Genomic DNA, 137,376 nt, shown 5'->3' with positions numbered 1-137,376 from the left:
CGTCTGTACGCCTCCATGTCGACTAGATCTGGGTTCGCATTAGTGGCGCTGTTTGCCAACTCAAGGGAAGGATGCTTCTCCCGAGTGGCATCAGTCCCACCGCGAGCGGAGGTGTTGTCCACTTCCATTATGGCCTCAAACGATGCTGGAGCGGGGGCTTCGAGGTTTATGAGAGTGACAGGAGCAAGAGATCGAGCAAAAACGCGCAGCGGTCATACTACCGTTTATAAAGTTTCTGGAGGCGCTGGAACTCAATACATATGGCCACACGAACGAGCTTCTCCTCAGATGTGTGTCCGGGATGGTGTTTCTTATCTGTGGGCCTGGCCCGGGGGGGTCAACGACCATGTATCTTCTCCAAACGCACGATATGGGGTATTGTGCAGACAAAGGCCATGAATCGTGATGGTTGGACATTGATGCGCGCCCGCCGGACGCGATGGGCCCTGGCCGGCAACAATTGCGCCGAGACGACTTCATCGTTACCGGCACAATCGACCTCCAATCTCAAGGAACAGCAACGACAGGATATCCTGTCCATTGCAAATACACATTTACATGTCTAGTAATTGGTGATCCGGCAATGTTCTGGCGAAGTGCAGTTACTTTTCAAACGTCGTTGGAGGTGATAAGAGGTCGGACTGCCCCCGTATTTTGCATGCTTGGCGGGGATATCTCCGAGTCCGGTCCGGGCCGGCTTGGTCTACCCCATCATGAGCGGCGGGAGACGAGGAAGGTCGAAGCGATAGGTTGAGCGGGGGCCACCGATTTCGACATTGCTGATCCACCAAACACGTGAGTGCGCTCAGCGTTGCGATCCTTGCGAATGGAATTTAAAACCGCCCAGAAATTCTCACTTGGCAAGCCTTCCCCATGGCAAGGCACACCATGGCTAATTCCAGGCAAACCACAAAAGTCATCGTCGTAGGCGGCGGGGGCACGATTGGGTCATCGACGGCTCTACACCTCCTTCGGTCCGGGTACACTCCCTCGAATATCACCGTTCTTGACACATTTCATTTTCCCTCTGCCCAGTCCGCCGGGAACGACCTCAACAAGATTATGGGCATTCGTGTCCGAGATAAGATCGATGTACAACTGAGTCTGGAGGCGCGGGACATGTGGAGAAATGATGCGTTATTCAAACCATTCTTCCACAAAACAGGAAGGGTATGTTGGAAATATTACGTTATCCGGTGGACACCTTGGTATAGTGACTTACGATAATGTAGCTGGACTGCGAGGTTTCCGAAGAGGGAATCGCTGGCCTACGGCGGGAGTATGAAAAACTCATTGAAGCAGGGGTCGGGGAGACGCACGAATGGCTAGATAACGAAGACAAAATTCTGGCCAAAGTTCCACTCTTACCAAGGGAAAATATCAAGGTAAGATGCATGCCGTGTCGGTAGGTATAGCAAATTTGCTGAGGATTGTGTACTGCCAGGGCTGGAACGCAATCTACAGTGAGGACGGAGGCTGGCTTGCCGCGGCAAAAGCAATCAACGCTATTGGTGAATTTTGTCAAAGTCAGGGTGTCAAGTTTGGATTTGGAGGGTGAGTACAACAATCTAATAGCTGAGAAGTTATCAAGCTAATACTCGCGACCTGGGACAGTGCTGGCTCATTCAAACACCCACTGTTTGACAAGGACGGAACGGTGTGTATTGGCGTAGAGACAGAGGACGGCACAAAATACTACGCAGACAAGGTCGTCCTCGCAACAGGAGCCTGGAGTCCTACATTAGTGGATCTGGAGGAGCAGTGTTGCTCAAAGGTAAGAGACCGCAACCAAATTTGCCGGCTTCGACACTGACATATGGATGAAGGCCTGGGTGTACGCCCACATGCAACTGACGCCACAAGAAGCAGTCGAGTACAAAGGAGTCCCCGTCGTCTACCACGGCGATATCGGCTTCTTCTTCGAGCCTAATGAGTACGGCATCATCAAAGTCTGCGACGAGTTCCCCGGCTTCACTCGGTACAAGCAACACCAGCCTTACGGAGCCGACGCGCCCAAGCCGGTGTCAGTGCCGCGGTCACACGCGAAGCACCCCACCGACACCTACCCTGATGCTTCCGAGGTCACCATTCGCAAGGCTATAGCGACGTACTTGCCGCGCTTCACACAAAAAGAGCTTTTCAATCGGTCCCTTTGTTGGTGTACTGACACTGCAGACTCATCGTTGCTTATCTGCGAGCACCCGAGATGGAGAAACTTTATTTTGGCGACTGGGGATAGCGGGTATGTCTCTTTGCCTCTCGAACAGCCTTACCGAAACGTACATGTATGCTAACAAGCCTGCCAGACACTCTTTCAAGTTGCTGCCCAACATCGGCAAGCACGTTGTGGAGCTAATCGAGGGAGACCTAGCCCAGGACCTTGCGGAAGCGTGGCAGTGGCGGCCCGGGTCTGGGGATGCAAGGAAGTCCACGCGTGCGGCGCAGGCGAAGGATCTGAGTGAGATGCCCGGGTGGAATCATGACAAAGAGGTGACGCTGTAGAGCATCCCGGGCAATTCTTAGCAGATCAAGCAAGCCTGCCCAGTTAAAGCCACAAAGCAATACGAGGACCACATTTGTATATGAATCCTGCAATCTCTGCTTGAGGAGGGGATCATGCATTATTGCAGCGACTTAAAAGCGCGTCCTGGGTTTTCAGAGCTATTCCAATCACAGGCAACAGAGACCACAAAGGAGACAACATCCAACCAAGTCATAACCAACTCAATGTCTAAGACTGCTCACGAGAGCGAGTCACAGAAACACTTGCTTTGCTCCTTACAACTGTAAGTAATCTAATCTCATCCACAACATAATTAGGCCAAGTCTGGTCCAGCCTACATAGTAGAGACCGATATCAGTGTCCAGATGTCAGTTTTAAAGTATTCTTAGCACGGGCTAGTTCCATGGCTGGTTGTGGCCGACATAGTGCGCCGTAATATGTGGAGGCTGCATATATACAGTACAGCTCTGGATTGGGTGGACCAACAGTTCCAGCCAGAAGCCATCGCATTTTGTTCGCAGCCCCTTACCTTCAAACTTTCACAAGATATTCGTTTCGCACATTCCTCATCAGCCCCATTTACACGACATACGCATAGGTACCCATTTAGTACGCAATTTTATTTTAAGCTTTAAATTCTTCCCAGCTCGACAACACGAGTTATATCCACGGCAATAATCGAGCGCGATACCAAGTCCTAATAAAGCAATGACCATACCTCTCTTGATATGCCGACATATATGACCGAGTCCCAACAAAGCAATGCCCCTACCCCTCTCGATACGCCGACACATACGACTGATACTGTACCTGGCCCGGGGCTTGAAGGCCATTTCTCCGTGGAGCAAGGCATAAAAAGTAATCCTTGGCCCGGCCGGACGTTTATAATTAGAAATCGGGCGTCAGATAGGGTTCTGGCGCGAGAGCATGGCCGCTTGGTGCTGAAGAGGATTGCAGATTTGGAGGTCTGCGGTTGGCATTAGGCCTGCATTGAGAGGAAGGACGAATGGCTTGGTTTTCGTGAAATAAGTTTGGGCGTCTACCTTAGATGTGATAATCAAGGGGGCTTTAGAGCCTCGGCTATAAAACACAAGGCGTGGGAGGCTTTCAACGTAAAAAGGCATCCAGATAGAGGACATCTGCTTCTATCAATCTCTTGGTGGACTCAAATGCGCATGGCTGCCAACATGAAGACCCACCATATTATCGAAATTGAAGGGTCTGGAGACGAGGGTGGTATAGCTATGCGGTGGGATTTTATACAAGTCTAAGCTCATTTAAGAACTATCTTTTCATCATTACAAATAGCGATATAGTTGCTCGAGCTAGTAGCGATAATCCGTTTTATTCCGGTTGGATACCAGGGCCGAAACACTCAGGGCTCTACTAGGTCTTTTAGAGTAGGGATTTCAAACCTAAAAGATGAAAAAAAAAAGAACTTTAGCTTAGAAACTTGAAGATTAAGGGAATAAAGAGATCACCACAGCTACTAGTAATCCACTACTAAATATTAAGGAGTATATAATAAGTATATTAAATTATTAAGTAACTTTAAATTTATAAATAATCCTTTATATATTAAAGAAAGTTTTTATATATTAATAATTTAAATTATATATTAATATTATAATTAATACTTTTAATTTATTATAAATTCTACCTTATAATTTCTATTTTAATAATAATAATATAATATATTTTATAGTAGAAAATATTAAACTAATAACTTTTAATTATTTAAAAATTTATATAAAAGCTTTTATTAAAATATAATTTAATTAATAATTAAATAATATAATAATAATAATTTAATAATAAAATAAAAGATATTAGTTAAATAAATTAATAAATAAATATAATATATTAATATAAATAAAGTTATTATACTTTATATAATTCTTTTATTATAAAGTTAAAAGATTTATAATTATAAGTTTCTATTTAATTTATATTTAATTAATTTATTTTATTATAATTTAATTTAACTTAATAAAAATAGTTTTTAAATATTTTAATATTTTTATTTTAAAAACATTAAATTTAATATAAAACTCTTAAGTTTAAGTTTAAAATTCTTATAAATTTTAATTTACATTAAATTATATTTATAATTCTTTAAATTCTATAAAATATATTAATTATTTTAAATATTAATAAACTTTTAAAGAATAAAGATTTATTTTATATAATAATAAACTTAATTATTAATAATTATTTATTTTTATTTATAAATTATTAAAATTATAAACTTAGAATTATATATAATAATAAAATATAGTTATTCTATTTAATTATATTTTAATTCAATTAAATAATTACTTTTAAATGATTATATTTATAAAGTTAATTAATAAATATTTATTTAAATAAATTAAAACTTTATTTTTATTTATATTAAATAATTTATATTTATATTTAAATTATATAATAATCTTATATATAATACTTAATAATATTAAAATTAAATAGTTTATAATTTATAATAATTTTAATTTTTAATAATTAATTTAAATTAAACTTAATAATATTAATTAAAATACTTATAACTTAAAATATTAATATAAAAGTATATTTAAATATTAAATAGTATTATAAATATAATAAATTATAAAGTTATTATAAAAAGTTTTATATAATAAACTAAGTTAATATCTACTTATTTAATAATTATATCTACTTATCTAGTTTTTTTTAATTATTTACTTAATATAAGAATTTATATATAGGGTCTATATAAAACTATATATCTAATTAGAATTCTTTAAATTTTTAATACTTTTAGTATAAGCCCCTTTTAGCACCCCTTTTAATATATCTTCTAGTATATCTTCTAGTATACCTTTTAATATACCTTCTAGTACACCTTTTAGCGCCCCTTTACCTTTACCTTTACCTTTACCTTTACCTTTTAGGCTATATATATTTAAGTATTAACTAAGTATTTAAATACTAACTAAATACTAAAAGATTAAAAGTTAAGAATATAAAGGTAAAGACTACACTCTTTCTAGCTTTTTAGTACCCCTTCTAACCTTTTAGTACTTTAGACTTCTAGCCTTTTAGTATTTAGTTAGTATTTAAATGCTTAGTTAGTACCTAAATATATATAGCCTAGAAGGCGTGCTAGAAGGCGTGCTAGAAGGTGTGCTAGAAGGCGTGCTAGAAGGTGTGCTAGAAGGGGTGTTAGAAGGGGTGCTAGAAGGGGTGCTAGAAGGGGTGTTAAAAAGGGTGCCAGAAGGGGTGCTAGAAGGGGCTTATATTAAAAGTATTAAAAATTAGAGAAGGAAATTATATTATAGGGTCTTTTAATATTAACTTAAAAGGTACTTATAAATATAAGGGAGTTATTTAGAAAAATTAATATTAAGTAAGCGGTTAGTAGGATTTAGGTAAGTAGATATAATTATTAGGTAAGTAAATATTAGCTTTAATAAACTTAATTAAGTTAATTTTAAAAGATATATTATATTTTATTCTTTTAAAATATTAATTATATATTTTTTATTTTATATAAATATTAAAATATAATTCTAAATATTTTAAAATATATTAAAGTTATTTTAAAATTAATTATAAATTAATATTAAGTTAATATATTAAAAAATATAAAAGTTTTATTTATATAAAATTACTTTCTTTATATTAATATTTCTTTTAAATATATTATTTATTTAATATTATATAAGTATTTTATATATAACTTATAAGTTTTTAATAATAATTATAATAAATTAATTATTATACTTTTATTAAATATTAATATATAAAGTAGAAAAAAAATTTATTTATATATATTAAATAATTATAAATAGAGTAAGGGCTATTTATATATATAAGTAAACTAAATAAGTAAAGTTATAACTATATTTTATATTTTATATTTTTATATTTTTTTAGTTTTTATATTTATATTTATATTTATATTTTATGTTTTATATTTTTATATTTATTATAACTCTATAAGTAGGTCGCTTTATTAGATATAGCTTCACTATACCTCCTAGAGAGGCGACACACATAACTAAAACTAATATAACTACATTATAAATAACCTCCATTCCTCTTATATAGATATACGGAAAGCCGACTAATAATAGTAGTGTTTTAAATAATCTTATAATCTATTTATATATTATATAAATTATAGAGCTAATAGTTAAAAAGTTTATTAATAAACTTTAAATAAGTTTAACTTTATAATATAATAGTTAAATATTTAGCTACTTTTTCTCTTTTAAAAGAATATAAGTTTAAATTTTATTAAAACTATTAGAACTTTTTTTAACGGTAATTTCTTCCTCTCTTTAATTAATTTAGCTTTTATTATTAGAGCTACTTTAAGTTTTTTTACTTTAATTTCTATATAACTACTATTTTAATCTTTAATTTAATAAGAACCTTCTATATAAAAAAGATACTTTATATAGTTTTAATATAAAGGGTTAATTATAAATAAATTATATTATTACTTTATTAAAATTATAATAATATTTTTATTTAATTAATAAAATAACTTTATATAATAAAAATAACTTTAAGAATATATTAATTTAAATATTTTAATTTATATTTTAAAAGATTATATTAATAAAGAAATTTAAAAGTAAAAATAAATAAAAATATTCTTTAATATAACTTTTAAAAATTAAAAGTAGGTTTTAATTATATATAAAGAGTAATAAGTTAGTTTTATTTAATTTTTAAATATACTTTTAAAATTTAAAAGTAATTTATAAAAGGATTATATATAAAAGTATTATATATTTTAATATTAAAATATTATTATTAATATTATTATTATTAAAAATAAACTTAAAATATAATTAATATTATATAAATAGCTTCTTTAAAGTTTATAAATATTATTCTTTTAAGTAATTAATTAGTAAATATCTAACTATAATTAATTAAAATATAGAATTACTACTACCTTTATATAGAACTATTACTACCCTTATATAGAATTATTACTACCTTTATATAGAACTATTATTACCCTTATATAGAACTATTACTACCCTCTTATAGTAATAATTAATATATAGTTAATAGCTAGCTATAAGCCTCTTAGTAACCTTTATTTAATAAATATTAAGCTATAATTAGTTAAAAGAGTAGTAATATTTTACTCTTATTTATTTACTCTACTTATTTACTTTAACGATATATTACTACCCTTTATTTAAACTAACTAATTAAAAGTTAAGGATTAAAGTTAAGGTTAATATTAATTAAGAGAGGCTTAATTAAGTATATAAGGAATTTAAAAAAGCTATTTTAACTAATTAAAAGCTTTAAAAGAGGAAGTTCTAACTTAAATTAAAAATATTCCTTTTATATATCTATTAAAGAGATAAATTTATTAAAAATTTTAATTTATACCTTTAATTTTTAACTAATAAAGGTTTAAAAATATAAAACTATAACTATTAAATCTATAAAAATTTAAATTATATTTTAATATTATATTCTTAATAAATTAAATATTTTATTCTTTTAATATAAATTTCTAAGTTTTATTACTTTTTAATTTTAAGATATTATAAAACTTAGAACTATTTTTAAAAGAATAGTATATTATAATTAATATATTTTTAATTAATATTAATTAATAATTAAGTATTTATTTTTATATTATATTTTTATTAATATATAAATATAATTGTATATAATTATACTTATTATAATAATTAAATAAAAAAAATATAATTTAAAATTAAGTTATAATATTATAATTATAACTTTTATAAGATATAAATTTTAAAGTAAGTATATATAGTATAAGAAGATTAGGATAGGAAGTTAAGGATTATTACCTAATGGAAGATTGTAGTAAAAGGTAGGTTAGTTATAGGTAGTCTAGACTATTAGGTCCTCTTTATTTAATACCTATATGCTACACTAGGGGACCTGCCAAGCCATGGAAGCCATGTACCCACACCACCACCACTAAAAAAGTTAACTAAAGATTTCAGCGACACCCATTTCGCCCTTGACTGTAGCAGTTACCAGAAAGAAAAGGTACCTAGGTCGGACAGACTTGAGCTGAGGCGCCTAGTTGCATACTTCTATGTCAGCTGACATGCTGTTACTAAATGGCAACATGTAGGGATTATGAGAGATATTAGAAAGTGAGTAAATTATGGCAATGTGAATTAACCTCTAATTAGTTTGGACTCTGGCATTGTACCGCATGTCTTGCTCAAACCTTGCATGCGATCTGCACATGCCCTGGTGTCAGTCATGTGGCGGCTGCCAAAAAAGACTATGGACCCCATGCAAGACAGCTGATCCCATGATATTTTTAGCTTGCTACATGTGCAGCTAGCCAGTAAAATCAGTTGTGGAATGTCCTTCGCTGACAAATGTTGATGTTGGTGGCAATGGCTGGACTCCAGGAAAGGCAACAGACATCCGAATGCAGCCAAGGTCAGTCTATTTACGGCCTGGATCACATACATACATTGTCAAGAATGAAAAGTCTCCATCCCTCTCAGCCTTTTCACGATGGAAAAAAAATAGAAAATTTGCGGGCGCTGAATCGGAGTATCATTGACTAGGATGAGCTGTCGTCTCTAGGTAGGCTTGTGACATCTGGACAGTGAGCCTGTGGGGCCGCCCTACCTAGGTATTCAGTTGACAACTTAGAACAGAAGGCCAACAGGTCCAAGGTATGATGAGTTAGGTATTTATGCCCCAATTTCAATGAAAAGCAAATGCGAACTGAAAGTGTGGTTTAAATTGCATATTTTCTAGTTGCATCCACTGACCACATCACCTTTTCGAGGCGTGGAAGGGAAGACCGTTGAATAGAGCCAACACACAGGTGAATCCTGTGCCAAGGGAAGCAAACAAACGTGGTTCTTTAGACAAACAAGGTCCTTGTGAGCGAACATTTACATCCACCCATTCCTTCTGTTGACATGGGTGACTGCAGTTCACCCACAATCCTGCCTTACTGGGTAAGCTTCCAATATCGTTTGTCAATCGCCTCCCAACACCCACGCCTGGGCAACCTGGAATCTCAAACCATTTCATTACTAAAACCCCACAGGAATCGGTTCAAGGTCGAAAACTGTACATACGCAGCTAGACCTTAGGTGCTCCAGCTTTCGCTACGATTTTTCAAGAAGCCGACGAAACGCCCAGTGTCTGAGACACTGGCCGTGATCATACGCACCTCAGAGGACGAGCCTGTATACAGGACGCTCGTTTGCAGCCGTTCCGAACAGAAACTGTCAGCATTTGTATTGATCGCCAGCTTGAGTGCTTTCGAGGTGTCACCAGCTCATCGCGTCCGAGATGGTCCTGAGGGTCGCTGTCATCGGAGGCGGGCCAGCAGGTCTCGTGACTTTGAAATACCTCTTAGAGGCACGCAAGTTCTTTCCGGGCGTAGAAATCGAGGCAGACCTATTCGAGAAGGAGGAAGACGTCGGCGGTGTCTTCACCTACGGAGTGTATGAAGATGCCGAGGTAAGCTCGCTCACTATCCTTCTCTTTCCCGCTCTTGATACCGGCAGCTTACGTAGATCTGCAGCTTGTTTCCTCGAAGTATTTCACAGCCTTCTCCGATTTCCGGGTTCCCGGAAGCGTCAACGACTTCCTGACGCCCAGGAGATACGTTGAGTATCTCAAAGCATACGCAACGAGGTTCGACCTCTGGGCCCACATCCACCTTTCGACTGAGGTCACCTCTGTTTCACCGGACCCGGAACACCCATCTCAGCACATCCTCATTACCTGTGGAACGCAGACGCAAGACAAGGCCCACACAGAGCGCCGATACCACGCGATCGCGATCTGCAGTGGACTCAACCAGACCCCGTTCAAGCCAGCCGTTCCGGGACTCAACGCACCGCTGCCCACCACCAATGAAGATGGAGGCCAGTGCAGCAACCCGGACCAAATGCCCGACGTCGCAGCCCACCCCGGTATCAAGATCCTCCACTCGGCCGACTTCAAATCCCGCGACCAATTCGGCAAAGACAGCACCATCCTGATCCTCGGCGTCGGCGAGACAGCAATGGACATAGCCCACCTCGCAGTCACATCCCCAACGCGCCGGGTGATCCTCGCCCACCGCGACGGCTTCACCTACTTCCCCAAGATCGTGCCGGTCCCGTTCCGCGCCGGCGGCCGCAGCGGCGGGCCCGACCCGGCCCGCCCGAACAAGCCCGCCGACTGCACGGCAGCGTCCCTGTTCGACACGGCGTACGTGCCCGGCATCATCCAGCGCGGGCCCTGGCTGTGGGCCGCGTACGACGCCTTCGTGGTCAACATGGCGTGGGCCATCTCCGGGACGCGGGCCGGGTTCGACCAGTGGGTCGGCGGCGTCAGCAGGCGGAGGATGCATACCGACTGCCTGCTGGTCTGCAAGAGCGGCCGGGCGCTGCCGTACATCTCGGAGCAGTACCGGAGCACGTCGTGGCTGAACCGGTGGAGGTCCTGGCTCATCAACGTGGAGCTGGTGCCGACGGGCGGGAGGAAGATTGACCTTGCGCCGTGGCCGAGGTGTGTTGACCAGGAGGGGGTGGTTCATTTTGAGGAGAATGAACGGCCCGAGTCGGCGGTTATGAGGAGGGAGAAGGGGATCCGGCCCGATGTCGTTGTTTTCGCGACTGGGTATAAGCAGTCGTTTCCGTTTCTTTCCAAGGGGGGTGTCTACCCGTCGCTGGATGACTGCGTGGCCAGGGGCATTTTCCGGAATGTCGAGGACGGCATCGCATATATCGGATTCATCCGCCCAAGCTTTGGTCAGAACCCTATTCCTCATACTTGAGAAACAAGAGAGCCCTCTGTATTACCGGTTACTGACCCCATACTCTCACAATAGGCGCGATCCCGCCCATCGCGGAGCTCCAGGCCCAGACCTGGATATACCACCTCGTCAGAAGCCCCAAGTTCCGGCCTTACTTCTCACCTGGGTTCAAGCCGCCCGCCCGCTCCCCCAACGCCGTCGCACGGTACGAGATGGACTACAAGCTCAAGAGCCGCGACAAGGACCACGACTTCGCGGCGACGAAGCGCGCCGTCGACCACGAGAGCTACATGTACCAGCTGGCGCTCGACATGGGGTCCGCGCCGACCTGGACACACGTGCTGGGGCGCCTGGGCCGCGAGGTCTTCTTCACGTGGGCCATGGGCCCCAACTTCCCGACCAAGTTCCGCCTCGTGGGACCGTGGGCCAGTGGCGAGACGGCGCGGGAGGCGGCGGCGTTGATGAGGAGGGACGGGGAGCTGGGCAGGCTGGTCAGGAGGACCGGGGGGACGGTGTTCTTTGTCTCCTTTACTGTCATCCCGCTGATCATCTTTGGGCCGGTCAGCATCTTGATCAATACTTTGTATTGGGTCCTGCGGGCCATTGGGATTTGTGGTTGATTATTGTCCACAGTGTAATTATAGTGAGTCTCGAGCGTCCTTGTGCGCAGCCACTGGGCAGGAATCATGTTTTAAGGCAGTCAGTAATTATAGCTGAATTCAGCATAGTGTTTACCATGGTCCATGGCAGAGGTGACGACCAGAACAGGGTCCCATTGAATGCCTTTACTCGAACTCAGGCACCACAGAGATACCTTGCCCAACGCATGAGACTACTACGCACCATGAGCCAGACCTGTGGGAATTTGATAAGAAAATTGTATGACCTCGCAGATGTAGCAAAAGGCTGAACTGTGCCATCGTCAATTCAGCATGTTGCCCAATTCTTGACGGACAAATATTTAAGCACGCCGAGCCCCCTCTTTCGATCTTGCATGTGATCAGTCCGTTTACCCGAGACACGAAGCAACCCCTCTCGAATGAGGCTGCAGGTAGACGAAGGTGAAAGGTTGGAAGTGAGTTTGCTCCAGAAGTCGTGTGGGCGGACTTTGAGTCGAAACACCGAATCCCGTGGGGCCACCACTTGATGCAGGGCTGTGCAAAAAAGCACTGCGAAGCACTTCAGCACGGAGTAAAGCTCTTCCTCCCAGACCTTTGCCGACCAGCTGCCGACCCGGCACCGAGGGGCTGCTGCGGACGGCAGACGGTTGACGACGCACGCACGCACACCCCCGAAGCCAGCGTTTCAACGCCCCAGACCCAGGTGTCATTTCCTCATTTCCGACTGGATCATCGACTGGAATTCGGAAGCTCCATCCCTCCGACCGCCTACGTCGAGGACCCCCTTGCTGCGAGCCTGACATCCCGGTCTCTGATGGCAACCCTGTGAACGGCGAGGGCACAGCTTGCAGGCCGTACGTGGTTCTGATTTCTTGTTTATTATTATATAAATTGGCATCACAACACGGGGCAGTTGAAGACAACTGGGCACCGACGAGGACGTGCTGCGGGGCAGGGCATTCAAGGTTGCAGACTCGCTCCACTTGCCAGGCTCAACCAGCAACCGACTGCATCGCAGTGTCTTATTCAACATGGACAGGATACTCACTCACGCATCAGGCTCAGCCATCTGGGCATTGGCGGCTGTATGTGCTGATCCCCTCGGCCCTGAGTCCCTTGTTGTTCTAAACCTCATACTGACACTGCTCCACGGCATTTTGTAGCTGCTGGTCTTCAATGTTCTGCGATGCATCTACAACGTCTTGTTCCACCCGCTGCGCCGCTTTCCTGGGCCCCTCACAAGACGCGCCTCAGGCATCCCAAATCTCATCTCAATGCTAGGGGGAAAATGGACCATCGAACTCCTGCCCATGGTGGAGAAGTACGGCCCAGTCGTCCGCATCAGGCCCGGCGAGCTCCTGTTCACCGGCCCAGACGCCTGGAAGGACATCTACTCGCACCAGAACGGGGCCCTGATCAAGGGCGAGGAGTTCAGCAAATGGGAAATCTTCTATCGGACACCGGGCGTCCCGGTCTCTATTCTCGGGGAGAGTCGCGACAACCACACGCTCATCCGGCGGCAGTTCAACTACGGCTTCAGCGACAAGATCCTGCGAGACCAGGAGTCCATCGTGAAGGGCTATGTTGACCTGCTGATGCAGAGGCTGCGAGAACGATGCAATCCGCGGCGCAGCAAGCCAGAGAAAGGGGCGGAGGAGAAGAAAGGGACAGGGACGTCGTTCGACCTGCGCCGCTGGTACAACTACACCACCTTTGACATAATCGGCGACATGGCCTTCGGCGAGCCCTTCGGAAGCCTCGAGGCCGGCAGCGAGAGCGAGCTGGTCCGCAACATCGAGAGCGGGCTGGCGAGGCAGCCGATCGGGACGGCCTTCAAGCTGGCGGGCCTGGGCTGGCTCATCACGTGGATCGCCGGGCCCAGGTCGAGGTTCCGCAGGGAGAGCGCCCAGAAGACGGCAGAGCGGCTCAGGCGCAGGATGGCCCTCAACTTTGAGCGGCCCGACCTCATCGGCAGCCTGCTGCGCAAGCAGGAGGACTGGAACATGCCCTTTGAGCAGCTGCGGTCCAACGCCGGCCTGCTGGTCGTCGCCGGGTCCGAGACGACGGCCACGCTGCTCTGTGGGGTTACCTACCTGCTCCTGAGGAGCCCGGCGTGTCTGCGCAAGGTCACGGATGAGGTTCGCTCCTCGTTTGAGTCGGAGCATGACATTACTTTCTCTTCGGTCCAGAACCTGCCCTACAGTATGTTGTTCTCATCAAATCTCCTTGTTCCAAGCAGCACTTGACTTGTCATCAGCCACCTGCTGCCTTGTCTCCATCGCCCACCACTCGCCGAAAGTACACGTGGTACCTAGGTAGTTGTGGCTCGTTTCATCACCGCACAACTGACACGTTCCCTTCCCCAACAGTGCTCGCCTGCCTCCGCGAAGGCCTCCGCCGCTACCCTCCAGTGGCAGGTCCGCTGCCCCGCGTCGTGCCCAAGGGCGGCGCCCACATCGCAGGCCACTTTGTGCCCGAGGACACCGTCGTGGGCATCGCGCAGTGGCCGATGAACCACAGCACGCGCAACTTTAGCGACCCGTTCGCCTTCAAGCCAGAGCGCTTCCTCGACCCGGAGCAGTTCCCGGACGACAAGCTCGATGCGGCGCAGCCCTTCAGTACGGGGCCCAGGGACTGCATTGGGAAGAAGTGAGTCCAAGTCCCCCTCCCCCCAAAACACAATCCCCCTGGTTCTCCTGTTCTCCCCTAGCTCGGCTCTGATTTGTGAGGAGATGGATGCTTATTGCTGAGTAGTCTGGCCTACGCTGAGATGCGGACGATACTGGCTCGTCTGCTGTTTAATTTTGACATGGAGCTGGCGGACCCCGAGGTTGATTGGCTCGATCAGAGGGTCTACTTCCTGTGGACAAAGCAGGCGCTCAATGTGCGCCTGACGCCCGTGAGATGACACTCCTCTCGAGTTCTGGGGCCGATGACCAAGGTACTCATCCCTTATGTGTATCACATAGCCCATCTCTTAATCCAAATTGAAGTTCAAATTCGTAAAATTTCTCCTTAATGGCCATCACCCACGTTGCTTTGTTTCCTCGCTCCCAAGCGCGGCATCGCCAAGATCTGCACTGCCCACCGTCCGGATCTCCCCGACCACATCAGGCCCAGTTGAGGTCAAAGGGCTGGAAGCTTCCTTATGCGTCCGACCTGCTGCCACGGCAGCATCCTCATCGTTGGGTTTCTCCTTGCTCTTTACATTGTCTAGTTTATTGTGCAGCACTGCAAGTGGGACTTTATCTACCGATCCCCTAATCCTGTTGCTGAGCCCGGCCTGGTCGTGTCTCTCAACGGATTCGATTGCCTTGTCGTGCCCATCCACAGACCCGACGGTCTGGATGACTGGCTCCGTGTTGCCGCTCATTTCTAAAGGTAGGTCTTTTCTCTAGGCTGACCTTTGTTAGATTTGTTGTGCACGGCCTTGCTGATTGATGGCTTTGCTCACCCGTGTGTCCCGTCTGCCAAGTCTATCCTCATACCAGCAGAGGAAGTTGGAAATAAAGCAGAGTGCTCTAGGCCTTCCTGATAAGACTGTTTGAATTGATCGGCCTGGTTACATCAAGTTGCCGTATTTCAATTTGGAGAACTTGAAGCAATGGTTTGTTCATGATGACGTGTTGATGTGGTGTTTGCCCAGTTGATGCCTGATGTAAGTCTGTGGACCAGAACCTTGTTTGCAACTCATATCAATCTTTCACACACTTCTTGCTGAGAATGTGGGAGTCCACAAGTAGAGGAGAACATGGCTTTACAGATCATTGAATGCATTGCTAAACCACAATTTCTTGATGAGAATTGAAGCAACTGCGACCTTTTGTGCGCTGTACAATCATGGCCCATTCGTCACCACCACTGTTGCAGGGAAACCTGACAGGCACCCTTGAGGTTGAGGTCATGGTCATGACATGCAAGGTGGCAAAATCAGACACCACACCGGGGAGTATCATCAACCTACAAAAGTACACATGTCGTCTTGCAAACAAACAATCTATGTGTTAAATCGCAGCTATCTCTAGTACATTGAAAAGTCTATCTCTAAGGTTCATGGCCAAGGGCCCAAAAATAGTGAATGTGTCTAGAGCAGCATGGCAAGGGCTGCAACAACAGGCCCAGCAATCCCAAAGCTCACACCGAGGGGGCTTGCACCGCTCGTGTCAGAAGAGGCAGTAGCACTGGCCGATGACCCTGTGCTCGTAGCAGTAGCAGTCGAGCCAGCCGAGGATGTAGAAGACGAAGCGACACCGGACCTGGTCACGGCGAAAGTCTGGGACTGGCTGATGATGCCTCTGTTGGTGCCCGTATTGCCGATGAAGTTGATCTGGTAGTTGTCGCCCACTGGAGTGACAAAGTTGGAGAAGCTGTACTTGTTCTCCGTGGTGTTGACGGAGTTGGCCACGACTGACTCGGAAATGGTGGAGTTGTTGGGGGACACGAGGACGATCTCGAAGGAGACGGGGTCGGTGTCCACAGAGGTCCACGAGATGGTGTTGCTGCCGCTGAAGTCGAGTCTGGCGCCCTGCTTGGGTTCGGTGATGGTAATGGCTGAGGACGAGTCCTGGTTAGCTTGGCATACTCTTGGTATGGTTCTTTGTTGCGGTGGGTATGTTGGACTTGCCTGATGCCAAAGCCAGGAGGCTGGACAGGGAAATTAGAGATTTGGAAAGCATCTTGAGACTGCAAGCGGCTCTCGGGCTGCTGATCGAAAGAGACAAGCCAGTAAAGCAAATTTTCAATATTGATGTGAGAAAAAGACAGACTGGAGTGTGAGATTTCTTTGGATACGGCTTGACCTGCTATTTAATGTCCTGCGCATCAACTGATGATCCCAGCTTGTCAGCGCTAGGAGGCCAGTGCTGAGGCACGTCGGCCCACGTCAACAATCACCAACATGTGCCTTTCCGTGCCAACCAAATCACCAACGGGCGGCCGTGAAATGAGCTGCACTGCCCCTTGAAGCCCCAGGGTAGCCCCCCTGGTAACCAACAAGAGCCCATGCACTGCGCCCGCTGCTATCAGCTGCTATCGGTCTTGACCATTGTAGGGTGGATTGCTTAGCATTTGGAGGTTGGCCGACTCAGCTGGGCGGCCGCCCTCAGCTGCGTGCCCAACAGGAAGCATCAACACTACGCCACAGACCACAGACCCTGTCAGCTTATGATTGCCAATTAGTGGAGAGTGGCTCGGCATCTCAAAAGTACTAATTGCTCTCTACCTGGTTGTTTGGGGCCCCTTGAAGTGTACCCAGGTAGACAGACAGTCATCAACGAACTCTCTCATCTTTGTGCTCACTTCAAACATCCAAGAGCACTTGAGCTTGTCAAGCAAATCTGCCCCGCACCTTTGGTCGGCCTGTTAGAAGGACTCCAGAATGAACACGTCCAGAACTGAAATCATGCTGCTTGCATGGGATACACCGAGAGCATCCATGTCTACCAAGGGGGTTCTCCCCTGGTTAAGACGTTTTCAGGCAGTAAATAGAACTCTCCATGTACTAGCAGTGCACCTTCTTTGTGCCGAGTGTGGCCAAATCTATCCCCAAATTATCAACTATCACCATCTTACTCCATCATCACATTCTACCCTGGCTTCCTGTGGGACTCCCAAAGAACCTCCCAATCTCGTGTCTGAGGTACCTAGAAAGCCTAGGCAAGCTTGCCCTAGATGCTCGAACATTCTGACCACGCCTTTGCATTGTGTTTTGAGCCTGAATTTGATCGGATATTGGTCGGATCTTCGTCTGGATCTCCGTTTGCTTGAGTTCCTGTATTGTAGCCACACAAACTTCTGGAAATTAAAGACTCTTGTGAAAGATCTGGACTTGAACTTCGTCTGGTTTCCGTCCCTTGTCCAAGTCTCCCCTGAGGCAGCCTTGACCTCAGGGCTCCATTGGCATATAATATCGCCACCGTCCGATCACCGTCTGATATACACCACAACGTGCCCTGGTTGGACCCTCAGCTAAGCATTCTTTGAAGACTTCTACTCAGAGTCGCTTACCATTGGCGCTTTCCATATTCACAGCATAGACCTGGGACGAAAACATGCTTTGCCGCCTGTCGTCGTCGTCCTCCTCGACGCACGGACCAAGGGCTTCTGAATATTTAATTCCTCCCCCCCTCACCCCGATTTCGACGATCTCTCCCTTGAAATATTTTCAAATCTTCAGATGTCTCTGATAATCCTTTCTTGACTCTTCCCTCAGCTTGCTTCAGAGGAAGCTCAATAATCCTGACCTTGAGTATGCCTTTCTCAAGAAGACCTTACTTCAGGCAAACGGTTTCTCTCCTCCCCTCCACTCCTCATGGGGCCATCCTCTCCTCCTCCTCCTCATGTGGGCGTCCTCTCCTCCTCCTCCCCATGTGGGCGTCCTCTCCTCCTCCTCCCCATATGGGCGTCCTCTCCTCCTCCTCCACACGTGGTGGCTTGCCTGGCCCTGAATCATTCAGCCACCGGGCTCTGGGAAGTCCTCTCGACAGACGAAGAGGGTGGCTCCATTGAAGACACCGTCGCCCGTGACGGATCTGAATCACCGTCGCGCGAAGCGCAAGCGGTCTGAAGATTGCCTCGCCTCACCGCGGAAGGCATCTCAAAGTCGACTAGTCATCCGGATCAGAGGATCCACCACCATCCCCAAAGCCCGCCCCGCCAAGGGACTACCCTCACCTTTGGAGTTGAATACGAGTAAGTGCTTGCCTTGTATTTACATCACCATGCCTCATGCTTTCTGATCTATCTTTGATCACTTCACGATACTAATCAGTATATAGATTTATGGCAGCGAATCACGTGCTCCTTCGGATCAGAGGATCCGCTTCGACAGTGGAGAACGCCCCTGGGGCCCTTGCAAGACACGCGTTGCCACATTCGTTTCGAGATCGAGGCAATGGCAGAGGCTTCCGAAGCTTGCAGCGAGGCTTCAGGCATGGCCAAGAGAAAAAGGAGCGAGCAGCATGCACTGAGGACTGGAGGGGAACATTGATTGCCGACTATGTTCCTCGCAGCTACTCAGCCATCTCAATCTGTGAGTACTGCAACAGAACATTCTATGTTGCACTGATCGGCATCGCTAACGTAATGAATTCAATCGTACTAGACGAACATTGGTTCCAGAACCACTTGGGGCGGGAAGGCTCCTCTGAGATCAACTTCGTCCTCGAGGGCTATCTACCTCGGATAGCCTCAAAACATTGAAGCATCAACTGTAGACCGACAAAGCCGCGCCCTCCCACCATCCTTCACTGCTCAGGTCCCAACCACCATGGAAGCTGTATGTGTCCGTTCATCTCCTGCATAGTGGTATGAGTTGCTGATGTGAGCTGCAAACCCAGGCCGAGCTCAACGATGGTGGCCGTACCACCGGGTACTTGAAGTTCAGGAACTACAACCTGTCTTCCAACGTTCCTACCAACGAGCAGAATGCTGCTGTCGCTATCGGAAGCGACAATGACTCCGTCTCATCCATGTCCTTGCAGGTCGCCAACTTGAACACAACAGACCCACCATGTCTTCCGTCCAGAGGGACGGGGCTGCCGTGGTATTCACTGATCCACAACGAGGAAGGGTGGCACATGTGAGGAAATTCCTCAAGTGTGAGTATAGTGACATCCTACATGATTGCGTTACTCGGAGACCTATACTAACCACAACATACTCTACAGACGCCAAGACATTCACGCCCCAAGTCCTTTTCAGGGGCTTTACTCCCGACTCAGGAGGAGAAGATGAGAGGCTGAATGGACCACACGGTGTGGTCCCGCATGGAATCCTAGATGGGACCATACCAACAAGCATGTGGCGTACCCTCCACCTCTCCACCATGGTCTCTGGCCACAGGACTTCTTGGACTAGTGAGTCTCATAAACACTGAACCCCGGAAACGACCGCCGATGACGAAGCTCGTAACGGCGACAACAAGGGCACTGGAAAGAAGGGAGGCAAGCGTCAGGCGGTCGACGCTCTTGCGGCGCCTGAAGTCAAGCGCAATCGTGTCCGCAAGACTGTGAATTACAATGAGGAGGACACCTCCGGCGTGAATTTCGAGGCGGACGAGGATCTTGACTACTTTGACAAGAACGGAAGGATCATGCGGGCTTCGGAGATTTTCCCAAACACCTCCTTTTGACATGGTGAGCTTCGAGAGGGCCTACATGATCCTCTTCTCTGGGCACCTCGGCGCGTACAACAACACCGAGGACGACTTGAAGACCACCACCAAGCGATCTCCTCACAGGGGCCAGAGGAACCTTGAGCTAGAGCTTGACCTCAGGGCAATCCACAACAAGGCGACGAGGACACCGCCTGAATTCATAGGGCCGCGTCTTTCATGAAAGAAGCCGGACAATACACTTGGGTGTAGTAAGTAATACTCTTCCTTTCTCGTGTCATGTCGAGGAGACTCAGCACATCTGACATACATCATAAATAGATCACCTAACCCTCAACAACGAGATGGCCCAACTTCCTCTATCACACCCAGAGGGGAAGAGCCGAAGTGGTGCTCTAGAGAGCGCACCAATACTGGGGGCGGATAAGCTCGACATCGACGGAATGGCTTCAGATTTCCTGCGCCACGGGAGATTGGCACGACATGGTGATGGAACGTGGAGCCGGAATGGTCCCCTTGAGCCGCCCGGGCGTTGGCGCCTCTCCAGAGGGAGTGGCAGTGGCAGCGCCATCTTTCCCGGCCAGGTCCAGCATCATGAACAAGAAGCGGAACACCGGTCCACACACGAACTCCTGGCTCGACGACACAATCTTTGACTTGTTGATGCATCGTGGGTGCAAGAAATATGGGTCACCGCGACACCTCGGAACAGTCTGTGGGGTCAGACCCCAATACCTTGTCTCCTGTTCACCTAGATCCGGACGTCGTCGCCATCAAGACGCCATTGGGGACCTGCTCGAGTAATCGCATCTGATGCGTATGCTGGAGCAGATCAAGGATGTCTTCCGGGCAGTCCGAGGAGCGTACCTTCCCGAGGGCGTGACCAAATTCGGCGGCGGCCTCACCTTTGATTCCGAGGGACAATTTGCCAACGCAGACGAAGAGTCTATACAAAGTTGACCGTACCATCGGAATCGTCTAATCGGGGCTCCAAGGCAGCGCGAATTCCTTCAGCAAACAGACTTGACCGCTTCTTGTGGCCTCCAGTCCGTGGAACAGCACGATTCCCTCGACGACGAGAACCACAAACTTGTCGAGCAGAAGGCCAATCCCGTGCCGTGCACGAGGAAATGGATTTTGGAAGAATCCACTCCCGCTGGGAGTACCTTTTCCGACGTTGCGGAGCTGAGCCAAACCAAGAAGCCCCAGCCCACTGGCGGCGATGGCCCCAGCAAGAAGCCCACAGGGGCCACCAAGCGTACTTAAGTACTCATTCCAAGATTGGTAGCGGAAGGAAAGGGGGACACTCGTGTTCTCTCACTTCGCGTCCGGCCCGGTCTCTTCTAAGCCAGCACCAAACCGGGTCCCCTATACTCTGGTGCATTCACCGAGCTCCAGCGGACCATGAAGCTGGCGGGGAGCGAACTCGACCCATGGGGACCGAGCCGGCATCCCTTTGGAAATTTGCCGCAAGAAAAGGCGGCCAGAGGATCGCCTTCAATTCCCTCGAGAATATGGAAGGTCCTGACGGCGTCATGGCGCTGAGACCACCACCCCACGAGCTGCTCCGGATTTCTCAGCGGCAGTTCCAGCAGCGATTTCGGTGACTGGATGTCCCGATAGGAAGGAAATGCTTCCTGGTCCAGATCATTGATGGGTTGCCGAGGCCCAAGACCCGGGGGGGGGGCTACATCGCAGCAACGGTGGTGGGGACTGGGGGTTGGTTGAGACACCACTTTCACCGGCATTAATCTCCTGCAGATACTCCTGGCTCAGGGGAGCCCCAAAGCAGACGGGGAGGGTTTGCCATCAGAAACACTACAATGGGGCTCGATATTGACGGCAACATTGAACCTGGCCGTGGTACAAACTCGGAATCTGTGAGGTGAGGGGCCGTTGGTAATGGGACGGTGCGTCTCAGATCCTGTGCCCAGCAATGCACCACAGGACGGAGAGGTCGTCATCGTCGACGACACCATGTACACCGGCACCCGCCATGTCGCTGTTAGAGGGAGCCTTGGATCTCGCAGGCGCAACCACCGAATTCCGGTACAAGGAATCCACCGGGAGCGCTACCAAAGATCGATACTGGTTGAGTTGTGCCGGTATGTCGAGCGAGCAGCACGAGTGTCCGGAGAGGCACATTCACGCTGTGCGATGTGTGGCTCGTCGCGGCCGCCGCTGGAAACAAGAACGACGGCCTCGTGGAGCTGAGCGCCGATTGTGAGCACCCAAGCCCGCCGCGCGCGACACAATCCCTGGCAGCTGAGTACTTGGCGGTGCATACTTGAGTAATTTTGAAGCCACTTTGTGAGTTGCAACACAGAATGATCTCTGCACTGGCCAAACATACTAACAGACTCTCTCGTAGTCGAGCGGGCCGTTCGCTCAGCCTTGCAGCACAAGCAACTTGGTGTTGCTTACTTGAAAAGTGAGCATTTCAAATAACCGCAACGGCGGCGAATTCAGGAACAAACAAACACCGTGGTGTGGGGGTCGAAGGAAACCCATGCCAAGCAAGACTCGGCCTTTTGAATGAGCCGGGACGTGGCTCACTCCACCGAGGATACGCCAGCTGACAGACGGCCGAGGCTGACTATCTCAACGACATGGACTAAGTCAACTTCGAGAGACTATATGTTGTTCTCCTTCGGGACCAGAGGGTCCCACAACAACTTGAACATCGGATCAGCCTCCTGGACGCTGTCGGACCTCCTGGACAGCGTCGCCCGGTGCGACCGCCTCATGATGAGGCAGATCGAGGCCTGGGTGAAAATGATGACCGACTACATCCGAGACATGGCGGGCTGGTCGAACCAGTGCCGGCGAGAGGTGGTCGTAAGCCCGAACGCTGGGTTCCTCGCCCAGCACAAGGAGAGGGTGAGCTGGATGTTCGCATGCGACCAGTCTAGGGCTTCCAGGTCTATCGAGTGGCGGATCAACTGGGCAATGCCGCAGATGACGCTGGCCCTGGTGCAAGCCCATTCCGAACGTGACTACGCGGTCACGAAATTTAACATGCCCCCGTTCATGGCATATCAGAGCCAGATGGCTATGTGTGTGAGGACACGCTGCGGCCGTAGTCGGTTCGGAAGTGCTGGTCGGGGTAGCGGGCGTCAAGTGCGCACCTTCGGTGAGTAGTTGACAACCTCCTGATATTAATACTCTTTGCATACGGCCATTTATGGATCTCTTCCGTTCAATCACATGAGGATTTCGAGGCTTCCGAACATCATAAAATCAGATAGCTGACTCATTATCTCACAGCGTCCTTCATGCCGTCTGCCCTCTCGCACCGGAGGCTCAAGTGCTCTGGCTCTGGTTCCGGCTCAACGACCGCGGTAGCCCCTGTGCTGAAGATTTGACAGCATGAGGGAGGGTACCTTTCTCGCAAACAGCAGCCAGACTGTTTAAGGCTTCTCCATATGGTGTGCTCACTCTATTGAGGAAATTGGAGTGCCACGTCGATGGGCGGGAGGAAGCCGTTTCCGTCTGGAAAGCGCAAGCAGTCCACCCCAAAGACTGGCGACGAAGATGACATCGACGAGACGCCTACCAAGAAGGCCAAGCCTACCCCGAAACAGGCCGCGAAGAAGGAATCTGCTAAGACCGAGTCTGGCGACGATCGCGGCGGTGTAATTCTGCAGTGCAAAAAAGCCGCTTCTCACCGCCAGGAGTATTTCAAAGATTAGAAATATGCCCCTGATCGAACGAATCTTCGGCAAATATGAGTCCCAAAGAAAGTTACGAGATTTCCAAGTCATGGGAGCCCCTGATCGATGTCATGAAGACGTGTGTGCTGCAAGAAAGACGTGTGTGCTGCAAGAGAACCTAGACTTGATGAGCACCTACAAACACTCAACATCCAATCCAACTCCGTCAACTAAGAAACCCTAGAGAGAAGTCACCAGTACCAAGTCGTAAACAGGGTGCCTTCAAGTGCTCCGAATCAAGGAGGCAGTGAAAAGAAGAGACCCGACAGAATCGGGTCAAAGGACCCAAGGATCCCGAGTGGCAAGAAGACATCGACGAGCACGACCAGATCTACTCTATTTTGCTTCATTTTCGAGCTACTAAGAAGCCTATGAGTACAAAATTTTAACGGCCCCGTCAATCGCTGTCTCCGACTATTGTCAGGTAATTGGAAGACTACCTCGGGACTGCAAAAGGAGCACTTCTCATCTATTCCCTTCTTGAGGTTGGCAAACAATACCAAAGGTCCATGGTTCTTCTCAGGGGTCTGCTATTGCCAATTGATCGCACAAACACCAGTAGGGCCCCTAACGCGGTACGGCGCCCACGTCGAGGAGCTCAAGCCAGCAGTCAAGCAACCAGTCATCAGCCGTCCGCTACGGATCTTCGCTGTCCTAAGTTGACGCCAAGATGGAGGACTAAAGGCAGTAAGGCAAAATTACAAAGACAATCTCAGAGCAGGATCTCGACACGCAAGCCACCAGCTTACCTAGGTATGCGGGTAAAAAGTAGTTGATCGGAGTAGACCATTCGTATGATCCGGACTGAGATGGATAGTCGATCTTTACCACTGAGAGAACGGAGCCTTCTTCTTATGGTCAACTGCCCCGCGGTATCTGGATTACAGCATTACTCACCCGCCTTCACCAGAAGAAGGGACGCATCAGCGGTGCCGTCAAGTCGCCCTCCCACATCCGAGTGGGACAATCGGAATGAGGTCGCTTGCAATCCACCATCCCAACCAGGTGGGCACGGAACTGTGAAACCAGGTTTTACATGGACTGGTGCCGGGTGGAGCCGACCGCGGCCTCAAACCTGTGTAGAAAGAGTATAGACATGCAAAGGAGATTGGCCTCCGCGGTCCCACCGTGGCAAGTGTGTCCGTTCATACTCCCAGCACCCAAAACCCAACCAACTCTACACACGACAGGTGAGCGCTCCACGCTGACTTTCATTCTAAGCCATCCACGATGGCTGAGCCTGCTGCCCATGTTATGGGTCGGTGCATGATCCTGAACGCGCAAACGAGGATCACAATGAGACTACCTCCGAGAGGGAGAGTTTTGGCGTGTCGCGAGGACCGCCGCCCTCAAGGATCTCATGGACAAGAAGGACTACGACGGGGGGTTCGACAAAGCCAACTCCAGGCTCAAAGGAGGCTGTTCTACAAGATGGTCCTCTTTTCGAAAAGTTGTTGCAGTACGGCTTCCAGATTCTTTCGCAAGTCCCGCATGAATACGGAGAGAGGGTGCATCCCTTTGATTTATGTGGCTTGGTTTGAGCCCATCGACCAGCCCACCGACCAGCCCACCGACCAGCCTACCGGAATGCCTACCAGTCTGTATCCCGGCTCAGTCTCAGAGGAGGTTGCAAAAAATGACAAAGTTCCACCGAGAGAGTTCTCGCGCCAGAGCTGATGACTCCGATCATTCCGAGGTCATGGCTGCTGACTCCATCAACCCACGGCTTTTGTCGACTTAGACCGAGGTTGAGGACCCCGCAAGCCTCTGTTGAGTGTACGGCTTGCGCACTGAGAGAGACATCTTCGACAAGAAGCCAATGGAGTCATCGTGGGGAGATTTGACGAGAACTCATTTAAGCTTCAGCAGGAGAAGCTGGACGACGTGTGTGAATTGATCACTCGTTCCTGTGAGAGTCCGTCGAATATCGTCAAGCAAGGCTTATTCAAGAAGCTCGGGAGCTTCTTTTCGTTCGTGTTGTTTGCTTGGTCTGGCCGACTCGCTTGCCGAATCCGAGAACACGCTGCCCGCCGAGTTCGGCTCGAAGGGTGCCAATGTCGTGATCGGCTACCTGGTCGACCAAATTATCGAGCGGCTGAACACCATGGCCCCCGGCGCCAAGCCGCTCGTGAGGTTGCTGCCTGTACCCTACTCGATTGGAAAGAAAGGCAGACTTGAAGATGGCGAATCCAATCTCGAAATACATTCCTAATAAGCTCGGTGGACCCTACCATATGTGATCGAGGCCAAGAGCATGAGGCTGTCAGCTCAGATCCACCAATCTCGGCTTGACGAGGAAAGGTGAAGGACGGATCGGGTGTTGCTGAAATCACAGCATAATCTCGGAATTGGCGGTGAAGTTTCCGGACGGGTGTCATCTGGGACGAGTTCCCATACGAGAACATCCCAGTCATCAAGTTGTGTGGCAAACTGCGCGACAACTTCAAAGTAGATGATTTCCGGCGGATGAAAAGGCTAGGTGAAAGATGCCAGCCGGCAATGACAAACCCAGCGAAGGGGGCGGTCTCCCTAAGCCATACTGTGGGCGGTCTCCCTAAGCCATACTGGGGGCGGTCTCCCTAAGCCAGACTGAGGGCGGTCTCCCTAAGCCATACTGGGGGCGGTCTCCCTAAGCCAGACTGGGGGCGGTCTCCCTAAGCCAGACTGGGGGCGGTCTCCCTAAGCCAGACTGGGAGAGACCTGCTCTCCTCTCGATTGGGTCCCGAAGACGACTTCTTCAACAAGTATGGTGAGCCCGTCGAGGAGGGCACGCCTCCAGACGGCCGCTGCCGCAGGCCACATGTGCAGAGTACTTGCTTTACTGCAAGCAGGGGCTGAAGTTGAAGTTCCTGCTAGCTTTCAGTGAGAGATGGGTAATCAGTCGGCTTCAGAAAAGTCGACTACCCGAAGAAGATACGGGTCGACCACTCCGACTCCTTCGGCAGGCTCTTCCGGAACAGAGGAGCACTGGCCGAGTTCGGGGTCGGATATTTTGACCTCGACGATGTCGATAGCGTCAAAGAATTGGACTGTCGGAAGCATGCAAGGGAACTTCTAGTCTGACAAGATTTACCGGTTTATGGCCGCAGTGATTGGCGTTCCACAACAATACTTCCACCCTTCCGCACGACTCTGACCTCATGAAGCAAACAGACCAGCGTCATCTTCTCGAAGGGTTTCGTAGCGCCCACGAGGGCGATGCAGTTAGTAACCGATTTTCTCACGACTCCAGTGTAAATAAGGCCACGAAAGCAAGTCGCCCTTGACTTGCAAAGGCAATTACAAATATACCCTCAACAAATTCCTCTTCAGGGTGGAGCAGGCTGCACATACTCTGACCTCCCCATTCTCGGGAACACAGCCTGGAACCTGCGAAGGGCCATCCGAAGGCGTCTCTGCGCTGGTCGTCAAGCTGAACAACCCACCAGCTGACGATACCAGCAACTCCAACCACGTGGAGAACGACGTCGCGATTACGAGGAATGACAAAGGAAGAGTTTGTTCGCCCAACTCATAGTATGCAACTTTTGGCTTCGCCGGAACCTAGTGCCCAGGTGTGCCCTGATCATTGGCTGGGGTACAGACGATGACGAGGATACTACTACCTGTCTAATTAGATTTGGCGCCATCCTTCATCCCACTGTGGATTCCGACGAGCCGATCGATGTTGGCGCTGCCCAGGTGATGAGGCAAGGGCCACGTGAAAGGCGATGGATGGGAACGTTTCATTCTGACCTGGGATGATGTTTGGTACCTGATGGGAGACGGTATGCTACCCTTTGAGGCGGTCAGGGAATGTGGATGATTTGCGACTCAATAGCAGACAAGGGCGTCGAGGAGGCTGATCATATTAATCATGAGGTCGGCAGGGAGCCGTGATACCCCAACGTCGACCACTGGCAAGCGGCTGTAGCCGGGGCAGACGATGAGCAAGACGTGGCCATGGCCGAGGCAGACAATGAAGAGCTATATCCCGTAGCGAAGGTCCACAATAACCTCCGCGAAATAATGCTCACTGATAAAACCAGGTGAGGGGGCTGACTTCCAAGGTTCGCTTGTCACAGACAGTGGCTTGGTCCTGCCGGCTATCAGCCCACGGTCCTGACAAACTTCCGAGTTGTGTGACCTAAATTAGTTTCCTTTTCCACTAGATACGAACAATGCTTACTGAGGAGCGAAACTTGTCTCAGATATCTGGAGTACTTCAAGCATCACTAAAGTCTTGCTTCAGCCACATCCCCAGTATTACTAAAGAGAATTAGTAAGTCAGCACACCGGTCCACACACAACCCCACCAATATATATAAGGATTTTAAACACCTTTAAGATTACTACCCAACTTTAGATTTAAATTTCTTAATAATTATAAATATTATTTTAAAGCTAATAATAATATTTAAAATTTTATAACTTTAATTATAATATAATCTAATTTTATAATTTTATTTCTACTATTTACTTTACTTTTATTTTCTAACTTTACTTTAACTTCTATAAAGTATTTTATTAATACCCTTTTTTTTAACTATTATTATATTAATAAATACTTTATTTAAGTTAAAGAAAACTTTTATTATTTTTAAATTTTTAATAATTTGATATATTAATAAAAATATTTCTTTTATTTTTAATAATAATTATATATATAATTAATTTATTAAACCTTTTAATTAACTTTTAAAAAAGTTAAATTATAAATAATTTAAAGGCTTATCTTAATTTATATAATTTAAACTTAATTTCTATATTTAATAAAATAAATAAAATATTTTTAAATCTATTAAAATTAATTATTTATTAATAAAATAAGTTTTTTTAATTAATATTAAAAATAATAATATTATTATTTTTATATTAACTTTAAATTAAAAATTTTATTTTTATTTTTAAATTAAATTTTAATTTCTAATTAATCCTTTTAATATATATAACTATAAAAATATTTTTATACTTTATAATAAATATATAAAAAATTTTTATAAAAATCTTTATATTATATATTATAATAAATTAAATTAACTTTTAATAATATTAATACTTTAAATATAAAAGTACTTTAATTATAAATAATTAAAATATATAAAAGTATATATTAAAAGAAAATAAATTATATTTAATAAAAATACTTTTATATAAACTTTTAATTATATAAAACTTATAATTATTAAAAATTAATATTTATTACTATTTAAAGTTATTAAAATAAATGAAAAATTTATAAATAATTTTTAATTATTATAAATTAATTTTATTATTAATTTTACTTATATTTAATATTATAAAGTATTAATTTTTAAATTAATTAAATTCTTTTAAAAATTATTATTATTAAATTATTTTTATAAAAATAATTAAAATTAAAATTAACTATTTATTTATTATATAATATTTAATTATAATAACTTAAATATAATTAATAATTAACTTTTAATAATAAATTTATTTTTAAAAACTTAATTATTAAAAATTATTATTATTACTTTTAAAAGCTAATTTTATTTATATTACTTTAAAATTAATTAAAGATATTAATAACTTTTAATATTTCTAAATAATTAAAAAACCTTAATATATTTAAATATAATATTATTTATATATTTATAATTAATTTATATAGTTTTAAAAGTTTTATTTTAAGATTTCTTTTAAAAACTTATATTTAATACTTTTAATAGAAATAAAAAAGTATTAAATAATTAATTATTATTAATAATTTAATTAATAAAATATTAAAGAAGTTTATATATAAATAAATATAAAAATAATTTTAAATAAAAATTTAATTAATTAAAAATATTTTTATATTAATAATAACTTTTAATAAATAAAATTAATATTTTTATAAATTATAAAACCTATTATATAATATTAATAAAAATATTAAAAATATAATATATTTTATATACTTTATTTTTATTAATATTAATTTAATAATTAACTATATATTATAAACTAACCTTAAGCAACTATATAAAGGTACTTAAATAGAGTTATAAATTATAATACTCTAAAAAAAAAAAAGGGGTTTATAAAGCTCTTTTTTTATAAAAATTCTATAGTTATATAAATTAAAAGAATACTTAAACTAAGCTTATTAAAGCTTACTTTAATCTACCTTTTAAAAATTTAAACTTCTAGCTTAAACCCTTTATATAGCTGTCTACTCTTACTTTAAAGAAAAGGTTGTTAATATTATATAAGGACTAAACTCTAAAAGATCCCTATATATAAATATAGTAAAAGCTACCTTATCCCTCTTTATTTAAAAAGAAATTAATTATATAAGGCTATATAATATTAATATTATTCTATTTTATTAGTATATAAGTATTTATATTATAATATAAGGCTATTAATATAGGGATAATATTAATTTGTTTTATTAGTATATATTAGTTATATTAGTTATCTATTTAGGTTTTTAATAGTTATACCTTTTTAAACTTTTATTTTTACTTTACTTATATAACTTTCCTCCTTTTTATAATTATTATTAATAATCTTTTTTATAAATACTATTTAGCTTTATTTTTATACTTTATACTTTTCTTTTAACTTTAATAAATACTTTTATCTATCCCTATTTATTTCCCTCTCTATATTGTTATATAACCTTATACCCCTTTATTTAAAAAAAAATATTTAATTATAATAGTATAATACTACCTTATACCTTTATACCTTTATTTAAATTATTCCTACTTTAATATTAATTATAAAAATATATTTATTATAATAAATAACTTTAATAATTAATATAGTATTATTAATATTATTATTATAAGTAGAAAAAAGCTATTTTATTATTTTAATAGTAAAAATAATTTTAAAATATATTATAATTCTAATATTTATTTATTTTTATTTTAATTATTAATTATTATTAAAATTATTATTTTATAAATAAATTTTTAATCCTAAATAATTTTAATAATAAGGATAATTAATCTTAAAAAGATTTCCTTCCTTTGTAATAAATATATTAATACCCTTTTAAAATTAAAATCCTCTCTTTCTATAAGTAAAATAATTATAAAAGTTGTACCTTTAGTATTAATATTATAAAAAAGTATACTTAATATTTTTATTTTTTATTAATTTAATTTTACTATATACTATTTAGTAAAATATTATTTATATTATTTTACCCTTTTATACCTATATTTTATATCTTAAAATTAAATATAAAAGTATTATTCTTAAATATACTATATCTTTTAATTATTATTTTAATATTATTATATAAGTTTTTATTAATAGCTTTAACTTTCTTAAAGTAAACTCCTTTATATTTAATTTATTATTATTTTATTTAAATATATATATAATCCTACTATAACTAATAACCTTATTAAAACTATATTATAACCTATCTTTATTACTTTATTTAATATATTAATTAACCTATATAATTTATTTTTATATTTATTATATTAAGCTTTTAAGGAATATTAAAATATTATAAAGGTATTTATAATATATAGGTACTTTTATTTAACTTAAAATACTTTATAATAAAAGTAATAAATAACTTTAATTAACTATAAATAGGTTAAAAATTTAATTAAATTTCCCTTTCTTTCTATTTTAAATATTATTATTAACTTATATATATTAAAGTAGTATAATATATATAAAATATTATTAGTAAAAGATTAAGGTTTATATTAATAAAAACTATTTATTATTAAAAGAATTTATTATAACTATTACTACTTTTTAAATTATTATTATTTATTTTATTAAATAAAATAATAATCCTTATAATTCTAATTATTTTCTATTCTTATTAAATTTTAACTATTATTATAAATATATTAAACTATTATTAAGTAATAAAGTATTTAAAAATAAGATAAATAAGTTTAAAAAGTCCCCTTTTAATTATACTACTAAATATTACTAAATACACTATCCTTTCTATAATAACTAAATAACTATACTAACCCCCTTATAAAGGAAGTAAATAGCCCTACTACTAGCCCTCTATAGTTTAATATATCTACTTAAATAAAGTAATTTATAAAGGAATCCTAAAAAAATATAGCTATATATTAAATATAAAGTATAACTTAATTAATATTATAATATAGTTATAATAAGTTCTAATTAGTTAAGAGTGTTTATAAGTAAATAAAATTATAGATTTAAATTCTATTATTATTATATCTATTTTAATCTGACTTATTACCTTAAATAGGTTTTTATAAAAAAAATAAAAAGAAAAGAATAAACTAAATTCTAATCTTTCCTTTAAAGACTTTTTATTACTTTATAATGTTCCCTTTTTATAATATATCTACTATAACCTTTCTACTACTCTCCTCCCTTACTCCCTCTTTATAACTCTATAATTAAAGTAAGGGTACTTAAAAGGGTTACTATTTATAGCCTTTATAAACTTAAAGTCTCTTATAAATATTAATATTATTTTATTTTAACTTAAAGGTTATAAAAGTTATTAAATTTATTAAGTTTTTAAAAAACTTTTATATTAGATTATTTTAATTAATTTATTTTATATAGGTTTAATGTTTATAGTAATTATTTTATAGGTACTTTAAAGTATTTTTATTATTAAAATTTTCTTAATAAAGTATTTTTATTTTTAATTTTTTATTTTATTTTTAATTAAAATTAAGTTTAAATATATATTTATAATAATTTAAAATAAAAAGAATTTTAAGATATTCTTTTAATTTAATTTATATTAAATATTAAATAAATTTAATTTAATATATTAAATATTATAATTTAAAGTGTTAATATTTCTATTATAGAGTATTTTTATATATTTAATTAAGTTTTTTATAAATTAGGTAATTTAAAAGTAGTAAAGTAAGAGTTAAATTTAATTTTTAACTTTATATTATTTAATTAAGTATTATTTTTAGTTTATTATTTTTTTATTATTATTAAATAAATATAATAATAGATTATATTAAGTTTATTTTAATATAAAGGTAATTTAAAAGGTTATTACCTTTTTTAGGTTAGTTATTAATGTTATTATATTTAATAACTTTAATATTACTTTTATATTAAAGTTATTTATTAGTTAATTTAGGTTTTAGTTAGTAATAATAGAGTTATAATTATTAATAGTTATTTAATATTTTAAAAGGTAATTTATTTAATTATTTTATAGGAAGGTAATAATATACTTTAAATACTTTTAAATTTCTTAGTTTATTTACTTTATATTATTATTTATTTTTAAATAGTATATAATAGATAGAAATTAATTTATATTTATTTAGGTGTAAAGTAAAGATTAAAATATATTTATTTAATTTAACTTATAATTATTAATAATAAACTTTAAAATCTATAGTATTATTATTATAAGGTTATAAAATAATTTATATATACTTTTATAGATATTAAATATATTATTTTAAGTAAGATTTATTTTAATAGATAGTTAGTAATAACTATTAAGTATTATAGGCTCTTTATATAGGTAGGTAGGTTTATTATAAAGTTAATAGAGATTTATATTTAGTATTAATTTAATAGGAGAATAGAGTATAATAACCTTTATTATAGCTAGTAGTTTAATTAAGTTTGTTAATATATATTATAGTTATATATAAACTATTATATTAATAGTAATATATTATTTTAATAGAAATCTTTTAATAAGATATAGAAAGTCTTTTTTATTTTAGATATTTTATAAGGGTAAATTATAAACTTTTAAAGGATTATAATAATAAATAGTTTTTAATTTAAAAGCTATAGTTAACTTTAAAACTAAAGTATTTTATATATATTTAAGGTATAGTTTTTAATTTAAATAATTATATTTATATTTTAAAGAAACTTATAAAATCTTTATTAAATTATATTCTATTAAATATAATATTATAAATTTTATAATATTCTTTTATTTTATTAGGTATTTAATATAGTGTTGTTAAAAATCTATATTTTTATAGGGAGTGTATTAAGGGTTAGGTTATATAAGGATATAATAGTAATAAAAATTGAGTTAAAGATATAAATAGTTTCTTTCTTTTTTATTAAGGTTTTATTTTATTTTTATTTTAATAGAGTATTTAGTTGTTATATTTAAGATTTTAGTTAATAATATAAATTAAAGTAAAAAAGGGTTAGAATTTTAGTTTAATAAGTTTAATATTTAGAGAGTTAGTAGAGCTTTATAAAATATTTAAGGCCTTTATAGTTAGTTAGGACTGTAAATAGGTAAGAAATATTTTAAAATATAAAGGATTATATTTTTAAGGTTTAAATAATTGTTAAAATCTTTTTATTATAAATGGTATAGTTTTATTATATTAATGTTAAATAGGTTAAAAAGTATACTATTAGGTATAAAACTTTACTCTTTTATATTAAAAGGTAGGTATTTATTACTATTTTAAAGTAATTAGTTTTAACTACTACTTTTAAATTAAGATTCTATTAAGTTAGAATTAGTATTTAAATAAACACTTATTTTAGGGTATAAAAGACTTTATCCTTTCTATTATTCTAATAGAATAAAACTCTTTTAGTTATTAAATTTAATAAAGGTTTAATAATTATAAAAAGTTATAAATAAAGTTATAATAAAAGTTTATAAAGTTTAGAAAACTATAAATATTTTAAACTATTTATAAAGCTTTTATTTATAAATAATTTTACTTTTTAAAGTTTATTTAAACTTTAATTTTTATTTTAATAATAAAATTAAAATATTTAATCTATTTTATTATAAATTTATATTTAGTTTAATTAAAATTTAATTTAATATTTTAAAATAAGTAAAAATATTTTAAACTTTTATATATAATTTTATTTTAAGTTTAATAAAAAATAAAAATATTATTAAAATATATTATTATATAATTATTAAAGATATTAATTAAAATTAAGTTAATATAATATTAAAAGATAATTAAAACTTTTAAAAGTTTAAATAAGGTAACTAACTACTTAAAGAGCTTAAAGTATATTTTAAAGGCTATAAAATACTTTTATTTTTTTATTATTTAAATTTAATAAAAGGTTATTTAAATATTTAATTTAGTAAATTAATAAACCTTAGTAAGAGATTAGAGTGTCTTTTAAATTAAAGAGAGGGAATAGTAGTTTTATTAGGTAAGCTTATTAAGGGCTTAATAGTTTATATAGAATTACTATTTATTATTATTTTTATAAATAAATAAAATTAAGGTTATTATTAGGAAGGAATTAATTTAAATTTAACCCTTATTATATAGTTTAGTAATCTATTTTTAAAGCTTTAATAATTAATTATAAAGTATATTATAAAATAAATTTTAAGGTAGAGTTAATTAAGAGCTATTTAATTAAGGTATTAACTTAATATAATAATTAAACTAGCCTTAATAAAGGGCTAATATTAAGGTCTATTCCTTATTAAAAAGAGGGGTAAAGTTTTAAATTTCCTTTAATAGAGACCTTATTACTTTATTTAAAGTTAAAGTTATATTAATATATAGTATTATAATTTAAAGGATTTTTATAATTTTATTTAGGTTAGTCTTAATTAATTATATATTTATTATTTTATTTTAGAATAAGTAATTTATTTAAGTTTTTATTATAACTTTAAAAATAAATTAAATTAAAGAAGTAATAATATAATACTTTATATTATATATTATTATATTATAAATTATTTTAATTATTATTTTTATAAAGTTTAATATAATTTTATAATAATAAAGTTATAATAACCTTAATATTAATAATTATTTTATTTTAAATATAATATATATAGTTATAAAAATTATTATAAATTAATATTTAAAGAAAAGTATATTATATAGGTAATATAATAGTTATATAGTATTTTATAATAATATTAAAGTCTTATATTTTAAAGAGTTAAATTTATTATAATTTAAATTTTTAAGTTTATTATTTATTTATAATAATATAGTAGCTATACTTATTATTTATTTAAATAATAGTAGTATATTTATTATTTATAATTATAGAAATTAAAAGGAGGTTTATTTATTTTATTTTATAATTTAAAATATTAATATAAAGTAAATTAAACCTTTTATTAAAGTTAGTATTTTTAAATAAGATTTAATTTAAAAGTTTTTTTTTCTTTAAAATTAATAAAATAGTTATTAAAGGATAGGTTTACCTTTAAAATTTATATTTTTATAAGAGGAATTAATATTAATAGCTTATATTTTACTATAAAGTATTCCTATATATTATAGTATAGGTATATATTAATAGTATAATATTTCTTTAACTTTAATTATAGGATTTAATATACTTTTATATAAGATTTTATTATTTTAATTATTAAGGTTTTAATAAATTTATATTACTTTTTATATAAAATTTTTAACTTTAAGTTATATTTATAATAGCTATATTTATTATTATAGTATTTTTATTTAAAAGGGTAGTGTGTGTTGTTTAGAGTTAAATTAAAGTTTAAAGGTATTAATATTTTATATTTTATACTTTTAGTTTATATATAATTTAATAGTAAGTATTAACTATTTTATTATAATTAGTATAGTTAATAATAGATTTAATAGCTTTATTTTAAAGTTAAGGTAATAAATAGTTATAAAATAATTAAGTTTTATCTCCTTTATTTACTTTAAGCTTTTAATTTAAAGAGAAGCTATTTAAATTAAATATAAAAGTAAATAAAGTTATTTTAATTCTTTATTTAAAGTACTTTTAACTTTATTAATATATTTACTTATTAGTATAAGTTAATATAATAGTATTTTAAATATTTAAGGAAATAATTTATATTATAATTATAAAAATTTTACTTTATTTATAGAAAGTTATAATTTAAGTTTAAACTTTTAAAGAAAGTTAAGTTTAAAAAAGATCTAACTTTTTATAAATTATTAATAAACTTTTAATTTATAATAAGTTTATATTATATTATTAACTATTAAGTTAGAAAGTTATTCTAATTATTATTAAAAGGGGTTTAATTAGGAATAGTTTATATTAAAGGGGTTTAATATAGGTTATAATAAGTATAATTTTAATATTATTAAGTATTAAAAATATAATAATTAAAAGGATATAACCTTTATTTATTATATATATATAGCTATTAAAAGGTAAAAAGGTTTAAAGTAGTTTTTATTTAATAGTTAGTTAAAGAGTTTTAAAACTTAAAGTATTTTAATTTAATTAAATAGGGAAAAAGTTATTTTTTAAAAGGTTATTATTTATTATAATAACTATTATTTTTTCTAAAAATTAAACTTAAAAATTATAATTTAATATTATAGATTAGCTTTAAATAGTTATATAAAGGTACCTAAATAAAGTTATAAATTATAATATTTTAAAAAGAAAAAGGGGTTTATAGGGCCCCTTCTTTATAGAGATTATATAGTTATATAGGTTAAAAGAATACTTAGGCTAAGCCTATTAGAGCCCACCTTAGTCTACCTTTTAAAGGCTTAAGCTCTTAGTTTAAGCCCCTTATACTATAATAATTAAAAATTAAGCTTTAATAAAGAAAGATATACTTTCAAATATAAAAAAAAGATAAATTAAATAATATAATTTTTATATTTATATAATTTAAGATACCCTTATAAGGTAGGTATATATTTAAGTAACTCTAATTATAAAGATATAGATAACTTATATATATTGGTAGGGTTGTGTGTAGACTGGTGCGCTAACTTATTATCCATGGATGGTAACGTTACCAAATATGCGGGCACATCCGGTACAGTGAAAACTTTACGGCGTGATTTATGAGGAACCAATGTCTTTCAGGGAAACCTCGTATAGCTGACGCGTCTTTCGGTTTATTCTCAGAACATGGCCACAACCGCAATTTGCTGAGGACTCAACACGAGCAGCCGGAAGGATCACAGAAGCATAAAACCAACTCCCCTAGCCGCAAAATTATCAGAAGTCGGTTCAGCAGCACAAAACAAGCGCGCATCCTACAAACCTAACCCTTCTATAAGTAAAGACTGTGAAGCTCCAACAATCACAAAATGTCCAAGATTACTTCCTTTCTTACTCTGGTGACAGTCACTCTGAGAAGTGCTGCCTTCGCCCGCGGCCTGGTTCAACCTACTAGTACTGGGACCATTGAGATTACCATCCTGGACCGACGCCTGGGGACGAACTCTTCCATCACCAGCGCCATCGGAGACCTCATCACTGACAGCAGTCTTGACACGGTGTCTGAGCTCTACCTCTCATCGACCGAAGCCGTTGAGATCGAGACCGTCACCTGCACTCCATACAAATACACCGACGGTACGGGCCGAAGCGGATTGCCCTTCACCGAGGGCAATCCCAGCTACCTTTCCACCAACACCGTCGTTGTTGGCAGTATCTATTGCTCCAGCTCTCAATTCACCTGTCCTGCCTAGCCGAATTTATTCTAGCCTGTTTCATCGCTAGAGTATATTTCAAATAGGCAGGCTCTACGACATATTCTTACCTATTTAAACATTTCCTTAGTCATCATGTCATTGTTGTTGTTGTCTTGAAGGAAGAAGCTCGGTGTTGAGCGTTGAACACTGTTGCAATGGACCGGGTAGGCCTTGCAAATGTGTACTGGCTACCTAGGTAGAAGCGAAACCAGTTAAAAATAAAAGCACTACCTAAAAGTCTTGAATTCGTCATTTCGAAGATATTCTCATTCAAATCTCTTTGCGATAGCCTCGCTGAACCGGGAAATGGCGGCCTCGTTCTGCGCATCAAGGTCAACGTTATTGGTAAAAGCTGCCCCAGCACCCATGATCTTCCTCGTCTGCTCTAGATCGCGCCCAACCCCTGGCTCGACGAAGGCATACATCCGTCCAAATTGCCGACTCAGAGCGGCGACCTTCTGCGACCTTGGCCTGCGCACCTCGTCGTACGCCTGCAGCGCGGCGTCGACCTCCTCCAGCTTCTTGACCTCCTTGAACAACGCGTTTAGAACGGCGGCGTCCTCAATCGCCTGCGCAGCGCCTTGCCCATTGAATGGGAAGGTGGCGTGTGCTGCATCCCCCATGATGCAAATCCTGCGTTTCGCATATAAGGGCGCCGGGTCATGGTCTAGGATTGGCCAGCCTGCGGATGGGTCGCGTCTGATGAGTTCGGCTAGATCCCGACAGTCTTTCCGCCAGGTGTTGAAGTTGTCGAGCGTCTTGTCAAATTTGGCCCTGTCGGCAGCGTCTGTTGAGCCGTCCGTAGTCGCAGTCGCCGTCGGGTCCTGCGAATACGCGGTGACGGTCATCTCTTCACCAAAACGTATCGGAATCGAATTGAGGACGCCACCGTCGCCGCAGAAAATTGGCACTCGACCCAATAGATCTGGATTGAGGGCTTTGACCTCGGCGGCAGGTACCATGCGCATGACAAAAGACCATTGATCGTGGTTGACTGGGGAGGCGGCCGGATGATCTGCGCCAAGTAGGTACTTCCTCGTCACGCTGTGAATCCCATCAGCCGAGATGAGCACGTCTGTCCGTTCAGTCGTGCCATTTTCAAAAGCTAGAGCAATTTCTCCCCCCTCTTCTTCGACTCTATCCAGGCGCCACCCGAATCGTACCACATCATGGGGTAGAAGACTGTACAGCCCCTCAAGCAAGTCGGCTCGAGCCACAGTCTTTCGTCCCTTGGCTTTACCCAGTTCAGCCAGGATGTTCTCTTCGCCTTCTACCTCGTCTCCGATGAGCACAGTAGTAGCAAGCTCCCTTTCCCTATCGGCCATTAATGTCGCCCGTGCGAAGTATTCATCGTGAAGAGCCTGGTCGATGTTGACCAACGCTCGCATTGCATTGCCATGAAAAGCAAGACCTGCGCCTATGTCCCGATACACCTCTGTTGCCTCGAAGACGGTAGTCTTGAGGTGTTGCTGAGCGATCAAACCCCGAGCCAAGGTTAGACCACCTATACCCCCGCCTACAATAGCGACTCGGATAGGATGCCCTGTGACATTTGGGATCATCATGGGCGAGCGTGGAAGTTCATAAAATGAGGAATACCAGTAAATAAAATCCCTTAAGATATTGGTTTGAGACCTCGTTTCCAGCTGTAATATTCGTCGGCGAAGCTGACCGTATCTTAACGTGGTAGTTGGCTCGTGAGGGGTCACCAGTTGACGTCGACCACGGTCTAGTCCAAGGATGACTTATGCGCTATATGCAGTCAATTTCAGCCGATATGCACTACGCTGTCGCAGCAAACGGCGCTAAAACGCTCGATGCGAGCTCAATATGGTGGAGCTATTGCTCTTGTGTGACCGTGTGGACCGATGTGTGAGCGGAACGGGATACCAAATAGAAAGAGACGATTTCGCGAGAAGATTGAGATATGACTTGGGGAAAGAACAACTCTTGATCTTTAGAAGACGTCGCTCCATTGTGTTATCGTCTCTGATAATTCAATAATGACAATTTGTCACGTGTACACAGATAGGTTGCCGTCCGACCCAAACGCCACCAACGGGACGGGACACGGGCTGTGTTTTGAAGGCAAGGTATTCAAGGGACAATCTATTTCGAGAAGAATACATGTTCTCCAGGCAAATGATACGACGAGAACATGTCCCAGGAGAAGCCTTCCTACCAAGGCGAAGTGCTTAAGGAAAATACCCTCGGAGAGTCGAGGCCAGGAGAGATCAGACACAGGGGGCCTAGACAATGCACCTTTGTACCGGCAGTCTTTCAGAAATGACGCGAGGACTTTGCTCGTTGCAGGAAACTTGCCCATGATCCTGACACGGACACGAGCATCCGCTGTTCCTTCGCATGGCCGCCGGAGGTAGGGGCTTATTGGGCAAGATCGGCTGCGCCCTGGGCCTTCATACTGGAAGATGTGTTTCCAGGAGGCCAATTCTCCTAGATCAGGTATGTTCCCGTTCTCTTGTTCCAGATGCAACCACTGAATCAACTGCCTGTCAGGATATCGTTGCGGTTTGTGGTCCCCAGCCACGAGCCTCGGTTGTCGTCCGATCGCTTTGTGGGCTGAGTCGTGGTCAACTTTTAATTCGGTTTTCGAGGATTGACAGAAGCTCGTCAAGAATGAGGACGCACCGGTCGAGTTGCGATGTCCTGGGCGTCAACAGCTCCGACGTGGTAGCATGTTGGGAGGTTGAAGAGATGGAAATTTGCAAATGGCTCAACCGAGAGTGAATGGCTCCCCGTGGAGGCAGCCACAGACGACGGAGAGCCCGGAGGATCCTTTACCGAGCGAGAGTGGCGCGTTGACGTAGGTGGCGGGTGGAATGTTGTTGTCGGCCTCGACCTGGCGAGCAGGAGAAACTTTGACCGAGGCTGGGGTCAGGCTCAGGTGTCCAGGATCTGTCGCAGCTGTTGGATTTTGACACGCTGGGCGCGGCGGACGATTTCACCACCTCCATAGGCATGTATTTGTAGCCGGGCGGCTTGCTGGCAAGAATCTGGAGAAGAGAGACAGGAAAGTCCCCGGTTTTACAGCCACGTGCAGATGTGACCGAGGGCTGTGGTTGACGACCTATTGTGGGTGATTGAGTGTCGTTGATAGCTAGGATAAGTAGCTGGCAGCGGAAAAGCACTTGAAGGAAAGAGTCCCCGAGACTTTCTCGACTGGGTATGATGATGGCTGAGTGTTGTTTCAACATTTGGACGTTGTTGAGGGGGGGGGGGAGCCTCGAAGGTGAAAAAAAAAGAGACTGGATATTCGCACCCACAAAAGCGGAGGGTACACCTAAGCCCCAAGCAATAAACTCCTATAGGACAACCTCCTATAGGATAACCTCCTAGGATAACCTCTTATAGAATGACCTCCTCTAGAATAACCTTCTTTAGGATAATATTCTATAAGACAAGCGTTATATGCTATAAGATAAGTAATTTAATATTAACTTAAGTACTTTAATCTTTAAGCCACCTACTTACCTATTATACTATCGATCTATAAGTACTAGTAATAGTTATTATAAGGTATTAATATACCCCTTAAAATTAATAGTTATTCTTTTAATAATAATTCCTCCTTTAATAACGGATAATTTTTAGCTTTTAATTAACCTATTATAGTTATATACTTATAGCCTAAGGTAGAAAGAGGTTAAGGTTAAGGAAGGTATATTATAAAATCTTTAAATTACTACTTATAAAAGAGGAGAAGAGGTAAGGAATTAAGAAGTATATAAAGGGATAAGTTAAGAATTAACTTTCTTTTTATATTAAGTTTATTTATATATAAAGAAGACTTATAAAGTAATTCTTTTTTAAATAGTTTTAGTCTTAAAGTAGAAAGTAGTCTATTTAGTTAATTAATTAGAAGTTAGGGATTATTTATTATTAAAGGAGGAATTATTGTTATAAATATAACTGTTAATTCTAGTAAGGAACTGTTGCTGAAGCCCCTGTTTTCCCGGTACGGTAGGTAGGTAGTATGGATATACCTAGGTATCCTCCGTTTTCATTGGTGTGGATATCCAGTCTTAAAAAAAGCCACCCCAATTTGTAGCAGTTAAGAGTCTTGCTAGTTGTTGATGATGGATGTCTGACTGTTGTGGATGGTTGGAACAACTGGCTTGTGGGTGGGGAAAAGAATCTTGATGTAAAGGAAAAAAACGCTGAAGTTGTTGATTGTTGATGGTTGATCTCGCGATCGGTTCCCCCATTGCCAGTGGGGGTAAGCCGGCCCGCCTTGTCATGACTCCCCGAGGGTCGAGATCGTTGACGCCGGCAATCCTTTTAACTTTTTTTTTGTTTATACTTGTCAGCCGCTTTCTGCGATACGCGAAGAATACCCGTGGGTGGCCCAGCTCCGTGTTACCCACTGCTGTTGCACGGCGAAGAGGGCGATCGAATGCCTGGCCCGCGACTAAATAGACTAGGGATCTCGAGTAGGGAAAAGAAAACGTACTGCTCGCGGTCGGTTCTTAGGTAATAGTGACTTTACTGAACAGCTGTTAGCCGCCTATTTGCGATGTGCCAAGACTGGAAACGATGTGGGGATCGCGGAGTAGGGACCAGAGTATACTTACAATTCGAGGGTGGCCATCGTCAGTGTTTGGGCGACTTCTATAGACGGTGTTAGCATTGTAAACCAAGTCCAGAAGACCAGGATGCCGACTGGAGAATCCAGGGCTCGCGGGTGACGAGGAGCGTTCTGCTGCGGTCATCAACTTACAAAAGACTCGAAGCTCGACATCCCGCTCGGCGCGGGCTTTGGCTTTGCGGTCCACTACAACAGGGCATCTTATTAGCATCAGCACATGTGCAGTGCACAGTGCCTGATCATTTATCTCAGGCTTGACGAAATCACTTACCCCACTAGGTAAACACGGGACATAGGCTCCAAACCAGATCCCAGCTGCCGCGAGGCAGGCAGTTCAGATGTCACTTGAGCTTCACGGCACGAGGGTTCGAGATTTGCACCAAATAGTGTGGATTTTACAAGTAGGGTTGCCTAAAGAAAAAGGGAAAGAAGAAAAGTTGCACCTCAAGTGTCGATAGGTCAGGTATCGAATGTTCGATTGGGTAGAGTGCGTGTATAACGCTGGTCCGTCCGCTCCTCCAACGTTGTCGCTGCGACGGGCAATTCACATCCTCAAACTCAACACTAAATAGACTATGCTAATCTGGGTTCAAGCGGTCGCCGATACAATCAAGATGTCCCTGCGAACACATAGGATCGATATCAGGACGACGATCACAACGGAGGGCAGCCCGGAATTACATTGCAGAGCACGTCCGTCCTGCACCCCACAGCCCCCAACTGCTCTCACCCTCGTTCGCCGAACCAGGGCTCTGATTAAGATTTTTATCCATTATTCCCAGCTGAGTATGATGAGTATATTTCCGGGATATCGCAAAACGACTTGTTCATGCCAGTGGTGACTTTAGAACGATCCAGCCCTTACAAGGAAAGAGTACTACGGGAACTCGGCAAGCGGGATTGCCAGAGACTAGAATACAAAGACGAAATGGGAGAAAAAGTACTGGCGGCCAAAGTATGCATGTTATCCTTTTCCTGGCCGTTGATATTCTGCATGTCGTGTTCTATTACCTAGATATTCCAGGCTCCCCTCTGTTTACCGAGATCTTTCCTACCGGGGGGAGGGGGGTAAATTAAATTTATAGTATAATCATTTTAAAATAATATTAATATTCTTTTAAAATATAAATATATTTTTAATATATTATTCAAAGTTTAATATATAAGTAAAAAAAGAGTTTAATTTTTATTAAAATTAAGTTTTCTTTTTTTATTTTTAACTTAACTATTTATTAGTTAATTTTTAATTTAATTATTATTATATATAAAGTTTATAAAGTTATAAAGTTAAGGAAATATAGAAATTTTAATTTTTTATTAACTTATAAAATTTAATATTAATAAATTTAAAGATTTTAATATAAGAATGGAAATTCACACACCTAAAATTAGAAAGTACACACCCTCCCTACTATTCAGCCAATTAAAGTATAAAACCTTAAAGTCCTTATAACTTCAATAAATAAATATTCTTTATAATTTTAAAGGCTATAAATAGGGTGGGTTAGTCCTTTAAGAACTTAAGTTATACCTACTAACCCTACTTATAACCCTTTACTATACTTTATACTTTAAGGCTCACCCCCTTCACCCTAGCCGACCTTTTTATAGAAAAAAAAGTCTATATAAAATACTTCTTAATTAGTAGATAGATGTGTACCTTCCGATTAAGAGTGTATAAATTTCTATTCTCTTTAATATAATATTAAAACTTAATATAATATTAACCCCTTAATAGATTTTATTTATAATAGTATTTTATTAGTTTTATACTAGTATTTAGTTATAATATCTAGATTTTATTTAAATGTTGATTTTTGATATGATTATATGCCTATGTTAGGGACCCCCCCTCCCCCTGGTAGGTTCTGTATACCGGCTCCGCTCCACACCCCGGCCCCTGGTGCTCTCTTCTGGCCGGACAGCTATGCCTGTATGCTCATTCCGAACGAGACGGCCGCCTAGGCAATGACGCGCTCTTACATGTGATTTCGGATCCAGGTCCATTTCCCATCCTAACGACCGAAGTGCGTTCGCTTGGTGCCGAGGTTTGACTGAGGCACGCGGATGGCTTGGCCTAAATGAAAGCCCTATGCTTGTGTTTTTACCAGCGGTCGAAATGGCTCATGCATGCAAGAGTTCGGAAACTGTAGACACGATGTCTGTTCCCGAAGGCGTGATACAGGTGGCTATGTAAGTGTCTACCTAGGTACCCATGGCAACCAACAGTCGGCCCGACAACTTGCTGCATGTGGCGACAGGCGTATTGTGTGAGTGATCTGCATTTGATCAAGAACTGGCCTAATTCGGTTGAAACGTTCCAAGGTTTTCCCCGTGAGTATCAGACGTTCTCTTTCCTTCTCTTCCAAGGTTCAGTTGGCCCCACCGACTCCTAACAAATAATTCATCCATCACTAGTAGTCCTGGTCAGAGTCTCCCCTGCTTTGTCTCCTTCTACTTTTAATGGGTTCTGGTACCTTAATCGGTATGAGTTCTTTTCCGTACCTAGGTACCTTTGAACCAAGTCTAACACGGATTGGGCAGCCCAGGGTCGCTGGCAATTGTGGGATAATCCCAATATGTACATTTTACTACTAGTAGTGATCAGTCAGAATATCCTGTAAGCCGTGCAGGTGCTACCTTATTGAAAAGATTAGGTCAGCTTATACCTTATAGTTGTTTTTGACGCTATCGGCGTTTTTTCACACTGCCTCTGTTGTTTTGATGCTGCCTTAAACATTTGGACACGTCAGTGCACGCTCCCTATGCGGTTGAAGAGGTGTCATAAAACTGAGAACATCCAAACTTGGGCCCTTGGGTGCTAGGCTAATAAGTGCACATCTATTGGCAACCATATATGTATCACCGTAGCTATCACTGGCGCATTATCTAGATTTACTATTACTAGTATTTACGTCAGGAGGACATCTGGAAGATTGGTGGATTCCCCAACAACCTTAGTTCCATCCCAGAACCTAAGTACCTAGATATCAGGTGGCATGAAGCCATGTTGATAGGTATCAACAGCGTCGTCTTACATTTTGTCTATCGTCCGAAGGTGAACATGCATATTTGCCTCGTGATGGGTAGAAAGCTTAACTACCCCAAGGTGACGGCATGGAATAGTTGGACTGGAGTGCTTCGAGAATCTTCAGGTTGTACAGAGCAGGGCTAACCCATGACGGGTAAATCACTAGCGCTGCCGGCGGATCGATTGTCACAAGATCTGGTTCATAATAAGCCTCGGCATGCAGCCACCGGAGCTGCCAAGTCATGTCTTGACCCCAAATGTTTGCGTGGGCAGTGGGTAAGTAACAGGCGATCTTAATCATCCCTAGTTGAGCTTCTTGGGACATGGGCACCCAATCGCATTGGAGTAGGACGAATCGCTTCGTTTTACCCTCCTAGAAACATCCCAACACCTGCCTGCGGGCCCGGAATGTAACCGAGTACCGTCTCATGTCTCTCCCAGTTTTTCCCATGTGGCCCTGAGTTGGGCAAGTGAAACGAGTGGTCGGTGCTCATGTGAGATTGACGCCAGTTAGTTCTTTCCGTACCGACGTCAATGAAATACCAGAGTGGCCGCTCCTGACTGAGGAACTTTTTCCACCCTAACCGCAATGCTGTTCATAACCCCACTCGGTTTTCTCAGCTGGGCATTTTGCGCAGTCTCTGTGGCCACCTTTAGGAAAGGCCATTTGACAGATCAACTACGCTTTGCTCCTCCTCCTCCTACAAGAGGGTGCACACAGGAGTCGGACCTCTGGATTTTCCCCACCTGGTTCGGCCGGCCCCCTCCAGTCCACCTCTCGCCAGTCTTCAAAAAAGTCGCCACATCCCAGGTCTACTGACATCACTCCAATATCGATCCACAATAAGGAGCACACCCCGCGGCACTATTAGCGATGGAGGACTACGACTTCATCATAATAGGTGCTGGTGCATCGGGCATAAACGCCGCCCACAAGGTCCAGACAGAATTTCCCAATGCCAAGTACACCATACTCGAGGCCCGGGACACGATTGGCGGCACTTGGGACTTCTTCAAATACCCCGGCCTCCGCTCTGATTCTTATCTCACGGGCTTTGGCTTCAGATGGCGGCCATGGAGCGAGGAGAAAGAAATTGCCGATGGGGCTACGATACAGAAATACCTCCAAGAATCTGTTGAGTATGCGGGTATCGACAAGCACATTCAGTTCGAGCACAGAGTCGTGGGTGCTCACTGGTCGTCGGCTGAGAACCGATGGACTGTCGAAGCAGAGGTGGGCGATGGCGAGGAGAGGAAAGAATTCCGAACCCAATATGTCCTCACATGCAGCGGATATTACGACTACAAGACACCCTTGCAAGCTGAAATTCCGGGGATATCAAACTTCAAAGGCACCGTTGTCCACCCTCAATTCTGGCCCGAAGATCTCGACTATTCTGGGAAGAAAGTGGTAATCATCGGCTCTGGTGCGACTACCATCACAATTCTGCCAGTACTTGCGAAAACAGCAGCGAAGGTTACAATGCTTCAACGGAGTCCGAGCTACGTGATGCCACTGCCATCGGCTCCGGGTCACATATTTGCGCTACGCAAGTTACTGCCGAAGAGAATGGCCGACACGATCAACTTCTGGAAGGATGTCCTCTTCCAGACGATCCTCAAGACTTTCTGTTTCACTTTCCCACAATTCGCAAGGAAGATGCTTATCAGGGCAATGGCAAGGGAGCTTAAGGGCTCAGGAATCCCCGTCGACCCGCACTTCACCCCGAGATACGCCCCATGGACGCAGCGGCTATGCGTTTGCCCAGACGGCGACTTCTACGACGCGCTGCGGGGCGGCAATTGTGAGGTAGTCACTGACCACATCGACACGGTGACTGAGTCCGGGATCAAGACCGAGTCAGGCAAGACCATCAACGCCGATATTATCGTCACGGCGACGGGACTCAAGCTCCTGATACTCGGCGGCGTCGACTGCACCGTCGACGGGCAGCACTTCAATATCGCGGAACGGTTTGCCTGGCGCAACTTCATGCTCGAGGGCGTACCCAACATGGCTATGGTCATCGGCTACACGGACATGAGCTGGACGCTGGGAAGCGACGCGTGCCTGCGGCTGCTGATGCGGGTCATCCACCACATGAGGAGGATAGGCGCTGTCGCCGTGAGGCCAGTTGTTCAGAACAGGGAGGCGATGAAGGCCGAGCCGATCATCAGCATGAAGTCCACTTATTTCGTGGTCGCGCAGGACAAGTTGCCGAGGAAGGCTGGGGTGGACCCCTGGAACGAGCGAAAGGGGTACATATCCGAGTCCTTGCTTGCGAAGTTCGGCACAATTGGGTCTATCGCAAAAGGACTACAGTTCACTGCGGGCCCTGGAGAGGGGAATGGTAATTGGAAGAAAGGGAGTGCAAACGGATCGGTGAATGGGATGTTGAACGGGATGAAGGCGAATGGTCGCACCAACGGGCACGTAAATGGTCGCGCAGCTGGGCATTCCAAGGTGGAATAATGGATTGTAGAGAGTTCGCAGCCTTCTAATGATGTTGAGCTGAAGCTATTGGAGCCTTTGTCCCCAAGAATTTGCCAGCCCTCGGGTCCCTGGGTACTTGCGTCTTCGCAAGGTGTGTGTCAACCCGTCTCATTGTATGAAAAGTTGGAGTCTATCGAGAGTCGTCTGGAGAAATTATGCTCGAAGCTCAGTAGAAACGCAGATTTCAACATTCCGTTCTTCTGAGGTCCATGACTTGTTAGATGTGAGTTTGCACCCGTACCCGTCCTTTTCTCCTCCTCAACCATGCTCATAGTCAGCCGCGTCCATACATCCCTAAATCATGAACACAATGCTAATGGTGTAGCGCCATGGTGTAGCGTGAGACGACTCGATGCGAAAGCATCTTTCAAAAAGCTGCCTGAAATATCTAGACTGACATCACATCATTGTGATCGACGGCAGACGTTTGCGGCGACGGACTAAGAATCGGTGTGGTGCCATCCTTTGTCATTTTCTGCTGAGAAACTTTATCCCGCGGGCCCTACACCTAATAGCTACCTGTATAGGTTCATGTCTACGATATCCTCATAACGATGATCTCGTAAGAGGAAAATCATCTGATTTCATTCCAGTGTCCTGATCTGGCAATTCACAATGTCGGCAGCCCAATTGCGTAGGGACCAGCGCTATTACGGGACGTGCTTCGACTTCTACAGGCGAGGTGAGGAGTTCGACCCGTCTGATGCACGAACCGCGGCGGCAATCCGAGCCTGGCGGGTACCCCAGGCAGTTATTGTAGACGCGTACAATGTAGCAAATAATCAGGCATTGAGAGCGACCAGAGCCGCCCGTATTCGAGACACTTTGTTCGATCGAGACGGCAGAACGCGATTCGATGTTGTACAGGTAGCGGCAAGACAAGACCTAAACGATATGGCGGCGGCCTTGACCGATTTACAACAGCTTAAGACTCAGTTCGGAAACAATCTTGAATGTAAGTAAATTTCCCCGGTGTGTTTGCCTTCTCGGTGCTGGAAGCTTGAGCTCATATTACCAATTAGTCGTGAAAACCCTGGGAATTGGTGGTACGTATATTGTCTCCGTTGCTAAATACTTTGTACTTTCGAGGAGATCGATATGGGACCAATTAGACGAAATTCAAAGTTTGTGAGCCAGCCGCTCACATGCTGATACAGGATTTGGGATTGCTTCTCTATGGCGGTGGAGGGACGCCAATGGCGTCAGACGTGGGCGATCAGTCGTTAAAACTTTGTTGGTCAATACAAACGATCCTGGAGACACGCGGGCTCAGGACTCGATGACTAGAGAGAGATCCAAAACCATAGTAAGTGAAGTTTGTCTGTTTCATGAACCTAACAACCTCGTGACACTGACTGTGCATCGCCGTGGCTGACTGTTTTCGGACCCAAGTAGGAACTGGCACGGGCAAGGCACATCATTCAGCGCTTCCACGTTGGAAATTTCCTGGGCCAACAGGGCCAGAACTTGGACAACGACCCAAGAATTCTGATCACTGAGTTTGCAAGAAGAGGCGACTTGCATTTCCTACTCAACAAAGTCGGCCGTTACGTCTTTCGGGAACGCAGCAGGCCTCAGCCACACTGGCAGAGTGGATATCACGTTGAGGACGACGATGAAAGGGTGCCCAAAGCGGTCGTTTGGAAGATTTTTGACGGCGGTAAGTGATTGCTGCTCACTTCATGTCCAATTCCTTATCCTTCCTGTGCACTCCTGACTTTTGTACCGCCTCTACGTTTGGTTCTTTTTAAAAAACATTCACATGTCAATAGGCCCCTCTATGAAGCTCACATTAATTACTAGTGCTCACGGCGTGCATCTCAATGGCATATCCACCAAGGTCGCAGGTTGGGCCAGCGATGAATAGCACGGCTGCCGAAATCGGCCCATTGATGGAGGAGCAGATTCCCGCGCCTGCTGCACATGTGAACAAGCGCGATATTGTTCATTTCGATATGGACCATCAGAACGTTTTCATGCTGGACGAAGAAGACCGTCGACCAATTCCTTTCTTCCAAGTGAGTTTCCCCCTTGCAGGTCTTGCAGGTCCCCTGAGACATTATACTTGTAAAAACTTGAAAGAAGGGAAGGCGTGATAAGAGTTGTTTATGGACTTTCATTGGCGCTTTTGGCGATCAAGAGAGAACTCATTCTCATCGAGACAGAGCCATTTTAAGTAGTATATTGGTGACATGTGTAAATGTATCACAGCTGACCAGGGAATCCTTAGGTAGCAGACTTCGGCCTCTCGCACACACCTGATGAGACCCGCAGCGACATCCCAAGAGCAGGCCCCCCATACAACATGGCGCAGAAAGTTGAGATCTGGGGCAATCGAGTTTTAGGAAAGGATGGTTGGAATGTACCGGTAAGTACTAAATCGAGAGTTGGATAATGGCGAAATTTCCGCCTTACAAATCTGTAGCAACAGTATTGACGCTAGGATGCAGGAGCAATTCACCACAGACTGGGACAAGGTGAGAGTACAGCAGGACCCATTCTCACAAGACTACCGAACAACCCCAATAAGCATAATTCTTGATCCCACCACTTCTGCTGGCAACTACAGTGACTGGTCAAATATTTGGCAAATGGGAATGGTGAGCATTAGTACAGGGCAAGTCACGAAACGACATGTTTGCTGACAACACGGAAAAGCTTATATTCTGCTGCATGACCGTCAGACTTCCTTACTTTCCACCTATGGCCGCGCAGGACGCACAGATCCAGAACATTTGGACGTATGGGAGCGAAGTTGAGCAGCAAATATACAGGGATGTATACGGAGATGGGCTCTGCGGGCTGGTGGCTAAGTGCCTAGCAGTCAGGCCCAGCGACCGGCCGACGCTTCAGGAGCTCCGCACAAGTTTAGACTTCCTAAAACCTGCTGGTTTGACTGATACCGACAGGGCTTGGGCGACGAGATTCTTCGGTCTCCCACCGGCTCCGAGAACGACACCGCTGGCGGAGGCTCTCGGCTGAAGTACGACAAACTGCTTCCGCTAACTTCAACATAGAGGGTTGGACAACATGCATACCCTAGGGTAGACAATATACTCAAATAAACTTTTTCTCCCTTCTCAACTTTATGTGTTGAGGTAAGCTGCAAGGTACTCACTAGGCAATTGACCCCTCAAACAGACCTTTCGAGACGCGTGCCTGAATGAATCCCGAGGTCGAGTTCCACAAGTGGTAACGCAAACCTTTGCCGCATTTTACAGAATCAAGTAATGATGAGTATTTGTCGTCAATGTAGAGCTTCCATGAGCAGATAAATTCACGACGGATGGATTTCTCAAAGCACAGGCGTTTTCAAATACTAATGTGTCTCAACCAAACAACCTTGGCTGGTGCCTTCTACAAAAGCAGTTCAAGGGTGCTTGCTGCTTGCCTACCTACGGCACAATCATGCAGGTCTCCCTCAGAGTCGATCTTGAAACCCTGGTTTTTCCTCGATTGTCTCCTGGCCTTCGTGCCGCCTTCGCGTTGCAGTACGACCCTCGGATGTGTGGACTCCTTGTTGGCCCCCATGTCACAGTCCGTGGGCTCCTGGCGCAACTGGGCTTCATCAAATTCCTATCTCAAATCAAAACATAAAAGCGATAAATAGAGCTCTATGTATGTACTGTGCTTAGCAATGCTGAGTCAAGTCTAATGTTGTCTTTTCTACTCCCCGGTCACCAGGCTGTGTTGGTGCTGCCCCTGGCATGTTTGCTTCCAAACATTTATTCAGTATGGTCTTCTGACCAAGTGATATTTTGGAATTTCACATTGGTTGGATCTATGAACATGCCATATGATAGCTTATCATACCATATGTCTGGTTTAACAAACCCGAGAATGTGCTCCATGTGCTTGAACTGAAGCCCACTGGATTCGATGTACCCTAGGGCTGACGAGCTTCCACAACCGAATGCCACAAAAAATGCATTAATCCGGTGCACCTTTCTAGCCACAGGTTGAGGCGATGGAAATGTTGCCTCATTGCCCCGCGCCGCCCAGCGCTGAGTGACATTGAATGCATCGAGGACGTTCCTCGGCCAAGCATGATAAGCACCTTTGATCACAGTACCAAATCGACCAAATGTATGGTTCTGGATGATTATTATCGTACATTCACCCGTCAAGCTTTCTTTCCTTGGTACTAATTTTGTGGTAGCAGTGATCTCTTGGGATATGGCCAGCACAGTTGAGAGCTCACGAAACCAATCGCACAGGGGAAAGACGATCAATCTAGGCACGAGGCATGATTTTCTCGATAAACGCTGACAGGAACAGGAATTTCGCTTGCGATAATGGCAATTACTATCGCTATGTCTCCATAGCACAGAAATTAAATAAAGTAGAATAAACGTTCACAGCATCTGAATCGACATGATTGCCACATTCCCACATTCCCAGTCCTAATGTTCCCAAATTTCCCGATGTTCCTGAGGTCATGGCACGCCGCCCTTTCTCCGCGATAAACTTGGTGGATTACACCGTTGTAGGTCAAAAGAAAAAAGGAACGCTGGCATGGAATGCCTCGTCAAGCCCGGGGCTTTTGAATAAATTCACAGCCCTTTAGCGGAATTGGCCACCACCGTTGCAGCGAGTCAGGGGGATGGAGCTCTGCTTCTTGATGCAGGCAGTAATGGCACCACCAACCCAGGAGACACCCTCGTAGGAGCCCTCCTCATGAGAGTCAGCCATAAAGGTACCGGTCTGCTTGAGAGAACCAGGGCAGCCCTGGAAAGTACGGCCGTACTTCCGGTTGGTCCAGGGGCGAGTGATAACAACACCGGTGTAGCCGTCATCGACAGTGCCGCGGATGAGGTAGCCCTGGGTGGTGGTCCAAGTCTTCGTGTAGTCAACCTTGAAGGTGGCGCCGAGGCTGGCCTCCAGCTTGCTGAAGTCATAGGAGCCACCAACTGTAATGCCGTTGGATATCGCGTAGGACTTGGAAATGGTGATGTCGATACCCTTGCTGCCGACACCGATGACGACGGGGGACATCTGCACGTCCCAGTCGACGAAGCGTTGCTGCGTGTCGACAACGTACTGGAAGTCGGACTCGCAGCCACGCTTTCCGAGGTCGAGGTCAGTGTGGTTGACAGGAGTTTCAGCAAGGCCCTCGCCAGACTTGATGAAGTCCCAGTCAATCTCAGGAGTCTCGGCGGCGATGCCCTCAGCCTTCAGGAGAAGTTTCCAGGTAGCGTCCGTAATAATGGCAGCTAGATCGCACGTGGGAAATCAGCAAGACTGAATACCAGAGACCTTTCAAGGCTAACTCACTGCGGCCACCGGCTCCAAAAACAATCATCTCTCCATTGCGGAGGTCTCGGTCGATGGACTCGGTACCGTTGAGGCTATCGAGGGCGACATCGCGCTCGTCGATAATGGGGGCCGGAGCGGCGCTGACTGCAGCAGCGACGGCCGAGATGAGGGTGAGCAGGCGAACAGAGACCATTTTGACCAGGAAGACCAGAGTATATAAGCAGAGGAGAATGGGTAGTTGAGGATGAGGGATGACTTCAGGAGAACTAGATCCCATCCAGTGGAAATCTAGAGGGCCTTTATACAACACGGAAGAGCACCTCAACTTGTTGTTTTCCAAGTCATGAGACAACTGGTTTCGCTTCTATTCCGTATAGGTCCGAGGAGATACATGGCGCCTTCATACTGTGGGTCATGAGATAAGCTTGAACAATCACGTCAATGATCAGCATCTTGGCACTCCCTCTCGAGCCCCCTTCTCTAATCTGAGCCTTTGGCGATGCTACATTCTTCATCCAACGATAGGTGACTAGACGAGCACCTTACCGGCAAGCACCAATGCAATGTTCCCGCACAATGGCCCACTCCGAACCTTGTCATTGGGTGGGCCAACATAGGCAGATTTGGGGTCCGTACCCAGTACATTCAGGGGTATCCGTTCTTTATTCTGGGGTGATATCTAAAAAAAGGCATTCAAGAGAACCTGTGTGGCATGTTGTCATTGTGATTCGACCCAGGAAGTTGTCCTCCAGTTTGTGTCACCGTTCTGAACTTCTGAATTGACGTTAGCGGCCCCATCAATTGATACCACACGACTCAGCGAACGTCACGGGAAGACTGAGCGGTCGGTCAACTTCCCCCAGATAAAGGATTCGCAAATTTCCAGCGAAACAGCATGTCGAAAAAAACATCCGCAAAAGGCACTAAGATTGCGGAGTGCGACGTCGTGAGGGATAAGTAAAATGATACATCGTATCTAAAAGACTGTGCACACCTCAATGGTGAGGAAACAGTACAAGTTTGTTACGAGATATCATTATCAACAAGCTCAGCCTTCAACTTCTTGGTCTGACATGTGCACTTCTTGTTTCTCAAGTCGAAGATTTAATTGTATTGGCCTCCCATCCATTTCAACTCATCTCTAGCCACCTGCGAAATCATCTTTCCAACCTCACTCATTCCTCTTGACTCTATTTTTCGTCTTCATCCAGTACACGGCTTTTCCCCCCAACATTCAACCAAGATGCAGATCTCCACGCTCGCTACCATGGCGGTTCTGACCACCGTGTATGTTATCGCCTCCACATGATCTTCATTAACGCCCACCAGCATACTGACCCGACGACAGTGCGTTTGCAAAGCTCCACAGCGCGGCTGTCTGCGTCCAGAACAGATCTTACGGCAGCACTGGCAACGGCACGCCTTATGGTCTAGCCTACGGCTCCTACACGCAGTACGAGATCGACGCTGCGGCTACCAAGTGCGCCTGCACCATGTACAAGGCCCGTAACACTGGCAACGAACAATGGGACAAGTGCCCTGATTGCACCTTCGATGGTCTCCAGTGCATTTCCAACGGCTGGCACATTGGTGGCGATGAGGTACGTCGTAGCCCAACTTTCTGTGAAGCAGGATGAATCGCTGATTAATGCTTTGTTCCAGTTCGACTACTACTGCGAGGAGAAGTGCGGCGCCGAAGGATCCGAGGCCAACTAATGGGTTAGATACTGGGGTCGGAAATGATCATGATTAGAGTTCGAATGGCTTTGAGTACCCGTACTTGACAGTATCGTAGTGCAACTTGGTGTACCTAGGTAGTTTTCTTCTAGACATACTTCCTGTCACATTTACTGGGACGGCATAATCGATTTTAATTCAAATGCACTTCTTTCTCTGTTTATCGGGCCTTTGTTGTATTTCGTATCGGGGCATGCCCAATAATTCTTCATCAGAGCCTACGCAGGAGGCGAAGGGCGTGCAGAAGACCCTGTAATTCCACGCGACCTCAAATCCTGTCGTCAAACAAGCTTTCGTTCGGCAAGTCCCGAGCTGATGCGTGGTCGTACCTGCTCGAATTTACAGGGATCTGCATGCCGCCGCGGCCAGTCCACGCCACCGACGCTCAGCGTGGGGCACCCGTGGGGTCGGGAGTCTAGATCACAGCAGAACAAGCTTCGAAGCTGCTCCCCGTCGTTAATCTCGCCCACGTGGTCATCTGCAAACTTGTCTTGGCACAATCAAGCGAGATGGGATCTCCTCAAATGTTAACAATAGTTGAGCGGAGTCCACTGACAATGACTCAGCGTCGGGATTGCCGGTGCCCGGTCATGTACCTTTGGGTGTAAACGGGGAAGAAAGACACATCCCCAAGCTCACTAGTCATGGCACTGCGGTGAGGGATTTGGGTGTGGATCTGATCCATCGGTTTGCTGCGACGATCCCCCTCGCCTGATAACTCAATACGAACGACCGGCTAACGTCTGATACACGGCATTCAACTTTTCCAATCACGCGTGCAGTGTTCCTAAGTAAAAACGCTATGAACTCCCGAGAATCTCACTGCCCTTGGAATAATACTCGGGGTCTACCCATTCCTGTATTGAGTATCTGAGAGAGCCCATATTTCAGATAGCCAGATAAATACCTAACTGATGCTCCAAAATGGCAAAGTGGTGTTGTGTATGCTCGAATGGAATTACCAAAACGGGACACATGCCAGAGGGCAGGGCTTTGAGGCTCGATATAGATGCTGTAGCCCAAGAGCCTGAGGTGGAGACAACCAAGCTTTTCAGGGGGGCTTGGATCAACGATCTCGCTGAACTCAATCTATCCATCTGAACTTAATCAAGAAAACAATGAACCTGTCAGCCTGAGTCATGCCGGTACAGAAGTGGCTAGGCACCTGCTCATTGATGCCTGTCCCCTGAGAGAACAGGATGAGTACCGCGTGGAGCCGTCTGCCCAGTGAGGTTAAACTTAACTTTAAAACGTTAAACACGTGCAGGTGTAAATTCAAGCTGCCGTACAGAGAATCTCGTAAATGGTCACGATTCGTTCATATTGTTACGTAATGGAAATATTGTTACAGAACAGGCCATTTGGCTCAGAACTAATAACAGGAATGAAAACAGTCGGTGGCTCGCTTCAAGAAGCCCCGAGGACGATGTCCCTCTTGCAGTTGGGAACCAGATGGCTACCTCGTACCAAGATTTGCCAGAAACTCATGTTAGAGAGAGTCTCTAACATTTTTTCGTTTTTTTTTTTTTTTTTCGTTGGTAAAGAGCAATGATTGTGGCTCAGGTAGCGTTTGCACAAGGATGAGAATGCTTGGGAATACTTACACAAGGTGTTTTCTTTTCTTCTTGAGTCAGTGAGCATCAATCTCAGAGTCATATCCATTAGCTTTGAAGACGTGCAATGATTGGTATTTTAATGTGAATCCGATCACAAGGTAAAGCTTTATTTCAAACCCTACCATTAGCTACTACTGCAGAGCACTTAAGTGTTCCTGCTCCGAACTCCGGCGAGGTCGCAGTCCTGGAGCTCAGTTGGCTGCATCGAGCGTGTTCATTTTTGGTATGTTGAATCTTCATGATGCTTGTTCAAGTCTATCTAGGTATCCGTGCGTGATCCAGAAGGATGCAGACAAGTGTGCGTTCCTAACACTCAAGTGCTATCGGTTGCCGCAGTGATAGCTGTCGCCAAAACGGTGATGATGCAGGACCTGCGTATTCCGCGGTGGTCTAATACTATATTTGCCTGCGTTTCTGGGCTTGAGTCTGTGGTACAGGTGGCTCTAAAAATATTTTTGTATTCAGCGATTTCATAAGAGCGGACATCTGGACAGCAAGAGATGGTATTGGAATCGATGACGGAAATGGCTCCCAAATTGGGGATGTAGGTACCTACTACCTAGGTACATAGTTAGTAGGTATAGGCAAGGCCTTTGTCCTGCCTGTCATACAAGGCAACCCCAATTGGAGCTGCGGAGGTGTACATATGGGCAAATGAGTCACGGCGGATGCATGGAATGTACTACTATGCCGTCGCAGCGATTTAAAATCGCCACTAGGGCCTCAGTGGTATCTTTCAGGCTATGTTAGAAATTTCTGGTGTTAGGGGCAGTGCGTATAATACAATTATTGGATAACCGTAGGATAACTGCGATTAATGGCTAAGTTACCGTAAATCACTGAAAGTCAGACGAGGCAAGTGTTGAATCTCACACACCTGGTTCCGTTGTAAATCAATCTGACATGGAACGTCGCGTGCAGTGCCTTAATACAATGATGAACGACCATAGGTCCAGCCGTTCTGAAAAGAAAAGCAAAATGCATCTTGAACAATCTATAACCGTTCATATTTTGAACCGTCGGCTAAGTCGGTGGACCGGTCTACACACAACCCCACCAACGCACATCATTTCTTGTATATATAATATATTATTATTAATTCTACATAAATTCTAAAAATCTATATTAAATACATAATATTAGTTTATATTAATTATATATAATAAATTCAAAGTTATTTTATAAGTATTAATATTAATAATATTAAATTAAATAATATAAGATTTATATTTTAATTAATAATTAAATATATTAAAATAGTTTATAAAAATAAATTACTTTATTTAAATCTTTATATTCTATTTATATTTAAAAATACTTTATATATAAAAAAAAAATACGTTAATATTTTTAAAAGAATTATTAAAACTAGAAATTTCTTTTAAAAGTTTCTTTACTAAATATAAGAAAGATTTTTATAAACTTAAAATTATTATAAGAAAATACTTATTAATAATATATAGACTAGACTATTTATATTTTTAGTTCTACTACTAAGTTAGAAGTAAATAAGTAGGGTACTAAAGGGACGAAATATAATATATGTTTTAAAGATTAGCTTATTAATAATATATACTATTTATTATATATAGAAAATCTATTAAAATTTAAAATTTAAAATTTAAAACGTTTCTATTTATAGAAAGTTAATAGAATTAATTATTAAGAATTTAAGAAAAGTAGGATAAATTCCCTACTTTTATTTTTCTTAAATCTTTAATAATTAATTCTAATAAATTCTTATAAATAAAAGTATTTAAAATATAGATAAATATTATAATAATATATAGTTTTATAATAGAAATTAATAATTATTATATGTAATAAAAATTAAAATTAAAATTTAATATCTTAATTAATTTCTTAATTAATTATTAATTATTTAATTAAAAAAGAAAATATTAAAATTTAATAATTTATTTTTAATTTATAATAATATTTATTAGTTATTTAATTTTTTTCTATAATAAATAAAAAATCTAGTATTTAATATTAGTAAATTTATTATTATAAGATTTTTATAGAGTTAAATAAAGTATATTAAAAATAGACCTTTTTAGTGGGAAATATGTATGCGTTAGTAGGGATGTATGTAGACCGGTCCACCGACTTATTTTAGGGATCACAATAGAGCATTTACCTGGGTTGCAAGTGCCGGATGATTGTAAAGACGGAGAAGCTCAGCCACGTGTTTGACGAAGTCCACCAGGTAGCAGACGTTTGCGGCGATGGATCGGGATTTCAAACACACATTCCTTTGTCTACACAATTGCAAATACTGGGACTCACCGTCACCAAAGGCCTCATTTACTAATAGCGGCATAACCATAATTTTCTCTCGTGATTCAGGATTCGCTTCTAACAATTATGCCTTGTGAATGCGTTTAAGTGACTAGGCTAATATTATCATGGATCAGAACCAGGTGCAGCTGGTCGCTCTACTTAGAAGCCAGAAATCAAGTGGCGTACGGTTCGAGTGCTACAGACAGGGTGAAACCTTCAATATAAGAAATCCGAGAATTCAAGAACGAATAAGGAATCGCCCCGTACCACTGCAGCAATATCAAATAACAACAGCATATGATACAGCCAGCAACAATACTTTACTCTGGGACAGACTCTACCGCCAGATCATCCAAGAGGAGTTCAATTTAGTAGAGAACCCCACCCCTAATATTCGAGACATCGCAGAACTCAGGGATCCAAATGATCTCAACCAGGCCCTTGCCAATTTTAGAAACCTGCAGAGAGACCATGGAAACCGACTCAAATGTCAGTAATCATTCTAGTTATGTGTGAAGCCTTTTTTCTCGGAGTCATAAATTAATGAGTTCTCTCACAGTCATCAAAACTCTCGGTATGGGTGGTGCGTAATATCTAGAAATGAGGTGTAATACCTGATCCTTCATACCTCAAGATGCACTATTCAATTTGATCATGACTACTCCCGAAAGCTCAAGTCTCACGAAATTGACACTGACGTCGAAATGCAGGACAGGGGATTGCCACTTTATGGGAGTGGAGGGCTTCTGGTGCTCCCGACAGGATCAAGAGATCAGTGATCAAATGGGCAATACCGAATATTTCGAACCCTAACAATAATCGGGCCCAAGCTGCACTGACAAGAGAAAAAAGCGTCCTTATCGTGAGTTGAGACACACTGTCATATACCCAGTTCAGTCCATCCATAGCACTCTATGCACACTTCCGGCGTCGGTCATAAGACTCGCTGACGACTCTTCCCCCCTTTCCCCCTTTAGGACTTGGGCCGAGCAGAGCACATCGTACAACGCTTCTCTCTTCAAAACTTCTTCGGCCCCGCGATAGGATCTCCTGTTGACAACGACCCGACGACGATAATTACAGAAGAGGCTAAAAGAGGCGATTTATACTCGTTCCTTTGTAAGGTTGGTCGCTATATCTTTAGAGAGGATACCCGCCCGCGCCGAACGACGGCAAATCCATTCAGGGTTGAGCCCAGAGAAGAACTCATACCTAGGGCCGTTGTTTGGCAAATATTTCACTGCCGTGAGTCTTGGCTGCATTTCAACCCTTCGTGTTCATGTTTCCCTTTTTCTCTAAATTAACCCTTATACCTTTCCCCTGCCCAGGCTCGGATGGATTAGTACTGACGCATCAGATCTTTAGTGGCCATGGCGGCCATATCAATGACATATCCTCCAAGACAACAAGCACCTCCACAAATAACTTCCGTCCACCCTGAATTTGGCGGGCTGCTGAATGAGGATCTTCCGTATGCAAATCTCCCTTCCTCTGCTCCTCTTCCATCATCTTTTTGGGTGTTCCGGGTTACGTTATCTTCGAAGCTCGTGGCAGGTAGTTAACAGACACCAGAGTGCCAGGCAATCCAGGAAATTATAGACATGACCTTGTTCATTTCGATCTCGAACCACAAAACGTCCTCGTATTCGATCCAAATGATGCGCATCGGGGGATTCCTGTTTTCAAAGTAAGTGCTCTATCGTCTCTTGCCTTGACTCTCAACATCTCGGCACTACCATCCGACACCATTGGTTGGGCGACAGTCAACTCCGCATTCCACGTACACCCCAGCGCCGTGAAAGAAGACTAAATGTAGATGATGGCAGGCAGCGGACTTTGGTCTGGCGATCACAGCGAACCAGACTAGAGGAGGACCTTCAAATACTATGCAGACACTACTGAATAGACCGCCTTACAGTGCACTCGATGCATTCGAACTTTGGAGAACACGGGTTCGTGGGAAGGATAGCTATTTTTTGCCGGTAAGCTGCTAGAAGGTTGTCAGGCAGAGTGGTCGTCAAGTCCGCTCCATGGATCACGGAGATGCCTAATCATTCTCGGATATAGGAGCAATTCACGTCGGAATGGGACAGAGTCAGCCAGTACACAGACCCGTTTACCGGCCCCCCGGTGATAAGTGAAATCTTTAACCGCAACACAGTTGCCGGTCACTATGGAGAATGGTCGAATGTGTGGCAGATAGGCATGGTAGGTTACAGGCGTGGAATCTTGTGATGCCACAGCCTTGAGCCACTTGCTAACCAGAATACAATCTAGATCGTATGGTGTTGCATGACGTGTCAAAACCCTTTGAAACCCGTCATGGCCGTGCCTGGGGATCGCGAAGCTGGTACCCGGTGGACTTATGGGCATCCTATCAAGTCGATTCGCTATACAAGCCAATATGGCAACGACCTTTGCGACCTGGTGTCTCGGTGTCTGTCCGTTCTTCCTTCTGACCGGCCGACGATTCGGCAGCTAAGGGACCAGTTGAATAACCTGCGACCGCCTCACATAACCGCTGCAGACCGAGCCTGGCTTACGCGGTTTACTAGTCATCCTTCACGGCCCAGCGCAAGACCTTTGGATAGGGCATTCTTCTAGCGCATCTCGACACGTGCTTCTACAAGTCGGATCAGACCAATTGTCGGGATAAAGCTTTCAGTAAAAGCCTGACTATCAGCAGACAATGATTCTCTATACATGTCCGGGAGCCTCAGGTCTTGGTTCAGCACCTGGGCAGTGCCTACGGGTTGTATTAGTAGGACGGTCATGAATATACGTACTCCATCCTCCTAGCCTTCAAAATTGTCTGTGCGGCACGAGGCTGAGGCCATGTTCCCACGTATTCTATGCTCTCTGCACTGTTATTAGCATTGAGTTTTCTTTTTCTTTTTTTTAAGAAAATAGATAAACATTGCCAGTGGGTCTTGGACGTTTACCACTGTATGAAGGCACCACATACGTTTTATATGTACGGGGATTAGAAATGAAACCACGCTAATTACCGCAGGTTCGAAGCTCGTCGTAGAAAGAGTCCCCGTTGTTAGATGTGCACTATAATCTTCTTCAGCTAGAGGCAACCTTGGAAGTTATTGAATTCAATCTATGGCCCTGTGGACATACTGTTGTTATCAACCAAACTCCAGCGCTGCTCACTTCCAGAACTCCGGCCATCGCTCGGGCGTATCATTTGAACCCAACAGAGCCTGTGAACGCAAAGCCATTCCAGACATTCATACTTCCTCCTTGCTCCGCTGTCCAACGACGCCGCCTCCACCATCACAAGCCCTCTCCCCCATGTCCCTCTGCTCCTCAACCCGTCGCTCCATCTCCAGCTTCCTATCCCGCAGCGCGATGCAGAACCTCGACCCGGCACGGATCCTCTCGCCCTTCCATATGAAGATGAAGGGGATGATGCACACCAGACAGCTGAGCCCGCCGAGCAGGGAGCACGCCCCCGAGATGCCGAGGCGCCGGAACATGGGCGTGCAGGCGAACGGGAGGACGGTGCCGAGGACGGATCGGGTGCACGAGGCTGCCGCGTTGGCGGACGCGGCGAAGATCTCGTAGGCGTCGGTGATGTAGTTGAGCTGCATCAGATGTGAAAGTCAGCCAGCCAGCCACGTAAGAACATTAATCATAGCGGCGCATGAGTGGGAGACAGTACACATACCAATGCCATGAATATCAGCTGGAAACCCATGCCGAACGGTATACCAGCCAACATGGGCACCCAGAACGGGACGTCCTGCCTGCTCGCCCACCCAAGCCAGAACAGGCTGATGACAAACAGCGGCCCGCCGATACAGGCGAGCGGGACCCGGCGGTACTCCTCCTTCCTGGTCCACGGCCTCCCCTCGCGCTGCGCCTTCTCGAGAAACGCGTCCCACCCGAAGAACACGGGCAGCGCGCAGATGGCGCCGGCCCCGATGGGGAGGAAGCAGAGCCCCTCGGCGCCGGGGCTCAGCCCGTAGACGCCCTGGAAGATGATCGGGTACGCCTGGAAGGTCATGTAGAAGATGCCGTAGCACAGCGCGAGGTAGAAGCACGTCGCCGAGACTATCAGCTCGAAGAATAGCATTCGTACGGGGCGGGTGAGGACGCGCACGGCGAGCTGGCGCAGGTCCGCGGCCTCGAGCTCGTGCGGCGCGACGACGTTGGCCTTTGGGTCCTGCTTGCGGATCTTGCGGGCCCGCCGGACCAGGAGGATGGGCCCGTACGTCTCTGGGAATAGTATCAGCGGGATCAGGGACAGCCCTGCGTAGATGAGGCCGATCCAAAAGGTCCATCGCCAACCGATTCTGGGAGAGCAGAAGCCGGATATGATTGGTGCGAAGAGCGGGCCGAAGACGGTGGCCTGGTCACAGAGGTCAAGGCTGTCAGCGAGGGCCGGAAGGCTCCAATTCGGCTGCCGGTACTGGGTCACAGAAGGAATAGGGCTTACTGCAAAGAAGGACGACATTGCTCGTCCCCGCGTGCGATAGTCGCCGTAGACGTCTGCCATGATGCCTGCTACGAGCGCAATAGGGGCACTGGCGAAGATGCCGACCAGCAGCCTGAAGACGAGGAAGGCTGGCCAGTTTGGCGCAAGTGCGCAAGCCAGTGTCCACAGGCAGAACATGACAAAGGTCCCGACGATAAGGTACCGCCGACCGAACTGCTCGGACAATGGTGCCCACACTATTGGGCCTGACGATCGAAAAGGTTAGATGACAATCTTCAACCATCGCAGAACCGGGCTTAATTTACCGAAGATATATCCTACAGGAAAGTTTCCAGTCAGCGCCACAGTCAAGTACACACCAATGGACACTACATATCCAGTTCTTAGAACATACCGACAAGGAAGATGGCAATAGGTAATGTGCTTTGCATTTGTGAGGTGACCCCCCACTCCCTCGTGAAATATGGAATGGCGTTGCTCGGTAGGGCGCTGCCCATCGTCGAGTTGACCACTGTCACCATGCTCGTGAAAACTATAAAAGCTTTCCTTCCCTGCGGCTCTTGTAAGTTCCTGCATTATGACTACAGAAGAAGACGGCGGCTTACCTTGGACCAGTTGTATGGGTTCTCGGGGTCGTTAGGCTCGAAAGCTATAATGCTCCGGTCATCACGGCCGGATGATATTGACCCATGATTATGTTGCGCAACATTATTGTCTGCTTCTTCCTCGCGATACCGAGATCTCGCGTCCTCATCGCCAGTCACACTAACGAACCGTTGTAGACGGCTTTCACCACCTTGAAACTGTTAGTCGGATTATTCACAAGACCAGCCCACTGCTTTAGGCAGCGTGACTACTTACGGCTGAGAGGACTGGCTTGGGAACCGGCGTCTTCGTTGCTGTTATTGCAATGCATTGTGCTGGTGCAAGCCAGGGACGGACGGCGTAGACGAGATGCGAGCTCCTTAATTGGTATCATGCAGTATCGGCGAATGTTATATGTGATATAGGGGGCGTCGGACCCATTTCAACGCATGAAGCAGGGGGCAAACACTACAAATCGAAATGTGGGCGGCGGAAAATGCCAGAGGCAATACTGTTGAATAGTGGAAAATGCCCGTGTTTGTTCATCCATGATGGTGGCTATTCGGCAGTTTACTAAGTGCATTGCCAGGTTGGGCGTGCCGATTGCCGCGGCCGTGAAGGTGGTTCCTACCCTCGGAGGGGCTGATGACTCGCCCTGCAGCTTGGAGGCGAGCCGCGACCCGTTGTAAAACCGGGCGTAACGTGAAAGAGGCCTTTTATTACCGTGGGTAAAGAAGCAACAGAAAGCAGATGATTGGGGGAGCAGTCGATCGTCCAAACTAAAAGTGCCCACCGGGCACTTGTCGCAGTGCAGTAGTTGCCCACTGCCGTGACACCGGCCCGCTACTAGGCATCATGTAGACTAGAGCCGGAGAAGGGTGTGGATGTGTGCGCCTGCATATGTGTGTGTCCAAGTTTGGACGGATATTCTCGGCGACTGCCAGCCGAACAGCACACAAGGGCTGTCCTTGGGGCGTTTGACGTGCGCCCTTTGCCTGAAAAAGCCCCTGGTACCGGACAAGAATATCCCCTTCCCAGCGATGTCGGCGCCCACAAGGCCTTGAAGCGCTCTGAGCTGTTCAGGGGGCGTGGTGGGTCAGTGGCAATATAAATATTGCTAGGCACAGGATTGTTTCCAGTACTCCTGCGAGCCGGAGCCCTGTATGGCGGGTTCCCACCCCATCTCATCTGACGATCGGATGTATTTGGATCAGGGCCCTTGGGCGATATGGCAGAGTTCAGTGCGAGGAGGCTTCCCCGGTGGCGCGCAGACAACTATTGGAAGGCGGTGCGGATGGGTATCATATTGTTGATTATGTCTCGAGGTTGATGCTCTTTCCGAACCGTGCGTAGAGCTCGACCTTGAGCTGTGTCATCTCCTCGCGAGCTGCGTTGAGCTTGTCCTCCAATTGTGATACATCCTCCTCGATCCTGGTTGTAGATGCCTCGAGCATTTCTTGTGCTTGTGATACCGTGACGTGGAAGAACGAGTCGCCGATTTTGTAGCTGCGTAGAAGAAGCATATCAGCAGGGGCAAGGTGTGACACGTGCTGTGGTTTGGTACTGACGGGATCTTGTCGTCCTCGTCGGCCAGCTCCAGTTCCATGGTTATGTCGTCGAGCTCTTCTTTCTCTTTCTGCTTGGGCTGTCAGCTCCTCCGTCTCTCCGCGCAGTGATCGAAGGCCGGGGTCGGTGGCGCACGCTCTTGATCTTGAGGTCCTCCTCGTATTTGAGCTCGCGTTGGTGCAGCCGGCTGAACTTGTTGATCTTGTCCTGGTCCTCGCGTCTGACCTCGACCTCGTCGCCGACGGCCTGCTCGTCTTCTTTCGTGAGCTGCACGAAAGAAATTTGATTAGCCAGGGCTGACCGACAACAACAAGCTGGAACTGTGTCTTACCATTCGTCTCTGCATCTTGGCGGTTGCTGTGGCGTGGTGCTTGACGACGAGATCTGGAGAACACGCTCCTCCGAGGCTCTGGCTCTGGCTCTGGCTCTAGGGCTCTCTAAATTTGGACCCCAAGCTCTTCCACCCTGGCTTTCTCTTGAACGGGCAGATGCGGGGACGGTGTGCGAGCACAGTACTATCCGTCTCGATACGGCCTGCGCTAACGGGATGACGTCGGGGTGTGATTGGCAGGGCCCGCTAAAACGAATTGTTGCTGCCGATTGGAGGGTTGGGGGTGTTGGTGTGCAAGGAAGGAAGCGGCCGAAAGTCAACAAGCACAGCTCGGACCGCATACGGCAACAGCATCGACCTGACAAAGCTCGCCTGCGAACCAGCCAACACCCATCGACCGATACTGACATCGGGCACGCAGCAAGACGACGAGATGGCGCCAGGACAGAAGATGTACCCTCGCGCGACGGTGAAAAAGATCGTCAAGGCCCACTCCAACTGCAATGTCAGCAAGAATGTCGACGTGACGGTAAGCTGGACACCAAAGAACCCGACGCGTTTTGGAGTCTGTACGCGCTGACCTTGACCTCTGGTGATACGCAGATGTTCCTCGACTATGTCATCTTCATGCAAACGTGCGCTGCGCCCTATCCCACCACCGATCTTCACGAGCTCAACGACTGACGGAATAGACAGGCTGGTGAAAGAGGCGGGAATCGAGTCGAAGCAGGCTGGCGAGAGGGGCATCACAGCCAGGAGTGTCAAGAAGACTACAGGAGTAAGAAGGGCCATCCTATGTCCAGGCGACGCCAGTCAAGATCGCTGACGTGTCTCTGCGCAACAGAATACACTTGCAAAGTTCAAGGGGTGAAGGGGCCTCGACGCAGCTGTCGATCCCCCCAAACCTCACGCGTCAAGTCATGGTCGCGTGCCTAACCATTTCTTCTTGGAGAAGAGCACAGACCCTCCTCGCCCAACACACCACAGCATAGCATGTCGGCAACGCGATCTGAGGTGCAGATAGAAGATGTGCGGTGGCTGGCCGCATCCAGCATACGAGCACACTCCACCTTCCGTTGAGGCTGAAGGGCCAGTCTTGGGCTGCATGTATGCACCATTGGCCGGATGAGGAGGGCGGCGTGTTAGCAGACGCCGGGCCCACAGCGGGAGCTACTGGAGCTACCACCTAGGTCCTGAAGGACGGAATAGATTCCTGCAGGAATGTGCAGGCTTGACTTGGGTCGGATGCGACACACAAGTTCCGATATGTACGTAGTACGCTCATTGAAAAATACGAGCATGGGTCATGGTTGAAGAGGCCGAGAAGCCATGACCACGAAATCGGTAGCATCAATTGAAGTACCTCCGTAGACTGCAAACGGTCGATGCCTAATAAAGTTGCTTGCCAGACCCGTTTCGCTCACAGTGGGTCAGACTAGGGTGGCACTGGCCAACGACATCAGACGCCGCCCACTTCAAAATTTCCACTTGACCTGCAGCCTCGACAGCTCCCTCAGCCCAGCTCAACCACCAAACCGAACAACCTGGACAAGAACCCCCGCAAACATCCACACTCACCCATACCTAAGGAATCTTCCTAAGCACTCCAATCCTCCTCTGTACGAGCCATCTCGAGAAAAAACTCTGTGACATCTCCCAGCACTGCACCGATTTCAAGCATCCTCGTGCTTGTAAGGCGATCGTGTCAATCACCAAACCCACTGCACCAGCCACATCACCGCAGCACATACTGGCAACCAACAGTGTGTCCTGTGCCGACCCAACCCGAACCAACCTGCCCGTCTAGCTGTCACCGAGATCGCTCATCCCACTCTCGCAATGGCTGCCACATCTGTCCAGAACCCCCCCGCCCAATCCGAGTCCAAGTCCTCCAAGAAGAAGAAGGCCAAGGCCGCCGCCGCCGCTGCCGAGCGCACCGAGTCTCCTGCCCCAGCTGCCACTCCCGACCAGCCTGCTTCTGTCGCCGGAAACAATGATATCTCCGAGAATGCTTATATTCGCGAGCTGAAGAAGTGAGTAACTCGCCCCCGCACCCCAACATGGTCTGCGGGGCAGCAGCTAACTTGCACGTGCCAGGGGCATTCGGAACACCAACAAGAAGATCGTGAGTAATCACCCCCTCCGTCTGACCTTGCACGGCACAAGCTGACCAACACTCCTGCACAGGGCAACGCCTCCAAAACCCAAGCTCTGGTCGACGAGCACAAGTCCAAAGGCAAGACACCCGAGGAGCTTGTCCAGCTCAAGATCATCAACCCCGACCAGAAGAAGCAAGTCGACAACCTCAACTCGCTCAAGGCCGAGGTTGCAAGACTCGAAGAACAGCTGGCCCAGTACGAGAAGATTGACGGAGAGTACCGTGCCCAGGTTGCCTCTGTTAAGGCCGATATCGAGAAGTCGTTCGAGCAGGACAAGGCAGACGCCGTCGCCGAGGTCAAGAAGCAGGCCGAGGCGGATGCGAAGAAGTCGCTGCACGATGGTCTCCTGGTCCTGTCCCAATTCCTGCGTCTCGCTGCCCACCGACGGGCGGAAGCCCCCGAATCTACAGAGGATGAGGACCAGGCATTGGAGGGCATCCTGCTCGGTGTTTACGGTGGTGACGAGGCCGCTGTGAATGTCATGCTGCGGCTTTGCGAAGGAACCGAGGACAAGACTGCCTCCGTTCACGGCGAGACCCTCGAGACAACTTGTGAGTTTACAAAATATGTCTAGATTGCTGTAAGCTGCTTTCTGACTGGCTCTTCACAGACGCGACCGTCAAGGCGTCAGCTGCCGCCCACTCGGCCCCGCTTTACCAAACGGCTTCCGAGGCTGAGACCGAGCCCGTTGAGGCCGCCGAACCCGTTCAGACCGATCCCACCGTTGCCAACGCTGGCCTGACCGAGATTGATGCTGGCACCGACACCGCTTTGACAAACGGGCAACAGGAGGAGGCTGCTGCTGACAGCACAATCCCAAATGCTGATGTCGGCGACGCTGCTGCGAACGCCGCTGCGGAGAGCCAGTGGGACGCCGGCAATGATCTGGCCACTTCCCAGGAGTGGGTCGAGGTACAGGCACCAGCTGAGACCGTCCCGACCGAGAGTGCTCCCGCCGTGCCCGCCGCCGCCGCCGCCGCTGCGCCTGCTGCCGCTAACACCGCATCCTGGGCTGACGATCACCCAGAGACCACGCCAGAGGTACGTAGAGAGGTATACCCATCCCGAATAACTCGGGCGACTGACATTTCTGGCCAGGCTTCGACTCCTACCGATCCCAACGATGGTTTCCAGTCTGTCCAGCGCCGTGGAAACCGCGACGGCGGTAACCGCGGAGGACGTGGCCGTGGCCGTGGAGGCGGCTTCCGTGGAGATGGCTTCCGTGGCCGCGGACGTGGCGGAGCGCGGGGACGAGGTGGTCCCCGCCGCGACGCCCCCGAGGCGTCATCCTAGAGGGTGCGCCAGCGCTACCTGCGGTGGAGACGAGGGCTAGGTCGTGATATACCTCCTCAGACAGCGGATCGCCATCGCCGCCGATCCCGTGTACAAAATCACTTGAATCAGCAGCCAGACACAACCTGGCGCACCGAGCGTGCGAGCCAGCAGGCTACATTAATACACATCACAGCGGCCGAGTCAACGACTCCTTCGCCTGTGGACTTTGTGGAGTTGGGGGACTCCGACTGGCCGTTCTCCAAGTTGTACCAGGAAGGTTGGTAGATTTGATCTCATGACCGCCTGCGCTCTGTTCTTAATAGTGGGATGGTTCACGAGAATGAATAATGAAAGAGAAAAGGAAAAAAAAGAAAAAGCGGAACGGTCTGGTCTGATTTGGTCTGGTCTGGTTTGTCAATGACCCTGTTTCATCTCTGGTCCGGGCTGGGTGGGAATGCTTTTGTGGCATAGGGACTTGGACAGGAGGAGTGGGCTACACTCTGCTACCTGGAGCACGGTTTGCGCGGTGTCATCCTCGGTTTGAGTTTTTGCGCGGCTGTTGACACTCATGACACGGTCGGTGTTTGGTTCCCGGTATCCTCAAAAGTGCATATATCATTGCGAAGCATGTACTGCATATGCGTTGCGGTCGTCACTAGGTACAAGACAGAGCCCAATGCAAGGTCACGAGCATTTACATCCATCAATTGAGTTCATTGAGAGGCATGTGACGTGGACAAGGGTCTGGAATTCCTCAACGCCACCATCTTGTACCCCTAAGGTTCTGACATGTGAGAAGATGCCCATCCGCTCGCCGTTGCGGTCTTTATCAGTACTCGAGGTGTATTCAGAGAATGCGCCGGCGCCTTCCTTTTCTTTCTTGGCCTGTTGGGTCAGGTCTGTCCCTGTCACTCGTCACTATACCAGCGGTGGATGGCGGCGTATCCTCAGTACTTTCAACCATGAGTCCTGGTGATTAGAGACGTGAGAGCAGCGATCTCCGCGTAACACTCGGAGGCAAGTAGGTAGGTAGCCTCTCCACACTCTAGGCCTTCAGCTCTGCTATTCTGGTCTGGGTTCCTGCGCGCTGCTCGCCAGCACGAATTTAGTGACTGCTTCGCCGCGCTCTCCTCCGACCCTTCACCCTTCCATTTCACACAGACGATCTCCTGACAGTCGCTCGACCTATCAACTCAGCGACCTCGCTGCGATGGATAACATTTGTCGCGTGGGCACGGGGAAATATCCCACAGTAACAGCAACATCTTCCGCTGCCTTTTTCATTTTTTGTGGCAGTATTCTCTCAGTCTGCTCCTAGTGACTTCTGGATCATGGTACAGCCCAGAGATGGAGTCCGTCGCAAGCCAGGTCCCATCGTTCTTCACTTCGACCAACGCCCGAGGCGCATGAGCGATGCTTACAGCTTCCATGAGGACATCCCGGGCGCTGTGGTCTCTTGTAATGAGGTAGAACTGATGTTTAAAGGTGGGACATCCCGCTGGGAAGCTTGTCAGTCTTGCCTGGCGGTCTTCTTGGCCAGGTCCTCGGTTGCGCTGCGACCAACCACACCCCCCATACAAGCGCGTATCGTCTGTCTCATGATGTTGTGGAGACTCATCCAGGACCATAATACCAGAAGGTATTTCAGACCCACCCAGCCAGCTACGATTAAATCGTGCCTAGCGAGCGAGCAATGGCGCAATAGCGAACGGATCACCATCCCAGCATTGCGGTCCCGAATGCTTCGCGATCCGAGGAACTCGGGAGCGGTTCTTCTCGAAAGCCCCTAGAGGCGATTTGAGAGCTCAATCACCCCGTGGGGCCAATGACCCAGAAGGTGATTTACGGAAGGGAATCTCGCGGTTGCCTGGGATCTTTAGAATTAAAGAAACACCCTTCCTCAGTGTAGATGTGAAGTACCTATGTAACTACCACTTCCTCCTAAAAGACTGCCGAGGCCGGGGTACCATATAACGCTCTTATTAGTGCTCAGCCCATATCTTGTTTGGTGAAACCTCTTCCTCGAAGTCCCGAGCAAGAAATGCTTAAAGAGATTGTGGCAGACTGCAACATGAACATGAACACGCTCTGTTGGCAATTTCTTGATTTAATCAATTGCTTCAAGAAATGATATAAACCCGACTTTGAACAGCAGGTGGCGGGAAAGCCGCTCTTCTTAGTTGCTGTATTCAAGGAGCCGTCCAGGAATCTTTCATTGGTGTCATTTGGTGGCTGTGGTCAGGCACAAGTTTCATGGGAAAAAACAATTAGGGACATTGGTGGGGGCATTTACGACGTTTAGACAATGATCTACAGTTTCTTCGTCTAGAACATAGGATTTGGCCTGACCTCGGGACTGTCCCCCATGCTGCGGCATGGTGGCTTTTTACTCATTGGAACACACACCTCCCAGCTTATGCAACATCTTATAATGATTGAGAGGACTTCAGGGTCAGCATGTATCCGGTTTGGTGGCGTCTACTGCCGATGCGTCTTACAAAGGTTCGCTGGACAAACTCGCAAGACTCTCAATTCTACCACAGGGCCAAAGCACAGGGAGTCACCTGTCTTGTAATAAATCGGCGGATCTCTGCCAAATATCATCACGTGAGAGTTACAAGAACGGCCGACGAATTCCCAAGCAACTAAAATATCTTCTTCAAAAAAGGCAAAGCTTGACAAGAAGGGAAATTCAGTGCATCTCAACTCGTAATGGCTCGAAGTGGATACGAAAGGTTCATCCCAATTTTTGTATCCACGAGAATGAATGGACTGGTAAGAACGATCCTGCATAATCCATAGCAGCGCTTTGATGCTCAGCTGCCAGGCAAAGCTAATCCAAAGATCTTGCTGGACAGCACTAGTTACAGGATCTTCGGATGGTCGCGATCAGTATCGGGTGATAATCGAAACATTCAACTGCTTCAAGGTCGTACTCGCAACCCAGGACACGACAACGAGCAAGCTTTGCGAGATTCATGGTGCATAATAAGAGATAAAATTTGATGCACAACGTTAGAAGATCCTCGGGGAAGCATGCTGCTTGCCGCTGCTCACTCAACACGATGGGTGCGTCCCTAATTAGCATTGCCGTGAGAGACGAATTCATTGCCGGTGCTCTCAGCTGTGCATATGGCAGGCCCCTGCGCTGCATTGCTGTCGGCAATGGATGGCACCTAATCTCTTCCTAATTTTTTTCTTCGTCTTCATGGTAGGACTTCTCTCCGACCCTAAGGCAAGGAACAAGAAGGCAAACCTCGTTGGCTCTCGAAACTTTGTCTAACCATCGACTGGAATGCCAAGCCTGACGGTTACCTAATTTGTTTCTATACCACATGCGTAAATTCTCCACGCTCACCACCTCACTCAAATTGTTATGATGCTTTGGGATTTGGTGCTGTGCTATATACCATGGGCAGAACCGTTTCTGGCCCATCCGTGACATCGCCGGTACACGTTTACACGACCTTGCTAATACCCAAGTATAGGCATGACAGACATAGTACATCGACTTATTAGGCAGCATACTCGGCGTAAAATCAAAGATGCAACAGCACACATGACCCGCAGAACCATCAAACCGTATGCGATTAACAGAAAAATAGGGTTACTGGTGCTCCTCGACAAGATGCACTTACATCTCCCCTACCCGGATATAGATCTGGCCAACTTGGCATCAACCTGGGCGAACTTTAAAACCTCGTCAAGCTTCTCAGCTGATTAAATCAAGCTGTTGTTTCAGTGGTGCATCAGCCTGTACACAAATTGGCTCGGGCGCCAATCGAAGCGTACCTAAGTATCTTCATTCCCTGGACGATACATAAGGGACGTCGTCCACGCATCACCTGGCCAGGAGGACCCACTTTCCAGTGGGCAGTGACTTTTCTGTCCAGTTCCGAGGGTGGGCGGAAGGCGCACCGATGGGAGGCGATTGTGGGTGCTGCCACAGCCGCATGTTCCTCGGAAGTATCAGATGGAGATCTGTTCTAGGCAAAAAGTTTGGTATGTAGCCGTCTTTATTAGCTTCCCGCCCCTGTCACCCCCCTCGCGCCGGGATCGCGGGTGGGTGTGCTTGGCGACGTGTTAATACTTGGTGATCTTGTAAAGCTGATACAGCCGTCGACGGCGCAAACTTTGTTCAACTTACTTTCCTCGCCGTGTGGTACACCTGCCTATTATGACGTAGTGTATGCGCCCCAATCATAAAATTCCCCTCTTGCCGGACCTCCAAAAGCGGGTGATTCAGTGGCTAACGCGCTTGTGCTGTTGGTCGGGGCTTTCTGTTTCGTGTGTGTCGTAAGGTTCGATGACTTGGTACGGCCCTACCCGCGTATTTCTAGGTTCCAAGATCTAGGCTCCAAGGTCTAGGCACCGCGACCTTATCGTCTCGCGGTGCAACTACCAAGCTCTATTATACATCCCTAATATTGCTGGATATCCTTGTTTTGGCTCAGACAACAAAGCCACCAATTGGTCTGAAATAACTGAATTAGGGAGCGCAAACTAAACCTGTATCTGTGAAAATCAGAGCAGCCTCACCGATAAATGCTCTCACGTCGCATTAGCAGTTAACAGTCTACAGCGGCTCGTAGTACCACCCGAGTATGCATCGAGCATAATGCCACTGAGTGGGTTGGTTGCATTGCATCTGGTAGCTTGAACTAGCCCTATAGTATACTATTCGAGATACCGTCACAGTCAGTACCTAGGTAATTTGTCAAGAGGGTCACTATGGACACTAACAGCTTTGAGCATACTGATGACTTTCTACCTAGGTACTCGGTATTTTGACGTTGAAACGCGCAACGGCGGATAAATCAAGGAAGATGGCACCATCAGCTGGTCACTAGTGATAAAAAGGGAAAGGGTCCCTAGTTGCTTGTGTACCACGTGAAGCTTATTTTCTTGGTACGAAAATCTAGCTATATTGGATCGTGAAGTGCCTAACATAGTATGATGCGCTGCTATGTGTGATCGACATGCAGCCCACTGAGTCGGAAGAGAACCTTGGAAGTCTGCCCCCCCCCCCCCACGTGGTGTCGTCATGTGTTCTGTGGATTCCATCTATACTACATGACAATCCCCTATGCCAGTGGTGTGCTGCATTGTATACACTCGTCCTTGGCCACGCCTGAAATAGGCGCCTGTCAGCTGTCTCCCCGAGCGTCTGTGCGGCTAGATTGCTGAACTTCATCCAGACACCTCAATTCCAATCCCAACAGAAGTGTGAAGGGTTGATTGGTCTGGTTTGTCTTGTTCCTGAGTACATGATGATCCCTTGTTTAACGTTGAGTCGTGGCATCTCAGGGGTTGGCCACAGGGTCTACCTATAGGTCCATGACATCGTCTAAAATCCGTGCTTGCCAACAACCTTGGAAGAGAAACACTTTAATAGAAAAAGGATAGATCTACTGTGACGATACATTTACAAGATGCCAGTGCAATATGCCAATCGAGTTGGGGGGGTGACGATACTGGTTAAGGCTAACAGAAGAAGGTTTGGTCGGTTGGAAGACCGTTGCGTTAGCTGTGGGGTGAAGTGCTCGAATGACAGAGACTTGCGGATGTACTTAAGTAGCGAGTACTTGGAGAGACTTACGGCCGGAATTGTGCGATCTCTCGTGATAGAATTATCATCTAGAATATAGGTACCTAGGAAGGTGGGTAAAGTTTCTCAAAACTCCAATCCTAGTCCAGCCTTACGAAATGCAACCACCCTCTAGACGCCAGCTAATGCAACGTCCCGTTTGAAGCCATAATGACGCCCAATCAACATCTAGTGTTCCCCAATCGGACCTTGAACTTGACCCAATCTTCCTATCACGCGCCCCGCGGAACACGCGGGTAGCTCCGATGCCCAATTGCGACAATGTGACCCTCCTATCGAAGTGTCGAGTTTCAGATTTCGCTAGCCTAGAAGCAGAAGACCTGGTCCGTGATCTTTGACGAAGCCCCGGGCTTTTCGTACCCCAGCTCGACCAATCCCTTCTTCGCGGCGTTGATCATGCCCGGCGGCCCGCAAAGCATAACCCTGGAGCCGTCCTCCTTTGGACCGGGGAACTTCTCCGCCATGAGCTCCTTGGTGACGTATCCCGTGCCGTATGCCCAGTTCTCCGGAGGGTTATCTAGCAGGTAGAACATCTTGAAGTTCTTGGGGTATCGCCTGGCGAAGGACTCGAGGTCCTTGCGCAGCAGGATGTCGTCCTCTGACCGGTTGGCGTAGATGAGGCTGACCTCGGTCGTATCCCTTTCGTCCTCGCAGATGGCGCGGATAAGCTGGTACATGGGTGTTATCCCTGTGCCTCCTGCCAGCATGCCGATCTTCTTGCAGAGGCCCCTCGTGTACCGCATGGCGCCCTTGGGACCGCGGAACATGACCTCATCTCCGACGGACAGGTGCTTCAGGTACTTGCCGGTGAGCTGGCCGTCGTCGTATACCTTGATAACGAGCTCCAGGATACCCTTGTCTGAGTTGTTGGATACGGGTGTGTACGATCGCTGAACCGTTGCGCCGTCTATCGTCGTCTTGATGGCCACATGCTGGCCGATCGGCAGGCCCAGAACGGCGTCTGGTGTTGGCAGCTCGAACACGAGTCTGTAAACGTTTGGTGTGACGAGCTCCTTCTCAATCAGGGGCAGGGGGTGGTATGTCTGCGGGTCCAAAAAGCCGCGCTGCAGCAGAGGGTCTGCCTTTGCTACTCTTGGGATCTTCTTGTGTGCTGCGTGGTGAAGCGCGCCAGACTCCATATCGAGCAGTTGAGAGAATTTCCTGACCGCCACGCCTCCTGCAACGAGTGCAAGTGCTGTTGCAATAATGAAGCCCTCTACAAACCCGAATCCGCTCCCACTTCTTGAGCCCTGAGCTTGTCTGAGCTTGAGAAGATTTGATAGTGCTGACAGATCCATCCTGCGCAGGCCGAGTGTGGCTCCGGCCAGAGCACCTAGAGACACGACTGCCCCGCCGACTGCTGTTGATGCGCTGGTGCCTGACTTTTTCGACGCTGGTGGTGTCTGCAGTGTCACACGCACTGGTTTTGCTGCAGGCTTTCCGGCGCTCTTAAGCTTGCCGACGCGGAAATCGGCCATGATCTCGAACGCGTCCTCAGAATGACCGGCGTTGTCGAAAGCCTCAGTTGCGTCTGTTCCGGCAGCTTCCACCAAGATCTCCGCGCCACCAGGATGCTCTTCCAGATATTTGGTCAGATCATAGACTGTGTGTTCATTGTTAGCAGGCTGTGATCGTTCCCTTCGTCTTGGTGCTGCTCACCCTCGCCGTTAATGACCATCCAGGCGTCTTCGGGCCCCCGATGGGCGGCAACATCTTTGGCCGTATATTCTGTGTCTACAGACATAGTGTACTGAGTGTTCCAAAGCAAAGTGTGAGAAAGACTTTGGAAAGTAATGTTTCTCTAGACGAGGCCTATTCACAGTATGCTATAAAATTGTCGACGATGAGTTCTGACAGTGGCCTTGTATATAAATGGAAGCGGAATATCAAAACTACCTGGCCAGCAAGAAGTCCCCTATCACACCCTGTCCACCGGGCTGTGCGTATCGGACCCTCAAAACTAGTCAGGGATGAACCTTTCGATTTTACAGTGGGACGCCGAGGCTCTATAAGCTAGATTGCAACCCTACAATCGATCTGCCGAGGCGACGGCCAGATCCGGAAGCACCCGGGGCCACGAAACGGGCGACGGCAGGGGCTTCAAGAGAGGTTTTGGCAATCCCAAAAAATCTACTGGCCCGGGATTGGCTTCGTGCGATTCGGCCCTCGCCAAAATTCTGCGTCGGCCTACGTCATGACGCGAGCACAGTGAGCTGGCCGAGTTACACTACCCACGCGCCAGGTTTGCCATTCGTGTGGCCTTGGTTTTTTGCGGAAATCGGGCATCATTTTGCTCTCCAGCGCCGGCGAGCCGAGGCAAACCTGAAGGGCACCGCAAGGGTCTGCCTGGGTCCACTGAAAATTTCTGTAGGATATTTTCAGCACCACTGCAAGCACACGCATTGCGTGAATCTCGCCTTGTCCGGGTCCACACAGCGACACCTCGACTCGCCCTTTTCTCGCGAAGACCGTCCCGTTCAACGCCTCGGCAAGTGGATTTTGTAGAATTAATAATGCCGAAGGTTTTGTCTTACAGGGCCGGATCGGCATGGTAGAGATACGTATGCCTGCAGCCATGGGGTTTCCAGAATGTTGTCATGGTTCGGCAACGGAGGGAGCCCCTGAGCGACGATATGAAGCTCCCGCGCCCAGCCCGGACTCATTTATATATCGCCGCTCCCAATCATCTTGAGCTCATGGCTCATGTGTGCTATTATTATCCCAGCCCATCAAAACAACATATTTTTTATCATTCAAACAACTGGGCTGCTCTCCTCCAATTCCACTTAGATTCCCGTCCAGATAACTACAGCAACCAGAACCAGCCAAGATGAGACCCGACTTTGTGCCCAAGCAGTTCTATCTGCTTGGCGAGGATGTCTCCACAGCACGAGAGATCAGCATTCCCTCAGCAGTCGACGAGGATGAACTCAGGCAACTGGTTGCATCACATTTTGCCATTGTCGGCGCAAAAGGTATGCATGCATTGGGACACATAAGATTTCTGGTTGGCCGCCCAATACTCACTATTGTCACCAGGTATCGGGTTCGTGAACGATCGTGAGGCGTACTCAACGGTGGCGGACGTACTAGATGCACAAGGCCCAGTCGCTATTACTATTGACGGGCGTGGGGTCCGTGAGGTCCAGGGGCCCAAGGGTCTGCCATATGTCGGCAACTATTTTGAGATTTACCCCGACCATCTCGGAAACCACCAGCGGCTATTCGAGAAATATGGCCCCATCTTCAAGACCAACAACATGGGTTCGACCACATATCTTACAAATGATCCCGCACTTGCAGGTATCTTTTTCTCAGAGAACGATTTTTTCACCAAGGATATCATCCCAGGACACCCCCTCTACCCCATCAAGAACAACGAGGCTGGTGTCTTCCTGGGTGACACGGACACGGAAGAATGGAAAGTCGCACACAAGTTCTTGCCTCCATTTTTTGGGCCAAAGGCAGTGCGTCATTATGCCCCGACCATGAACCAGACTGTTGAGGATGCGTTCAAGGTTTTCGACGAACTCGCAGATCGCGATGAGGCATGGAACGTGTACTCTTACATGCTGAAGCTCGGCTCACAGGCCGTCGGCAAGCTGATCCTTGGCATGGATTTCAACCACTTCGCTTCGGTAGACGCGCCACCACACGAGATGGTGATCCTCATGGCCACATCCCTGGAGCTGAACAAGAAGATCACATCGATGGGTAGCTGGTATGCTCATCTCCCATTTGGCGACCCGAAGAAGTTATACGATGCGAAGGAGCGCATGAGGGTCATGATCGAGGAGGTCATTGCTGGTGCATCGAGGGGGATCGAGGACTTGGACCTGCAGGAGGCGGCGTTGAAGGCGAACAACATGGTTGACTATGTGTTGCGCGCCACCGACAACAAGGGCAACAAGCTCCCGACGAACCGTGTCCTGGAGCCACTGGTCGTCGCCACCGGCGCCGGCTTCACCACGACCAGCTCCCTCCTGTCCTGGCTTATCTACGGCATGGTCAACTACCCGGGCATGCAGGAGCGCCTGCTGCAGGAGCTCGTGGACAACGACTTCACCGACGAGACGGAGGTGACGGCCGACCTGACGGCCAAGCTGCCCTTCCTCGACCACTTCATCAAGGAGACGCAGCGGCGGCACAACCCGTCATACCAGCCGGCACGCACGGCCAAGTGCGACCTCGTGCTGCCAGGCGGCTACAAGATCCCCAAGGACTCCATCGTGATCCCGGCGCTGCACCACATCCACAACAACCCAGCCATCTGGGGCAATCCGGCGAGCTTCGACCCGGACCGCTGGGACACCGATCGCGTGCGCAACAAGCCCAACAACAGTTATATCCCCTTCGCCACGGGCCCCCGCGGCTGCATCGGGTTCAACTTTGCGCTGCAGGAGGTGCGCATCTTCCTGTGCAAGCTCGTGTGGCGCTACCAGTTCAGCCTCGCCACCGAGGGCGCCATCGACTACGACCCCATGTTCCAGCTCATACGGCCCACGAACCTCTACGTGCGCGCTGAGAGGAGGGTGAAGTGGCCGCCGAGGACTGAGGCGTAAATGGGCTGGCTGGCTGCCGCTGCCAGTGCTTCTTTAGCGAACGAGTTGGGTGAGGGTGGCAGGTGTCGGCCTGTGTCTGGCCCGGGAGCGCGGTGAGCATGACTCGTTGCCTCCCAGGCGCGGTGGAGCTGACGATGTGACGCCTGCGACGACCTGAGCGTCGCGGAGCCGCCACTGCGTTACCTCGGCATTGGTGCAAGCTTCTCACCAGGAGTTTCTGAGGGCATTTTCTTGTTTGTGCGTGGCGGGAAGCGGCGAATTGGTGTTATGGTTTCTCGGAGTTCAGGTTGGCGTTTTACTGGCGTCCTGAGTATCGTGGGATCCTTTTCTGCCCAAGCACTGGCAGTGTTCGGGGAGTGGGTCCATAGACAAAACAGATTCTCGCTCACAATGCAAAACAAACAAATCGATCGACGATGATTGTTCTTTCCTCGGTGCCCGTACCACCGAAATGTGATCTGTTATTCCGGCTCGTGCCCGCGGGCGACAAAAACACCGACGCCCACGACCCGCTCTGATGCTCTCGCAGCGTGATGGTTTGTCGAAGAAGACAGTTGAAGAAAGAGGACGTTAAGCTCAAACTGCATAGATCGAGAGATCGGAAAGCTGTCAACGGAGTCTCGGGCCATTTGGATCACGTCGGAATATTCGACGAAGTTAGAATGTTGACAAAGTGGACCAGGCTCGCGGAGCTTTTAGGTGCAAGGAATCGGATGAGGCCGTTGCTTACACAGACCGTCCCGCCATCTGCAAGATCTGAGATAAGATTCAAGCACCGGGCATATAGTGTCCTGGGTCAGGCGAAGCGGCTGATGCCGGATCCAATGATGGCACATCCTCAGCCTTAGGACGACCCAGGCGTCCGTACCTCGGGGGCTCTTGCACAACAACACATGAACTAACGGATGGATAGCTGTAATGGGAGATGGTTCCGATGTTCATCTTGGGCACAGGCAGCGCCCGGCCGAGGGTCCAACGTGTGTCAAAGATCTGCCCTGTCAAGTTTCAGCCCACCAGCAAAGGATACAAAGGGGTATGTATCTATCTGGGAACACGCGGCATATCAAGACCTAGAGCAGTTGGGCCGTTCCCGCAACAGCATTGGGGAAAACATGATTCCGACCCTATGGACTCCTTTCACCCAAATCAAGACATCAATCAGTTGAATCTAAGTTTATTTCGCAATCGAACAATTCTCGGCTTCGTAGACCTGCATCCGGGCGATGTTCCATACAACCCTACGATGTGGCGCCAAGGTCGCCCATAATGCCCAATAATCTTGGCTCTAGTGCGGATTTAACAAGATCAGATTTGACCAAGGGTCTGCAAAGACAGGAAAATCATGCATGGATTTGAAATGGTCCAAACATCTTCGCAAATGTTGGAACATCTGTCCTTTTCCGTCTTACTACCCTAGGTGGCAGTGTTAGCCTACCAAGATCCGACCCCACGTAACAGGGCCACATGGTGGAACAAGTTGGAGGATCCATCCAGGTTCCCAGAATTTAGGGGTTGCTGATCATGTTTCTGATTGGGCTCCAGTTTCCAGGGTGGCCGCCTAGGCTCGATACAGGCGGTAGGGGGGTCACACACCCTGCCTAAGATCTGGCAATTGGTTGAACTGCTGTCTAATAATCGCCCCATTTTCCTGCACACCATGTTCCACTACCTAGGTATGATATTATAGCATATGATATCCGCTTCCCGAGGCCCGCTGGGAAAGGGCGGAAAGTTACGACCTGTTGAGAGCTGCGCGGACAGGCGCCCATGAGCGGAAACAGCTCTTGAGACCAGACAATACCTTGGACGATCCGGCAGTCGGCACCATGGGCCCAAAATCACGTGCAGACGGTACCACATAGGTGTACTGGAGGGTACTGTGGCACGTAGGAGGTGTAACGGTGACTTAAGCTTATATTGCCGGCAAGGGCTGTGCGGCCGCAGAGTTCAGGTGCAGATCAGACGGCTCAAAAAGTTGTACATTTCGAGGGACCGGTCATCAATGCTGGCGAAGCTAGCTCGATCTTGCGCCAACCTTATGCTTGGGCATTGTACGTTTCCAACCGCATGGGGCAATTCAAGCTGTGCTGGCGGTGGCCTGTCGGCTGTTGCTGCACCAGGCGCGCTGAAGAAGGCTCTTGAGATGATTTTGTTTAGGTCGCATTGTCCATGACAGGAGGGTGGTACGATCTAAATGCAACGTTTTTGGAGAATCGGAAAATAAGCTTTACGTCGGGCTAGGGGATCGATGTGACACCAACGATCCAGAGGGCGATCTAACACACGATCCCTGCGGGTTATGCCCCCCCTGTGAATGATTGACAGCTGTCGAGATGCTAACTACCTGGAGAGCCATGCTAGGCAGGCCAGCGGGATTCGAGCGCTCAGATCCGACGGGCGCGCGCTTCCTCGAACGCCCGCAGCCTTGCCAGGAAGGCGTTGCACTGCGCAACGTGTTTTGGAGCTGTCACAATTCTTGTTGCTCAAATGAAGCTGGCTAAAACTTGTCACGCACTTGGGCTTAAGTCACGTCAATTTCGGTGATATTATTCTAGTAATGCCGGAGAAGCTTCTTAATTTGGTGACCAAGCTTTTATGCAATTAAACATCCTATTAGGGTCCGGTGCGACAGTCTTCTTGTACGACTTAATAGACTCCCATGTCAAGCGCCCAGACACAATACCTAGGTACTGCTAGAAATGTACGGAGGTGGTGGTCGACCGAGTACCAAGAGAGTGGTCTTAGCTCCCAAACCTGAAACAGGTTCCAAGAATAGAGGCAAAGATCAGCCGTGTTTAATTACCGAGCCAACGGGTTCTCTGGGCATCACAGTATTTCCAAGGTTGTTGGGCCACATGTCCAGTTGCAGGAGGGGAAGCATTAACTTCACGCACACTGAATTAGGCTTCGCGATGTCCTTGGTACTTTCTGATTGCATCAGCTTGAATGACTGTCTTAATTGATTTCTGCTGCTTGTGGGGTACATGAACGGGTTGCTGGTCTGGCTGGCGACTCGCTCGGATAGGGTTTCATGAGGAAGCATGTAAACTCGGGAAGTACCCTTAGTAGCTTCGCCCTATTCGCGCCTACGGCAAACCGGCCCACGTCCGAAGGAGCTTTAGCACTACTCGTCGGTCGATTTCCCCACCGTTGTGCATGCGGCTCCCAGGGTCCTACCCCATGACAGGGACATGGGAGGCCGCGGCGACATGGCATGCCTCTGGCGCCAGTTGACCCAAATCTAAATCTATGGCTAGCACACTCTCCTCTGGATGTTTCAAACGGGTCCAAACGCCTCATGAGTCCGTCGACATCGTGCTATGGTCCCCGTCCGCCTTTTAGCGCGAGGACGGCGAGCGAACAAACCCAAAAGCCCTCGGGATAACTCGCTGGCTGAAGGGACCCTTGACTTGGTCCTGCTCGGCTTTCCGTAGCTTATGCGAGCCTGGCGGAGGGTCAGCAGTCTTGATCCCCGGATCATGTGGAGGCCATGGACGCCGATTGGTTACTCAAACCCCCGACCACGTGTGACCTCCAAACCATCATCGCGGCTCAGGGGCCGCAGGCGCGCAAGCAAGCGATACCTAGGTAGCCCCGGAGTACACAGCAGATACATTTCACTCCCTTGGTACTTGTCTACTAGGTATCCACAGCACCATCCAAGACTTGGGAGCGCTATCATAACGACTTGGGATAGTGTGCCAGCCACTTTGCAGAAGACCATAATAGAAGCATTGTGCGTTGATGCACTTAGGACCATGCCCCTTGTGTCATTCATCATAGTGGCTGGGCATGATCTCTGGCGAGGGTGGGAGGTGCATGTAGATGCATAGGACATATTTAACCAAGATCTGAGGCGACATGAGAGTCTCAGAACCTTGGCCGTCGATCCCTGATGGCGGATCGATCTGCTCACGCCTACTTTCGCGGAAAGCAAGCGGGGATGGGGCGCTGAAGGATAGGGCAGCCAACATCCTCGGCTGCAGGGATAAAGTACAGGCTCACGCACGATCAAGACCACCAGAGCCTCTGCACGAGAGTTTCATGTGAAAAGGACAACGTGCGTGACGTAGCACAAGACTCTTTAACAATGTTTGCTGCGGGTTATGCGCACCGACCTCATGCTCCATCCACCCAGCATCTGTAGCATCGGGATAGGGCGAAGGAGGTTTTCCATCAGCCTCGTGGGGAATGCAGGCCCGGGGGGTCCATGCCAAGACAGCATCAACTGCCGTTGCATAACGATCTGCCCCCGTCCTAGCAAGGTAGCATCGTGGTCAAAGAACCTCAGCCCGTCCGCGGAATACGGGAACTATCATCTGTACTGTCTTGTTTCATAGCCTAACTAGGGGCTACATTGGAAGTGGAATACAATTGCGAACCTGTAAGTTTGCTCCCAGTCGTGCACCCTGGGTCTCGGCGACCGAATACAATAAAGGCATCACGCCCTTTCCAACTAGGTCATGGTTGTACGGCGATCCTTCCAGATCATCTTTTTACGCGTGCTTTTTCTCACGGGACAGCTACTTAGCTATTCAGCTACCGGTTTTTTCGGTGGAATTTCCGCGCACTGCCTCAGACTAGGCTATATCATACATATAAACCCCATCATGACTTCCACGACGACAGTCAAGACGCAAGCGCGTGACAGCTCCCCTTCCCATACAACCCAGCGAACACGACCTCGACAAAAGCCTGGTGCGGCCTGTGAGGAGTGTCGACGTAGAAAATTGAGATGTGACCGGAGACAGCCTCAATGTGGTTCGTGTCAGGCCACCGGTGTGCCCTGCCACACGACAACGGTTCGGGCGGCTCGCGGGCCAAAGCCGGGCTACCTGAAGGACCTCAAAGCCCGAATAGGTAAGGCAGCCGTCGGACGAAGGCCATGCTATGCCACTGCTGACTGGATATGGCTGCGATATAGCCGCCTTGGAAGGCACTCTCATACAGCAAGCACAACAATCGGCCCGCACAACGTCTCCGGATGACGACCAATCATCATGCTACGACCCATACCTTTTCAATGGGGCAGATTCGCTGAAGATTTCCCACCCTGGAACAGAACCCGATAACGTGTTTCTCCCCGACATGGCCTCGGGCAACCCCATATCAAACGGATTGGAGCCATCACTTGGGTTTCCCTGCCTCGGCGGTACTACCATGTCGCCAACGCCACCAATGGACGCGAGCCTGATGTCTCCTCCGCTCACTGCTTTCGGCGGCATAGGTTACGATACGATGCTTCCGAATGGAATGCACGCGTCAGGAGACCAAATCTCGTCGCTCAGTCTCGATAACATGAGGAGGATGTCGACCGCGTCAAGTTGCTGGAGCTCTCCCGACGGAGGGGCAGCCGAGTTCAGACTCTCACCCATGATGCAGGCAGACCTGTGAGTGTTACCCTGGTGTACGCAAAGTGAAGCTTCAAGTGCATTCAGTCCACATTTTGCATCCGCGATACAACACCCGTTGCTAATCATTGCCAGCGACCAGCTTTACTGGGATAGAAGCCACCTCCATGTCCCCATCATGCATCAACGGCGCTACATGGCATGGAGCCGCAAGCAGGACAAAAGTGAGGCACAACAGTGTCTTCAACTCGCAATGTGGACCCTGGCAGCCTCAACATCACCAGGCCAGTATCAGACCATGGCAAACTACCTATACCGATATGCATCTCAATCACTGCTGAACCTCGAGTCCTGGGACTCGGGGGACGAGTGGAGCCAGATGCGCCCCAACGACTTTGCGCAAGTACAAGCGCAGCTCCTATTAGCGTTTTACGAGTTCAAGTGCGTCGACTTTAGACGAGGGTGGATGAGAGCGGGGCGTGCATTTAGACTTATTCAGCTCAACTGGTTTTACGACATTCTTTCTACCTCGTCGACAATGTCCGACTGGGTCGAGGCGGAAGAGAGGAGAAGGACATTTTGGGTAGCATTTTGCCTCGATCGGACTATAAGCTTGCGCAACGACGCCCCATGCACATTTAACGAGCCGGTAAGCCCTTGAATGCTACCGTACTAGTTAATGACAACTGAGCTGAGCTGACCTTGTAACCAAAGATATACGTTCCATTACCAGCACCCGATTCAGAGTTTCAAAATGAGATTCCTACGATAACAGGCTATCTCAACAGCGATTCACTGACCGTCGGAGCGCCCGACACAGAACTCAGCGATTTCATCCATTTAGCTGCCATCTGCGGCAAGGCAGTGTCACATCGACACCAATCTATTATTGACAAGGCGCTCGGGGTACATAACACAGCGGGCATCTGGCAGCGACACCGAGAAATCAACGCCCAACTTGCAGAAAATATGAACTGTGCCAACTCAAGGCACCAGTCGCCCATGAACAAGTCAGAGTCATTAGCACCGTTCATGGGAATCATGTGGCAAATAGTCATTCTTCATCTACACTCCACCCTGAGCTGCACAGCAGCAACTGGGAAGGAGGAGTACGACTACGCGAGAGTGGAGAGCATGCAACGCGGGACACTCGCGGCGCAAGAAGCACTCGGCTGCATGGAGCGACTGTCGCAATGCAATAGTTTAAAGGTTCGAATATCTCCCCCCCCCCCCGGCTTTTCTGCAATGCTCCTGAAGCATGAACTGACTTCAATATCGATAGTTTCACCCTATAATTATGGTTCCTTTAGCACACTGCTCAGAACTCATGGAGGCATGGCCGGATCTAGCGAGACCGTTCAATAATCACTTGGCAGTAATCATGGATGCGACGCGTCGGGGGAGCGTCGGGGACACTCCTTCATAGAATCGGACTTGGGGCAAGACCAGATGAATAGAAATGTAGCATAAATATCAAATAAAGAATGAAAAGTGAAGAAATTTGACGTGAGAAATTGACCTCGGGAACTTGGGGTCCGATACTAGTGTCTGGACCCTCCAACGTTACATGGGATGTGACCTCGTACACATGGGTCAGAATGGTCCTCACGGGCGCTCCTTCTAGCTTATTGGCTGTACTTTGAGCACCCATTGTCTGTCATAAAAAATGACAGCAACGAGGCGACCGGCATAGTCAATTACTTGTCGAAGAAACCAAACCCTCAAACAAAATCACAGTGCGGTTCAAATGGTAGTTACATTTCACGCCTCGGCCCGGGGCGAGCTGAACGACCAAGCCCGAGTGCTTGGTATCGAAAATCATATCTTCACTCTCACTCAGCAGATATTTCAAGGAGAGTTTATCGATATCCTGCAGCTTCCCCTGCAGGATATCAGGACGAAGAGAAACGCAGGAAGATGAAATGGGGTTTGATCTGCGCCTCGGTTCACAGTTCGTCGGTTTCGCGTTGCATTCCACAAGCAGGACGGCGTGCACGCCGCTGGCAGCCGAACTGTGTGGTGATGACACGTAGAGGCTGTCAAAATAAGCTCAACCCCGGGATGATCAGATGAAGCCCTCAATGTTGCGGACGGTGGAGCGAGGAAACATCGGACGACATTGGCGGGACACAGGCCGGTGGGAACGCGGAACTCTTTTTGCATACCCCGGTTGGTAACGATCACTAGATGGCGCTAGGACTTCAGTCCGGTCCCTTGGTCCTTCCTTCGCATTTGCATGGATTAGGGACAACTACCCCTAGAAAACGTGCAGTCCATTACCGGATTGCTGCTAGTGTGTTTTCGGCATGAGCTCAGAGCAATTGGTTTCACCTAATCCGTTATCTGAGCGATCGATCGCGATCGCACCAGGATTGGCTCGTGGCAGCCTTGTCCGCTGCTCGGCCAATCATCTTACACGAATGTTTACAAACATCTCGGGGCGGGCCTAGCCTCCACTCCCCCACAGGTCCAGGCACGACGAGGTTGTCGGGTCTGCAATGGGTTTGATAAGTGGGACTTGGCCGACAAATGCACAACATTGAAGAAGGCAAGGAACAGGGCTTCATCCTCAGCCTTCTAAACAAACGTGGTTGAACGTCAGAGACAAGCAAATGCAACGCTCGAAGCTGGTAACCCTTCCGAGCCTAGGCGGATCCGCACGAAGACATCTGCCGGTCTTTGATCTGAACACACTGCTCCAACCTCGGCCCCTTCCGCAATCACGTTCCTTCCCCCTCTCCTCCGCAGCCGGCTCCCAAGAAGCGGTGAGGGGGACATTCCAGCACGGTGGTAAACCCAGCGCCCGGACTGATCGACGCTCGGCCGAGCCGCACGCACTGAGCTTGTCTTGTGTTCCAGAACCAGGAGTTAGTTACCACTCGCAGCCTGCCCCACACTCGAGACAGTACTGGGCCCAGTCTCTCTCTCACTCCCGTTGCACACACAATCAGTTCTAGTCGCAAACTTCCGTCGTGAGACAGGGAGCACTGACAGATTTCTCGCACAGCTCGCCGGCTCGCAAAATTCATCTTGTGTCCTGGAAATGCCAGTGGAGCCTTCGATCGAGCCACTTGCATTGCTCCATGTGTGGAGATGCCAGCCGGCCCAAACTATCGTTTGCTCAACAGTCGGGCTTACTTTCGGCTCTTATCTGGTGGGAATAGCAATTCTGTTTGCAATGACCGTTGATATAGAGTTGTAGGACTGTCTTCTCATGAGTCATGGCTTGCACTTGGAGTTGACTTTCGGTAAACAAAAATGCAAATGGCTCATTTTCTGGCTTCCGGTTACCCTTCTTTTCTGACGTGTTATTGGCCGCTTCCCCATCCCTAACGTGATGCAATTGCTCTTTACCATACCTTGTAACAGAGTGGAATTTCGAAATTCCGATTTCGCGGGTACAATGTTAGTTTCGATGAGAACTGATGTGCCGTTGAAATGGCCAATCTGATGAACAGTCTGAGCGAGACTACCCCTAACCGGGACTTCTTCAGTTGTGTACACACGGACTCACAAAGGCACAAGTGAGCCACACTGATCTCGCAGTTCCGGATCTTTCGATCCAGAGAGGCCTAGTTTTATCCAGCGACCGGAAGGCTTGACCGTGATGTGAATTGAGGACTATCCAAGCACGGCGTCGCGTCTTATCTGCCGAGAGGCCGCTAGCTGAAAAATTGTATTACTGCTTCGCACGAGAATTGAAGCCGACTAAATGCATATCATCGATATTCATCGTTGCCTGTTATGTGAAGGGACTGTATTTTTTTGGGATACATACAAAATATAGAAAGAGAGCAGTTATCTTTACATATGCTGAACCGCCGGCCTTCAAATCCCCAAACACAAGCTTTTTCACTGATCAAAGCCATTTGGGGCTGCGTAGACTCTCTCCTAGGGCTGTTGCAAATAGAAACAAGCAGTCCACAAGCTGCGTCCGTTTCTGTTCTCTGAATTGGCATTTACGTCGAATCCACGATCACCATCATCCAAATTTGGCATCACTTCACTTGACAGCAGTGCTAGTATTCATTTGATCAAGGTCTATGTGCCGATAACACAATCCAAGTTGCACGTGCTAGACTGTGTATATTCTACTTCTCCTGAGTTCCACATTGAATAATATTGTGAACTTTGTAATCCAGCCAAATAATTCATCACGATCATCTCTAAGGGCGAGAAGGCATTTAGGTTTCGCACGCACGTAATAGCCCGAACCTGCCACAAAAGGTGAAGACGAGATAAACGCCCGGGAATGCAGCGGCACATGGCACCTTCCACATTTTATTGTCCGAAGTATTGCCAACAAATTGCTGTTTGAGGAACGCTAGAAACACGGGAAATCCGCTTCCATTTCATGAGTGGTTCCATTCCGTAACCCTGAAATCCCGGTGTCCCATCATCAACGCACATGTGCAATCATGCCGAGTCCGCCCCTGGGCTAAACTCCTCGTCGCTGTTGATGTACAAACTATTCCCAGGCGCGAATGCGCTGGTCCTATCCTCTCCGATGCCACGGAGTTCGGACGAGCCCTGGCTCGGCATTGCGGTAGCGCAGCCTTGGCCGTCAGGAGGGATGCCGCTCGGGAATGTGGAGCAACTGCAGAATCTGGTGTGTTCGCCGGACTCTCCGTCTTCCGGGTGAGGGTGGCATTGTTGTTGGTGGTGAAGCATCGCTGCCTGATCCTGTGAAAACTGGGGGTCTTGTGAAAATGGCGTGTACTGGGTGCTCTGTGTCTCCCCGGTCTCCTCTGTTCGCAGCGTCAGAAGGTCGCCTGAGTCGCGGCTGCGTTGAGACGACAGCCCGCTGCTCGAGTACCGCGCGCTCAAGCGACGCCCGCTCCCTTCCGCCGGTGAGCTCGGACGCCCCCCGTTTTGTCTGGCCATGAGCGGGATTTCTATGAGCGGCTGAAGAGGCCCCGCTTGCATTGCACCTTCGGACGAAAAATGCGCATTGGCTTTCGGGGCGGGCATGTTGGAGGCGTTTTCAAACCCGAAGCCAGTGTAAGAGTTATATGCTGGGTTGTTTGGGTATGTCATCGGGAACTGGCTGTTGAAGATATCCTGATAATCAAGGCCAAAGTTTAATTGGTTATTGAAATCGGAATCCGAAGGGTCTGTGGAAACCTCCTGAGGCGGCTCGCATACTACCACGGATTCGGTTTGCTGGGCCCGGGATGGGGTCATGCGCTCGTCGAGCAAGGTGTTAACCATGCTCACAAAATGCTTGTCCCGCTCGTGCCGTTCTTCACCCCGGTATGGTCTTCCCTTGGAATGCTTTTCAAAGCGTGTATCAAGAGACTGCCCAAGACCTTCAACAAGGTACCGGAAACCATGCTCGGTGATTACTTGTTCGCCAGCTATGCTGTTGACGAATTTGTGGAGCGAGTCTTCGTGGTAGCAGTGCTCTCGTACTTCGTCCCACTCAACGGGAGGCTCATGGTCTATAGGTGGTCAGCAAGGGGATTTAATTGTTAAAAGAAAGTACCTCTGTGGTATCCTACGAACCAGATTCGGGGATTTTGCCAAGGTCGTCTTCGGGAAATAAACAGTGCCACAAATCTGGCCATTCGCGGATGCTGTCTTCCCTTTTCCGTGCTGTCAATGCGCTGAGAACTTCATCTGTGATGCCATCTTCCGGATCGTCGTCTCCACTAGGAGAGACAACGGAGCAGCTCTGGGGTTGAGTTAAATGTATCCTCAAGGCTGTTTGATCTGGGAATGTCTGCTGGCAGCGGAGACAAGAAATCGAACTTTGAGTTTTCTTGTGGATATTCTGGATGTGGCGTCTGCGGGTGATGAGAATCGGAAAACATCCAATGTCAATCTTTGACGGTATTCACTTACTTGAGCAACGACAAGCTCGGAAAACCGGCCAAGGCGCAGCCCCCGTGATTGCGGACATTGAAGCGTGTGGGATTTCTTTTCCTGAAAGGACAGCTGAGAAGGCCTGACTTTCTCCCGGTTTTCAGCTTCTTAGCTTTCTTGGTTCTGCTCTGATCTTCCGAACTGTCACAGGGGTCATTACCACCGCCATCATCTCCATTGCGACTCTGACCATGCGGCTCCTCATTCGGCCTCTTCTGTCCGCCTCTGCGACCACCATTCTCGCCTTGGCCATCAGCACGTGTGTGCCAGTCTGATAAATTGCCCGGGCCATCATTGGTATTCCTAGGCAGTGTGTGCATGGGTAGATTGTAAACAGGGAGAAGAGGAGTTTGATTCTCGGCTGCTGGCTTCGAGTGGCTTAGGATTTGCTCGAGGAAGCTGTGGACATAAAGCTCGACGGGAACGCCTCGCTCTTCAGCATTGCCAACAGCAGGAGAACCCACGACGAGACAGGTGATACTCTGCACCAATGTATTGTATGCGGAATCCTCATCGTCCTCACTCTCAGCACCGGAATCTTCATATAATGACACTGTCTTGTCATCAGACTCCGGAGAAATTGGCTCACTATCCCACGGACTATCAGCGTCATTCAAGCCAAGCTGGATGTGGATCAACTCTGTGAACATACCGAGAATCATGGCAAGGTAGTTTCCTCTCATCACCTGGGCTTGGTGGGTGAGATGGCCGATCATTTTCACCCTCCATCTGGGGAACAGCTCTGTTGAGGACCCCGTTGCCCAGAGCAGCCTCTAGACTGGTATCTGGGCTGTCAATCAACCATACCCCGCTGTCATTGCTACATCGCGGCCCATTGTCCGGCATAGATTGCCTTGCTACCCCATCCGTCGCCCTTTCAGGTGCTTTGCGCGCCTTAACTATGTTCCAAGGACTCCGTTTCTCCCGTCGCGCGGGGATGCGGCCCGAATGAAAGGTGAAAGATTCGTGACGCACATCATCATGCTTGTAGTCGAGTGAGCGCGTCATCCCCTCGTCGGAATGAAGTCCCGCTTTCAAGTGCATGCCGGTCTCTGATTGCAAGCTGCCCAAATCTGTCTGATTCGGGATACAATCCTCCCAAAAGTCGTTAGAACGCGCGTCCGTGTCTTGAATGGTCCAACCCCTTGGGGCTGGGTGATCCATATTCGCTGTATCTAGGACTTCAGTATATTCCTTGTCTTTGAGTCTCAACGAACTCGCGCTGTTGGTCCTTGTGGGGTTCCTGGATTCCTCAATTGGGAAAGTGAGATGCCGCGTTGGTTTGTGATGCCTTTTGTAAGGGTAGGCCAGAAACCCAATGTCGTCCTCTTTCCCTGCAGACCCAAGCCACCCGGGTATAGAGCCGGGACCAAAATTATGAAACGGAGCAGGAACAATGCTGCCATATGAGAAGAGGGACTGTTGGTCAAATAATGGCGTGGGGGAGTCTAAGATGCGAAAGTTCCCCCCTGTGGGTCGCGGCATACGGTCACTAGGGAAAGTACTGGTGACTGGAAGAGTCAATGACCTGGTTACAGACTCGGAGAGCGTATCATCCGAGTATGCACTATCTCCGCTGCACTCTGTGATGGTGGTGTCTTGGGACTGTGTAGTGACGGTAGAGTTGAGGGTGCTAGCTCGTGAGAGACTGCTTGTGGTCGAGGGTGCGGAGTTGCCAGGGTGAGAAGCTAGTGACGGATCCATGGCCTTTTCAAGGGCACCTAGAAGTGGCGACGATATCCTTGGGCCTTCAGTTAAGGATTGAAGAGGCTGAAGGGGATCATGGGTCTGAGTCTGGGCTTCCAGTATATCATCTCGATGAGGTGACGCGGGCCTTGACGTCCACCTTGCCCCCTTCTCGGTGGGATGAGACGGCCGCCTGGTTTCTTTGTCCATTTTTCAGGTCGGCTGGCCAGTATCGAGGCCGATAGAGCAGGTCAATCAGGCTCAATCAGCCAAGTATAGTTAGTGACGAATCGCCCGTATGAGCCACGATTAGATGAAGAAATCCCAGGGTTGGCGGCTGGGTGGATAACCGCCCAGTGAGAATTATCAGGTGGGTCGTCGTTGATACGGAAAAGATGTAAGGATAGAAGGCTCGGAATCTAAGTCAATGCGGAGGTTGGCTTATCCATACACAACGTACAGCCCACATGAGCAGAGCCTCATCCATCGAACCTGGGCTCACCGACACTTGGGCTGGGCCCCATGCTGCCCAGGCCCAAATTTGGGGGCGGAATATGATTTTTACACTTGCTAGGTGACACGGGTTGCATTAGCACTGCAACCTGTGGTCAGCACCAGGCCGAATCGGTGTTACTGCACGCAGCTGAGTCCGTCGCACCACCTTCCGGGCACACAGCCAGGTTGCCTTGGCTGACAGGTAGGCGGAACGCCCGGCTTTCTATACACTGTTGAATGAATTAGCTAGTGAATCAGCCTAAATCGGGACAGTGGTAGCTCCCCCAGCCTTATCCGTGACGGACCTCAGAGCTGAACTTGGGGGCTCACCGAGCATGCGAGGCCTTCGACGATGCACAAATTATAAAACTGGCGTTCCTCTCCCCAATCGCCCTGCAAAATCGTTTCTTCATTCCTTCCAGCAGCATGGAGAAGGCCTTTTATAGAATTTGGCAATAGGGTTCTCGAAGCAGTAGGTATCTGTTATTGGAAGCTAGCAAATGTAATTCGAGTAACTGCGGACAAGGACGGTGTCCGCTTCCATGCGGGCCATTAGGTACACGTGTCAACGATGATGTCCCTTCGGTTTGAATATTTGCAGATAGTTTGGCGATCATCTCCATTTGACTGGGGGTACATGTACCTGGGCATGGGTGACGGAAAGGGGCTAGTTGACGGTAAAGGATGCACACCTGCATGATTAGTCCCCTCTGAGTCTACTCTATTGGTCCATAACGATTGAAACACTGCAGTTTGAATTCACCCCATATTCAACGCTTGTAAACATGGTATCAAATCCTGGGTTCTCATATTCTTCTGCGAGTTTAGACATGGCGATGACTTCAAGATGTCTGAGTCGCTATATAAGAGAAATCCAAGTCACGATGACCTTCCCGTCAGGTGAGAGGAGCAGTTCAATTCACACAACAGTCTCGTGCACCGATCGTCTGAGAATCATCTACAGGAGCTGAGTCAACAGAAATATCTATCAGTGACCTCGAGGTCTCCAGTACACACTATTATCATGGGTCAGCACTCAAAATCCCACGGCTCGAAGGATCATTGGTCGAAGCACTACGGATTGAGCAACTCCCATAACTCTTCACCATACATGTATGTCTCACTCGAGGCCAATGCCACGGCAGAATATTGACAGGCTACAGTGAGCCAAATGGAGGCGAAATGCTTGGTAAATACATATATGACAGCCATTCGCCGTCCGAAATACCATACAGGGGACAGCCCAAGTGGGAGGAACGATACCATGAAATGAAGAACCATCTTGATAACTTGGACCGAAAATATAGTGGCCAGACGAGTTACCGGCAGGCATATGGTCATTCTGGTACTGGAAGGTGATTTTCCAAGGCGGAGAGTCCAAAATAAATTTGAATGAGTCCAGGAGATCATGTTGTATTTTTGGTTTATTTCGTGCTGAGACGGTCTGAGACGGTGGGCCTACTCGGCTTTGTGTTAATACCAAGCCGCGCCGAAGCATAGTTTTCATCTTCCAAAGAATGATCAACATGCACAGGACAGTGAAATGATATATCACTTCATCGTGGACAATTTTGAGACTAGTCTAGCCTGGCCTCGCCGTATGATCGCTTCGCCATCTTCTAATCAACAGCGGCAGCTGGAGCGATGCTTCCCGGCCTTATCTATGCGTCACGAAGCTCAGGCTACATGCCCAATGTTCTTACATCGTTCTTAGTATTGTTATTATTTTTCTTCTTGAAAAATATAAATAAAAAGAAAGGTGGATTTATAGGTTATTGATCATCCCCAGTCCACACAGTTTGGCCATCCCCAAGCATGGCCCACAGGTCCCTAGCGGAAAGACCCATGCAGAGCTTAGGATAGAGTTCCGAAAGCAGCGCGTCCGCAGATACGCGGAAGAAGCCAGGATGCTCGTCGCCTGCGGGTGGCGCGCTGACATCCACAGCAACCAGATGAGGCGGAAGGGCAACATCGCTCTCGGAGGAGGATGACCGCGTCTTGTCATCGAGCACCGAGTCAACGACGTCCTCGTCAACAAGCAGCAGCACGGCCAGGTCCAGTCCGGCCGCGACGCCGCCCATCTCTCGAGCGATATGGAAGTGCCTACATCGACGGGTCAGCCCATGTTGGGGGGTTTCCGGCCCTGAACTGGACCGTGATGACAAACAAAACAAAATAACGAAGGACCGTGGTGGCGAACGTACCTCCTTGCCTCGGCGTGGCCAACGCCCGCCAGCCTCGGATCCTCAATCATCTTGAACTCGAGAGACTCCCTGACCTTCTGCAGCCCCTCACCCACCTCCTGGTCAAGCTGTTCGTCGCACAGCGCATTCAGCCTCGCCTGGAAGGCCTCCCAGCGCTGCTCAGACGCGTAATACGTGCGCACCAGCACGAAGCCCCACGGGGGGAAGTTCTTTTCCTGGAGCGCCTGGATAAGGGGTGAAGGCCGCAGCTCGGAACCCGAGGTTGGGGCTGGGCGGGAGGCCAGCGATATGCTCTTCTCGTTGCGTGATTGCATGTACCGTGTGAGCTCCTCGTGCGGGAGCCGCGACAGTATGTCGAAAGTGGGCGTCGTGGCCTGCTCGGCCGACCAGCCAGTAGGTATGTAGGAAGGTGGCTCGACCAACTGGCCCTTGCCGGTCTTGAGGGCCTGGCGCGCTGTGTCGGCGCACTTACCCGCTGCCCAAAGCCGTTGGTTCTATGCCAGTGTTTCTTTTGTAAGGGACACGAAGAGATGGACGAGGAAGACAAGATGAGGTCGAAGTTAGGTGGGTGGCTGACTGCCTATAGCCAACAAGTAACGTACCTCGGGAGACAAAGTCTCAACAAGCCTCATGTCAAGGCCCCTCGTCTGCTCGATGGTCCACCCAGGGGGCACAAACGAGGGCGGTGTAGGCTGCCTCGCGGGGCTAGTTGGCAGGGCTTTGTTGAGCTTCTGCAGCTTTGCGTACTCTGGAGAAAAGGCATGTCGCCTCACTACCTGCTTCAAGGCCGCTCGTTCCTGCGCAACGTACCGCGGTCAGTGCCAGTTCGTGATGTGGGTTGATCAACCGACCTAAAACACGACGGTAGGCTTACATCCTCTGGCAACTGGGCGAAGTCCTCGGCAGAAATGGTGTTGAGACGCTCACTGCTCCAGCCGGGAGGGAATTCGATCTTTGCCATGACTGATGAGCGTCGAGAGCATAACGACTGAGGAAGGAGCGGAAGTGTTCAAGTGTTGCGTCACGGGTAAGACAGAAGAAGCACAAAGGTTGACGTTAATTTACCCTGGGCGTTGTTACTAAGTACTCCGTAGACTGCCGGTGCCCCTGCAGGGGCCACCCCTGCTCTGGGATTCATAAGTGCCTAGATTAGGTATGCAATAAACGAGCATACGGCTCGGCAGCCAACGTGGTATGCTTAGTCATCAGAAATATTTGCAATTAAAGAACAAGCAGACGCGTCAACAACATGGGCAACAAGATACTATCTCTACAAGAATATTCGCACGCCTCTCTTCAAGCTCAAACTGGCCAATTACACTGCTTAACTCATGCCTATACAGTAGTGGTACCCAAGCCATACGGAGCAGTCGGCGCCGGTGTCTGGATTCCATTCCTGGAAAGTAGCCACGTCTATGCCTGCATCAGTCGCGATCAGCCAGCAGTAGTCGCCGTCCACCGCGAGATGGAACGTCTTGCAGCCCGCAACCATGTTGGCCGGGTACGGCGTCGGCGTCACGACCGCAGCGGCGCTGGTTGTCGTCGCCGGGGTTGACACGGTCTCGGTGGCCGGGTCTGACCTTGGCAGTGCGTCGACACAGTAACTGCAAGCACGAAGGTTAGCTGCTGTTGCTCGGCTCACATGCTTTCCCACGGGACGGTGGCAGGCTACTCACGCGTCGCCGGCAATCAGGTTTGTGCAGTCGGCATTCAGGGCGCTGTTCCACGCGTACAGCGCGTCGAGGGTGATGCCGTGGGTGGCGGCGATGGTGTAACAGGCGTCGTCGACCTGCGCCACATACCACACATAGCACGCGGATGCGGTACCGCTGCCTGTCGGCCCGGGCGGGGCCACGGTGGTGTAGAATGTGGTGGTGGGGACAGTCACGTTCCAGTCCTGCGTGGGCTGGACGCAGTAGTACAGCCCCGGGACGAGGTTGCTGCACGACGCGTCGATGGACGGGTTGATGAGCGCGAACAGGGCGAGGTCGATGCTGTTCTTGAGCGCGACGATCTGGCAGTAATCACCGTCTACGACGTGGTAGTATTTGCCGCAGTTGGTCGTGGTGCCGTAGGCAAGAGAGCCGCTGGCCGGGGGCGAGGCCGTCGCCGTGGCATACGCTCCAGTCTGGGTGGGTGTCACGCCTGCAATGGCCGTTGCGTTATAGACGACACCGCCCGGGACGGACAGGCAGATGCGCGAGTCACTGATGAGGTTCGTGCAGGTCGGGTTGAGGGCTGGGTTCCAGGAGAGCAGCTGCGTAAAGGTCAGGTCGTGCGCGTTGGCGATGGCGAAGCACGTCTCGCCAGGCTGTACGGTGTATGTGGTGCACTTTTCCGGGAGGCAGAGGACCTGGTCGATGCGCAGGTTGGTGCAGTCGGGCAGGATGTTGTTGAGCGTGATGAGCGTGCCTGTCGACACGCTCTGGGCGGCTGCTATGGCGCCACAGTCATCACCACCAACGACGGTGTACGTCTGGCCGGACCAGCATGTCGTTTCTGTTGTGTAGTTGTCGGCATAGCCGTACCCGCCGTTTCCCGTCGTCTCGGATGGCTGTCTCTCGGTCGGGTAGCTGACGCCACAGCGGCTCTGGATGTTCGCCCACTGCGAGGCCAGCTCATCATCATAGTTGCTGTACGAGGTGGACTGGATAAGCTGGCCCACGGACAGCATGCACGGGGAGCAGGCCTGCTCGAGCGTGAGCTCATCGACAGTGGCGCTGCCAAACCCCAGGAGGACCTGGGTGCAATACTGTCCCGTGCTGGCATCCTGGAGACAAGTCATGTTGTAGGTGGCCTCAAGGACCTTGCCAAAGTATGCGTGCGGCATGCCCTCCCATGGCAGAGGCTGACCCGAGCAGCTGGAGGCGACGTTGGAGATGTACGAGCGCAGGGTCGAGCGGCATTCTGCGGTGCAGACGTAGGCCTTTGTGGTGGTGTCGCTGGCGTACGAATCTGCCGCGGCTTGGAGTTGTAAATAGGGGTCACAGCTCACGTCGGCTTCGATGGCATCGACGCACTCAGCAGCCAGTGTGACGCCGAGATGCGCTGAGCTGTTGGCGACTGTGCCCGGCTCGACCACGGCGAAGTTGGCCATTGCACTACCAACAAGAGAGCCCAAGATCAGAGGGAAGGCCATGATGATGGACCTGACCTCCCGAGGTCGTACTGGTGCGAGTGGTGCTGGTGGGCGAGGTCTTCAGGAACAGCAAATGGGCATACCACAGGAGGCCGCACCGTTTCCTTCTAGTACTCACTCAATCAAGTCCATCATGAGCCGCCACCATCTCAGCTAGGTTGCTCTGATGACGGCTCTTTGTCCAGGTATCCAGAGACACTGGAAAACTCCCTTACGAGTGATATCGGCAAAACGAGGCATCGAGCACCTTCCTAATCTGGCCTTGAGGCGCTTCTTGGACTGCGCTATTCTACAAGTTATGATTTGATTCCTCATAGTAGGAGCAGTCGTCCCCAGAATAGGCGACAAAAGGAACGGGAAAGATATGGTGCTGACAGATTATTCAGAGATAACACTCGCTTAACTTTCAAGCTGATACGCGTCTTTGGAAAATGACTCTGGAGAAATTAAGAAATGAAACGCTGAGCTGACGCCAAGAAACACAAAGGATTCGACATTGGCACTACCATAGGGTACTTACTAACGAGGCTACCACGAGGTCTTTGGGCCATCGTCGGATCACTTGTTTTTAAAATGAATGGCACGACTCACGAGACAATTGATTTCACGTGTGGGCACTGCAGTGCAACCTATTATGAACCCCCCTGAATCTTGCATGATAGATAGCATGTACCAGCCGACTTCAGATGTTAGAAACTCGGTCAATTGCATGTCGAAACTCGGTGGTCTGTTAGGCATTGAGACTATAGGAAGTCCATGACTGTAGTCTCCCTCATATACTTAGGTACTATTAAACCGCCCACTCGGGGCATCTGGGCTTTCTCTTCAAGGTTCAAGGTCTGCAAGTCGAGCCCGCCGTCCATGAGCTCATCATCATGCTGATAACCAAAGAGAGCACTCTCGCTGCGTTGCTGCTTAGCTTCGCCTTGCTCGTTGTAGGCCAGGACTATAGCTGGTGAGTCTGCCCTAAGGTCCTTCCCCCACAAATACCTACTGGGACGACAGCTAAACCAATAGCAGCGGACCAGGCAAGCCATGTGCGCTCGGCTGCTGCGGTACCAATGGCGTCTGCGGCATGGGCCCGGATTACTGCGCGCCAGGGAACTGCATCAGCGAGTGTACGGCAAAGTCGGACTGTGACCCAGGTTGGGGATCCGAGTGGTCCAGCGCTGAGAAGTGCCCCTTGAACGTATGCTGCAGCAAGTTTGGCTTCTGCGGCACCACCGAGGAGTTTTGTGGCGACAGCAAGGTGACCAAACCGTCCTGCAAAGGCACGAGCTCCAACCAGAGGACCATTGGCTACTATGAGGGCTGGTCCACCACCAGAGCCTGCGATGGCATGTACCCAGAGAATATCCCCGCCGGCGCCTACACGCATCTGAACTACGCCTTCGCCTTCATCGACCCCGTCAGCTTCGCCGTTGCCCCCATGAGTGACACTGACAAAGACCTTTGGCCACGCTTCACCGCGCTGAAAGAGCTCAACCCAGGCCTCAAGACCTTCATCTCGATCGGCGGCTGGTCCATGAACGACCCTGACCAGCCCACTGCTACCACCTTCTCCGACCTGGCGGGCTCATCTGATGCGCAGGACAAGTTCGCTAAGAGCCTGATTACCTTTATGTCGACGTACGGCTTTGACGGCGTGGATATCGACTGGGAGTATCCTGTGGCTGAGGAGCGCAGTGGCAAAGAGGCCGACTACAAGAACTATGTCACCTTCTTGAAAAACCTCAAGTCGGCGCTGACCGCCAGCGGTGGCTCCTACGGCCTGACCATCACCGTGCCGTCCAGCTACTGGTACCTCCGGCACTTTGATATTGTCGAGATCAACAAGGTCATCGACTGGTTCAATGTGATGACATACGACCTGCACGGCACCTGGGACTCGACCATCGAGTCACTCGGGCCCAAGGTCATGGCCCACACAAACCTGACCGAGATCGACCTGACGATGGATCTCATGTGGCGCAACGACATACCCCCCGAGAACATTGTCCTGGGCTTGGGCTTCTATGGCCGGAGCTTCACCCTCGCTGACCCGAGCTGCAAGACGGCCGGGTGCCCCTTCAGCGGCGGTGGCGCCGCAGGCGAGTGCACCAACAGCGTCGGCACCCTCTCGTTTGTTGAGATCAACCGGCTCATTGAGGCTGGCGCAACTGTGACCCTGGACAAGGATGCCGCCGTGCAGATCGTCACCTGGGACAACGATCAGTGGGTCTCTTACGATGATGCGGAGACCTTCAAGATGAAGCTGGACTACGCCAACAGCCTGTGCCTCGGCGGCTCCATGATCTGGGCCTCCTCCACCGACGACAGCCTAGGGACGGCGGCCGCTGCACTGTCCAAGTCCACGGGGCACCTGGCGCTGTCCCTCAAGGCGGTCGACAAGTCGGCCGACACCTTCTCGCAGTGCACCTGGGGCGCATGCGCCAAGGAGGGCGAGACCAAGTGTGATGGTGACCTCAGCGCGGCGCAGTATGCCAGTGGCAAGGGCAAGGGCAACGCCGGTTTCTACAACGACTGCCCCAAGGGCCAGGTCCGGCCCTACTGCTGCCCCAAGAACGACGTGCCTACATGCCAGTGGAGGGGCCACGGCATCAACTGCTCCAACGAGAAGTGTGAGGAGGGCGAGGTCGAGGTCACGACCCACGTCGGCGGCTGTTTTGCCGGCCACACCCGCCTCTGCTGCTCCCGTACCTCATCAGACTCGGCCATTGGAACATGCAAGTGGGAGGGCGCGTCCCCTGTGTGTAGCGCTCCGTTTTCCTCGTACGGATGCGACGACGACAGGCAGGAGCTGACATATAGCAACTACGGCGCCGGCGGGGAGCAATACTGTTTCACAGGTCACAAGAGCATGTGCTGCACAAAACCCGTTGTCTTTGAAGGGTGCAAGTGGTACTCAAACTCGCACTGGTACGCACCGTGGACCTGCGACGCTGGCTGTCCCTCGGGAAAGATGGCGTTGGCCACCGACCCGACGAGCTGCTCCAAGGGCAGCCAGTACTTCTGCTGCGATAACCCAGTCAAGATCCCCGACAAGCCTGATGTGAAGCTCGATTTCTGCTATTCAACCGACGGAGACTTTGTCGAGGCGACCGAAAAGGATGACGCCGCAGAGGATAGCGATGACTACCTCGAACTGTGGTGGTACGAGGACGAGTGCTTCTCCATCCCCAACAAGGGCGACCCGTCAAAGCAGAACCAGAGGAGAGATTTGATCGCCGACGTAGATGTGGAAGGCTTGCATCGCAGCCAGATCGCAAAAATATTTTTGGATGAAGGCAGCGTGCTTGAGGTGCCCCTGTCAAGCCCATGGGTCCAGGACCTGCTCCATCTCAGCACAGCTGCTGCCAGTTCCGGATGGCGTCCGGACCGCGGGCAGCAGCAGGGGGACAACAACAGCACGCTCGAGGAGAGAAACGGCAGCAGGTTCTCCAAGATTTGCAGGCCAGACAAGACCGTCATCAACACTTTCAGCAGCTCACCCTATCCCGGCGTCGGGAAGCTTACGCCATCACGCCTCGTCTATAACCTGGGCACTACTGGCATCTGTTTTGGCGCGACGCTGGTGACGACGGCGCATTCGCAGCTGGCACAGGGCTTGAAGACGGTGGTAGAACACGTCACGGAACTGCAAACACCCAAGGCCTTCATGAACAGCCTGCTGGCCCATGTCCTCCCGAGCGGCACCACCGGGTTTAATCTGCGGTACAATGCAGAGACCATCTTCGGCAAGAACGGCTACTTTGACTATACCCTCAAGGGTCTGGGGATCGACGGCGACTTTCCTAATATCGACCCCAACACAAAGATCTCGGCATTCTTCTACAAGGTGCTTGGCAGCACCGATTTCAAAGAGAACCTGCAGTTGCTCACAGCCAAGGAAAACTCGCTCAAGGCTGCCATCTGGGGCCTGTATACGAATATCAACGCCGACACAAAGTGGGCCAAGATGTCGCCAACGACACAGTTGGTGAGTGGTCTTGAAAGCTTGCGTCACCGGTCGATGGAAAAGCTTCGTGACTTGATATGTGATGAGTGCCGCGCTAATGGCCATTTAGGACGTGATGTGGCGTTTGAAGACGGTGGTCGACTACTTGAACCAGCAGGATGTTAGTTCTGTCCCAAATCCAGCTTCCCTATTAACCCGAATATTTAGAGACCCTCATGCTAATGACCCACCAGGTCCAAACCTCGCTCGAGGTGACGCGGGATAAGATGCTAGCCATCTTGTAAGTCTTGCCTCCTCTATCCCAGATACTACGTGTCCACCCCTTGAGATGAATGCCTTCAAGGGCACATGGAAGCCCCAACTGTCAGCTGACCCATTCTGCCCCCAAAACAAACAGCGCCGCAATGGACAGGGTCCTGCCAAACTTCATCACGGTCGGCGCCGGTCTCTCGCTCGAGGACGCCATGGACACGTGGTACCGCGACCACTTCCAGACCATGACGGCCAACCTTGTCGCGTATGTGCAGCGGCGGCTGCCAGATATGATCACGTTCTGGCAGAGCCCGGCGGGCCAGAACCTGCACGGCGCTCTCAACGCCGCGGCCATTGTGGCTGACTTGGTGGACTTTCAGAACAATGCTGGGGCGTACCTGGCTATTTCCACTGCTTTTATGTAACGAGAGCGAACATTGAGTGTTTGCTTGTATTTCATGTATATATATGAATACATACAATTAATATTGGTACCAGTCGACATCAGCAGCACTGGACGGGTGGCCTCACTACCTAAGTACTAGGTACCTCTTGGCTGTCGACGGTGGGCTTACCCGACTCAGGATCTGTGGATGTGACAGTGGCTGCCTCGTCGCGCACTGCCTCTACAAGGGAAGGGTCATTGATGATCTCCATCAGCGTCAATGTTGTAGTCAGCATGCTGTTCAAGTTCAAGCCATAGGCGTTTCATCAGTCCAGTTGTGCCCAGACATGCTCCTTATCAATGATGCCCTGCTGCCCCGCCACGAGGTAGACCGTTTTGGAGCCTACCCTAGGGTAAGTAGAAGCGCACAGGGCCGCTCTTCCGCAGTGTGTCTTGCGCGCAAGATATGGACTTTTTGTCATTGGACATGGATTCCAAGGTTGCAGGGTGTTGTCGCCGTTTGAGATGTCAATGGAGTCAGGGATTGACTTTGGCCCCCCCCTTCCTTGCCTGCAGTTTGGAGACAAGCACTACAAAGGTAACAACGGATGTGATGGTTAGGAACGAAAACACCCCTGAGACGCTGATCGACTCGAGCAATGACACACTGTTGTGTCGTTCATGATTTCCATGGCTTTGTTGGTCGATTCAATTCTGCGAACCCATCATATGATTTACAGGTCGCTGATTACAGAAAAATATTTACTGGTATAACGGTGTTGATGTGCAGAAGGCTGCCACCAATCATATATCCGACAGTTTCCAGGTCCAGTTGGGAGTTCACCCCAGCAGGCTCAAGGTTCGGCTGGTGCGTTTCAAAATTGATTAGAGTTCATAAGCTATGCTGCTAAAGCTACTTTCACATACGGCCATAGATAGTGGAAAATACGGGATCCCGTCCGCTCTCCCATAGTCAAGCCACTAATCGCTGGATTAGTAGTTGGGTCGGTGACGACCAGCGAATACCCGGTGCTGTATGTTTTTTGCTCCACTATTTTAATCCAGCCTCCCATCCTTACCACCCAGGTACCCTTGGCCATTTTTCCGTCTTTTCGTACTATCATGGCGTAAATGGAGCCTTAGGAGCTAATGTTGGTGTAAGTTGTTTTCTTTATGTAAGAGCATGTCACCATTTTGGTTCTAAGCGCTGAGAGCATGAGCTTATCCCAACCTACTATCAACGTTCAGGGCCCTACCCCCGTCCACCCCAAATTCCTGCCTACTTTTTAAATATTGTTTTTGGTAACTGCGATCAACGGGATCACTGAATTCACGGCAGGGCTTGGTTCTGGCTGAATGTCCATGTACACGTTATCTAAGCTGTAATCTCAGCAGACTGATAGACCGCTCCTCCTTGATCCAATTGCCAACAGGGGTATAAAATTGGTTGGTAGTCTCTCTTAGAATAAAAAAGCTCCTTACCAGATATGGCTAAGGAAATGGAGCCAATATTCCGAAAGAGTCAGACCGGCAGGTCTGAGCCTGCCCGGAATACAGCTCCGGAGTCCTGCCGAAAGGATCCTAGCAAAATGATAGATCTAGCGCATGTGCATGCTAGTACATACCTAGGTAGTAACGTCAGCGCCTGCCCAAATGTTGAACGCAAAGTTATGACCATTAGAGCTAGATTCCTGCATGGCGTTAGGGCGCGCCAGAGAGCGTTGGAAGCCAGCAGGCAGCAGAGCGGACCAATGTCAAATGTCCCGTGGGATATTATTCCGACAACAATGATACACCTGAAGGAGCTATGGATCTAGTGTATAAGTTCTATCCCTTGGTAGCTGTGTAATTTACTCCGGGTGCACCTAACCAGCCTCACTTCCATAAGGGCGTTATTACTTCTGAAATAACTCCTCGGTACAAAGCTGCCAACTTCATCTTCAATACACCCTCCGATCCCGCCTAGTTTCAGCTTCATATTAGCCCTGGAGATCTTGAAGATAAGAGATTTGATGAAATCTAGCAAAAATGGCATCAACACCCCCTTCATACACCAAGCAGACCCATTCGGCTACCTACCCTGCCATTGATCCAACTCAGCCCGGCCTCTCAACCGCCGGCAAGGTTGTCGTCATCACTGGCGCGTCAGGAGGCATTGGTCGAGCTACGGCCAAATCCTTCGCCGCGTCGCGTCCACATGCTCTGGTCCTCCTTGGACGTCGCTCTGAGGCCCTGGCCGAGACCGCACAGCTCGTGAAGTCCAGCCATGGGGGATCCGACCTTATGATCCAGACTCACGAGGTCGAGCTATGCGATGCCCAAAGTGTCCGCGCGGCAGCCAATAAGGTAGTCGCCGACCTGGGAGGCATCGACATCCTGGTTCACGCTGCCGGCGTGCTGGCTCCTGTTGTTCCGTTGCTCGAGGCTGACCCAGCGACATTCCTTGACGGGTACAAGACAACCATCGTGGGCACGCTCGCCGTGGCTCAGGCTGTTGTCCTGGCCAATAACACAAGTTCCGCAGGCAAGGAAGTCACCTTCCTACACCTTACTACGGCTGGCATCCTCTTCCCTCCTTTCCCCGGCATGGGCGCCTACGTCAGTAGTAAGATGGCCGCCCTTAAGCTCTTGCAGTCTTTTGCTACCGAGAACCCTCAAGTACGCCTTCACCACATACACCCAGGATTCCTTGACACCGCTATGTCTACCCAGTTGTCAAAGAGTATTAAGCTACCATACGAATTTGATGACCGTAAGTTTGCCCCGCCCCAACCAAAACATGCCGAGATGGCACTGGCTAACAGTCTCACTCACCCCCCTCCTATAGTTTCTCTTCCATCCGACTTCCTTGTCTGGATCGCTTCCCCCGAGGCAAGCTTCCTTAACGGCAAGCTTGTGTTCTCGGCCTGGGACGTGGAGGAGCTTAAGGCCCGCCAGAAGGAGATCATCGGTGGTCCACCTGGAACTGGCGAGCTCTGGCTGGGTTTCCAGGGTTTCCCACGATTTATCGCGGGCAACCCTTTGCCGGGTACGCATTAAATAGACACACGATTGATTGCCTTCAGAGAAACTCGGCCTACGAGGTCTTCAGGAGCCGTAATATGAAAGCATCAGGCGTGCGCATGTAAAGCCGATCCATAATATTTATTCCAAAATCATCAGCTATTTCAAAGTAAAAGTAAATCCACATGTGTGAAAAACAATAAGTTATCGTTGAACGCTAAGTCTGTTTTATATTGCCGTGGCAAGTGCAGCCTAGTGTTAAGTAAAATAAAGCTTCAAGAGATGTGTTTGACAGTACCAAGATTTGCCAGTAGCTTGGCATCAAAGCTTATTTTCGCTTGGCATTAGTCCATCAATGGATCCTGACGCCGCCAACTGGTGCCACAGAAGCATATAAGGACGATTCCATGGTCAATAAAGGATACCATACCGTACATTAGTAGGTACTAAAGATAATCATTATAACGTTTATTTACCTATTTAACTATTATCCCTCTAAAATTAACTTTAAATATACTTAATATAAATAATAACTTTATGTGGTTTCGCTTCTATTCCGTATACGTCCGAGGACATACATGGCGCCTTCATACGGTGGTAAGCACTCAAGACCCAGCGCTTGGAAAGAACACAATGCCAATAACAATAGTTATAATACGATAGGTGCTTATAGCCTCAGCCTTACGACACACATAATAACTTTATAATATAGATAATTATTTAATCTTTTAGTAATTTCTTTATAACTAAATAGATTTATAAAAAAAAGGGTTATTAAGAGATAAAGTAGTTATAAAGAAGCTTTTATACCTTCCTTTATATAAGGAGTAAAGGAGTACTTCTTTCCCTTCCTTCTCTCTTTCCTTCCTTTATTCCTTTTAATACTAACTCCTCTACCTTCCTCTATTAACCTAATTAGTTAGATAACTATATTTAAAAATTTAAAAGTAAAGTAATTAAATCTTTAAAAGAGAAGTAAAGTTAATAAAGTTAAAAAGTTAAAAAAAACTTAATAAGAAGAAAAAGAAAGGGAATCTCTTTTAACTAGTTAGTATACCTAAATAAAAGACTAATTATAAAGGAATAAAAAGAGAGTTACTTAAAAGGAAGGAGCCTCCTTAATAAATCTATTTTTACTTTTATAACTACTTTTTCTTTATAACTATTTTTAACTTTTAAAAATTAATATTAATTTTTAAAATAACCTTATAATTATTAAAGTTTTATTTAAATATAACTATATATATTATTTTAACTATTATAATAATAGCTTTAAAGGGAGAGAAGTAATATAGTAATTAAAAGGTTATTAAAAGGTGTAAGTATTTATAGTAACTATCTCTACTACCTACTAACACACGGTATAGTGTTAACTAATACTAACTAAAATGTCGACTTAAGAGCAACGGTATAGTATCTATACAATAGACGGGTATAGTCTCTATAGAAGCGTCCTGTTAGTAGATCCTAACAAGTTAGGCTTCCATTGAATTAAATCTCCATGCCACCTGGCCTACAGATATGTTACATGCAGATATGTTTACAGCTAGATTATAGAAACTTGAAAGAATGGTAAAAGTGGGTATTTAAGCACTATAGACTAAAGCTAAAAGCGTCTGAACCAATGTACTGGTGTTTTTAAGTTCTTGTTTTTATCCGGCGAAAAGTAGACAAGGCCTTAAGTGTAAGTGATCACCAAGACAACCCCGAAGAAGCGCCTAAATGGCCTTAGTATAGCAGCTCATACGCATCTTCTACTTAAAGCCCTAAGTCTAACGTGGGCGGCCCAGATTCCGACCACCCCCCGATTCCGACCGCCTTTTCCACACAAACTCCTACTTTTCTACCCCCCCTTATTAAGTCTAAATAAAATCCTATAACCCTAACCTTAAATTTTAAAACTAGTATTTTAACTCTAATATTATATAAAAATACATAAAAATTTATTTTTATACCTTAATATTTTTAAAAAGAATTTTAAAGTTAAGGTATTTTAAAATATTAAGAAATATATAAAATTTTATATATTAGTATTAATATTTCTTATTATAATTAATTTTAATTATAATTAATTAAATAAATTAGTTATAATTTTACTTTCTTTTAAAAAACCTTAATTAATATTATTATTATTAAAATTTATAAGAGTTTTATTTAATAAATATTAATAATATTTTTAATTTTAAGTTTTTATTTTTTATAATAAATCTTTTAAAAAAATTATAAAGATATTTATATTTTAATTAAAAATTAATATAATTAAATAAAATTAAATTTTATATTATTTAATATTTTTAATATATAAATAAAATTTTATATAAAATATAATAATAATATATAACTAATAAAAGTTAATATTAGTTTTATTATAAATATTAAACTAATATCTACTTATCTAATAATTATATCTACTTACCTAATTCCTACTAACTACTTACTTAATATTAATTTTTCTAAGTAACTCCTTTATATTTATAAATAACTTTTAAGTCAGCACTAAAAGACCCTATAGTATAATTTCCTTCTCTAATTTTAATATTTTAGGTATAAGCCCTTTTTAGTATACCTTCTAGCACTTCTTTTAATACACCTTTTAGCACGCCTTTTAGCACACCTTCTAGCACGCTTTCTAGCACGCCTTCTAGCACACCTTTTAGCCTACATGTATTTAGGTACTAACTAAGCATTTAAATACCAACTAAATATTAGAAGGCTAAAAGTCTAGAGAGCTAGAAGGCTAGAAGGAGGGCTAAAAGGTTAAAAAGTATATAGTCTTCACCTTTACCTTCTTAGCTTCTAGCCCTCTAGCATTTAGTTAGCATCTAAACACTTAGTTAGTACCTAAATGCATATAGGCCAGAAGGCTTAGAAGGTGAAGGTGAAGGGTCCTAAAAGGGGTGCTAGAAGGGGTCCAAAAGGGGCTTATACTAAAAGTATTAAAAATTTAAAGAATCTTAGTTAGATATATAGTTTTATATAGGCCCTATATATAAATTCTTGTATTAGGTGAGTGGTTAAAAAAAACTAAGTAAGTAGATATAATTACTAGGTAAGTGGATGTTAGCTTATAAATACTTATTATTTTACTAATAATTCTTAATATTTTAAAAGTTTTAACTTTTAAAATTCTTTTAAAAATATTAAAATAATAATTAATTTGATTTAATATTTTTATATAAAATTTAAATTAAAATAATATATAAAAAACTTAGGGTTAGGGTTTTAAAAAAAATTTTAGATTTAATAGAGGGGGTTGAAAAGTGGGTATCTTAATAGTGTGTTTGCACTAAAAAGTAGGTAGTCAGAATTAGGGTACTATCGGAATGTGGGCCGGGGACGTTAGTCCCTTATTCAACACCCTAGGGAAGGTAAAAGAACATGTAAGGAGGCTTTAGGACGTAGGGAGGAAGGAAAACAGTATCGATTAGTAGCTCTCTATACCCGAATATACTACTACTACTCTGCTCTTACGCTACGTGTACTCATTCACTCTACTTACGACCCTTACCTCTTACATTGAGGCTGTGCAGATGGGTGGCTCGGTGTGCATTGGCAGCTTTGTCAAAACCATCACGGTCTGGTTGCAGTTTCGATTTTTAAGATGCCATGCTTGGTGCTGACCATGCCAGCCCGACCTGACGTATCGACGATGTAGTCCATCTAGATGGTTCTAGAGGATCCATCTTTCCTAATCCAAGTGGTGGACACGGGGCGCTCGCGTGCGGCCGGGGTGCTCTGCGCCCGGAGCACTGGGTGCGAACTCGACAGAGGCGACCTTCGTCTGGTCGAACTTCTTGACGCCGGACTCTTCTGCGTGCTTGAACAAGACTCGTCTACCTTGGCTCGGCTCACGTGCCAGGCGTTGGATTTCCTCGGGCTGGAGAAACCATGTGGATGGAAGGGGTGGAGGGCGATGCTTTCAAGGTTGAAGGCCATTACTTCTTAGAAACATATTACTATGTCGTGATAAAGATACCATCAAAATAAGTGTTACTGGCTACACTAAGCGTTTGCCTTTCAAAATCCATAAGGTAATCAAGCACACGGAAAGTTCACTTTCAAGACGGCAGTATTAAGATCACCATAATTTGAGATTGAGTTCTCATCGTTACCCCGAAGGCGTATCGGCATCATCTCATTCTAAAGTATCCTCAACTAATCTCCTTATGAACGATATCTTGCGTCATTCTAGGCAGACGTAGAAAAGAAGCGTGAAATACCTGCCAATGATAGTGTCATCCGTCCACGCCACTCATGCGTCCGTCGGGTTCGTCCAGTCCGCCAGCCATTCACCATTTTCGTGGACTTATTGAGATACTTCCGCAAAGCATCCCGCTGGTTTCCATTCCCAGTCACACGTGATTCATGTGTCGTGGAGCCGAATTCACCCAAACCGCAATCGTCGCGCTCGTGGTACCGGTCAACCAGATAGTGACGGCGTGAACATTTCGGTGCTTTTGCTGGGAGGTTGAAGAGAAATAGGTGAATACTTGGAAGAATTTTCATGACATGCTACTGCCAAAATACCAAATGGCCAGACTCTTCCAGCTGTGACTGTGCCGGATGCTTTCTCTCAGGATTGCCATCGGTTATTGAATTTGATGCCTGATCCGTCGCAGCAAAGCGCTCAGTGTCTGCCCATAGGTGCCTCCATCGATCATTCCGCCCTTCTTGATGTATCGGAAAATGATGACCCAAAGCTCATTGCTGTGGTAAAGCGGGCAGATCTCCTACATCGTCGATCTCAGCTCATGGGCTCTGATTCGGACGGCATTCTCCACGGCCTGGAGTAGCTGGACTTCGAATCTCAGGTACCGCTTGCCAGCGTACATAGTGGCGTCGACGAGGACGACCTCCCCGTCCCGGGCGTTCTTTGCTAGGTGATCGATCTGAGACTCAACGCATGACAGATACTTTTCGATGTCCTTGTAGGACAAATACTGGCGCCTGTCGGAGTCGTTCTGGGTAATCCGGGCAGCCCGGTAGCTGACAAAGCGTGCGGTGAGGACCGCAAGGGTCTCGCCGCGGCCGCTGCGAGGTTGCAGGAAGGCGGCGACAGCCTTCGCGCTCTCGACCGCGTCCTGTTCGATGGCCAAAGAGTCCGGGTTCTCGCCAAACACGGACGGGGCACTTCCGAGGAGGTCCCGGATCCTGGTCTTGTTGTACAGCTCGTATGGCGAAACGTAATGGTATTTCGGTCCGGTTATGGGGCCATAGATCAGGTACTCGTCAGGATACTCGTCCTCGGTCAGGTCTGCGCGGAGGAGATCGCAGGAACTCCAGACGTGCTCCTCTATAGAGCTCGTGTCCAGTACCGCGATTCTAGCCTCCTTGTTGTGAGGGTAGCGGGAGAAGCGAAGGGCCGTCATCCATGTCTGGGTCCACGAGCTGAAGTCTGACACGATATTCTCATCTCCCTCCAGGTGACCAGAGATCATGGCGGAGAGGTGGAGGGTGCGCCACATGCTTGTTGGTATGGTCCCATCTAGGAATCCATGTGGGACCACACCGTGTGGTCCATTCAGCCTCTCGTCTTCTCCTCCTCCTGAGTCGGGAGTAAAGCCCCTGAACAAGACTTGGGGCGTGAATGTCTTGGCATCTACCAGTTGACAGGATATATTTTGCTTAGTACGGTCTGGTCCATGAGAATACACAGTCGATATCAAGATGTCACTATACTTACACTCAAGGAATTTTCTCGCCTTCATGTTCATCAACCATTCTTTCTTATTTGCGGACATGGGGCCCGCACGAAGAGTGTCATCATAGATGGCGAATTCTGGGAGCTTTCGCCATACCCCAGAAGGAAAAGCCAAGACTCCGAACAGGGTGCCAAACAGCCTTGAAAACATTGAGGCGACAAACTTTGGGTGTCCTGGCTTGGTAAAGACCGCCACAGTATCTGGATTCGGGGGAGGCATGCTGATTTCTGTGATGTCTCCTTTCTGTGTGTTGTCGGAATGTCGAAGCTCTGAATAGGTCCGTGGACAGGACGGTCAATGATAGATGGCGGCTGGTAAAAGAAGTGGGATGTTCGTGATACTGAGAAAACTACGTTTGGGGTGGGAAAAGACGGTCGTGATACTTGAGTATCAAGTATGTGCTTTCTGAGGTCAGACGATCGCAGCTACAGCCTGAAATTCACAATTGATCCTGGGAATCCACCAACTTCACTTTATATGGCCTTCATATGTTAAGATCTGCTAGCATAGACCAATCAAATAGTCTTTTCTGGATACATAGGAGTTGAACGCGATCTGAAGTCATTCACGTCGCCGAAAACAATGGTAGTCACTGAATAAGGCAACACTGCAAACAGAAATATTCACTATTCTATTTATTTTTGTGTGCACAGAATGACTATTTGCTGTTGTGGTTAAATAGTGTCTTTGCTGTTGTGGTTAACAATGTGTCTGCTAAATTCTGCTGGTGATGTGGCCAAGTGCCGGGAGAAAGGTGTCTATGTTTGGAGAGGACCCCGAACATAGCCCTTGAGGTCTTGGGAAGTGAAGTCTGTTCCGCACGTGTGGAAGGGAAAGCTAAGGTACCTCAAGTCACCTCACAATTCCATAGCAGATGGTGGTATCTAATGTACATATGTATAGCCGGCCTTCTGAGCCAATAGAAATCAAGTACATCTATTCGCGATCAGATCGAAAGGTCAGGCCACAGATGATTTCCACATGGTGGGTGAACAATGAGAAGTGCACATGTGAACAATTTAGGACTTCAATGTTCACAAGGAGATTATCCCGACAATTTCACAAATTTTACGACAATTTCACGTGGCTGCAACAAACACATATCCGTTGGAAGCGTCCTTGCTTTGTCTCTGATGTTGATATCAAAGTTGGAAAACCACCGCATTATCTCCATATTGACAAGGTAGACCTCAATAAACTGCTTCCCTCGTTCACGAGGAATGCCTCCACTGCTTTCCCCCATCATCTCCACAAGATCTGCGATCAATGCCCCATTCTGCTCAACTGAGACGCTGCCGTCTCAAAGGCCTGGACTCCCGAATCGTGGACCCTCTCCTCTTCCTAGACTTCTCAGATTCGCGCTTCCAATACTCGTTTTCCAACTCTCTGCGGTACGGGTTGTAGATCCTCGACTTCACACCTTCCCACGTCCAACCCAGAATGTGCACGGCGTTCTCAGCCGCAAGTAGCATTTGCAACTCCAAGACCAGGGCTGGTGAGAACTCAGTGCTCACATTTGGCACGGCCAGGGAGATGTACCTGGCGTCGCCGCGCATAGCCAGAGCCTGTAGAGTGTCCCTGACATGGTAGAGGAATCCACGAAGACCAGCAGAGGAGAGGGTTTGGAGATGTTTGGCTCGGTGAAAGTGATGCCCGACAAACTTCGCCGTCAGCATCAAGATTGTGTCCAAGGTGGCGTTCGGGGGCCGTAGGACTTTGGCGATCCTCCAGCAGACCCGGATCACATATTTGAGGGGTCGGGGGACGGGCGCCGCCATGATAGCCATAAAGCCTGGTATGCTGAAAAACTCATACACAGGGACACAGTGGTATTTGGGCCCACTGACTGGACCGTAGACGTGGTATTCCAGCGTGTATGATTGTCTAGCCAGTCCCGAGACCTCCAGGTCAGGAGTATACCAGACACGTCCCAGCATGGATTCCGTGTCGAGGACCGCGATCATGGGGGATTTGGGATTTCGTATATTTATCGTCTCAGCGAAAAGGAGCGCAATTTCAAACACTTGGCTCCACGAGCTGAAGTGTGAACGCATTTTCCTGTCTTGTCCGAGGTGTTTACTGAGCTCGTTCTGTAGGTTGGGAACTTCCCACATATCTTCGGGTTGCTCGCCGTCCAGGAACGCGTGAGGCACCACTCCGGTCATCGAGTTCAGCCTCGGGTCGAGGCCGCCGCCAGACATGCTATGAAAACCCCGGAACAGAAACCTTGGTATGGCGGTCGCGGTACCTAGGTCGAGATGCATAGTCAGAACAGTTGCAAGATAACGCTGGATGATGGGCTTCCAAGCTTAGGGTCTCTGGAGGCGTGGGGTAGTTGAGAAATACTTACAAAATAGGAATCTCTTCGATGCCTCCAATAGTTGCTGCTCCTCGGAGTAAGGCAATTTGGGACGATGACGGCCTTTGAATTGACCGTGTGGGTGACCAGCATCTGGGATGAAGACCACGTCATCTTGATTGTCTCTTCGATCGACGGCTGCTGAAACCAGCACCCCAGACAATATGTGAGAGTACGCCGCAACGGCGTTCTGGTGCTTCAAAGGCTCCATCTCCTTGGAGCCGACAAAGGACGAGGGCCACACCGTCTCACGGTCACCGTCGTTTGGGTCATTGATACGACCCAGAGAGGATAGTTGACTGGCGGAGTCCGACGCGGTAAACGGTGGGAGGTCCCGAAAATGTGTCGTGACAGTCGCCCCGTTTGAGTCTGACGGCTTCGCGTAATAATTGTAATCGATGCCAACATCAACGACCTCCAAGTCCGAAATAAACATCCCTTGATTGGGGTGATTTGAGCCGTCTTCGCCACCTGTAGATGATAGTGTGCTTGTATGAGGTGACGTAGTGTATGGCGGCAGCGCATAGAAATGCGTGTTGACCACCAAGCCATGTCGGTCCGTGGGCCGGATGTAATGGTCATGGTCGATACCGACATCAACGAAAGGTAAGTCTGAGATAAAAGACATGACCAGGGAGGGGTCTTTGGTCAAATCTACTTGAAATTTAGAATTGGGACAGGTAGTGGTGCTGGTGCTGGTGTGGTTGTGTGTTGTACAGCGTTTTAGATTTTAGGGAAGAGGGCACAAGGTCAGAAGGGATGGAATTCATCTGATGCTGGGAAATTTGGGGCAGTTGTGAAAAATTGTTGAGTTCAGGCAACGATGTTGACCTCGTCCATTGCTTTGCAGTGTGGGCAGCCGAGGCTGTCTTGGTAACTCACCAAGTTCAAGTATTCAGAAGTAGGGAGTTGTGTCAGCTGGTCAAGGTCAATAAGTCCGGCTCCATGGGCTTAGAAGGAGCCAAGAAGAAAATCGTGGTGGACGTAGAAGAGATCGAGATGATGTGTTGGTGTCTTTGGAGGTGTGAGAGGAGGGAACATTTGAAGACTGTCCAGACGCAGCCCTGTGGGTTAGAGTTTTGGCCCACTGTACCTGTTTCAATGCAAACAACTCTCATTCACTGGTATCTGCATTTCTGAACTTGGCTCTATCACTTTCAAACAGCTTGGTGACTTTCAGTCCACACAGTGGGGCCTTGTCAAAGGCTGCCCAGGTGTATTCAGGTAGGGCGTTAAGACCACCCTGCATGCATGTGCACTGTACCCCATCACTCACAGTCTTCACTTGAGAATGGCATGGACATCACCACAGAAGATGGTCACTCTCTCAGTAATGGGGAAGAGTAAATAATGGCTAATGGAATTCTTACTACAATGTATGATGAGATTTATGTGCTATGTGTAGGCCGCAGCCTGTAATCTGTGTCCAGACTGCAGACGTGCAGGTGAGTCAACGAATTCGCCTGTGGCTGTTTGATTGGAGCGAGAACACAGAGAGAAGCCTGTTTGTCTACAACACATGTCCGCTTTCATTGGACACGAGGCTTGTGGCTGGTGGGATAACGAAGTCTATATCTTCCCCAGGACTGAGACTCTACTCTTCTTGGATTCTTCTTGGACTGCCTTCTTAGATACAGACTCAGCATTCTGGGCAACCTGTAGGACAAAAAGAACTCAATTCTACTAGTAGTGAGAGGTTCAGGACAGTGGAGCGAGAATGTTAGACAGCACGGGACGGTACGGGATGGGACGGTACAGGATAGGACGGTACGGGATAGGACGGGATGGGTGGGACGAATGTGCTGCCTTTGGGGACGGAACTCGATTTGGAGCACGACTTGCAGGCAGCCAATTGCTCGTTTCTGCCAGTGATGCCGAGACATAGGACGAAAGCAACAATTCTGTTCAACCCGAGCACCTTGGCAGGTGTGTGGAAACTTTGAGCCTTACCAAGGAACGTTTAATGTTTACATTGGGTGAAAACTCTTCATTAGCGGCGTTCAAACTTGTTCCTACAGGCAATCTCTGACAGCTATGCGGTTCCAATGTCGACAGTACAAACGAGCGCCCTAAAACCTAGCCTCGACCTTCTTCTCAGTGTCCTGCAGTGCCCAGTCGCTCGCCCGGTCCTTGCTCCTCACCGCCCTCGCCTGCGCAGCCGTGAAGCCCTTGGCCTGGGTGGCAGGGTTGTACCCGAGGCCGGTGACCTTGCCCACGGTAGCATCGTCCAGCTTAGGAGCCGCCTTCCCGTCAGCCCGCTTGTAGACAGTGACGACAACGGCGCCGCCGAGGCCGAGGTTGTGCTGCAGGCAGTACTTGGTGCCGGCAACCTCGCGGTTGTTTGCCCAGCCGCGCAGGTGCCAGACCAGCTCGGCGCACTGAGCGATGCCCGTGGCGCCGAGCGGGTGGCCCTTGGAGATGAGCCCGCCGGAGGGGTTGACGACGACCTTGCCGCCGTAGGTGATGCCGCCCGAGCGGACGAGCTCGTGGGCCTTGCCCGGCTCCGACAGGCCCAGGAAGTCGAGGGTGATCATCTCGTTGGCGCTGAAGCAGTCGTGCAGCTCGCACACGCTGAAGTCGGAGGGCTTGACGCCGGCCTCGGCCATGGCGGTGCGGGCGGCGTACTCGGTCATCTCGCGGCCCATCAGGTCGATGGAGCTCTTGGAGAAGAGCGAGGGGGCGTCGGTGGCCATGCACTGGCCTGCGATCTGGACGGCCTGCTCCTTGAGGTGCGGCCGGGCGTCCAGGAAGGCCTGCGACACCAGCACCGCCGCGGCGCCGCCGTCCGACGTGGGGCAGCACTGCAGCTTGGTCAGGGGCTCGAAGATCATGGGCGCCTTCTCGATCTGCTCGAGCGTGTAGACGTCCTGGAACTGCGAGTAGGGGTTGTTCACGCTGTGGGCGTGGTTGATGCGGCCGATCTCAGCAAAGTCAGCGGCCGTTGCGCCGTACCTGTTGTTCAGAGTTAATATCGATGGTCGTTTGTCTGCACGCTCGGCAGCACCAGGGAAGGCTAGGCTCACTTCTCCATGTATTCACGGCCGGCATTGCCAAACATCTGGGCGGCACCGGGGGCATTGGTGAAGCCACGGGTCTCTGCCATCATCAGGCCCGAGGTGCCGGTGGGATTCTCGCGGTCGTTGAAGAAGGTCTGCAGGCTGCCGGGCATCATCTTCTCGAAGCCGACCACCAGCACGCAGTCGGCAGCACCGCTCGAGATGTACTGCCTCCCAATGGCCAGCCCGGTCGATCCTGTTGAGCAGTTGTTGTTTACGTTGAAGATGGGGATCTGGGTCATGCCGAACTGGTAGAAGACGCGCTGGCCAGACGTCGAGTCTCCGTAGCAGTAGCACGCGATGCCCTGCTCGACGTCGTCGTAGTTGATCTTTGCGTCCAGCATGGCCTTGACGCCGGCCTCAAACCCGAGCTCGGTGTAGTCCACCTTGCCCCGCGGCTTGATGAACTTGGTCATGCCCACGCCGAGGACATAGCATGGCTGCTTCTGTTTGGGGGCCATTTTGGATGTGGCGAGTGGTGACCTTCAATGTTGGAGGCCAAAGTGCCCGTCGATTCAAAGTTGGGAGAGACAACGGCACAGCTGTGGTGTGTGTGTGTGGTGACCTATCGTGTCTGCTATGTGACGGTAAAGACAATGATAAATGTGTTTTGCACCCTGAAAAGCAATTTAAGTCAGTTCAGTTCCGGCGATCCGATCCCATTTATTCCCTACGATGAGAGTAGCCTATATGAGTTGGAGTTGGAGTCGTGGCATCCGAGGGCCCTTTAAGGTTCAGAACGCGGGGGACGTGGACATGCCTCGGTACACTTCTCCAGATCTACTTCAAGACCCACTCTTCCACTCCATTGGACTGGTCAGATCCCTGTTGCTTCCCCACCATCCGAGGCCCACTCTGTTTCCCCGACAGTCTGACAGTCCGACTCCTCATCAGGAAACCCCTTCGTCGGAGCCGCAGGCCCACGCTTACCCCATTTGGGCAATCTCTTGGGACGTCCTTCGACGACGTCTGTCGAGAGGGGCCGACACAAACAATTAATTCAAATACTTTTGAGATGAGCCCATGACACAAAACACTCCTTTTCGGACCGCAACCACTGAGAGAGTCGCCCAAATCAGCACCGCCCGAACCGAAGAGCAGCTGAAGCGTGGTGCACATGTGATAGACACGTGCGGGCATGGTTGTCTTATGTCCTTCCATTTCCTGGCTGGACCACATATCAAAACTTGATATTTGTTAGCTCACATTATGGAGTGTCAGATTTTAGAAACTGAACAGCACACAACTGCATCCTTCAGCGGGGTTCCAGGCCCACCACAAGCTGGCTGAGCTGGCCGAGGAACCACAGCGTACGACATCAAAACAGAGCAACCCGTGGATTGCAAAGAGAAGACATAAGAGAAAATCTACACCCCGAGACTTCACCCCGGCTTCATTTTACCTCACCTTCGCGACTTCCCACCTACTGGTACAAGCTGCACACAAACGGCCTCGTACAATGACCTCGGGAGGCGCTGTGACTGGCTCCACCATGGCTCCACCTTCACCTGGGCAGCGCCCACAAAAATGACAAAAACATACAGCACCGGGTATTCGCTGGTCGTCACCGACCCAACTACTAATCCAGCGATCAGACATGTGAAATATGGTTAAAGGTATAATACATTTCATTGATGACTCTGTCATGAAGTTCATGATGCTGAGTTCAGAGGGTTGAGGGTGACGCAAAACGGAGCAATGAGTACCGGTTCATGGCCGTTTGGCGCGCACAACGCCCAACCCTGGACACTGCCTAAGAATATCGGCCTAAGTCATGGCCGTGTCTAGGAACACACCCAGCCAAGCCCAGGGAGGGTTACATTCGGTTAAGCTTGAGCCCAAGCCTGATGACCGAGACCGTTGGAGCCTGATCCCTGATCCCCTGGTGCCCAAATCTCGTTCTCCAAATGCTCAATGTTAATTTTCAACCTCGTCATGTTAGGTGCGCAACCTGCTACCCCCGTCCGCGCCTCATATCGTCAAGAGTCCTGTAGGCTGTGGCAGCCTTGTGCCAATAGATTTGTGGGATGGCAACATTTCATGCTTTCTATGTACAACCTGCATGCCCACCACCTATTCCTAGCCAATAGTGTCATCTGTTGATGACATGGTCCAGTGTCGTTTCGGCGCCTACCCTAGGTACCGGTCCAAGGAAGGAGTTTACCAACATGCAAGTATTCCTTCACATCACTGTGAGCGCTGCACGCGCGGACTAACTCGTCCGTCACGTCCCTCGTGTGTGAGTTCAGGTATAAGTAGGCGACAGTGTCCCTCGAAGCGACCACCTCCGCCATGTAATTCCTGGCGCACTATGATCTTTTCCTCCGATCTTTTGAAAATATCCACGTCGCCAACGCAGTGCATCACTTCTTGACTGTCCCTTTCCAACCATTTTGACTGTTCCTTCCACCATGAGTGGCGGTCTGGCTGCATCTGCTAGCTCGTTGGCGGGAATCAATTATGCCTTGGAGGGCGATCACCTGCCAATCCAAAAGCATAGGTTGGAAGAAATAGCAAGGATCAACAAGAACCGCGAGCCCCGCAAGGACGAGTTCAGTAAAAAGACCGTCGCAAAGACCGCTGCAGCACGCCGGCGTGCACTCGAAGAATGTGCAGAGTCAGTCATCCCTGTTCCCTCTCGACAAAAGCAATCATGTGCTCAATGTCGATCTATGCCCTGCTGACTGAGGTGGCCTTGTATAGCTATTTCAAGAGGACAGCGCATATTGATCACAGGCAGATCTGGTATGGTCTCTGTCTAGACGACACCGAAGCCGAGGTGCATTGCATGAACTTCCTCGAGGACTATGTCACGAATGCTAAAAAGCGGGTGGTCCTTACCGGAGAACACATGGACTTGGAGGAAGTGCGCTCCATTACGTCTGCGAAGTCCGTCGTTCAGTTCTGGGATACCCTTATTGGCGAGGCAAACTCCACAGTCTTGCAGGAGAAGCGGGATCAAGACCCTAAGAACAGGACCAAGTGGGTGCTGAGTAATTCTGGCAGGAAGCCCACCGCTGGGTACGCCGGTGCAGTATCTAGGATTCGCAAGGTCAGTGTGCAAATGGTTAATTAAAATCTGTACAGTGGGGATCAGCTGACACATTCCTCAAAGTGGATTCAGGATACTCTGGCTGATAAGCTAAATCTCACGCTTCACCAAACCTTTGAAAAGAAGGAGGCCACACCTGATGATATCATGATGGTGATCAACACGATCTGGAACAACCCGCGGGACATCGATAGAGATGAGCGGCTCCGCGTGGCCTTCCACTCGACCATCTTGATTGGGGCTCTAGGCGGCTTTCGGCCTGGAGCTATAGAGTGTCTGAAGTACAAGGACATTGATGTGGAGATGATGAATACTTCTAACGGTCGTGCCCTTACTGCGAAAACCAAAGTCAATCAGAACAAGTTGAGAACTGGCACATGTTCCAAAGGCCAGGCCGAATTGTTGGTCATCACTTTTCCGTTTGTGATCTATCTCTCTGCTGACTGAGTCATTCCAGCGTCGACTTCTCCGCGACCTTTGTCCCCGAAAAGAGAATTTGCGTGGTCAGTCTGATTGTAGCACGGGCGCTTGCCGATCAAGCGTTCGACGCAGGGTACCAGTCATTCGAAGAAGTGCTGAATCGTCCCAATTTTGACGGTACCCATTGGGTTCCATTGCGATGGAAAACAGAGATGCTGGAGAGACCAATCTTTCCAATAAATTACAACCAATTCGTGGAGATCTGGAATCGAGCTTGGCTTGTAAGCGGAGCCCGTGACCAGGTTCGTCTTTACTCCATCCGAGTGGGGACGGGCGGTCGCATAGACGGTGAGTCGTAATCACAACTACAACCACCCTGGCGCAGGCGGCGGGTACTAACGCATAATCCCAGAGCACCATTCGAACGCAATTCGAAATTATGTCATGTCAAACACAGATCGGGTTTACGAGTGCAGTTACCTCCCTCGGCACCTGAAAATCGACCTCCTCAAGACCAATTTTGCTGCCAGTGGTACGGCCGAGAATAGTGATGAAATATTTGAGATGCTCCGCCGCGCCAGTCTGAAGAGCGATCCGAATGCACCGCTCTACCCAACGCACGAGGACATCGAAAAGGTGAAACAAGGACAGGTCTTCCGCGACCTTCAGGCTGCTTATGATCAGGTCCGAAAAATAGCCTCAAGCAATTCGCCAGGTGTGAAGAGAGCCCGCGCGCGGGTGTACGCCCACCTCAACAGGGCTAAAAAAGTTATTGTGAAGAGGAGGCGTGAGGAGTATTTCACCCAAGTCGACCGCCTACGCGCTTCTGGACGCTCTGCAGCAGAGCTTGCATCCGAATCTCAGGAGGTTATCCCTGAGACCAAGTCCTGCTCGCTTGGCGCATCTAGAGCGATTGGCAAATTTCTAGAGCAACCGGAGCTAGGCGGAGAGAAACGACAGCACTACTATGTGGAGGTAATCTGCGCCTACTTGACTTTGCGGCCTGCCAGCGTTGAGTACCTTGTTGGAGCACTGTCCACGGAAGGTATGGGCAGTGGTGATCAGGATGGTGACAAGACTGTCCGTGACGTACGGCCGGAGCCTTTCACGAACGGCAACCCGACCCACTGCCTGCTCGGCTGTGAGCAAAGCTTCACACGCCGTAACAGCCTGACAAGGCACGTCATGCAGAATCACGGAGTCACATTCGGCCTCCAATTCGAATGTCCGGAATGCTTGAGGCTGGGAATCCGGCCAGCCGCTTTGATTGGAAGTGTTCTCGAGTGGAGCATCCACGTTGAGATGTGCCATGGCAAAGGCTTTGCACCCACCATGGATGCGGAAAGGGCCACCCAGATTACGTCGCACAGGGCCCGCAATCACCTGCCCAAAGAACTGGCTCGCTGCCTGATTTGCAATGCACATTTCTGCACCGGCAGTGGTTTCTCGCGGCATTTTCACAATCGGCACATAGGAAAGGATCTCTCGGCACCACTCCCCTGCCCCGAATGCCATCGCCAAGGCAACTCTGACATTATCTGGGTCAACGGCGTGGAGGAATGGCTACAACATTCACGGGTGATACATGCCTTTGACAGCATAAGAGGCGTCAAGATGTCCCAGGACGATGCGGATCCCGAACTGCTTCACATTCCAAAGGAGTCGAGGGTCAAATCAAGCTGGGGAAAGACAAGCCGTCGTCCGATCACTCCGTCTGAGAAGGAGAAGAGATTAGAAAGGCGACGCATACAGCAGAGGGCCTACAAGGAGCGGCTCCGTCTGAGGCAGAATGCTGCTAAGGAACCCGGCTCTCAATGCGGCTCTCCTTCCGACGCCCCTCAAGCAATCACTCATTTGGCGGAACGGCGCTCGCGTAGGGTTGTGGAATCGATCCAGACCTGGGACGGCTCCGATGAGACATCTCAGTGCGGCGATGAATTTGCAGAGGATAGCGATGACCCATTCGACGCCGGTGATATGACTAAAGCATCGGATAGCGATACGCTATTTGAGGATGGAGTCATGCCTGGCCTGGGAAATATCCTCTCAGAAAGCTTGTCTTCCGACGATGACTTCCTGGAAAAGTCGAACGACATCGGCGCATCGCACTCTACTAGCAGAGCACAGCCTTTGGCCTTTAATGATGTCTATGACGATCTCTATCCCGCCAACATTCTGAGTAGCGATAATACTTTTGCCGAAAATACCGACTATGGAGAGCCGATGCTTCAGACGCCAACCCGTTCAGAGGGAATTTTGCCGCCTGCCGTCGGCACAGATCTCCACCAAGCCTTTGATGAGGCTATGTTCCAGTGCGGCAAAGGCGACTCGCCCTCTGAGACTGAGCCATATGGTGCTATCCCCTGGATGATTTCTACAGACAGCGGCCAAGAATTGCCATCCGAGCAAGTTTCCGGCTGCGTGGCGGACGCACCGAAGCCAGACACAGCGGCAGTGGGCACTTTGAATGTCTCTGAAAACTTTTCGTTCTTCACAACGTCGCACAGACCCAAAAGAAATGTTCCCGTATACTTCTCCCTACGGGAACTTTAGCGACGGAGGTCACCACACAGATTTCGCACCGCCTGTCCTGCTTTGCCTACATCGAGCTGGCCGTGGAGGAAGTTTAGTTGAGCTGGAAATGAAATGGTGAATTGTGCTATGTATTCTAGGTTATGATGCGCACGCAATCTACACTCAATTGATGTCCCCGTATCTCATACATTTTGGTTACGTGCCAGCAGGCGATCCGCAGTATGACTACTTTATGTGACTCACGAGCCTTCATGTGGTTGTTCTGGGTTTAGCTTCAGCGCTCATAATTCGAAAGAAGTCCATCAAAACGGACTTGGGCGCAACATTTCATCGTGTGCCCGAGGTTTCATGTCACGGGACGCTGTGACATTGTCAAAACACACCCTGGCCTTACAAAGTTTACAAGACGTGAGCACATCCTTTTCCTTAGTAAAGCCTCGCATTTGAGGCTATCAAACTGCCTAGCTTAAGATACAAGGTAGACCTAGCTAGCAGGAATAGGGTATAATATCATAAAGAAAGGGATGAATGATTGTTTACCCGAAGCTAAATTTTAAAATAAAAGGTTTATAAGTTATTAATAGCGAGCTTCAGTTTAACAATTCAGCTTTTAAGGCAACTACATGCCCTGCAAGCTAATCTTCTATTTTATCCACACAGGTGCAAGCTTTTTAGGCTGTCCTATATCATACTTGACTTAAATTACATGAAAGACAGCCTGATACCCCTTAAGTCTTATCCATGGAGCGCACATACCGTCGTATGGTTCTTGAGGCGGCACAAGCACCTACGAAATATACCTTTGCCGCTGCCGCTGCCTCATGGGTTGTCCTCGCTGGTTTTGTAATCCTCCCTGGGACGTTTGCTACCCTTACACGAAGCAAGGCACTAGAAGGCTCACGGGAAGGACAAGTAGTTCAGACTTTGGTGCAAAACGCGAAAATCTTGCCCGTAGCCGCTACATGTTACGTTATTGGAATCGCCTTTCTGGTTGCACTTTGGTCAATATTCAAGTCGAACTACGTTTGGTTACTCAGCCATATTTTTATGTAAGAACGGTGAATTTAAATAAATGGTACTAAAGAACTAACAGCAAGTCTTCTCTAGTCCTGCCGCTTCAAACTGTGCAAGCGGTATCTTAGCTGTATTTCTTAATATTTATACAGCTAGAAATGGAACTTGGTCGCCGACGGCATGGATAACATTAGGTGTTCTCCTAATTTCCTTTATAATTGCTGTAGTTTTATGTTACCTCTATAGACTCCGGGTTGTCAGGGCCATGGGCAGAACACACGCAGGAACTAGCCAGTAGGCCCCTACACATCTTCCACAACACTAGATTAAAGCCTTACTACTCCTTCTATACTATTCCTTAGGTAACTAGATAGCACATATATAGCTAGCCTAGTCTAGCACACCTTCAGTAAGCAGATCTATAATAAATAGCAGACGATCACTAACCAACCCATATATATACATATAGATATAACATTATATATCCTTAGTCTATATTTTAAATACTAAAGACTCTTAATATATAATAGGTATATTATAATAATAAATATAGAGCTATAGTAAACAATCTAAGTTTCTCATCTCACTATCTCAGGTGGAACCCCTTGGGAAGTCAACCCTCAGTCAGCCTGCGTGCCAAAGCTAGCAGCGCCATCCGCTTAGGTGGTGAAACTGATCTCAACGGCTTCGCACCGCCTGAGGAGCTTCTCTCAGGCGATGAAACGGAGCGCAGCCTCCCTCTACTAGTATTTCCGGAGAGGAGCTGGGGACTTATAACCGAGGCTGCATCTGTCATTGTTGCTAGTCCTTGTGCGAGTTCCTCCACTTGTGGGGCATCCGAGTCCAGCACGTTCAACATCGGCGGGGTGGCAGGAAATTCAGATATTGATTGAGGCTCACAATCAACGTAGACTGAATCAGAATTGACAGAGGCATTTTCATCCACCGGAGGGCTTGTGACATGGCTTGATGGCGAGGAGCTACCTGAGCTGGGTCCTGAAGCTTGTCTGTCTTTGACGGTGTCGAAGTCATCCGGGCTGAAGAAATCCTCTTCGTCTATAGAAAAGGTAACGGATTTGAGAAATCCAGGCTCTGATTGATAACCTGTTATCTTGCCACCTTTATGCCGAATAATAACTCCAACTTGATACTCTTGATAGAATCTAGCATAAGCATTAGACTTTTTGAAAATGCCTTTTTGTCGATTTTGCACGCCTCTCTTGTAGTCTTTGTTGCACCCTGTACCACGAGGCATGTTGAAAGATTTATAAGAATGAAAAAATAGAATTTTATCGATAAGTTCTTTGCTCCTTTGCTGGGCTGGAAAAGTGCTTAAGAAGATGAGATTGAGTAATAGGATAGATATTGCTTTGAAAGATCAACCTCGCTAAGTGGGACTTCGGGACAATTTATAACAATCTATCTTTTTGTTTCAAAGTTAAACCTGACTGTCTCATTCTATATTTTTAGAACAGACTTGGCGGGTTAGGGGGCCACCCAACTAGCCACTGACCCGGTGTCCGGCCCCAACCTGGTGGCAGTGCACACTTCAGCTGAGATTAGATAACTCCTAGAGATCCAATGTGTTTAATTTAGTATTTAGACTGCTATTATTTAAATATGTAAACTTAACCAAACTTAGTCTTGTCACATTCCGATGAAGGAGAGACTTTTTGTTAAGGTGAGACATTTCTATGTCCAAGAGATGCACTAATTAAGAAATACACTCTCCCTTCCAGCAAAACCAAGGCGCGGTTCTACTCAAAGATGGAAGTTTTCAAGACAGACGTTTCATTTTACTATCTAATATTTTTCCTCGGTATATGGGCCCTCATAGGCCTCTGCCGCTCATGGCTTCTCCTAACTCTACGATTCGGCTCGCGGCGCTTAGCCTTCCTAATAACTCGGTATCTTCAGTATCCAGTTCTTATCCAGATTCGTCTTAAAACATTATGCCTGCTTTTATACATTACCGGCAATTGTATTGCACTAGCAATCTACACCCAGGATGCACGCGAACTGGAACAGAGGGCGGCGAAAGTAGCTATCATAAACATGGTTGTTCTGTTTCTTGGCGGACGAACGAACCCCGGTGCTGACTTCCTGGAAATATCAATCCAGTCTTATTACTCAGCACATCACTGGATAGGGCGCATAGCTGCCGCGGAGGCGATGCTTCATGCGATCATTGTTATTACACTCCGACCACGTCTCGGCACAATAGTGATAACTGGGTCCCTTGTAAGTAATATGTTCAAGGTAGGTCCTCCTTTACTCACAAAAATGTGTAGATATTCCTTGCAATCACAATTCTCCTCGCAACTACTATTTACACTCTCCGCAGATACCAAGGGGAGCTGTTCCACCCGATACATATATTTCTCGCTACCACGAGCCTTGTGGGACTAGTCTGGCATTCTTTTCTGTTAAATTCCACACTAGGCAAAGTCTTGTCACTGACTGCTCTGGGAACATGGATTTTATCCACTCTCTATAGGCTGGCTATTGTGTTATACCGCGGCAGAGCCGTTAAAGTTATCGGGATAAGGCCTTTTAAAGACGCTACAGTCATGAAAGTGAAAACAGAACATCCGTTGCGCCTTTTCCCTGGGGCTTACTTCTATGTCTATTTCCCTGGTTCCTGCTGGAAACACCAAATAATCACGAGCCACCTCATGATGGCTGTATGGTATAGGCCTTTAAATCCAGCATCTCGATCCGTGTCATTCATCATGCCCCACCGCGGCCGACACCTTCGCTGTCTGCGAAGGCTTAAACCTAGCTCTACCCTGCTTCTTGAGGGGCCGTATGGTCAGGACCTACGTTTAGAAAGTATAGAAAACGTCTGTCTGGTTGCCAAAGGCCTCGGGATTTTGAGTGTCCTCCCGATGGCCCACCATCTTGCAGTGCGTAGAGCGCATGACAATGGTATCACAAAATTGATGCAGGACCTACCAAAAATGCAAGATCAATTGGAAGAGTCCGAGCAGAGGTTCAAATTCAGAGACGAACAACTGAACTTAGATGAGGCCGAACTCAGCCAAAAACGGGAAGACTGGCGCAAGTCCGTCAAGTCGTCAGGGGGTATCTCCAGACGGCTTAACAGATTCAAGCGCGAAATCAAAGCAGAAGAACGTTCGCTTCGGGAAGAGAGGAAGGTATTGGACGAAACAAAAAAAAGGTTAATACAGCAGAAGCGAGCCATCGATGACAACCGCCAGAAGCTCTCTTCCTCTCAGTTTCACAACGATGCAACAAGGACGATTAACATATTTTGGCGCCTGGATCACAACTCACAAGGGGATTGGGCCTCGACATATCTTCAGATTTTGAAGGATTCAGACCCAGACTACGTGGGTTTCACTCAATATCTTTACTCTACATAAAGCTTGCTAATCGTACTAGTCACTTTTCGTGGTGTGGTGTTACTATCCATCTCCCTACTCTGAGGACTCCGAGGTATTATTTGAACAATCACAGCACTGGGCAAATATATATCCTGCACCAAAAAGATTTCCGTTTGAGGACATGATAATTCCTGCCATCCGAACCGAGTCAGATCTACCGGGGGAAACTATTGTTGTTGGTAAGCAACTAACATGAGTGGTCTCGAAGCGCACGCGACTCGCAAATTACTAATTGATCCATACAGCGTGTGGAGATGGGGATTTCGTTAGCAAGATCCGGTCGAGGCTGGTTAACATTACACGCATGGACAGATTCATTAGGTTTGTGGAAGCGAAGTATCAACCGTCTATTAGGGTACCTGGATCATCTCTTAACAATACAAATTTCGAAGAAAAGCAAGAGCATAGAGAGGTACAAGAGAAGCGAGAGCTCGAAAAAAGACGAGAGCTAAGAGAGGTACAAGCCTACCCCAGTAGTAGCAGTAAAAGTATTTTCGATATAGTTTAGTAATTAGAGTTATAATATGACGATTCTTTATAAGAAAAATGTTCCTTCTCTCTTCCTTCACAAAGTAGCGAATACTTGAACACCTAATGTACAAAAGTTTGATCACGATAAACATGTCATAACTCGTTAGCGGTCTCAACCCCGTGCTGTACCGGAAGCTGGACAGGATCGCTCCGGATAGCGGGTGCATTGGTTAAATATAACAAATTATAAATTAAAGGTTCATTATAGCGAACTGCTTTGACCATAAAAGCAGCTCACAATATAGCTGACTCCCTAGTTCAGCTGAAGTGATTTGTATAACCACGTTCACATCATATTGCAGAAAGCTCTCTTCCAAACCCGAAATTATGGCAAAGAATAGCAACGGAAAGGCGAATGCGAAGGCCGCAGAGCGAAGACGCCACAAACCAGACGAGTCTACAGAAGATGATGAGCCCATATCAAGCAGGACCAGAGCGGCACGATCGAGGCGACCAAACACAGAGAAGCAGGGGTCAAGCAAGAGTAGAAAAGACCAAAAGTCTGGTGGGAATGCAGACGATGCGGGAAGCGACAGCGGCAATGAGAGCGCCAGCAGTGACGAGAGCGCCCGCAGTGATGGAAACTCCAGCGTTTATGATAGTGAAAGCTCTGAGACCAGCGATTCGAGTCGCGCAACTTCAGCACGGCAAGATTCACAGGCGAATCCCTCGACTTCCAGTCGATTTGATACGGAAATGCCATTTGATACTGAAATGCAAGATGCGCCGGATGTTGAGGAAGGTCGGAAAGGCAAGAGAAAGGGAAAGAGAACGCGCAAGCAGGCCAGACGTGTAGAAGAAGAATCAGAAAGTTCCGACGAGGAAACAGCCTCGGGATCAAGCGGCGATACGCAGCCCAAATGGGGCCGGACTTGTCAACGAGCACGGATTAGCTACCCAATGCGTCCGAAAAAGAAACCAGGTTACGACAAGATCACACTAAAGTATGACCCAGATAAACCGAAAAGGGGCCCACTTGAAGGGAGGATCAGATACGTTTTAGACTACCGAGGGTATCTATTAGTTACGGGGCCCAGTTTAAAAGAGGAAAACTGGGACTTGGAAAGAGCTTGGCTGTTGAAAGGAAGCGATTATCCAAAAGAGAAGGAGAGGTTTGTGGACGCAAAAGGTGTCACACACGTTGCTCAGGCTACAGAGCTAAGAGATATCCCCCCTGGCAAGTTTCGTACGAACAATATAGCAATGACTTCTGACGGGACGACTGGGGTGTTCGAGAGCTGGGGTGACCATCCAGGACAAGAGCGAATGAGGATTTGGACTCTACCATCGGTTAGATCAGGGTACGGGGCAGCTGAGGCGGAATACTGGGCATCTGAAAGACGGAGAGAGGTCGGACAGAAGCCGGTGCTGTCGAAACAAGAATTGAAAACCAGACGCGCTAGGATGTCTTTGAAATAAATGATGCGAAAATGTGAGGCGCTACATAGTTCTGATGATATTAATTCGAGTTGATTGCTAAGATGGAAATTTTAAGTTCCCCTGAGGTCACCCTGTCGACGTCTTGTTACTCTGCGTGTGAGATGGCTTAAGGGCGGAGTAGAATATACTTAGATAAGCAGATTTACAGTCCACGAGATCATGACTGGGTGGCGGTATATGTCGAAGATACCGATCTCGAATCAGCTAGTTCCTGCTGTAGGGCGTTGGGGCGGGGCAGATACATAAGTAGTAACGAGTAAGTTCTCCTAGGCAAGCATGCATACGCTCTTCAATTTCTCACTGACCAAACCGACAGTCTTCCAAAGGCATCCACAACCGGGCCAAACACATTCAAGTGCGCCTGAATATCAGACAGGGACAACTCGACATGCAATGTCCCAACGGCCATCCATTCCTTGTTAATATCAAGCGCCATATCCTCTATTTGGAACCTCAAATGCCGCCCAGGGACGAGGTAGTGTCTGCAGACTCGTGAAGGACCCACAAACGAGTTGCCGCAGAGGAATCCCGCCCAGTCGAGAGAACGGCAGGCTCCTTCGACAGATTTGCGATCGAAAGCAAGCAAGCTTTCAATCCCCCAAGCCACTGGCCCGGCCATGAGTCTGAAGAAAGGCACGTCTTTTCTTAATTTGATGCAGTCTATCTTCCAATCAAGAGCCGCTAAGGCATCTAGATCGAGAATTAGCATTGAAACTCATGATGGAATTCTGATGTACCTGCCTATTTTGTCAGGATCAATGTCCGAAGATGCTTGATCAGGTGTCGAAGGTGAGCCGAAGATAGCGTAGTTGCCGTTTTGAGAGTGAGCATTAGAGCAGGATGTTTCCTGGATCGTGACGGAACCAGAGCTTGGTGTTTCTGGTGACATGGTTGGATCAGATCCTGGTCCCTTCGAGGGCATGGTGGGTTCAGGAGTGCGCTGAAAATCCGAACTCGGAGAGCCACAGGACGTCTTATCGATCGTGGTGCTAGCGAAGTTTGAAAGAGGTCGAATGAATCTCTGGATGCTCGACGCAAAACCCACTCCTGACATGAGATGGGAGCCGATATTTATACTTGAACTGCTGGCTGGCACATTACGGCGCAAATACGAAGCTATGACAAGGCTGAAAAAGGGGGCCACTGCAACCATCCATCGCCAAAGCATCCAATTGCGCCTGTCATTTCTGGGTCCGGCCAGTTTGGCGCTGGCAGACTTCACATCTCATGCATGTTTAGCTTCAGCTGGGATTCTCCGGGGCCAATGGAAAACTGCCGTTCAGGTTTGTGTGCATGGCACCTGACATATCTGGCACACCAGGTGGGTGGGTGAGCCAACCAGGAAAATCGGCTTGCCTGGAATGCGGCCACCCCTCTTTTTCCAGAGCGCGTAGACCACTGTCGAAACCTGTTCCAGTACTGAATAGCCCTGCTGCGCTCGCACGGGGGGGGGGGTGGCGGTCGCTGCTTCACCATGGCCCGGCGCCAGGCTATTTTGCTCTGTCTAACCAGCAAGGCTGAACGTCATGTAGAGGCCCGGAGGTCATGTGTATTAGAATTTGACTGAGGCCTCCGCATCTGTCCTCGGTGCCGTCGCACATTTGATCGGCTTGAGTGAGCGTAACGTCGCTTGGCCGCCCAGATGAGATCTAGATGTTAGCTATGTCGATGGTGATAGGTTTGCGTTTGAGAAGAGCTGGGCCAGACGTCCACCAGTCTGCAGTGTCCAGCGCCGCCACTATAAATGGACGAGGAGCAGAGCATGTAAAGCTGTTCAAAACTGAGTGTCGTATTCGATCTACTTTAACAGAAAAGTGAGTCCTTCAAGATCGTAGCCTCCGTGGCGGGTAGTAAGAGGCAAATCTCAGCGCTGTCTGAGGCCGAATCACGGACCAGCATAGTAACACAATGCATACAGGGACGGCCTCCCAAGAGTTCTGCTTGGTGTGTTCTTGTAGCGAAGACAGCATCGGCGACTTGTGCTCCGAGCAATTCAGGCACAACTGTAGTGCGGCAGCCTTGGAGCAAAAGCGCAGGGCGGGGGGCAACTCTGGTTGTGTCCTTGAGATGCACATAGCGCCGGCCCGCCTTTGCCCCTACATGGGTCCCAAACAGTTCCATTGCAAAATATCCAATTTCATCCTCCGCGATTTCCAACTTGAGATGGTATTCGGAGCTCTGGCCTTGACTTGCAGGTGACATGGACACAATCGCGAAGTGGTCGCTGTCCCTCTTGATGGATGCTGCCAGGTGAAGGGGGAAGAGACGATTGCACTTGGCACCTGAGGCTCTCGTGAAGACCAGGGGGTTGCTCAAGGCCTGCGGCGCAACTGGCTGGTCCATGGTCTCCGATGACCCCCCCTGGACATCATCGAATCCTTCTGGCATGAAGCCATCAGCTTCTGTGCAGTCTTCTGGGATCTGCTGGGTTGTTGTGCTGCCGTCGCGGCTCTGCCGTCCCGACCGCCTCACGCGGTCGGGCTGTTGCCTTGCCACGCGGACCAGCTGCTCGACCCGTTCGCGCTCAGGTCCAATTGCTGCCGTCAAGCGCGTTGCGAGTTCTCTGCGCGCGTCGCTTGTTGACACCTCGATCCTAGCGAGGAGTTGTCGCCGTTTAGACCGCCCTGGGACATGCCCGGTGGATTCAGCAGCCCTCTTCGTCAGTACATAAGCGGCCCAGGCAGGAACACCGCCGATGTCAAAGAAGATCCGCTCAGTCGTGTCGCTGGCTGCCTCGCCAAGTCTGTCGTACGCTTTCACACAAGGCCGTGGAAATTTCTGTCGAGTTTTGATAGCATCAATGAGGATCTCAACGTCCTCGGAGAGGCCGGACATGTCTCGTCACCTTGGGCCGGCGCAGAGATATGTGAGCTTTCACCTATGGTCCGTGGTTGTGAACGGCTTCCCCTCACGCCGCGCAGCAGGACACAGTGCAAAAATTAGGCAGCCTGGCCAACGGACCCCGCTTACGCCAAAATTGCCATTCGCTACGTGGGACAAATATTCCCGTCTATTCCTTAGCCCCAAGCCACCACTCAATCTTGCGCTCGAGCACTCTCATTCGACCATACTAAGTGTGAAATATCTGCCTCTGGGGGCTGCATCCAGTCTTGATGTATGCGCAGTAGGCAGATTGGTAATCGGCAAACACTCGTGGCGGGGCGCGGAACAGAGCTGGGCTTTTCAAAATTGGGCGTGCACGGGCCACTAGGAAGAAATATCCTTAGCGGTGGCCCGTGCTCGGCTGCCAGATATGCCCACGGCGAGGCTGGCTGGGCCAGCTTGTCCGGCTTAACTGGCGCACGCGGGGTATGCGACAAGTTGACAGGGGATCAGCCTGCACCAGAGCCGCTAAGGGAGTGACATCGAGGGAGGCCGCTTTACACAAGACTCGCATGGCACCTCTCACTAGAGCCCTACCAGACAGAGGTGCCAGTGAAGTAGTCACAGCCACTAGTCTGCCCAGGCACGCCAGGCTTGCATGGGCTCGCACGGTCGGCACAGGAGAGAAACGAAAGAGAGGGAGAACCCATTGTCAGATAGGAGGGCGAGGGGCAGGAGACGATGCTTGAGAGATTACAAATAGAGGAGGTAAGGTTACATTGTTGATTCCACCAACTCGAGGTGAGCGTTGCGTCTTGAGTACCAAAAGGGAGCTCTAATGATACCTCACGCGTCCTTGTCTATATCATTGATGTTGGGGGTCACCCCTAGTCGGATGAGAGGAATCCTTTGTGGCCGTCATGATGGCCGCAGCTCTGCCTAGGCCTTGGGTAAAGTCTTGATTTGTCGGAAACCTGTAAGTGTCCAGGTGCGTCCAGTGCCGACCGACCAACACTCACCTTATTACTGTAAGGGGCTTCCTGCGCGTGCGGGTCTTCCTACATGGACGCACCCTCACGTGGCCGCTGCCTCCTGTGCTCGGAGCCCTTCCCCGGCGCTAGTGATGAACAGAGCAGACGTGCCGTGTTGCGTTATCTGCACGAACGAGGCGAGGCTGCCCAGTTGGCCGATGGGGCCTCTGGCGTGGATGCACTCGAGCCAATGAAATACATTCACCATTCTGCTGGCACCATAAGTGGAGAGGGACGTGCGCAGGACACCCTTGAACGATGTCTAGATACATTGAGAGTACTGCGTCCATGTACAACTTCCACATTCGTCCTCGGTGCGACCCCAGGTCCTCTCACTACCAACATGGGCCAAGGTGAGAGGGCTGGCCCCTTGAAGTCCACCACCCGGCAATGCTCCTTCCACCCCAACGATAGTGGGTGGGTGGGATTGGAGGATCAGCAGCGATGGGGCTATGAATGACTTTGGCTTGCGCCTTGCGGCGGCAGTATACGAATTCTGATTTGCAGCCCAGCCGCCTCCTCTGCTTCAAGTCTGTCGCGTCTACCTGTATCAGATGGAGCGATACGTTGCAGTAGCAGTGAAGAGGAAAATAGAACTCAGGTGCTAGCCATGGTGGAGTACTTAAGGCAATCATTGATCTGCCTTGCCACAATACGACGTCAACGTACAATTCCCTTCATACTCATCACTCAACTTAATCATGACCATCCGGAAACTCAAGAGAGCTCACCAGGCCAAGCCGTCAAAGGTGCGGTCGGCAACCTCGCACGAAACCATACTCCCAGAGATTATCGTGGCATCTCAGCGTCCTGCTGTCGACACCAGAACACAGGCTCCCCGACGACCTTCCAACAAAAAGGAATACCAAGCCTCGAAGATCAAGAAAGTTCAGAAACGGAAACCAACACCAGTCCAGATGCCTGACTCCTCGAGAAAGCCGGAGCCATTGCAACCTTCTGTTGAAATGGCAAGAAGATTAGATAGCAGCCCTGAAAACTTTTCTCTCATGAGAGACTGTCAAGCCTACCGCTACAATGCTCGCTTACCTCCTATACGCCCGGCGGGTTATTACGGAAGAGGTTGGAACACATTGCCACCCTTGACAGACGTTATCATGGGAATAATACACGGCTTGCTCCCTCCAGAGGGCGAGTACGAGTCTACTCAATGATGGACGCAGTGCTTTGTGGTGGCAGCAGCGCCTCGAACTGGTTGTACACTAGCTCTGGACGTGTAGTGGTATTGCAAAGAAATAAGAAATTGGGAATGCGAATGCTGGCCAAGGACAAGGAGTGTTCACGAAATTTACATCGGGTTTCCTCTTCGTCGTACCACATGCTTTCCTCGGTCCCACTGTCTTATCTCAATGCTAAAGCTCTCACCATCCGGTCGAATGGCTCCCAAACGCGTCTAGCATACATTGTAATCCAATGCGGCAGGCAGTCGAGGTCGTTGTGGGGCTGACAGTGAAATAGACCTGCTGATTCACAGGTTGTGGGCATTGCCTTGAAATGCCAAAAGCTTCGTCCCGACGTCGATGCCCGTCGCTCGGTTTCTTGTGTCCCTCTTGATAAAGCACAGCAGTCGACTTGGCTCGCTAGACTGGGCTTTTAGAAGCACGAGATGTACGAATAAGACGTTTGAGCGCTGGCATCGGGCCAAGGGACGCTGTCACACGAGATTGTGCTGTCAGTTTAATAGAAGATATTAATAGACGCAGAGTGGTTCCTCGGTGCTGCTGAGCTCGGCAGTGCTGGGGCCAGGATTCCAAGGCCTACACCAGCGCGCCCAACAGCGTCTTCATGGTTATAAATAAGAGGCACGCTGACAAGATCTCAGGTCCAAGCTTCATTTTCACCTTCTTCTTGGACCTCATTTCTCACCCTCTGGTACATCGGATACGGCAACATGCTTGGTTTGAACCTCGGCGTCTATTGCCCATCTGGTGGCGACTTTTATATCTGCCGGAATGGACTCATGCATCAATTTCTGGGCTGCTGCACTTCAAACCCGTGCCTTAAGTCCGTCGCTTCATGCCCCCTGGAGGATCTCCGGACGTCGAGCTTCAATGCGGCCACCTACGATCAAGTCAAGCCACAGACGTGCTTCGACGGGCTCTCAACTAACTGGTATACATGTAATCAAACCTCACCCGCGTTTCTTGGGTGTTGCTTGTCAAACGCGTGCGATACAGTCACTGGGTGTCCGCGAGGAGACTTGAGGCCTGCAATTTTGCTCGATGCTGAGGATAGCGACCTATTCACAACAATGGCGGCAAGCATACCAACACCACAATCGTCGAATATCTCGGAGGCTCCCGTAGCATCACCGTCAACGACCGATCTACCTTGGAGCAGCAGTCAGTCCAGCAACACCGTTCTGTCGCCTTGGGCCTGGGCAGGTATCAGCGCTGCTTGTGTTGCGGTATTCGCAGTGATCGGTGCGTTGCTCTACAACGCGGTTAGGAAGATAAAAGACAAGCATGCAGTCTCAGCTACGCCACAAGACACTATGGGCCAGGGAGATTATGTGGCATCCCAGCCAGGAGATTTCATTATCGAGCCTTCAGTTCCCGGCCATCAAGAGCTCCCAGGATCACATCTTGGCACGCAAAACCTCCCAGCCGGCTTGCCAGGGTTGAATATCTTGACAAGCACCCATGGGCTCCCGATCTATGAGGCACACAGGTCGCACGCCCAGGACTCTTGCCAGGACTCTTCGAGGACGAGTCAACGATCATGTAGATATGATGCATACAGGCCACCACAAGCCGCAACAAATCGAGAGGTTTGGGACCAATCCACAGAAGTCTCGACAAGCACACGTGTGCAGCCAGCGGAGCCGTTTTACGAGTTGGAGTAATCTACAGAGCTGCCAGCCAATCGGATGGGCGAGGTGAGAGTTGTACTGTCTCCTTCATCCAGATCTCGCGCCATCAAGTGCCCATGCCATCATGGCAAGGATCTGCTCGGGATTGGGCATTCCCTCGTTGAGGCAACGGAGGGATTGCGGTCCTGTTGGTGACCAAGATACCTAGGTAGTTTTTGAATATTGAGCCGCTTTTTAGCCGCTAAGCGATCTCGTATCACTCTGGGAACGGCGATCAAGCTGATTTAAGTGGTCATCCATCATGTTCCACAAGCGACCTGCGGGGAGACTAGTGATCGACGGGCTCTTGTGACAGGGATGGTGCTCAGCTTTTAGTACTGCGGCTCAGCAGACCAGGAGTATTGAGCTTGGCGGGTTGCAACTTCACAGTCCTGCGATCAAGTGGCCCATGTACTGCTATGTAGTTGAGCCACATGGTTCATGGATCCTAATCTTGTGATATCGTTGGGGCATTCTTGCGTCGTGCATCATTCGCGCACCAACATGCAGGACTTTCAAGGTGGTGGGGTGGTTAAGGAGATAATGTTGGTAGCGGCAAACCTCGCCTCCGAACTAACTCCGGTAAGCCTTGGGCTGTCCGCCTACCCTCATTCATGGTTACGGGTGTCCCTTCTTGGTACGGATAGATCCCATGTCCGGCGTGAGCAGCTGTTCTCTCTCCCAGAGAATCCAACTGACATGAGATGAATGGCGGACTCTCCTCGTCACGATTTGTGAAGACCGACCGTCGTGGACAGATTCATCACCGCTGCTCAGATTGCAATGTCGCTGGGATACCACAGCCTTATCCTATCGAAGGACTTTGGTAGTGCTCAGCGTCTACGTGATTAACACAAGGCTTGCTCCGTCCCTGACCAGTCACAGAGCCTTTTCAGACTACAGCTCCCAATTTGATGCCGCGAAATATGGGCGTGGTAACGTTTCTATCTCAATTCGGTATTTGATAGAGCTAAAGGCGCCGATTCCAGTTGGGGCCGAAATCTTTGCTAACTACCAGGCTCAATCAATTTCCTTGACACGGCGAACTCTCGGTCATTGCTCGCAGCTTAGATGCTTTGCGTACGCCTTCTCTTACTGACCCTGTCTGGATCCCACAAACTCGGCCGTTTCCCGAAGAGAGATCCAGATCCGATGTGGAGT

The 137,376-nt window shown here is 47.4% G+C and overlaps 28 protein-coding genes across 28 annotated transcripts in view; 16 read left to right on the top strand and 12 right to left on the bottom strand.

The window, feature by feature from the left end:
* The window catches only part of KVR01_007407 (uncharacterized protein), a gene marked incomplete at both ends in the record, with an annotated part of 2,067 nt that extends 1,939 nt beyond the window's left edge, over positions 1 to 128 (bottom strand). Inside the window, one exon of the mRNA XM_044781411.1 lies at positions 1 to 128. This exon is cut by the window's left edge and continues 104 nt beyond it. Within this exon, the coding sequence (XP_044643660.1) occupies positions 1 to 128 (128 nt within the window).
* Positions 129 to 888: 760 nt separating this feature from the next.
* KVR01_007167 (uncharacterized protein) lies at positions 889 to 2,563 on the top strand (the record flags this gene model as incomplete). Its single annotated transcript, XM_044782648.1, has 6 exons — positions 889 to 1,170; positions 1,233 to 1,385; positions 1,445 to 1,554; positions 1,615 to 1,774; positions 1,827 to 2,242; positions 2,307 to 2,563. 6 exons carry the CDS (start codon positions 889 to 891, stop codon positions 2,500 to 2,502), a joined length of 1,317 nt encoding a protein of 438 aa, XP_044643420.1. The 3' UTR covers positions 2,503 to 2,563.
* A 7,242-nt stretch (positions 2,564 to 9,805) lies between these two features.
* KVR01_007392 (uncharacterized protein) lies at positions 9,806 to 11,881 on the top strand (the record flags this gene model as incomplete). The annotated part of the gene is made up of 3 exons (XM_044793200.1): positions 9,806 to 9,976; positions 10,041 to 11,256; positions 11,337 to 11,881. 3 exons carry the CDS (start codon positions 9,806 to 9,808, stop codon positions 11,879 to 11,881), a joined length of 1,932 nt encoding a protein of 643 aa, XP_044643645.1.
* A 459-nt stretch (positions 11,882 to 12,340) lies between these two features.
* On the top strand, positions 12,341 to 14,881 carry KVR01_007177 (uncharacterized protein). The gene is made up of 4 exons (XM_044782503.1): positions 12,341 to 12,966; positions 13,045 to 14,083; positions 14,251 to 14,530; positions 14,636 to 14,881. The coding sequence occupies exons 1-4, from the start codon at positions 12,913 to 12,915 to the stop codon at positions 14,787 to 14,789; spliced, it is 1,527 nt and encodes a 508-aa protein (XP_044643430.1). The 5' UTR covers positions 12,341 to 12,912; the 3' UTR covers positions 14,790 to 14,881.
* Positions 14,882 to 15,867: 986 nt separating this feature from the next.
* Positions 15,868 to 16,635, bottom strand: KVR01_007416 (uncharacterized protein). Its single transcript, XM_044787100.1, has 2 exons — positions 16,506 to 16,635; positions 15,868 to 16,432 (listed from the first exon to the last, which is right to left on the bottom strand). Exons 1-2 carry the CDS (start codon positions 16,555 to 16,557, stop codon positions 15,966 to 15,968), a joined length of 519 nt encoding a protein of 172 aa, XP_044643669.1. The 5' UTR covers positions 16,558 to 16,635; the 3' UTR covers positions 15,868 to 15,965.
* Positions 16,636 to 19,391: 2,756 nt separating this feature from the next.
* Positions 19,392 to 20,012, top strand: KVR01_007265 (uncharacterized protein; the record flags this gene model as incomplete). Its single annotated transcript, XM_044786404.1, has 3 exons — positions 19,392 to 19,479; positions 19,549 to 19,737; positions 19,786 to 20,012. The coding sequence occupies 3 exons, from the start codon at positions 19,392 to 19,394 to the stop codon at positions 20,010 to 20,012; spliced, it is 504 nt and encodes a 167-aa protein (XP_044643518.1).
* A 2,619-nt stretch (positions 20,013 to 22,631) lies between these two features.
* Positions 22,632 to 23,135, top strand: KVR01_007580 (uncharacterized protein; the record flags this gene model as incomplete). Its single annotated transcript, XM_044788641.1, has 2 exons — positions 22,632 to 23,050; positions 23,078 to 23,135. 2 exons carry the CDS (start codon positions 22,632 to 22,634, stop codon positions 23,133 to 23,135), a joined length of 477 nt encoding a protein of 158 aa, XP_044643833.1.
* Positions 23,136 to 46,593: 23,458 nt separating this feature from the next.
* KVR01_007242 (uncharacterized protein) lies at positions 46,594 to 48,192 on the top strand (the record flags this gene model as incomplete). The annotated part of the gene is made up of 1 exon (XM_044788360.1): positions 46,594 to 48,192. The coding sequence occupies one exon, from the start codon at positions 46,594 to 46,596 to the stop codon at positions 48,190 to 48,192; it is 1,599 nt and encodes a 532-aa protein (XP_044643495.1).
* Positions 48,193 to 50,036: 1,844 nt separating this feature from the next.
* KVR01_007371 (uncharacterized protein) lies at positions 50,037 to 51,195 on the top strand (the record flags this gene model as incomplete). Its single annotated transcript, XM_044782257.1, has 4 exons — positions 50,037 to 50,231; positions 50,444 to 50,581; positions 50,664 to 50,690; positions 50,929 to 51,195. 4 exons carry the CDS (start codon positions 50,037 to 50,039, stop codon positions 51,193 to 51,195), a joined length of 627 nt encoding a protein of 208 aa, XP_044643624.1.
* A 1,581-nt stretch (positions 51,196 to 52,776) lies between these two features.
* On the bottom strand, positions 52,777 to 53,208 carry KVR01_007332 (uncharacterized protein; the record flags this gene model as incomplete). The annotated part of the gene is made up of 1 exon (XM_044792821.1): positions 52,777 to 53,208. The coding sequence occupies one exon, from the start codon at positions 53,206 to 53,208 to the stop codon at positions 52,777 to 52,779; it is 432 nt and encodes a 143-aa protein (XP_044643585.1).
* A 166-nt stretch (positions 53,209 to 53,374) lies between these two features.
* KVR01_007136 (uncharacterized protein) lies at positions 53,375 to 55,185 on the top strand (the record flags this gene model as incomplete). The annotated part of the gene is made up of 3 exons (XM_044781335.1): positions 53,375 to 53,409; positions 54,818 to 55,070; positions 55,132 to 55,185. The coding sequence occupies 3 exons, from the start codon at positions 53,375 to 53,377 to the stop codon at positions 55,183 to 55,185; spliced, it is 342 nt and encodes a 113-aa protein (XP_044643389.1).
* A 7,156-nt stretch (positions 55,186 to 62,341) lies between these two features.
* On the bottom strand, positions 62,342 to 64,073 carry KVR01_007370 (uncharacterized protein; the record flags this gene model as incomplete). Its single annotated transcript, XM_044781453.1, has 4 exons — positions 62,342 to 62,698; positions 62,782 to 63,465; positions 63,553 to 63,797; positions 63,947 to 64,073. 4 exons carry the CDS (start codon positions 64,071 to 64,073, stop codon positions 62,342 to 62,344), a joined length of 1,413 nt encoding a protein of 470 aa, XP_044643623.1.
* A 1,377-nt stretch (positions 64,074 to 65,450) lies between these two features.
* KVR01_007277 (tubulin-binding prefolding complex subunit GIM3) lies at positions 65,451 to 66,049 on the bottom strand (the record flags this gene model as incomplete). The annotated part of the gene is made up of 4 exons (XM_044793162.1): positions 65,451 to 65,643; positions 65,706 to 65,773; positions 65,839 to 65,970; positions 66,035 to 66,049. The coding sequence occupies 4 exons, from the start codon at positions 66,047 to 66,049 to the stop codon at positions 65,451 to 65,453; spliced, it is 408 nt and encodes a 135-aa protein (XP_044643530.1).
* A 295-nt stretch (positions 66,050 to 66,344) lies between these two features.
* Positions 66,345 to 67,349, top strand: KVR01_007309 (uncharacterized protein). The gene is made up of 4 exons (XM_044783489.1): positions 66,345 to 66,563; positions 66,638 to 66,669; positions 66,731 to 66,812; positions 66,879 to 67,349. Exons 1-4 carry the CDS (start codon positions 66,468 to 66,470, stop codon positions 66,903 to 66,905), a joined length of 237 nt encoding a protein of 78 aa, XP_044643562.1. The 5' UTR covers positions 66,345 to 66,467; the 3' UTR covers positions 66,906 to 67,349.
* Positions 67,350 to 67,536: 187 nt separating this feature from the next.
* KVR01_007113 (uncharacterized protein) lies at positions 67,537 to 70,173 on the top strand. Its single transcript, XM_044793903.1, has 5 exons — positions 67,537 to 68,067; positions 68,132 to 68,159; positions 68,222 to 68,744; positions 68,804 to 69,234; positions 69,292 to 70,173. Exons 1-5 carry the CDS (start codon positions 67,874 to 67,876, stop codon positions 69,484 to 69,486), a joined length of 1,371 nt encoding a protein of 456 aa, XP_044643366.1. The 5' UTR covers positions 67,537 to 67,873; the 3' UTR covers positions 69,487 to 70,173.
* Positions 70,174 to 75,074: 4,901 nt separating this feature from the next.
* KVR01_007098 (uncharacterized protein) lies at positions 75,075 to 77,023 on the bottom strand. Its single transcript, XM_044791775.1, has 2 exons — positions 76,736 to 77,023; positions 75,075 to 76,679 (listed from the first exon to the last, which is right to left on the bottom strand). The coding sequence occupies exons 1-2, from the start codon at positions 76,818 to 76,820 to the stop codon at positions 75,382 to 75,384; spliced, it is 1,383 nt and encodes a 460-aa protein (XP_044643351.1). The 5' UTR covers positions 76,821 to 77,023; the 3' UTR covers positions 75,075 to 75,381.
* Positions 77,024 to 77,376: 353 nt separating this feature from the next.
* On the top strand, positions 77,377 to 80,051 carry KVR01_007504 (uncharacterized protein). The gene is made up of 2 exons (XM_044791336.1): positions 77,377 to 78,051; positions 78,116 to 80,051. The coding sequence occupies exons 1-2, from the start codon at positions 77,907 to 77,909 to the stop codon at positions 79,636 to 79,638; spliced, it is 1,668 nt and encodes a 555-aa protein (XP_044643757.1). The 5' UTR covers positions 77,377 to 77,906; the 3' UTR covers positions 79,639 to 80,051.
* A 4,197-nt stretch (positions 80,052 to 84,248) lies between these two features.
* Positions 84,249 to 87,861, top strand: KVR01_007434 (uncharacterized protein; the record flags this gene model as incomplete). Its single annotated transcript, XM_044785026.1, has 6 exons — positions 84,249 to 84,352; positions 84,386 to 84,498; positions 84,563 to 85,028; positions 85,125 to 85,638; positions 85,704 to 86,198; positions 87,832 to 87,861. 6 exons carry the CDS (start codon positions 84,249 to 84,251, stop codon positions 87,859 to 87,861), a joined length of 1,722 nt encoding a protein of 573 aa, XP_044643687.1.
* A 1,158-nt stretch (positions 87,862 to 89,019) lies between these two features.
* KVR01_007293 (uncharacterized protein) lies at positions 89,020 to 93,103 on the bottom strand. Its single transcript, XM_044784826.1, has 4 exons — positions 91,507 to 93,103; positions 90,834 to 91,442; positions 90,495 to 90,775; positions 89,020 to 90,430 (listed from the first exon to the last, which is right to left on the bottom strand). The coding sequence occupies exons 1-4, from the start codon at positions 92,748 to 92,750 to the stop codon at positions 89,406 to 89,408; spliced, it is 3,159 nt and encodes a 1,052-aa protein (XP_044643546.1). The 5' UTR covers positions 92,751 to 93,103; the 3' UTR covers positions 89,020 to 89,405.
* A 717-nt stretch (positions 93,104 to 93,820) lies between these two features.
* On the top strand, positions 93,821 to 94,394 carry KVR01_007553 (uncharacterized protein; the record flags this gene model as incomplete). Its single annotated transcript, XM_044785345.1, has 3 exons — positions 93,821 to 93,935; positions 94,028 to 94,148; positions 94,199 to 94,394. The coding sequence occupies 3 exons, from the start codon at positions 93,821 to 93,823 to the stop codon at positions 94,392 to 94,394; spliced, it is 432 nt and encodes a 143-aa protein (XP_044643806.1).
* Positions 94,395 to 94,641: 247 nt separating this feature from the next.
* KVR01_007652 (uncharacterized protein) lies at positions 94,642 to 96,292 on the bottom strand. The gene is made up of 4 exons (XM_044790033.1): positions 96,114 to 96,292; positions 95,842 to 96,036; positions 95,240 to 95,733; positions 94,642 to 95,138 (listed from the first exon to the last, which is right to left on the bottom strand). The coding sequence occupies exons 1-4, from the start codon at positions 96,198 to 96,200 to the stop codon at positions 94,808 to 94,810; spliced, it is 1,107 nt and encodes a 368-aa protein (XP_044643905.1). The 5' UTR covers positions 96,201 to 96,292; the 3' UTR covers positions 94,642 to 94,807.
* Positions 96,293 to 96,563: 271 nt separating this feature from the next.
* Positions 96,564 to 98,378, bottom strand: KVR01_007365 (uncharacterized protein; the record flags this gene model as incomplete). The annotated part of the gene is made up of 2 exons (XM_044793345.1): positions 96,564 to 96,843; positions 96,916 to 98,378. 2 exons carry the CDS (start codon positions 98,376 to 98,378, stop codon positions 96,564 to 96,566), a joined length of 1,743 nt encoding a protein of 580 aa, XP_044643618.1.
* Positions 98,379 to 99,253: 875 nt separating this feature from the next.
* On the top strand, positions 99,254 to 103,013 carry KVR01_007247 (uncharacterized protein; the record flags this gene model as incomplete). Its single annotated transcript, XM_044785142.1, has 5 exons — positions 99,254 to 99,333; positions 99,399 to 102,357; positions 102,446 to 102,496; positions 102,570 to 102,616; positions 102,734 to 103,013. The coding sequence occupies 5 exons, from the start codon at positions 99,254 to 99,256 to the stop codon at positions 103,011 to 103,013; spliced, it is 3,417 nt and encodes a 1,138-aa protein (XP_044643500.1).
* Positions 103,014 to 104,811: 1,798 nt separating this feature from the next.
* Positions 104,812 to 106,174, top strand: KVR01_007436 (uncharacterized protein). The gene is made up of 2 exons (XM_044787735.1): positions 104,812 to 105,725; positions 105,801 to 106,174. Exons 1-2 carry the CDS (start codon positions 105,002 to 105,004, stop codon positions 106,010 to 106,012), a joined length of 936 nt encoding a protein of 311 aa, XP_044643689.1. The 5' UTR covers positions 104,812 to 105,001; the 3' UTR covers positions 106,013 to 106,174.
* Positions 106,175 to 110,706: 4,532 nt separating this feature from the next.
* Positions 110,707 to 111,897, bottom strand: KVR01_007329 (uncharacterized protein; the record flags this gene model as incomplete). The annotated part of the gene is made up of 2 exons (XM_044794980.1): positions 110,707 to 111,575; positions 111,660 to 111,897. 2 exons carry the CDS (start codon positions 111,895 to 111,897, stop codon positions 110,707 to 110,709), a joined length of 1,107 nt encoding a protein of 368 aa, XP_044643582.1.
* Positions 111,898 to 112,958: 1,061 nt separating this feature from the next.
* On the bottom strand, positions 112,959 to 113,642 carry KVR01_007494 (uncharacterized protein; the record flags this gene model as incomplete). The annotated part of the gene is made up of 1 exon (XM_044788648.1): positions 112,959 to 113,642. The coding sequence occupies one exon, from the start codon at positions 113,640 to 113,642 to the stop codon at positions 112,959 to 112,961; it is 684 nt and encodes a 227-aa protein (XP_044643747.1).
* A 2,361-nt stretch (positions 113,643 to 116,003) lies between these two features.
* KVR01_007312 (uncharacterized protein) lies at positions 116,004 to 117,803 on the bottom strand. Its single transcript, XM_044782824.1, has 2 exons — positions 117,061 to 117,803; positions 116,004 to 116,989 (listed from the first exon to the last, which is right to left on the bottom strand). Exons 1-2 carry the CDS (start codon positions 117,552 to 117,554, stop codon positions 116,107 to 116,109), a joined length of 1,377 nt encoding a protein of 458 aa, XP_044643565.1. The 5' UTR covers positions 117,555 to 117,803; the 3' UTR covers positions 116,004 to 116,106.
* A 1,290-nt stretch (positions 117,804 to 119,093) lies between these two features.
* On the top strand, positions 119,094 to 123,278 carry KVR01_007200 (uncharacterized protein). The gene is made up of 5 exons (XM_044789314.1): positions 119,094 to 119,710; positions 119,797 to 120,145; positions 120,209 to 120,546; positions 120,603 to 120,913; positions 120,978 to 123,278. The coding sequence occupies exons 1-5, from the start codon at positions 119,505 to 119,507 to the stop codon at positions 123,116 to 123,118; spliced, it is 3,345 nt and encodes a 1,114-aa protein (XP_044643453.1). The 5' UTR covers positions 119,094 to 119,504; the 3' UTR covers positions 123,119 to 123,278.
* Positions 123,279 to 137,376: the final 14,098 nt, after the last annotated feature.

Source organism: Diaporthe batatas (genome assembly GCF_019321695.1).
Source record: "Diaporthe batatas strain CRI 302-4 chromosome Unknown Contig00008, whole genome shotgun sequence".
NCBI classification, from domain to species: Eukaryota; Fungi; Ascomycota; class Sordariomycetes; order Diaporthales; family Diaporthaceae; genus Diaporthe; species Diaporthe batatas.
This window is presented reverse-complemented; position numbering and strand designations above follow the sequence as displayed.

Coding starts and splice junctions, on each gene's coding strand:
- KVR01_007200 (XM_044789314.1), top strand. CDS start 119,505: ATGAGTGGCGGTCTGGCTGCATCTGCTAGCTCGTTGGCGGGAATCAAT. Junction 120,547..120,602: donor TCCAAAGGCCAGGCCGAATT/GTTGGTCATCAC, acceptor GAGTCATTCCAG/CGTCGACTTCTCCGCGACCT. Junction 120,914..120,977: donor GACGGGCGGTCGCATAGACG/GTGAGTCGTAAT, acceptor GCATAATCCCAG/AGCACCATTCGAACGCAATT.
- KVR01_007098 (XM_044791775.1), bottom strand. CDS start 76,820: ATGTCTGTAGACACAGAATATACGGCCAAAGATGTTGCCGCCCATCGG. Junction 76,680..76,735: donor GATGGTCATTAACGGCGAGG/GTGAGCAGCACC, acceptor ATGAACACACAG/TCTATGATCTGACCAAATAT.
- KVR01_007293 (XM_044784826.1), bottom strand. CDS start 92,750: ATGGACAAAGAAACCAGGCGGCCGTCTCATCCCACCGAGAAGGGGGCA. Junction 90,776..90,833: donor CCGAGCTTGTCGTTGCTCAA/GTAAGTGAATAC, acceptor CATCACCCGCAG/ACGCCACATCCAGAATATCC. Junction 90,431..90,494: donor TGGCAAAATCCCCGAATCTG/GTTCGTAGGATA, acceptor GACCACCTATAG/ACCATGAGCCTCCCGTTGAG.
- KVR01_007309 (XM_044783489.1), top strand. CDS start 66,468: ATGGCGCCAGGACAGAAGATGTACCCTCGCGCGACGGTGAAAAAGATC. Junction 66,564..66,637: donor GCAAGAATGTCGACGTGACG/GTAAGCTGGACA, acceptor GGTGATACGCAG/ATGTTCCTCGACTATGTCAT. Junction 66,670..66,730: donor TATGTCATCTTCATGCAAAC/GTGCGCTGCGCC, acceptor CGGAATAGACAG/GCTGGTGAAAGAGGCGGGAA.
- KVR01_007416 (XM_044787100.1), bottom strand. CDS start 16,557: ATGCTTTCCAAATCTCTAATTTCCCTGTCCAGCCTCCTGGCTTTGGCA. Junction 16,433..16,505: donor CCTCCTGGCTTTGGCATCAG/GCAAGTCCAACA, acceptor ACTCGTCCTCAG/CCATTACCATCACCGAACCC.
- KVR01_007312 (XM_044782824.1), bottom strand. CDS start 117,554: ATGGCCCCCAAACAGAAGCAGCCATGCTATGTCCTCGGCGTGGGCATG. Junction 116,990..117,060: donor GGCCGTGAATACATGGAGAA/GTGAGCCTAGCC, acceptor TCTGAACAACAG/GTACGGCGCAACGGCCGCTG.
- KVR01_007504 (XM_044791336.1), top strand. CDS start 77,907: ATGAGACCCGACTTTGTGCCCAAGCAGTTCTATCTGCTTGGCGAGGAT. Junction 78,052..78,115: donor TGCCATTGTCGGCGCAAAAG/GTATGCATGCAT, acceptor TATTGTCACCAG/GTATCGGGTTCGTGAACGAT.
- KVR01_007436 (XM_044787735.1), top strand. CDS start 105,002: ATGGCATCAACACCCCCTTCATACACCAAGCAGACCCATTCGGCTACC. Junction 105,726..105,800: donor ACCATACGAATTTGATGACC/GTAAGTTTGCCC, acceptor CCCCTCCTATAG/TTTCTCTTCCATCCGACTTC.
- KVR01_007113 (XM_044793903.1), top strand. CDS start 67,874: ATGGCTGCCACATCTGTCCAGAACCCCCCCGCCCAATCCGAGTCCAAG. Junction 68,160..68,221: donor GGAACACCAACAAGAAGATC/GTGAGTAATCAC, acceptor ACTCCTGCACAG/GGCAACGCCTCCAAAACCCA. Junction 68,745..68,803: donor CGAGACCCTCGAGACAACTT/GTGAGTTTACAA, acceptor GGCTCTTCACAG/ACGCGACCGTCAAGGCGTCA.
- KVR01_007177 (XM_044782503.1), top strand. CDS start 12,913: ATGGACAGGATACTCACTCACGCATCAGGCTCAGCCATCTGGGCATTG. Junction 12,967..13,044: donor CCATCTGGGCATTGGCGGCT/GTATGTGCTGAT, acceptor GGCATTTTGTAG/CTGCTGGTCTTCAATGTTCT. Junction 14,531..14,635: donor AGGGACTGCATTGGGAAGAA/GTGAGTCCAAGT, acceptor ATTGCTGAGTAG/TCTGGCCTACGCTGAGATGC.
- KVR01_007652 (XM_044790033.1), bottom strand. CDS start 96,200: ATGGCAAAGATCGAATTCCCTCCCGGCTGGAGCAGTGAGCGTCTCAAC. Junction 96,037..96,113: donor TCGCCCAGTTGCCAGAGGAT/GTAAGCCTACCG, acceptor TACGTTGCGCAG/GAACGAGCGGCCTTGAAGCA. Junction 95,734..95,841: donor TTGAGACTTTGTCTCCCGAG/GTACGTTACTTG, acceptor ACACTGGCATAG/AACCAACGGCTTTGGGCAGC.